The following is a 144,179-nucleotide window of genomic DNA, read 5'->3' on the forward strand; positions in this document are numbered from 1 at the left end:
CCATATTATCCTTGGTAATGACCAAGGATCATTTTAGAGCCCCAGAACGCTCTTCAGTCAACAGATCCCAGGTCTGAAAACAAGCTCAGATCTGGAAACTTGAAATAGTTCATGGCTCTTAGGAGGAGACTCCCTCAGCCTCCTGATTACCCATCATGCCTTTCCTCTGGTGCTGTAGGCTGAGAAGTTCCCTTGTTAGATGCCCATGTGTTTGCTGTAGGCTGAGAAGTTCCCTTGTTAGATGCCCATGTGTTTGCTGTAGGTTGAGAAGTTCCCTTGTTAGATGCCCATGTGTTTGCTGTAGGCTGAGAAGTTCCCTTGTTAGATGCCCATGTGTTTGCTGTAGGTTGAGAAGTTCCCTTGTTAGATGCCCATGTGTTTGCTGTAGGCTGAGAAGTTCCCTTGTTAGACGCCCATGTGTTTGCTGTAGGCTGAGAAGTTCCCTTGTTAGATGCCCATGTGTTTGCTCCTAAAGACATCTCCACGTCCCACATTGGATGCAACCTCTCCTGGAAAGGACATGACCTCAGGACACATGAGTCCCTTCCTCTAAGATGGGCATCAAATCCTTGTATGAAGCAGTATCAAGGGCTGTACTTCTACTTCCACGACGGCAGGTACCATGTTTTACTTGTTTATAAAATCAGTGTAAAGCACAGTTCCTGCTCATGAACAGTTTTTTTTTCTTTCTTTTCTTGCTTTTTATCTTATTTTTTGTTGTTAGAGAAGTTGTCGGTTTCCAGAAAAATCAGACAGAAAACACAGAATTCCATATATCCCCCCATTAACACTTTGCATGAGTGTTATACTTTTGTTACAACTGATGAAAGAATGTTATTATAATTGTGCTGTTAAGTATGGGCCATGATTTAATTTAGGCTCCTTGCTTGTGTTGTAAAGCTCTATGGGATTTTGTTTGTTTGTTTTTAATTTTTATTCTAACGATACATATATAACCTGACACTTCTCCTTTTCACTACATTCAAACATATAATTCAGCATCTTTAATTACTTCTTCAATATTGTGCTACCATCACCACAATTCATTACCCAAACGTTTTCATCTTGGACATTCAATTCTTAACTGAATGAATTAGTGTGAGAGCAAAGTTATAAAAACTATTCTGAAGTGTTATCTTCAAAATGATAGTGCTGTGGTAGCTATTGTTTTCCCTTGATTCCGTAAGATTTCACAGGCAGTTAAGCTAAATATTGTTATGTGGTTCAATTTGTTCCACTATCTACTCTCAGTATGATTCATTAAATATTGTTCATAGAGCAAAACCTCACGTACAACAGTAGGCTAAAAAGTTAATTCAGAGAACTGTCGATAATAAACCAGTGGTGCATTTTTAAGGCATTTTGTTTAGCAAATACACACCTCACAGAGGAATCAACCTTACCATTTATTTCCATTCTCAATTTAAATAAAAATAACATAATAAATTGCTGGTGGCTTTTGTTGTCACATGTCCTTGAGCATTTGTTGTTCATTTAGTTGACCCAGCTGCTTGAACATTTCCTCTGAAATCTTCTTTAATGGTGCGAACATGCAAACAAGGGAAATTCGAAGAATTTATGTCCTTTGATTTATTTTCTTTCCAAGAAAGATCAATAAAGCATGAATCTTCGCTTTGTAACTTAAGGACATTGTGGTGTTTGATCATTTCTTATAGCTCCGAGTTGAACAGAGTGTCCTGCGATAAACACATTTTCTCTGTCTTCCATACCAGTTTTGGGGGACTCAGGAAAAAGCAAACACTGTAAAGGTGCTTTGTAAATTTTGGCAGCTACCAAATGGAAAGCACTGACCTTGGAAAAATGGTGGAATTCTGGTTATCACTCATTCCCAAACCCCTGAATCACAACCCCAAACTTTTCAGTTCACAGCCCTTTTAGGAGCCAAATCTTAAAATGTCTCCCATAATTTGGTCCGAGCTTATGAATACTGGGGTTTCACTCACTGTCTCTGGTTTTCTGCAGTCATTACCAGGAACCTCGAAATGAACCATCTACAAGAAACCTACATGGCAGGAAATAAATCACACCTCAAGAACCTGTCCCCATCCCTTCCTGAGAGCATGCTGCAGTCCCAGGTACTTGGAGTTACTTGATTTCCAAATTCATTATTTTATATATGCGTGTGTGTGTATAAATACAAATATCTGTGTGTGTGCATATATACTGAATACACACACACATACATATACATACACACACATATAATCACTGAATTTGGAAAGGGATATAAAGAAACAAAATGCAAAAGAAGGCAGGTACCTGGCTAAGAAGATACATCATTTCTTAACACTTTTCATCAGTGTGATCCAGCATATTAAAACAACTCTTTTGAGATGTTCCACTCAGCTTCTAGGATAGGTTGTGGGTAATTTTTTCCTCATTTCAAGCTGTATTGTTAAATACCATTTAACTCCGTGCAATTCATGTGAGAGTCCAGTCAAGGGTCTTATTATATTAAAGCTGTAGAAAAATTACCAGAATTACTGCTGGAATACATGAATAAGCCCTTTTGCATTGCATCTGCTAATCCAGCAGGAATTTCTGATGTGTTATATGCTCATGAAACAATCCCTAGACTTCAACCCTTAGAATTTCTCTTCTTGTCAATCTGAGAAAGTTCTTCATATTTAGCATCCGATACAATTGGATACAAAGCATCCAATGCTAATGTATTTCTCTCCTCGCTCCCTCTCTCCCCCCCACACCCTCTCTCTGGAAGCTCATTTATGTATCTTGTGTTATGGAGTGAATTGTGCCCCCCAAAAGATATGTCAAGTCCTAACCCCTGGTCCTGTGCATGTGACCCCATTTGTCATGAAAACTTGAACATGAGATGAGTTAGGATGAGGCTAAACTGTATTAGGGTGTTCCCTTTATCCAATATGGCTGGTGTCCTTAGAAACAGAAGAAAGTTGGACACAGCCAGTAAGAAAGATACAGAGAGAGGGAAGTGGCTTGGTGCAGGAGGCAGAGATTGGGTGATATATTGGTGGCGAGTTGCTGCCAAAACCCAACAGGCTGCAGCGATAGTATAATCCTGATATTAAGTCTCTGGCTTCCAGAACTGTGAAATAATAAGGTTCTGTTGCTTAAACCTTCGAGTCATGTGATGGATTCAATGCAATCAAATGCAGATACAAGACAGAAAAAAGTGAGAATAGTAAACAAAACGAATGTGCTATGAACTTTCTCTGAATGAATCTTGGAGGAGAGCAACCATCCTCAGATCTTTGTCAGATGACTGTGTGTAAACATCAGAGAAGAATAGAAAGTCTGAGAAGGAGGTTGGTAGTTGTGACAATCAATGGCTATGCAAAGAGATGGAGGGAATACACTCATCCTAGGAATGATGCAAGCAAAGAGGTCTGGAGGCAAACAAAGTATACTTGGATTTCCTTCCACCACTGAGCCTGCCCAGAAAACAGCCCCTGGTATAGGTACCTGCTTCAATCATCAAATATTGCAAATATGACTTTGGAAAGAATCCCAATGAAACAGTCTTGTTGCATTATTTTTAAAATTACAGAGAAGGAAGCACACCTTGGAACTATGAAAGTCTTCCTATGGCCAAATCTGGGACAATGTAAGTAACAAAATAAATAACGTTCATGGATTATGCTATAGAAAAATTAATATCCATGAGCCCATACTGATGTAAACAAACAACTGAGTTAATAAATAAATGGGAGACCAAGGAAAGCTCATTTTTACAGTGAAAATCCAATTCTTATGTGTTGGAGGAATGACAAAAATAGACAATCACAATAATCATTGTTGGCAAGAATTATTGACAGATGATAAAATGTGTAGTCAAAAGAGAAACAGGATGCTTACCTTGTCTCAAAGCATCTACCTACAAGATACATATTCAGTGCAAATGAACACATGGTAACTTGACAATGGAATAACACAAAACACGCCTTAACCAAGTAATCAAAGTTAGCTCAAGAGTAACGAACTATATCAACATCATGCATGCTTGGCATCGATTGCTGAGAAGGACACATGACTGCTTCTTAGGAATTCAGGTTAAAAATTCTCAACCTGATCATGAGAAAATATCAGATAAATACAAACTGAGGTCGCCCCACAAAATAACTGACTCTGCCCTTCCACAAGGTCAAGCTCACAAAAGACAAAGAAAGACCAATCTGTCACTAGACGGGAGTAGGCTGAGGAGGGATGGCAATTAAACGCAAGGTGGGATTCCAGATTAGACACTGGAATGGAAAAATGACATTATTGGAACAATTGGAGAAAGAAAATAACAATTGGAGAATAAAAGAAAGTCTGTAGATTAATTTTCAGGCCAGTATCAATGCTAATTTCCTGCTTTCAATAGAGGAAAGTTATCGAAAGCAAGAAATTAGTATTGATACAGACCTTAAAGTTATTTGAGATGTTAGCATGAGGGGAAGCTGTGTGAAGGAAATACAAAAACGGTCTGTGCTATTTTTGTAGTTTTTTTAAGTCTAAGGTGGACCAAAAAAACACATTGGAATGCTAAACACCAAACTAACCCCATCAGATGAGCTTCCCAGTTTTACTTCCTTCATTAGCTATTCATTGTTTCCAGTTGGCCTGGGCTCATGAAAACAGAAAGTTAAAAAATATGAACAGGACACACATTTATATGACAATAATAATAATTAAAGCACAGAGAAGGAAATAATTCACTTTAGATATACCCATGGCATTTCGGACCCATGACAAAAAATCAATAAATGTGGCTGGTGTTGCTTTCAAGAAAAAAATCACTTGGAGTCTAAAAACATCCTGAAAATGTTACTATGAATTCACACCATTATCTAATTTAGCCACTCTTTCCTTGGCCTATTTCTTCTTTTGCCAGAAATGTGTTTACTTATTTATCAGTCAAAATCATACCTTCATACCAATTTTGAGAAATGAGGATGATATTCAAGGAACTGAAGTTTGGAACCCTTTGCTCTAGAGTAAACTTTCCTAGTTGCTTGATGAGTCTATTTTAGGCAGTGTTTTTCCCTCTGTGTTGGTTCTCCCAAGTCACAATAGTACTCTCCAGGAAACCAAACCAAGAGGTCAATCCTTAACCAAGTGGCAGATGAAAGGGCCATAATTCTTTCAAAGGGCTGGAGGGCCAAAAGAACACACTGGACTGATAACCACCAATCTCACTGCAACAGGTGTGCTTCCCAATTTTACTTCCTCAATTCACTGGTTCCACTTGGTCTGGACTCAAGGAAGTCACTGGGAATTGAAAAAGGTGGGGGAGCCCTGAGAAGAAAAATTTCCCCAGCTCCCAAGCTGGGAGGATGGAAGACAAAGCCATTGCATAGTTACATGGCAATCCTCTACTCTGGAGAGATTTGGGTGATGGAATTTCTTGGACAGCATACATCATATGAGGGGAGAGTAATGAGTACCAAAACTGTGAATAAGATCCCTGATCTGCAAATATTGATCATCTCTGTTCTCAACGGGGACAGGCTGCAAGTGAGCATCACAACTAATCCTCCAGATTCTTCCCTAATTTTCCAAAAATGTGGCTAAATATAATACACATGTACATACACAATGTGGAAGATGCAAATAAAACGATTTATGTTTCTACTACTATTTTTCCACATAGCTGTGTGAGCAGGTTCCTACTCCAGAAGTATGGGAAGCCAAGCTCTGCACTGCTGCATTTCTGTTTTAATTGCATGCATACCAAAAGAGAAGACATATACCACGGTCCATTCCTGCTCTGGCTCTAAAGTTGGCAGCCTAAGTTCCTGCTTGACATGCAGAATTAAAAATTCTAAGTAGTGCTGGATATTAAATCAGCTCTTTTATGCTCAATCCAATGCAGACACACTCTGATGTCTGAGCATGATCACACACTGTATTTCTATAACCCTAAACCCAAAGATCAATTCTACAGTGATTCTGGCAATGTGGGTGATGATGGAGAAAGGTAGATGCCCTAAATCTCTAGGTGAAACAATATTACCGACAATGTAGTAGAAGAGAGAATAAAGATGTCTTCTTGGCACTTAATAGCAGAGAACTTGATTCTATACAAACAGCTGGAAAGCATTTCCCCGTCTCACTGGCCAGAGGGACTCTGCTTTGAGGTAATTGGGAGCAAAAGTTACCCTCAGCTTCCTGAGTGTGCAAAACACTGGGAAAGCTCTGAGTAGAAAGGAGAATAGAAAACACCTGTGAAAATTCAATCATTGAGATACCAATCATAGAATTCTGCACACAATTTTCTTAGTTCTGGCTCCCCCAGAAGAAGACTTTGAGTTAAGAATTAGAGAATATATTGTTTTGTGGGAGGGATCTTGCCAGGAGGGGAGTGAGAGAGATGTAGAGAAGGGAGCAATCCCAGGGTAAGACACAAGCTCAAGAAAGATCTAATAATCCCACCAGGAATACCTGGAACTAGTATAGAGCATACACCTGACAAATCCCACTCAGGGCTGCTATAACCAAAAACCACAAACCCAGTAGCTTAAAACAACAGATACTTATTGTCTCACAGTTATGGAGACCAGAAGTCTGAAATCAAGATGGCAGCGGGGCTGGGCTCCCTCCAAAGACTCAAGAGGATGGTCTTTCCTTGAGTCTTCCAGCTTCCCCAGATCAGCCAACCCCAGCCTACCTACCAGGAGACCACAGAAGCATGTGTGATTGAGTCAAACAAACACAGTCGAACTTTAGACTCCTGAGCACTGGTAAATGGTTGTTATTGTAAGCCACTATGTTTTGCAATGTTTGTTACACAGACATAGCTGACGGAGATACTTGACAAATTCCCCGAGTTTCCTCCGTTCTAAAGTGAGGATAATAATACAGAACTTCTTTTTTGTTATTGTTTTCTTTTATTTATCCCCAGGGTGTTAATAGGATTAAATTAAAAATTGATGTGGAAGTTCCCTGTAAGTATTTGAAAGTTTTCTGGGAATTCTAAATTACTTTTGTACCTGTGACCCTGGGCTTCCATTTTGTAGTCCACTGGAGGAAAAGCAGAGCAGAATTTTTGGCTTTTTTCCTGCCTTTCCATATTATCCCCTGTGACACTTATTGCCCCTTGCCTCAAATTCAAACAACTCCCTCTACATAATTGATGTACAAATGAAATAGTACACGGATAAATAAATTAATTTTTAATGCACTGCTGGATGGACACAAAGCGTATGAACAGATGACATGAGAAGTGCTTTTTATTGCAACTGTGATAGTGATAATTGCAACTGACTCCACCTTACTGAATGGTTTAGTTTCTTGCAAATTAGTTTTATCTTCTCAGTTAAATTTTTGCTTCTTCTAATAATTGACATATTGTTTTACCTTTCACAGTTTCCCGAGAGTACTAGAACACAAAAATGCAGAGCAAATATTTCTTGCATTAAGCTGAACATATAGAGTTTAATAATATATGAAATAACAAGGATGGGAAGCAGCTTTCCCATGTTCCATTATGGATAATCTATTCAAATTAAAGGACAATGAGCATCTATATTTGTTTCACCTGTAAAATGACAATAATCAGGGATGGAAAGAGTTTGGCAAGGAAGTAATAAAATGGAATTAAAAGTACAGGAGGGCCGGGGGGTTGATTATAAAAGGGCAACACAAGGAATCATTTTGATGGAAATTTTGTGCCTCTAAATCCTAACGGTGAGGACGCAAACTTATACGTGCACTAAAATTGTAAGGAAATAAACACAGAAAATTGGGTAAAGCTAAAACTAGTGAAATCTGGATGAGATAAATGAACTGCACCCATGGAAATGTCCTACTTGTCTAGTTGTACAAAAATTATACAAGATGTGAGCCTTGGGAGATAACAAGCACATTGGCTCCCCCTATATAATTTCTTTCAAATGCATATGAGTCAACAATGATCTCCAAATAAAATGTTTCAGAAAGAAAACAATGCTTAATATTCAAAGTAAAGTGAAACCAAAAAATCTAATTCTGAATCAATTTGTTAATACACCCACACAAAGAGGAAATCATCAATATGACTCACACACCACAATTGGACTATATATTCCTAATAAGATACATCTAACCATCAGAAGAACTTAACAAATGAAGAAAAAGTAATGACTATACTATACCTATACATGTATATATATCTAAAATTCGTATGTGTCATTATAATATGTTGACGTCTGTAGCAAGTCATCGTGCATCCCCTCTGATGCATTTTAACTATATCCAAAATATAGAGTGTGAAATGCCCTAAACCTAATTGTGCCACCAAAAACTTGGAGCTCCATTCATGCCGAAATGCCCTGGGCAAACCTCCTTGCTAATGGGTATGTAATTTTTCTGTGGGTTGATGAAAATGTTCTGGAATTCAATGGTGGGTGTAGATGTACAACTCTTTAAATATGCTAAAAGTCACAGAATTTTATACTTTAAAAAGAGACCATCAGTGGGCCACGGTTGTTCAGCAGACAGAGTTCATGCCTACCATGTTGGAGACCCAGGTTCATTTCCCGGTACCTGACCAGGCCAAAAACAAAAAAAAGGTGGGGTTGGGCGACCATCATGGTATGTGAATTGTATCTCATAAAGGTGTTACTAAAAGAAAGAGTGAGTGAAAGGTAAGAAAGAAGGAGAAAGAAAGAAAGAGAGAGGGGGAGGGAGGGAGGGAGTGAAGGAAAGAAGGAAGGAAGGAAGAAAGAAAGGGGGCTAGTTAGACGAAATCCAGTAGTAAAGCCATTTTGTTGGAAACAATCAAGTTTCATGTCAAGTGATATTTTCCAAGCATGGGGAAAATGGTTTTCAATGCCCCTAAAACCATTCAAAGTTCATTGTTGACTCACTGTAACAGTTGTCCACAAGGGAGTACTAGATCAGGGATCTGAAGACCTGTCCCTGAACAAATCACCTTTCATAATCTTAGATGCTTTGTCTATAGAAAGGATCCGGTATCAACAGGCTTGTGGTGAGGGCAAAACAGGAAATGCATGTCAGCATGTGGTAAGAGACAAAGCAGTCTACAGATTTTTAGCTAGTATCATCAAGTCATGCCCACCTGCGTTAGACTTATATGTAAATATCTCCATTGCCCCCCAAATTATTATTAGGACGTGACTTAATTTCAAAAGTGTTTGATGTCATTTCCCTCCTGAGATGTGCGAGATGCCTCGTTGGGACTGTGTGATACCCATACTTCCAGAACAAGACAGTGTGTTCATCTTTGGAAGTCATTTCTCTGGTTTTAGAAAAGTAGAGTTGCAGCAAGGGAAAAAGATATTCTACCACTATAAAAAAAAACAAAAAGTCATCTTCCGGCGATTAGAAAACAAATGAAAGATATAAAGATACATCCATTTCAAGAACTTCTCCTTATAATCTCCCTGTGTATTTTTGATGTTGAAACACTACAGATGTATATCTTTATAACCAAAACAATTCAATGTGCAAAAATGTATGTCTTGAATTGACCTGGCTTTCAAAGAAGCAGTTAAATGAAACGCAGCCAATGCAGCCTTCCTCCAAGTGCATGTTGATGCAAAGCTCTGCATAAAAAGAAACAAAAAATGTGAATAATGCCTGTTCTGAAGGTGAAGTCAAGGCCAGTATCTACAGAAAGGATGGAAAAAAGTAAAACGCTATGCAAAACTGGATCTAGAGTTTCCAGTATGATTTAGACCAGTGGAGAATCCTTCTTTAATGGCATGTTAATCTTCAGAATTAATAAGAGAGAAAAATGCAGGCTGAAACAGAGATCTGCACAGCCACCTGGAATCTTTGAAAAGTTAGCTACATTGACGATCTTATTTGTGGGCTGCTAAGTCAACTATTTAGTGTGGAATATGACACAGAGGAAGAGTTTCTGATGGAATTGATCCCAGTTTTAAAATCATATGCCTAAGCCATCCATGCCAACCCTGGAACCGCAAAGCGCAAATCTCCTGCTGTGGGAGGAAATAGTGAGTGACAGCTCCAGCAGCGTCTCCTCTGGATGCATCTTTGAGTTTGCTCTGAGGTGATGCTTTCTGAGGCTGATCTCAGCAGTGCCTGACTGCCCACCATTGCTAAGCCCAGCAGGGACACTATTTCTGACCCACTTCTGTGGGATGTGAGATTCTTCTAATTGGCTTCTTTGGCTCTAGGATTTCCCCTGTTCTGGCCAAAATTGTCTGAGTCTCTTTAGATACATTCCTCCTTCCTTTCCCTTCTTTTTTTTTTTTAACATGTGTCAAATCAGCATTACCCTGTAAAAGTTCCCCCTATAGAGTCCTGACACTTTTTCTTTTTACCACTCAAGGATATTTCCACCAGTAAATCTTTGGTGCTTTCTAGGCCTGCTTTGATGTCTCCTTCTCAGAATACATGAACTAACACACCAACTACCCCAGATGTATGTCTCAAGTTGGAATGTGTTTATTGAGACACATCTGTTCAGACCAGAGGAAGATTTTTGAGACCATTTGGTCTACCTTCTACCTTCAAATCATCCACCCCTATTTTTATATGAAACACCTATGTTTCATGTCAGGTGATGTCATCTCCATTGTGGTCATAGAGAATGAGAAACTCTATCCTTAGAACCCTTCCATTCTGCAACAAGACTCCTTTCAATATATTGGGTAGAAAACAATACTTGTTCTTCTTGTCCATTGCTGCATACAAGCCTCTCTAAGACTTGGTGACTGAAGACAATAATTCATTGCTATCATCAATAGTTGTTGGGGTGTTAGGACTCAGCTGAGTGGTTCCTAAATTTGGTTCCCAAATAATGTTCTTCAAAAGACAACAACAAGGTTTGGTGTTATCTCAGTATCTGATGGGCTGGATACCCAAGATGGTATTTTCACTTGCATCATCCTTCTACTGGACTGGAATTTTGGAACAACTCGGGGTTGGTTGGGTATCTTTCTTATTCACTCTCTCCAGGTGGACTAGCTTTGGCCTCCTCCTAGCATGGTGGTCTCAGAACCACATCTTTTCATCTGCATTCTATGCTTATACGAGGTCAGCCTTCTCTAGGCTAATAGGGATGGGACTATTCAAGAAGGGGCACCTTTGGAGACCTCAAACAAGCTCCCTAATTTGCCAATTTGTAATATAAATCGCCTTGTTTTAATGGTTCACATCACTGTAAGTTTTTTTTTCTGTAAATATTTCAGTGTCTATCTCTAAAAGGTAAAGGCTATTTAGAAAAAATAACCACAAGATAATTGTCTTATCTAAACAAACTTGCAATAATCCCTTAATATCATCTGATATTCAGTCAATGCTCATAATTCCCTGAATATCTCAGTTTTTAGTTTGTTTATTTGGATCAGTGTCCAAAGAAAGTCCATAAGTCACAGTGGATTCGCATCTATTTTACTCTATAGTTCTCCCTTCAACTGTTTTGTTTCTTCTTGAAGTCTATTTATTGAAGAGACTATGTTGTTTGTCCTATAGAATTCCCATATTCTGAGTCTGCCAATTGCATTCCCATTGGGTCCTCTGTCCCCTACATTTCCTGTAAATTGGGAGTAAGATTTCAAAGCTTGATGAGAATCAGGCTTGGTTCTTTGGAAAGAATATTTCGGTCTCCTATTCTTCTATCAGAAGTCACATCATGTCTGGCTGTCTCTCTATGATATTAGATGCACTGATTATTATTGCTTAGATCTAGCATTCCAATAGGGTTTGTAAAATGTTAATATTCTAATTTGGCATTTCCTTTGTATATATTAGTTGAAATACTTCTAGAAGAAGAAACTTGCCCTCATTCATTATTTCGTTACCCTGAGGTATCGTTTTATAGGAAAGGCTGTTAATGCTTAATTATTTCTCTTAATCAGTTTTGAAAACAATCCCTACATTTTTCAAAGTTTACCAATGAGCTTTTTTTTATGTGAAATATCATCATAAGCTCATAGATTTGAATGTACTTGATCCATTTCAATCAATAGATATCGGTTGAATGAATGAAAAACAAGTGAAAGTTTCGAATTTTCTATAGTCTTCCTGCTTTTTTAATTTCCAGGCTTTAAGGTCCCAGATTGTGTACTCAGTTCTTTCGAGTTCTGACCCATCCGCCTGACCACTGCATAATTTTGTACTAGAGTTAATTCGTTTACTTGACTATTTCCTTAGTTCTTGGGTGTTTTGCTGAATAAATACAACCTGGGCCATCCCTGCTTTTAGAAATGCTCTATCCATATTACACTGGACAAAACAGTTTCAATTAACTCCTCAAGCACTTAAGCTATCAAAATCCACTGAAGTGTGTCCTACATTGGAAGGCACTGGTCACTGGGCCAGAGGTATTGACCTGGGCATTGTCTCAGGTCCTAGGATGTAACTTTGGGCCAATAACATCCCCTCTTTGGGCCTCAGGTTCCCTGTTGAACATGAAAGGATGGCAGCAGAGTTTCCCATCACTTTAAATTTGAAAGAAAATACCATTATGAAAACATCAGTTATTATTTAATGTGTTGGACTGTTAAAAGGAAAGAAGGAGCTCTCCCATGACTGACTTTAGAGAAGAAGGAAGCATATTATTCTTGGAGAGGGAAGCACTCCTGAAACTGGAAGACTCCAAGACAACCTGATAAAATAGATAGACATGTCTAAAGAGAGGTGGACAGCCATGGAAGCACATGAGAAGGAAAGCCTGAGAAGCCATTGCAGACAACCTTCTAGGCACTCTCAAGGAAGGTGGATATTTGCTCCATAACTTTAAGCATTCCTGCATGATTTCCAAAGTTATCCCCATTGAGGAATGGAATCACCATATTTTGGAAATAGTGAGTCTTCAAGCATTCAGTGCACCCAACTAATTCCTTTCTTCTATACCCAGCACAACAGAACACACTGCTGCTTCCAATGGGATATAGAGCCAGAATCCTGAGCCAGTGGGGCTTAAAGTTCCACCCTGTTCAAGACAAAGTCAACATAGTAATAAATACCCTCCTCGGATACAGCTCCCCAGGACTGGACCCCGGTGCAGGACAGACATGAGCATTTTAATTCCTACCATTGGCATTTCTCTCATGAGATTAAAGACTATAGCATTTTCTTGTTGGCCCTTCCAAATGCATCACTGTAACCCAGGGATGCTTGCAGAATGAATTGCTGAACTGCAGCACATGCTTGTTGAAGTACAGTGTCCAAATCTTTCTAGCACAGGTTTTCAAAAAGCAGGTCATCACCCATTAACAAGCCATGAAATGGATTTAGTGGGTCACAACCAGCCCTTTTAAAAAATGAAATAAAATACAAAATCATATCATTATGTGTATGTATTTGGATATATACATTTGAACACATGACATAAAATATATTCTTATTATGGATCACAATCAAAATCATTTGAAGAAGGGTGAAATAAATTGGGTAGATGGAAATACTAATGGTCAATGAGAGGGAGGAGTAAGGGATATGGGATGTATGAGTTTTTTCTTTTTATTTCTCTTGCTGGAGTGATGCAAATAAATTCTGAAAAAATGATCATGGGGATGAATATACAACTATGTGATGATATTGTGAGCCATTGATTGTACACCATGGATGAAAGGTATGTGTGTGAAGATTTGTCTGTAAAAAATTTTAAAGAAAATTTGAAAGCCACAGCTCAAAATGACACTCTTAGATTCATATGGAATCAAGCATCTCTGCCATTACAAAGTATCCTCCAGATTCCTTCTGGCCTTTGGTTTCCTGAAGAAAAATTGGTAAATGAATGGATTTGTTAACATCCCCTTGCTATCTTCCCATCCTACTCTCCAAAGTCACTGTCTACACAGAAACAGTCAATAGAACCTACTTTTTCTCTCCATGAATGTATTTGTTCTAAGTTTGTGACTATTCCATCACTATCAAGAGAAAATTATGGTAGACATGGGTTGTGACACAAGTTAGATTCTCTTTATCTTCCATGAGGACAGAAGTAGAGAAACACATCTTTGAGTGTTGGTGGAAAGCAAATCACATAGGATCCCCTACGCCTCCATCTACATGATACTAAAACTCAGGGGAAATCAAATTGGTTGATTGGTACCCTGCAAGACCCAATCGGCAGCTGCTTGATTGAATTGCTCGTATTCACATTTCATCTGCTCACCAGTGGTATTATGGAAATACAGCCATGGTTCCTCATCAAAGCGCTTTGCAAATGACTATTCATGTAAACAGAAAATAAATTTTAGGCAAAAATGCTTGGGTAGATTGAATGTCCTAGGCTATTTCAAAGTATGTGAATGCAGGATTATGTTCTATCTTGTGCTCACCTCATCACCTTGCATTGTTTACAGCTTCTTTCATCATGCTTACCAGGATTGGGGCACGTGACACTCAAAATGAGCAATGAGGGTTTTGAGCTGCGGTGGGAAGCAATGAGTGAGTAGATTCCTTCTGGATCATTCACATGCATTTGTTCAACACATACGTGCTTGACACTATAATGTGAGCAAATGGACAAAGTCCCCTGAAGCTTATACCCCATCAGGGAAGAAGCAAACAGTGGCATTAATTATCATTTTCACAAATATATTTCCATATCCCAAACAGACTATTATGCAAATAATTATTTAGTTCCTATCATGGGAAGTGCTAAAGTAATAGGAATATGCACGATGTCAGTGGAAAGCAAACGAAGGTTCATTTAAACTGATTTTAGGGTTTAGGGAGGAGATGGACCGGACAGGGAGGGCTATGGGGAAAGCAGGACTTTTCAGACAGAAGAGACAAAATGTACAGAAACACTGAGATGAGAAGGAACTTCTCATATCATCAGAGAGGCTTCAGGGTTGCTGAAGAGGTGCTGGGAGAAATGCTGGGCAGGAAGACAGCTTTTTTTTTGTCTGATGGTTTCTACTTTCATATTCAAGGGAATGATCAAGGCATCCATGGAGAAAGCGAAGCTGTTCGAAACTCCCTGGCTGCCAACTCCTGACCGATTATTCGACCCAATTTAATTTGACTTAGAAATAGTGGGTATAAAACTCACTTTGCTAATGGATTAACTCCATAATCAAAATACCAGGGATCGATACATCAGTTAAAATGTCTGCTGATAGAAATTCGCTCAATGCTTCTGTACGCTTTGGCCATTGGGGGAGGAGATGATAAGATTCTAAGGAGATAATCATGACAACACAGCATTCCTAAAGCACCAGACTTAGGACCTCTCTCTCAAGCTTCATTCATTTACATTTTCATATCCATCATTCTCCTTTCAACCTGGGCTTTCCATGCTGAATTTCTACTTTTTGGTAATACTTGCCCACCCTTCTCTGCATTCAAGAAGAAAAAGGTGGGCAAGCTTTTGAAAACAAAGGAAAACTTTCCCCCAGGTACCCCAGGCTGGAAATGATCTCCCCACCCACCACCCTCTTCTTTTCCACTTTCTAAGATAACTGGATAGTACAAATAACCCTCCCCTCATGCCTGGAAACACCCCACCACACAGCAGACAGAACCTCTCCGTGGCTCCTCCAACCCCTCATTCTTTTCGCATATCTAGAAAAAGCAAATGCTGAAGTAAACAGTATTTATTTCTCATGAAATACCAAAGTTTCTTTTGCATCTGAAATCATGTCCCAGAGTCTCTTTAGCAAAGAGATGCTGAATCAGGGAATGCTGAATTGTTTATCTTTCTGTATACGATGATGGCTCTATAGGTATGTAATGCTTAGCTGATTCTGTCTTTCTGTACAATTTTGATATTTTGTTTGCCATGGTCTTTTTGCATTCATTTAAAGTTTTTCAATGTCGCACTAAGATATTACGTATCTTCATTTCTGAGTGCTTTGGTGCACTCTTCCATTTTGTGCCCAAAGCCACTGCCTCCCTCTTCTCACACTAATCCTGGAAGCTCCCTGCCCACCCCCTTGACACATCCACTGTCAGCCTGAGGGACTTCTGCCTCAACACCTCCATCCTTATCCCTATTGCATGTGCATGAGACCTGCCACAGATATCTAGAATGTCCCCAAGGAAACTCTCCAACAGTCAGAGCTGGGAGAGGCTGAGGAGTCTTTCCCCTGTTGAGAGGCAGATCTCAGATACATCTCACTGGCTCCTCAAAGGGTCTTCCATAGGAGAGAGCACCACCTGCCCACAGCCATCAACTGTGGTCACCCTTGACACCTGCTCTTCTTTCCTCATCTCACTTCCCCTTTCAGTGCCTTACTTCCTGGAGTCATCTCCCAAAGAAGAAGCTTTCACTCCAATCTTACCAGTATGTGTTTTGGAGGTACCATCCAAAGGCAATTACTCTTGTCCTTACAAAGGATATGGGTCCCTGCCTTACAAAGGATATGGGTCCCTGCCTTACAAAGGATATGGGTCCCTGCCTTACAAAGGATATGGGTCCCTGCCATTTGCAAAAGCAAATGGAACGTCACAAATGTGAACATGTTCCCCAAGATTAGAGAGCAGTTGGCAATGGATAAATTTACCTCTCAGAAGCTTCCACTCCCTCCAGAACACGTCTTCTCTTAAGATCCCACGCAGCCCTCTACAATACTGTGTGTGGAGCCATTCACATAAAATATCCCTGTTACACCTTACAGTAACCCATGAGGTTTGCTTTATGATTTCTGTTTTCAAGGTTAAGTAATGAAGGAGCCAACATTTTATGGAATGTGATGAGATGCAAAACCAGATTGTCTGAGTATGCATTCTAATGTCTTTTATTGCATGAAGTTATATGCAGTATCTTTTCTCTGCCAAACTTTAACTCATCTATAACTAATCCACAGCTTATTTTTTGATCCCTTCAAAGAAGTTGTGAAAACTACCTCTTACTGGCTGGCATGTACTTATGCCCTTTTTTTCTCTAGTAGCTATTTTCTCATGGGATAAAAAAAAATCCCAATTACAAATTAAAATTAATATATTTGATAGAGAAACATTTCATGTGGAACAAATCATAAATTGCAGTGTTAATAAAGATAAAATCAAAGTAACTTTTAATTAACCCCTCAGTACTATCTACAGACACGTTCCTCTCCATTAGTACAAAGAACAGTTGTCTGTATTTGCATATCTATTTTAAATGTTGAAAATTTACCCACAAAGCCTATAATTTGAAATGATAATAATAAAGCCTATGAACTTATTAAATATTCTGGACTATTAGTAATTTGGTTATTGCTATTAATTGATTTTGAATTACCTGCATCACTCATTTTCTCTGTCTAAATAGCCATCCTGCTGAGTCTCTTTATCAAGTTATTTATTCAGAAAAGTATTCAGCATAGATGCAATTACAACAAAAAAGAGTTGGCTTACTTACTGTATTGGTGAAAGAATTGCATATAATTTTCATAAGTCCAATAATGAAGAAATGGTAGTTGCACAGTCTATGCTGAAGAATCTTGGAGAATACCAAATTAACCCTATTTGTGATCAAAATACTATCTCAGTGTCTCTAGCACTGTGTGAGTGAAAGCTTACCTTTATATGGGTTGTCTATCAAAGATGAATTCTCCAATGATCCTGACAAATATCAGAGATCACGATGTATTTAGAGGGAGAAAAATAATCAACCTACACCTGTAAAGAAAAATGCTCCATCATAGCCATGTACATTCTGTCTGACTCTGCCTTGAGATGAGTTCAATGACCAAGGATCCAGCTACAGGGAGAGGGGGTGAAGGCAGCATTTCCAACCCCCATTCCTAGCATCACCTTTGAAACTTACTCTTTTCACAGATAATTATCACCATCCATTATTAAAGAAGTCTCCTCTCCCAGAGGCATGAGTTTCCCCGGCAAGATGGGTCAGAACTCCTGGGATGAGCCGGGACCCAGCATCACGGGATTGAGAAAGCCTTCTTGACCAAAAGGGGGAAGAGAGAAATGAGACAAAATAAAGAGTCAGTGGCTGAGAGATTTCAAGAGGTTATCCTGGAGGTTATTCTTACACATTCTATAGATATCCCCTTTTTAGTTGATGGTGGAGTGGAATAGCTGGAGGGAAGTCTCTGAAACTGTTGAGTTGCATTCCAAGTAGCCTTGATTCTTAAGATGATTGTATAATGATACAACTTTTACATTGTGACTGTGTGATTGTGAAAACCTTGTGGCTGAAGCGCCTTTTATCCAGAGTATGGACAGATGAGTTAAAAAAAAAAAGGATAAAAATCAAATAAATAATAGAGAAATAAGGAGCATAGGGTGTTTGGTGTGTTCTTTTTTCATTTTTATTCTTATTTGCATTCTTTCGGATTAATGGAAATGTTGAAAACTTGATTGTGATGATGTGTGCACAGCGCAATGATAATGCTATGAACTATTGGATGATTATATGGTGTGTAATTATATCTCAATAAAATTGCATTTAAAATAAAGAATAAAGAATTAAACTACATAAATTCTGGAATATGAGTCATGTCTTTATTTAAAATCTTGACATTTTGCAAATCTGGAACGTTTTTCATTACTGTTTTTTTTTTTTTCAAATATCCCAATAAAGTTCATTTCGATTGCTGAGTTTTTCGGGGTCTCTCCTAAATTCTTCATCAGAGTTTAGGGTCTTACTTGCCCCATTCCAGTATTAGCTCTGCGTAAGACCTCCAGCTTGTCCTAAAGTACCTCTTGTGCCTTTGGGCTGTAACACGTCTCTCCTTCCTAGCAGACTTTTACCTCCACAGCCAGGAATTGAAGCTATGTCATTTGCCATTTTATGCTCAGAAATTAGGACAGTGGTTGCTTCAGAGTAGATGCTCAACCAACAATTGTTGAATCTACAGACACATGGATGGAAAAAGGAATAAACTGGTGAAACTTTGACTTTCCCAACCACATCCGTATGAATTGGAGGAATCATTTTGGAGCTTTTCCTTTAGTTTGTTTCCATAACTAGGCACAGCTGCATAGAAAAAAAAAATTCTTATTCTAATAGCCCATAAAACTCAAATTTGCGGATTTTCCAGCAATCTAGGGAATTAAATCCAAAAACTGCTAGTGATGGTGAGGGGGATTTTCAGTTCTGATTGGAATATGGGCAAAACCCTCTGTGTTCAATTTCCCTGCACTTCTTCCATCTTCAATTCTAAACCCTGTAAAATACCTGATATGTGTTTTATGCATAAAGTTCTCACGCATGTAAGGGAGAAACCCCTTATGCACCTTTTAATTGAGCGCCATGAGAACATTCTCAGTTGCCGATTTAATTCTGAATGGTGTTTTCCTTAGCTCTTGCAAAACAAGGTCTGAGCAATTATCGGAATATTTTAATATCTTGCTATTGGTGTTAATTTATAAAACTAGTGTAAAATGGAAAATGCGCATGTTTTACTAGAAAGAGACTAGAAAAGCAATTAACACGCAGATAGAAATCATTAAGCAGGCCACTTGACCCAATCAGATATTCATTGAATGTAAGCCTTGCATTCTGTTTTCAGCTATGATCAGAAAAAGGAGAATAAGCTGGAAGATCATAGTTGAAACGCTGGAACTATTGAATGCTTCAAAAATGTCTAAAAGCAGAGGTGTTGTCAAGAAGTGTGTGTGCATACACATAAATATAAAAAGCACAAGCATAAACATATATTCATTTATAGGATGTTTTAGTAAATATTATAAAAGCATATGAATATGTCAATATATTCATATAAATAAATAACTATGCCAAATAAGTACATGATGCAAGCTATATGATTTTTACATAATTCATACGTATTTGAATGACATAAACATGTTTCATGCGAATATAAAATATTTACATATGTTACGCAGGAGGAGGCATGTCTGGAAGCAATAAAGCTCTCTTAAAATGCATGGGTGCTCTTTTCTTCACACATTCAACTTTGTCCCACAGTCAAGAGCTCCTGCCCTAGGGAAAATAGGGGCTGCCCACGCTGAAGAGCTTTGCTGAAGTGGGGTCTCTGGTAACATGGGCCAGGCAAGAGAAAGGTCTCCGAGTCGTTATGTTCTCATGAGATTCTACCTACTGGAAAGGAACAGTAGATAGAACGAGTCCAGGAAGGATTAAGGTGACTTTTCTCAGACACAGAAAAACAACCACATGAAAGACTCAAATATCCACCCATTATAATTCTTAACAATTTTTGCACTCTTCCTCTTTTTTTCCTTTAAAAGCCCTTGTTTGAAGCCCTCAAGACGGGATGCAGTTTGGATTGCTCCCTGAATCTATGCCTCCCAAATTGCCATTCTAATACCCCCAAAATAAATGCTTTCATTACCTTGCAGCTCAGTCTGTAATTTCTCCATTGATAATTTGAAAACTAATTTTTTTTTAATTGGGGAAAGTGCCGCTCAAAAGTCTCTCATTAGGAAACATTCAAAATCTAATTGCCCTTGCCAATGACCACTTCCAGATAAAATAAATAACTTTAGATGTAAAGATAAAGATGCGATTGTATCTATCAATTGCAGTTTATAGACAATTTTACTTTGTAAATTGTTTTAATCATTGAACGTCATGAACTTTTGGCCACTTCATTTAAAATCATGAGTCATTTTTCAATATACTCTGTTATGGATTGAATTGTGCCCCCTCCCAAAATATATACATATATATGCTCACTTCCTTACCCTTGATCTCAGAAATACAAGCCTGTTTGGAATCAGCATCTTCAAGGATATCATTAGACAAAATGAGGCCAATTGGATTTCAGACTTCTGGTCTACCAAACTGTGAAACAATAAGTCTCTATCATTTCTAAACCACCAAGACTTTTGTACTTTATTACAGCACCTTTAGGAAACTGAGACATTCCAATTTCATATAGCACAAATGTTATCTTGTTTAATTTGCTTTTCTGTGACAACTAGCGAGTTGGAACATTTTCTGTAAGGACAGTAATTATTTCATTTTGTGAAGTCTGAGAAAACCTGCGTGGAGAGTGTGAACCCAACAGAATCAGCTTGTGGTAATGCATTTTATTAAAGTGGTGGCTGACACAGATACTTAAAAATTGCAGATAATCCTCAACACATTTTCTGTCTGAATTTCTGGGGGAGAAAATTTATGTCCTTCTCTGGGAACTGATTAGGTCAACTCTAAAAATGGTGTAATGAAAACGGTTTCAAGCAAATACTTCTGACAGCAGTTGGTGGCACCCCCAAGCACATGATACAGAGAAGGTGGGAACCTGCCCACAATTCCAAATCTAAAGGAAAAAAGTCATTATGTCCATAATGAACTTTTTTTTTTTTTTTTTTTTTTTTGGCGAGGGGTGTGGTGCATGGGCCAGGAATCGAACCCAGGTCTCCTCCATGTAAGGCAAGCATTCTACCACTGAACCAGCCGTGTACCCTCATAATGGGCTTTTCGCAGCCATTCATCGATTAAAGAATCATAAAATAGCAGAAAGTGAGATTGGGGAGAGACTTCCAATCATTTTTCTGACCTTCTCAATTCTCACATGAGAAGTTGGTTGGTTTTTCAAGTGCAGATCAAAATATCTCCCTGGACAGTACCATGACAATTTTAAAATAAATATCATGCCATTGAGGGGACTCAAAGATACATCCCACATGCCCTCCTCCAGCACATAAACTCCACCTTGACCTTGACCAGCTGAAATCCCTTGACACAGAATTTAAGGAGGGAGAAGAAAGCTCAGAGAAAAGAAGAGTGTAGTTGTAGTAAGTCCACCATAAAACTGGATAAGGAGATTACCCACTTAAGATTGTAAAAATCTGTCAAGTACATTTTTAGACATTTTCATTGATGTTCCTTCACACATGATCCTTCAGTATAAGAAGAGGGTGTGACAGGTTGAATTGTGTCCATTAAAGAAGCATGTTCAAGTCCTAACCCCAGTCCTGTGAACGAAACTTTGTTTGGAAATATGGTCTCTGAAGATGGGATTAGTTAAAATGAGGCCAGATGGGGTTAGGGTGTTCCTTAATCCAATATGACCGGAGTCCATATAAGAAGGGGAAACAGATAAGCAGATGGAGAGGAGAAGTCCATGTCAAAACTGAGGCAGACATTGGAGTGATGCATCTACAAGTCAAGGAACTCCAAGGTTGGCCAGCAAATGTGAGAAGCTGGAAGACATAAAGGAAGGAGCCTCCCCTAGAGCCTCTGAAAGGAACACAGCCCTTCCCACACCTGGTTGTCAGTCTTCTGCTCTTCAGAACTCCGAGACGATAAATTTCCACTGTTTTACACCATTAAGTTTGTGGTACTCTGTTATGGCTACCCTAGAAGATTAAGACAAGGGAATATCATGCTTTCTTCAGAATATATCATTTCTCTTTCTCTCTCACAGATACACACACACCAAGAATTTCCCATTAAACCAATCTCCATCCATAAAGATACCACATGCAAGAACTTCATCATGTCTTCTTAAACCTCTGGGCACATAAGCTGGGCACAGATCATTCCATTTCACTCCTTTGACCACCTACCATCCACCAACCCTAGGTTGGTGCCTCTCTTGGAATTTCTTTTTCATTCTCCTGTCTTCATAACTCCACCAGACCCTGCTGGCTCCCTGCTTATCTCTGCCAAATATGTCTCATAGCCATATCCACAACCACAGCTCACACTTTTCTTTGTTCTATCACAAAATCATGGGCCCCCAGGAACAAATGAGTCTCACATCTGTGGGATGATTTTACTCCCCAAGGCACTGATTGGAGAACTTGGTACTCAGTCATCTCGGTTGCCAAGTGTGACCATAGCTAGCTTTGCAGACAACATCGTGGGAACTGTCAAATGGATTGGGTCCAGTTCAGGGCCTGAGGAGAAGGCCATGGGGTCTGGGTCATTTGCCAATCATGGCTTTAGGAAAACGAAAGGTTCCTGATTCATTGCTTGGGGCTTCCTCAGGTAGGCGGTAGTCCAAGTCCCATAAGACTCTCTTCTAATACGACCATACATCATGGCCACATTCATACATAAGGTACATGAGATTGCTCGTGGCACATCATCACAAATCAAAACAAGCCAAGCAACGTTTTGGTCCCCGTTTAAATACTTCGGAAATGACAGTGTCTTCAAGGTTTCCCTTTGAAGCCCCAAGCAGAACTGCAGGTCCTAAAATCATGTATGGGTTGCAGTATTCAATTGTCGAAAAGCTCACAGGCTCGACAATCGCCAAAGTGAAAAGAAACTTCTGCCCTCTGGGTGAGGGCCCCACTTGGCTCGACCTTCTCCCTGGAAGCCTGGCTAGCCATTGGGCCTCTGCCTGATAGAGGCACCCCCTGTGCAATCTTAACCTACAGGTTGCATAATAGCTTGTCCAGGTGTTGGGTGTCCCATAAGGGAGGCTCCAGTCCACAGCTGACGGGTTTTCTCTTTGTTCCCCTGCAGTCACCTTTGGAAATGCCCTTCTAGTGAGCGAGAGGCCAACATTTGTTCCACTGTTAAAACCCAAACCCAGTGGCTGATTTTGTCACCCACACTTACAGCATCTCACCTGGAAGGAAACTGCCCCCAGGAGGCATCTGCAAGGGAAAGCTATGGGGCTTCAAATCATTTTGCTTGAAAATGGGTTGGGTGTATTTGTGTTAAGGCTATTTAAATTAGCTTAAAAGTATTTTAATTGCATGATGGTAGTATTAATACATTACCCCACGTATAAAGGAGAGAAATGTTAAAAGAGGGCTAAAATAGATCCAGAAGGCATTTGATATACTTTTGATGGAATTAAGGAACCCTTCAATGACTTCTAAGACAGTAGGAATACTATTTGGCTAGGCTCATGAAAAAGGTCATCAAATTTTCAAGTGTGGGAACAATTTTAAAAGAAAAAATGTTTCCGGCCCTGAAGAATTTAGATATTCACCCACTGATGGGAAAAAATATTAGATGGTCTATTTAGGTTTCTTTCATATTTTTTGAGGGGGATGGATAGCAAGAAATATTTGGGCTACTAAAAAGAATATATAGGCTCTACAGTAGTTTCAATTGGTTTCACTAAGCATGTTTCCATGACAGAGCTAACTACCCTACCAGATATTTTCCCCATTTTTGACTTTGCCTTCTAAAAGTGCTGATAGCAAAGCAGATAGAAAGCATGGCTTAGGAATGCCAAATTACAACACCAATCCTACACACCTATGTCCGTGAGCAAGGAAGTTCCAATGAAGTTGATGCAGACCTGTTTTCAAAAATGGAACTATGTCGAAAATATAAAATAATCGCCTGTCCAATTAAAATCACGTTCCCATGCTGACCACAAGATTAAAGCAACTTTTTTCAATGACATCTCTCTCCTTAAACCATGAAGTACGCTGGCTTCTGGTCGTTCGCTGAAATCACTGCGGCATTTGACCCAGGATAGATGGGCTCTTGTAGAAACTTCTGGAATGATGCAATCTCACCATGACCCAAATGATGAGCCCAAAAGAACAAAATCATAGGTGGAAGATTTCAGATGGTCCAAGGCCATTTTCACCTTTGGACACATCTCTGCTGATGCTTCTGTTTCTTCGTTTCAACGCATTTTCATTTTGTGTTAGGCAAAGGAACAGAATGTGATGAGTTTGTTTTGTTTTTTTTTTTTGGAAATTTCCTTCGATCTTGTTGTGCTTGGTTCCTTTGTGGTTTCTTCTCTTGTGACTCTAAATAGGACCACACACCTAACAATTGAAACCCTGGTTCTCTATCCTTGTATCTGGGGGAACTCACACAATTCCGTGGCTTTCCATTATCAAAGAATGAGATGCACTATTGAGCTCTCAATATTTCATCGAGTTTCCTTGATACTGAGAGATGCAATTTAACACCCCCTTGGCCACTGACTGCCCGCACAATTGAAAGTGATTTTTTTGCCTATCATAACAGGGCCATCCATGTATTCAGCTCGCTGCCAGGTATGTGAGGTCACGAAGCTATGATAAAGAAGATAAATATCTCCCAGGGGGAAACAAAATGAAACTTCTTGAGTTTTAAATCTACACAGCTGGGCTATCAAAGAGACCCATAAAGGACAAATAATCAACCAGCTCCTGCCGTCAACATGATAAAACACCGTGGGAATCTGAATTTCTAGCTACTCCAAAAGGAAAATGTAGGTATAAATTAAATGGTTCCCTTTTCATTTAAAAGAAATAAAATCCTTATTCTCAAATGTGGAGGCTTTATGCCCACATACGAAGGTTCAAAGCTACTAAACAGCATCTAGAGTTGTTGGAGAGCAGGGAATTTTTGGTTTTAGTTATTTTGCCTTCTACTGATGTTCCTCCTTGCATGTCAAAAGCAGTCCTGGATTAAGAGCTACTCAAGAGAAGTTCCCACCAAGGGGAAGGATGGGAATCTTGCATGAAAAGAAAAACTGTGCAAGCTTGTTTAACATTTCACCTGGGACTTCATTCCTTCCCAGGAAGCTTTGACTGCTTGGCGGAACACACAATTTATTCCAAGCGACTGATGCTTGCATCACCTTTCCCACATTTGGGGGCTGATGCTGGCTTCATTTTGATGCTCAGGGGCATCCGTTCTTTTATGCACAGGTCCATAAACAAGGACACACTGTGCAGAAAATGTGAACCACTCAACATATGGAACTGAAGGTAACGGGTGGGCTAGGGGAGAATGCTTTTCCACTGTCTAGTAATCGTTCCCAGGGATTCATCCAGCAACTTCCCTCTCTGGGAACTCTCCAGCACACACTTGGACCCATGCCTGCCCACTGCCTCTCCCCTCTCTGCTCTTTCTTCCTCGGCCAGCACAAAGCATCCAGCTCTGCGCTTGCAACTAGCAAATGACCTGCAAGTACCACAAGCCGCCAGTGAGATTAATCAGACTTCCAAGCTGAACAGCTCAGCCCTGGGGCGCCTGCTCCTTAGACATGTTTTTAACAGGCTCTGTCTTCAGCTAAGAGATACTGGTCCAACATGGCAGGGTGTGTTAATCAAGTCCCTGAGAATCCCAGTATCTCTTCTCTCCTAACAACCATGGCTTGATTTTTTTGTTTTTGTGTGGGTTTTGTCCAAATGCCGCTCATCTTCCATAAGCCAAGAGCTCCCTCTATTGCCCCAGATTGACTCCTCTTGTTGAAGGCAAACAGCTTTCAACAACTGCAGAAATATTTAGTTGCTTTCGTTGGGAACGCATGCATGTCAGATCAGTCTAGACTGGCTGAAAAGAGATGTGGTGACTCCCAAAACTCAAGTCTTTATGGGATTTCCCTCTATATCATACATATAGATAATTTGGAAAAATACATATATATCTTTAATCTATTTTTCCTCTTAGATTATTTCGATTATGAAGTTTCTGATGTTTGAAGTGCAGCCGCGCTTTTTCCTCTCATGGATATGAATACTATGTTTATGTTCTAAGACTGTAGCATTTAAACTTATTTTAAACTTATTTTAATTACTTGATAGTTTAGCAGTCATGGTGATTTTCACCTATGCACTTATTCTATCTTCAGAAAAATTGTTTGTTCTTATGTGCCCTCAATTTCTGGAGAATCTTGATGTCAGGCATCCAGTAGATCAGTAAGTATTTATGACTCCTATACAACTGTTTTAATTGTTATGCTCTACCGAAGAAAACACAAGGTATACATCCCTACCCGTAACACCAGAGACAGAAACAGACATACATGGGCTAATTTATTGTGATAAAAGTACACAGATCTCCAAAAAGAATTTGGCCATCACTGTAATTGGGAATAACAAGTAAAACCTTCAGAATGAGGGAAATTCTTCCACGACCAGTTGGAGGGAGATTTCTGCTTCGGAAGGGCATGAAATATTGGGAGACGAAGGCTGGGCTGAAGCAGGCAGGATTCTAAGATGAGGACCGCAATGCTTAATGCCTAACAAACAGCTCTCTCAACCCGGTGGAGTGGCCACTCACCCAACAAAGTGACATTAAACAGCAAAGGTGAACAACAGTGTAATGAAACCATGTAACTCCAAATTAATTTTAGCACTGTCATCTCTTGCCTAAAACAATTGGCACCACCAAACATCCCAATTCCTGTTATTAAGTACTTTATTGGAAAACTCATTATTTTATTGTTTCAAGTATTTATTAAATAGTCAATAGTATTAAGTATTTATTAAGTGTTCACTGTTATTATCAGGTATTAATTATGTTTTTGTTTTAACTATTTATTAAGTATTCAATACCAAATATTAAGTATTTATTAAGTAGTCAGCATTTACAATATAAATAAACAGGAAAATTAAAAGTCATACATCCAGAAGCAAATGTTCAAAAAGATAATCACGGTGACGAAATCACAACTACGTGATGGTATTGTGAGCCACTGATTGTAACCATGCATGGAATGTTTGTATGTCAAGAATGTCTGTATGCTTGTTTGTTGAATTTTTACAATAAAAATATCTTCTTTTAAAGTCACACATCCATTCGACCGTGGATATATGTGTCCTGCTTTAATGCATTTTTTTACATTTACATATTGAGAAGACTGGTATGCTGAACAGATCTTCAAGAAATGAGCGGTCAGGAAGAATGGTTTTAGTTCTGTTAAGTCTTTTCTATATTTTACTCTCAAACTCACATTCCACCCTGAAATGGTCAAACGGGAGATTGGCCTAGGCTGTTGATAAAAGCCTTTATTTTCTAAGTCACTGTTTTCTACAATACTGATACAACCCCAGAGAGAAATATAATATTCTTTGAATGAGAAGCTCTATGTCCAACACATATGTAATTAAGGTTCCATAATCAACTGACTATATGAGATAATAAAAGAGAGATTGCCTGGGTGGGTCTGACCTAATCAGTTGAATTCTTTGTAGAAAGGGTCAAGACCTTCCCTGAGGTAGAGACTTTGCGTAAAAGATCATCCTGCTGGCCTTGAAAAATCATGCAGTCCTGCTGTGAACTTCCTATGGAGAGGATTATGGTCCAAGGACCTGAGGCAGCCTCTAGGATCTGACCGTGACCCCTGGCTGAGAGTCGGCAAAAAACAAAATAAAACAGGCTCATTTCCAAATGAGCCTCTCCTTAGCCAATCATCCTTCAGCCAGCTGACACCTTAGTACAGCATTTTGGGACCCTGAACAGAGGATCCAGATAAAAATTACCAGACTTCTGACCCAAGAAGTGATGAGATGATAAATGGGTTGTTTTTTTTTTATCCGCTAATTGTCTGGCAATTAATTCACTAAAAACAATGGAAAGGTAATAGAGCGTGAGACATCACGGAAGAGCAAAGAATTATTCCTAAGATGATAGAAGGTGGAAATGATACATGAACGATGTTAAGAAAAGAGAAATGACGTGTTTTGAAAATCCAGAGTAAGACTTTTGTTGGAAGACTCTCTTTTCTAATTAAATACACTGGCCCAAAGCCTGAGTAGTGCTTGGTCTTTTCATTTCCTCAAGAGCAGTGGCAATTTTGAACCGCATTTCCCACCAGCTCTGTTTTGACCAATATAACAACAGAATGGCCAGAGCCTTAGTTTGCAAAGTTGTCCTATCAAGTCCCAAAGACTCAGTGATTGGCTGAAACAACAGGAATGCATCGACTCATGGTTTTGGGGGCTAGAAATCCGAAGTTCCCTCTGAAGTCTGTACGTTCTGAGGGTGCCTCTCTGGCATCCGTAACTCAATCTCTGCTTCCACCATTTGCCTATCTCTTCCCCTCTGTCTCCTCCTTGCTGGGTTCAAATGTCCTCTGTTTATAGATTCAACTCATGTTGGATGAAGATTCACCTGTTTGCTTGGTCCCCCTTCACATTAGGGTCTGAACACAGCCTTGGGGAAGTTGTGACTTAATTCACAGCCGTCTGAATTCCAAACTTTGGTGAATGGGCATTGTCGTGTAATGAAAGCAAGCGCGCATATTTGTTTCTACTGCATTTAAAAAGTTTCATTCCAAATAAAATGCTTCTAGCTCGGCTAGAGGCATCCGTTTACAAAAACACGTCATTTCCTATTTTGTAGTTTGGTAAATCTCACAGGACTTCTGAGCCAAACGTGAGCACCATGACTGCATTTGAATTGAACATTTTTTGTTTCGTCTTGCCGTGGCAGATCCGAAATGTTCACCCATTGCTGGGTTCATTGACTGCTGCATTTTCTTTACGAGTTCTGAATTAATTTGCCTCTCAAGGTTTCTATTTGCTAACTTGGGTTTGACTTAGAAAATGAAGTCGTCTTCCCATGGCACCTGCATTCCTTAACACAGGATTTTTCTCTCTACCCCAGATAATCATTTGCCCTTGAAATGTGAAGTGTGACCCTATTTATTTGGTTGGCATCATCTTCTGAAGCACTGGGTCTTTCATGATTGGGCAGATTCCAACATCGGCAATTTCAAGATAAATCCTTGGATCCTAAATGGTTTCAGTGCTGACCTTAGTCAGAAAAGGTCTTGCATTTTTTTCAGCTCTTTTTCCTGGAATTCTGTTCAGCCACCATTTGAATAAGTGTATACCCCCAGAGAAAGATGAGGAAGATGAGTTGAGTTCCTTCGGGCATTGTCAACACAAGACCTAGCCTCAGCTTCATGAAGGAGACTATAGAAGCTCAGAAGAATCACCCAGCTGAGCCCCGTCCAAATTTCAAAACCAGAGACTCATGCACTAAAAAAAATAATAACTGTTGTTCATAGACACTAATTTTAGGCGTGGTACGTCACAGAGAAAGAGCTATCTCATTTCTTATCAGAGCACATTTATAGACAGAAATACACCAAGGAATATTTTATCTTAATTTAACTCCAGGGATATTTTCTTTCTTTGTTTCTGTTGTTCATTTCTTGTGCTAGACAGTGAACCTGATTTCTGTGCTGGGAATGGAGAGTCTCATCCAAAGATCATTCTTTTCCTCTGTTGGATACATTTTATCAGCGAAATAAATTAACAATGACTTTGAAAGTAAAGACCATAAACCAATTATCTTAGCAAGAGCTACTGTATCTATCTCCATTTCGGAGTTGAATGTGGATTTGAAAAGAAAATACAGAAATGAGTTCGACGAAACTGAAAGATTCTCCCTGATAACTCATTACCCTAAGATCTATTCAGAATATCAGTATTTTTTTAACATGTAAATATAAAATAATGAATTAAAACAGGGTACACTTATATCCATGCCTAAGTAATATGTGACTTCTAACTCTTCTGTTTAATTTTTTAATGTTGAATACTTAATAAATACTTAGCATTTAATAATATTGCATATTTAAATGCTTAATAAACACTTAAAACTTAATAAAGTAATGTATACCCTTAAAAATACTGAATATCAAGTAATCATGCCTCAAATCTATTACAATCAGAATGGTATCACAACTTATTTGCTTGCATTCCTCCAAGATGTTCAAAAAAGCTTACTTTTTCTCAGTAACTTTTAAACAGTTTTATTACTATTTCAAATAACATTCTCCTCTCCATCCACTTGAGCCAATTCAGATTTGAGATTCTTTTTTCTTCCAGCAGTATCTCTGTTCATTAACAAAATATTTATGTGGGTCATGGCAATGAAGAACATTTTCAGGGTTGGAAGAGATTTTAGCAGCCGTCAACTCTAAAAGGTCATCAAGGAATTGAATCCCATCCTTCAACCTTAAGGATAACATGATGGGCCCAACACATCCCGTGATGATGGGTAAGCAAACCTACTCCACTTGGAGAGAACTTTTATTATTTTAGTGTCTCTCTATATTACACCAAAGTTAATGCTTAGAAACCATGCCAGTTTGAAGCTATTATGTACCCCAGAAAAGCCATGTCCTTTAATCTTCATTCAATATTGCTGGGTAGGATCTTTTGACCATTCCACGGAGATGTGACTCATCCAATTGTGGGTGGAAACCTTTGACCAGATGATTTCCAAGGAGGTGTATCTCCACCCATTCAAGGTGGATTTGCTTACTGGATGGAGCCCTTTAAGAGAGGCCCATTCTGGAAAAAGATCGGTGCTGAAAGAGCCACCACAGCTAGAGATCTTTGAAAATGCAGGAGGATTTCCCTAGGAAATCCTTACAAAATAAGAAGCCAGGGGAGAAAGTTATCAGACATTGCCATGTGCCTTTCCAGCTCACAGAAGTGTTCTGGACCCTCTAAATCAATCTTTCTTAAATGAGGGTACCTTTCCCTGAATGCCTCAGTTTGGACATTTTCATGGCCTTCGAAATGCAAACTTGCAACTTCATAAATTCCCATTTTTAAAAGCCATCCCATTTCTGGTATAATGCATCCTGGCAGCTTTTATAAACTAAAAAGAAGCAGTGCCTGTAATCATGAAACCTACAACCGCAGATACTGAAGCCGAGAGAGAAAGAGAGAGAGACAAGAGAGAGAGAGAGAGAGAGAGAGAGAGAAAGAGCACCATTAACTTTACCTGTTCTTCATGGACAGTTTACATGGCCCCCCTCTGCAGCCCACCCCTACAGAGGGAGACCCTAATCCCACATGCATTCCATCCAACCTTCCATAACAGAGTCTCTAGACTCTTCGGGATCAGTCTAATAGCTTGGAAATATAAGTAATGGGAAGATGAAATGACATTCATGGAATTTAATAGGATGGGAAGTAAAGCTTCCATTCTGACTCCTGGTCCACTGTGCTTCCTGATAGAAGATTGGGGCTCAAGCATTCATGTGCATAAGGATTATTTCAAAGGTTCCACTCCCAGAGATTCTGATTCGGTCATTGAGAGGCAGCCCCGAGAATTCTGCTGGACTCCCCAAACCTGCTGGTGATGGTGGCACTTTGAGGAGCCCCTCGCAGCAGAAATGTGACACCCACATGTCTGACATAGGTATTCTCCATATGCATTAAGGACACACAATTGCTTGAGCTACTGTAAGTGGTTTTTAAACAAAGACACTCAAGCAAAGGGAAAAAGTTCTAAAATAACGAGAGCCCTGTTAAGCAATGCTTCCTTTCCCAACTCCAGTGTAGGGAGGCACCAAGGAGCACTCAGGAAACACTGGAAAATAATTATTCCTACACATAAAGCTTTCATCCTTCAGTGGAAACAGACACAGCCAGTTGAGATAATGCAAAATTCTAAACCCTGCAAATTATTTGTAAAGAAATTTCCACTATAAGAATTCTTTGTGTGTGTGTGTGCACATGTGTGGCTGCTTGTGTGACATCCATTTAACAGGTGAGGAAATGGCTCCCAGTGATAATTCTCTGTCCACACAGCTGGCACATGCATCCTTGCACCATCTCTCTGCAGGGGTGGAAGCTCCAGGCTCAGCCCCGTCTGGTTTCTCTTCTGCACAAAAGCAACACAGATAGGTTTGCACAATTAGTCAACAGAGAACAGAGCAAAAATGCATGGAGAAAATAAAAGCTCTTCCCCAGGAGATGTTACATTTTCTCCTTTCCACTGCTTTATCCAAATGCCTCCTACCTCTTTATGCTCTTGTTTTCCCCCAAATGACTCCAAACTCTTAACCATTTCTTATCTTTGACCTCTACATTTTCATTTATGTCAGACTTCTGCTGCCTTTCTGGACAATCAATAGGTAATGTTGCGAGATTCTAGCCTACCTATCCACCTGCCCACATTTAACCCTAACATGTATTTAGAGGTAGAGACAGGGGAAGCTTCTAATATTGTCCACACATCCTTCACTCCATACCCGTTTTGACGAGTGTTCTAGTTTGCAAGCTGCTGGAATGCAATGTACTAGAACTAGAAAAGCTTTTAAAACGGGGAACTTAATCAGTTACAAGTTTACAGTTCTAAGCCTATAAAAATGTCCAAACTAAGGCATCCAGGAAGAGATATCTTATTTCAAGGAAGGCTGTTGGGTCAGGAACCCCTCTGCCAGCTGGGTAATCATGTGGGCTGGCATCTGCTAGTCCCTGGCTCCTGAGCTCCATTGCTTTCAACTTCGGTTCCTATGAGGTTCCTCACTTTGCTTTTCCAGGGCTGACTTCATCTCTTGGCTTCCCTTGGCTCTCTCCAGGTTCTGGCTTGCTTCACATCTCATGCCAATGTCTGCTGGGCTCCAAGCACCTCCAAACATCAGTGCCTCTGTTCTCCAAGTGTCAGCATCTGTGTCAGCCCTCTCTCTGTTGGCTCTGTCATTTCTGACTCTCTCCAAAATATTTCTTCTTTTAAAGGACTCCAGTAAACTAGTTAAGACCCAGCTGGAATGGGTGGAGTCATATCTCCATCTAATCAAAGGTCACACCCACAATTGGGCATGTCCAATCTCCATGGAGATACTTTAATAAAAATTTCCAACCTATATATTGAATCAGGATTAAAAGAAATGGCTTCCTCCCTAAGATTGGATCAGGATTAAAACATGGCTTTTCTGGGGTACACAGTACTTTCAAACCAGCACAACCAGTGACCATGGCTCTTTACTTTCTCCTGACCAGGCTGCCAGCCTTGCTGCTTGCCCATATCCTGACAACCTTTGAACCAAATCTGGGGATTGCAGGACTGCTGATGTTGTAACAACCCAAAAGCAAATCAAAATGGAGAGGCAACACAACTTCAGTTTAAACACTTGCTTCACTGCAGCTTTATTTGCTCAGCCCACTGCAGCCTCCAATACATCGAATGTACAAAAACCAGGTCAGGGACACAGAGTGCATTTAAAGGTGGGGTTGCCACAGTCTAAAATCCATTGAGATTTGCTGGATCACAGGCAAACACCTTTCAATGAGGACGGCTGGTCGGACGTGGCATCACTGGAAGATCTAAAGCCACATCAAACCAACAGCGGTTGGAGGCACTAGGCTGAGTTTAGGATGTCAGAGAGAATGGCAGCAAGTTCCTCCATATGCCAGCACAGGAACAGAGACCTGAAGTCTACCTGTCTCGCCTGAGGCTCATGAGGACAGGGCGTTCATTGGATTTTTATAAGACGTGCCAGTGTGGCACTCAACCAGTTTCTATCATTTCTTCACACAAATATCTGGTGACCACTCATTAGAAAGACATGTACTTACATTCTATTGGGGGTAAACACACTTATGATATTTTAGTGTTTTCCCCAATTTGTTACTTGGAATCACAAAACGTGCAACCACACCTACCAAAACCAACACAGAGAGAGAGAGAGCCAGCACAATCTCCTTATCTTCTTCTTCAAGGACAACCTATATGACCCCGTTCGGTAGTGATGTTTTTGTGGTCAACACGTTTACAAGTTTTTAGGATTCACAATCATTAAGATCATTTTAATGCCCAACAAGGGCTGGAGAGAAAAGAAACTCAGGCAGCAGGAGAAAAGTGGAATGGGGAAAAGGACAACTTCAGATCTTGATAAACTTGACTACTGCAAATATCAATACTGCCACCCTCTTCCCTCTCCCCTCTCTCTTTCCCCCATCTAAGCAGGTGCCTGTTTTTTCCTGCAAACAACTTGTCTCAGATAAAATGTGCATTGTATCACTCATCCAACTCATTTCAAGAGCCTGGTCAAGTGGGATATGAAACTCATGCCCTCATTCCAACTTGGAACTTGGGCTATAAAGTTTTGGTATCATCCAATTTCATTCATTTAACTTCTCAAGCACTTGTCCTGCCTCAGCACTTCTTGTAACCACTTACACATGCAATTATAGCAGCCACATTAAAATTACAACTCTATATTTCCTTCATGAATTAGGGTGGCTTTACTTGCAACGGTTTTTCAGGAACCGTCATCTGAATGCTCTGTAAATAAATATAATTATCATTTAAGTGATGAAATTCCCATTTTAGGAAAAGGGCACGTCTGCATTTTTTTTCCCTTGGACTGATACTTTCTCATGTGGAATTTTTATTTTAACCAGAATAGGGGACCCCTGGCCATTCTATCCGTGGAACAATCTCTGATGGTAGAAGTTTCTGCTAAGCCAGCATTCAGCATGCTTGAGGTTTGCTGTAACTTCCAAGTACAGAGTCATCCATTGCTTAGAATCAACTCTGCATCACTACTGCCCTTCTCCCATCTCCAGAACCTTGGGGGCAGGGACGTTCTCTAGAGTGAGGAAAATGTGTTCATTTTGCTTAGAAACTTGGACGCATTTCAGAAAATCTCATACACACTGCTGTTCCATACCCCTAATAACTAACAACAAAAAAAGTAACTCAAAGTTTTAGGTATATTTGGAGTAAAAGTTTGCAGTAGAAAATGATTTATAGCATTGGATTTTCTCCCTTAAAAACAAATCATCTGTTATGGAATCTGAAGATTCCAAAAGCCATTCTGTAATTCTTAAATAATGGTTTCTGGCTCACTCTGATACCAAAAATGGATGTCCAGTGAATGAACAAACTTGCCTCTCACAGCAAACAGTTGGAAAGATTCTAATTCTGGACAGATAATGTTATATGCTTGGTAAGAATATTTTGAAGAAATAAGAGAAGAATCTGGCAAAAGACAATGCTTTGTTGAATTTTCTGACTTATCGTCCTATAATGCAGAAAAACAGAACTTTTTTACAGTAAGGACAATTTTTAAGGTAAATATCCTGCAATTATTTCATGAGTCATTATGAAAGACATGAGAAAATGAGCAGATCTTAAGGTCCCACATTTATGCATTCCATCTAAATTTCTTTGCATGTTCTTTCAATTCAAACAGAAAAATTCTTGACCTGTGATGATAAACTATGAAAGCGTTCTGGTAAAATATGCAAACCATTGTTTGAAACAATAATACGTTGCCTGATTTTTCCTCTCACCCGGCTATTTAGATATCACATAAATACAGCTGTCCAAATCAGTGGAATGGAAAGGAAATTCAAATATCCAGGTAGAAAATGAAAACTGACTCACTGATCAAACAATTGTAATTCAGCTTTTTTCACTTACTGACTTGCTTAGTATCATATAACTATGCACTTATTTTTCATTGCATCGACTTCCTACAGTATTTTCCCTGTGGGCAGATTAAATAAGCTTTAGATCTGGGATATTACTCACTTATAAAACTATCAGTGTGTTTTTGATAAGATCACAAATTCCACCCAAAAGAGTCCATATTCTTGAAACTCAAGCCTTTTGCAATGCTGAAAAAATTGAAATGCTTCTTTGGGTTTATGAATTTCTAGAAAGCCAGAAAAGATTGTACTGTCTAGCTCAGACTTAAGCTCAATGTATTTGTGCATGGGCAGAGAGAAAGGCAAATCATTAATTCAGAACAATGAAAGCATTTTTAGGATGTACTCATGGGTGAGGAACATCAAAAAGTAGAGAAGAGAAAAAAAATAAAAGAAAGTCTGATTTTCCGGCATATTTTCATTGAAGCATTGAGTAATGAAAATGATGTCATAGTTACATTTTTCTTTCATAGTATTAGGTGAATAAGAAAAAAACAGAAAGGTATTATTGTAAATGCTCACCTTAAGTCCTGCTGTGCCACGCAAGGGACAACAAAAACTGAGAATCTGGGGGAATACCAGGCATCTCATTTTAAAGAATTTTTAAATGCACACGTTTTGTTTAAATTCACGAAAACACATATAAAATATGTGGAATCCTTTCAAGTCATCTCTTTGGCAGCTTTATACATGCTCAGAGGTGCTTCTTCTGATCAAACATACTTGGAACTTCCTTCTGGAAACATTCTCAGAGCCCAGAGCTCATTCTGTGAAGTGCATACCTCGCCAGCTTTCCCTGTGACCCTTGTTTTGTTAAACACACGATTAGGACCATTTCCACAGAGATAAATCTCTTTCCCTTCCAGAAGGATTTGAATTTTGTAAATCCTCAAGGGGCATTGTGCTGGTTTGAAAGGAGGTATGCCCCCAAGAAAAGCCATGTTTTAATCAAAATCCCATTTCATAAAGGTAGAATAATCCCTATCCAATACTGTATGTTTGAAACTGTCATCAGATCATCTCCCTGGATGATGTGATGTAGTCAAGAATGGTTCTTAAACTGGATTACAGGATGACATGTCTCCACCTATTTGGGTGAGTCTTGATTGGTTTACTGGAGTCCTATAAAAGAGGAAACATTTTGGAGAGAGAGATTCAGAGAGAGCAGAGAATGCTGCAGCACCATGAAGCAGAGAGTCCACCAGCCAGCGACCTTTGGAGATGAAGAAGGAAAACGCTTCCCGGGGAGCTTCATGAAACAGGAAGCCAGGAGAGAAAGTTAGCAGATGACATCGTGTTCGCCATGTGCCCTTCCAGCTGAGAGAGAAGCCCTGACTGTGTTTGCCATGTGCCTTCTCACTTGAGAGCGAAACCCTGAACTTCACTGGCCTTCTTGAACCAAGTTATCTTTCCCTGGATATCTTTGATTGGACATTTCTATAGACTTGTTTTAATTGGGACATTTTCTCAGCCTTCGAACTGTAAACTAGTAACTTATGAAATTCCCCTTTTTAAAAGTCATTGCATTTCTGGTATATTGCATTCCAGCAGCTAGCAAACTACAATAGGCATCTGAACAAGTGGCAGGAAGTAAGCTTTACAGCGTCATCGGGAATTCAAAAATGAATTCCAAAATGTAATACTTTACCAGCAGTTGTGTGTGTATACCAGAAAGAATAACACACTGACCACTGAATGTCCTTTTACACCTCCAATTTTCACACCAGTAGGAGCCGAAAGTCTTAATAGAATGTTTTCAAGCGACATTTGCATGCTAATACTCAAAGGAAAACACAGCAGAGTCACCACAGCTAAGAGATTTAAAATAAAATAATCCAATCAGTTGAGGACTTTTGAAGAAGATACTACTTCTCTGTTTAAGCAAGCTCTGGCCTGACTTGCTGCAAGGCTGTTTTGTGGCTGGTTGATTAAAAACATCCCTCCGTTGACTGCCTCTATGGCTGATTACATCTGAGAACAACTAAAGTGTGTCTCCAACGATGAGAGAGTCCAACCAGTTGAAGGCTTTTAAGGAAGAAGAGAGAATTTCACTGCTTCTTCAGCCGGCGAGCCTCCCTATGGAGTTTGTCCAGATGGGAGCCACCAGCTGCCCAGCCTGCCCTGAGAATTTTGGATTCTTCCATTCCCAAGGTTACATGAGACACCTTTATAAATCTCCTATTTACAGATCTCTCTTGTTGATTCTATTTCTGTAGAGAACCCTAACACAAACTGCAAACTTAGTAAATTCCCTTTCAAAAAACAAACCTGGAAATTCCAAGGCAGGACACTATTTGGTCCACTCCCCAAATCTGTGCACCCCAAGTTGCAATTCTGATACCCCAAATAAATGCTTTTATTGCAGTTTGGTTTCTTATTTTTCAGCTAACATGGTTGAGATTCGTAAACATATAAAATAAGCATACTTACCCATTTTCCCAGTTTATCTATTTAACACTTTTATTTCCAAAATTTTTTTTACCTGGGAACACCATTGCAAAAATACAGATGGATTGAAATGGTGAAAACAATTTTCATTTTAGCCACTAACTCCTCAGAGGCTGATTCTCACCTTTCTCTGTCTTTTCATGTTTGTTTGTCTGTTTTTTCTGTTTCTTTCTTTTAGTGCTTCTCGTGATTCTCTCTAACGTTCAAAATAATATCCCTCCCATTCTTGATTAATTAACTTGAAACAATTGACTTTTGACTGTGTTCCTTTTTCCCACCTTCTAGCTTTACCTATCTGTGTTTTATTTCTCATACTTGGATTGAATACTTTTGTTGACCATAAGAGACCAACTTAAAGGTTTATTTCTTGCTCCATGACATAAGGATAGATTATGTTGATATCCACAGCAGGTAGGGTTAGAAAAGGCAACCAGGAGGGAAGAAGGAAAACACAAAGGGATGGGGGGGTGCCGGGGGGTTGGGGGAATATAAGGGAGGAAAGAAAAAAAGAAAGACATCTGAGAATAGTGTTGTCCCACCTTTGAATCCATGGCTCTTGTTTGATAAATACGAAAACCTCCAGCTCTCTTTTAAATGTTCTTAAAATTAAATTAAATTGAATTTCATCTTTAGAAATAATGGCTTCTCTTTCCAATAAAATGGCAGGCTGGTTTTCCCAGTCATGCACAATGCAATATCCTAAAACAATTTAACATATGGGGTAATTTTTTAAAACTCTGGTGCAGAATAATAAGGAATTATCAGGTGAAATAATATTATGCAGCTCTGGTTTTAATGACATCAATCTTACTTTGCTATGAAAAATTATCCTTCAACCTACCATGAGATGCAAATAGCTGGTATTGTCTTCTATTTTTTCATCTGTTTCAGGGGTCATGAAAATAGGGTCCATGAAGCCAAATCTGGCCTGATGCCTGCTTCTGTAAATAGTATTTTATGATTTATGGCAGAGCTACACCCATTCATTGATATGTTTCCTCATTCCTTTAACATTGCAGTAGCAGAGTATGCAAGCAGATACAGAACCCGTTTGGCTCACAGGCAAAACATTTACTCTCTCAGTCTTCATTGAAAAAGTTTGTGGACCCCAGATGGGTCTACGATATTCTAGGGGGTGATGCTGCAGATTTCCTTTGGCAGTTCCCTTTGATTTGCTCTCTCTCTCATTAGACGTTGGAGACTTAATTACACTATTCAAGGAAAGGAGAGAGTTCTGAAATGAAGGATGGTCCTTCTCCAGTGCCTGTAAATTACGCTTTAAAATCCACAGATCTCTGCATGAATTATCCTCTCGAAGATCTATAATAGAGAACATTTGAGAAAGCAGTAAGAGTTAATAGCAAAAAAAAAAAAAGAGTGATCCTTCATGACCCATTTCCTTAAGAGATTTAATAATTACAAGGATTTAATTTAAGATTTTAATAGAAACTGTAAATAATTTAGGTTATTGCCTAAATGATGTATGTCATACCTGATAGATCCATCAAGTGACAAAACCCATACTGATCTTTCAGCTCATTTCTGTTGCAACACTCCATTTCTCTGGGGGTCTTCCATAATCCCTATATATTACTAAGTTGTTCAGCACCAACTCCCGACCTTCATTATACTAGTGTTTCCAACAGTTTCACCTTCATTCACCTGCTGCTTGTACCTCATGGAAGAGCCTCCACCAAACAACCGAGAGGGAGCAGGCATGGACAACTCTTCTCCTCTTTTCAATTCATCTGCAGGAAGTATGAGGCAAATGGCAAATACTGGACAGGTGAGCTCCTCCAGCCAGGGAGAGTCTTTCCATTTCAAGTTCTACTCATTCCTGCAGTCTCAATCTGGGCACTAAGCCTCCTGCAGAGGGTGAGCTTGTGTCCAAAAGATTTGGGTCAGCGTCAAGTAGAAATGTCATAGTATCTGGTGCCATCTAGTGGAACCGACTTGTTTTCTGAGCCACATTGAAAGGTGTTCCTTTACACCAGACAGCTGAGAGGGGCTCAGAATGAAACAGACAATCATTTTGCAAAAATAATCGCCACTGGCACCTGTATAACTTCTACATAAAACGAGCCTTACTAGATCCCATGATTTCCCATAGAATTTGTTTTAGACCTTAGCTATGTTGCACAATGACAGACCTTTTCTTCATCACACCTCACCTTTATCCTCTCTCACCTGGCATTCTAAAACAGCACCCCCAAAACCAGCCTCTCCATCTCCAATCTTGCCTCCAAATCTTGACGGGATTCCTTTAAAAATAATATAATAAGATGTGTGCCTATCCTTCTGAATTCTCCTGCTTTTCATCAAGCCCCCAAATGTGAATCCCTAAGCACCTGGGTGAACATTTAGCAGAGTCGACCAGCTGGGGGTAGCAGCTACAAGACCCCATTCATTGGGGTGGGGAGAGGGATGGACAGCTTGAAGTTTGGCTGCATGGGGGCAGAAGCTCACCCGTCTGTTTTGTCCCCTGTTGTATCCTTAGAGCCTTCAGCTTTGCTGGTACCAAGCAGATCCCAGAAATGCACTTGTCCACCATCTACAGGATGAGAAATCACGGCAGCCTTACCTGGAAGACGTACCTGACAACAGGTATCCTTCCCGCAGCTAATGTGCTAACTCATTTCATGTCCCAGCCCACTCTAGGAGGGAGGGAGCTGCTGTTGGGTCACCCACTTTTCACAGTTGAGTAATTGAGGCTCAGAGAAGTTTAGGAAGTGGTCCATGGATTCAAGTCCACAGGTAAGGAGAAACCCAGCTCCAGAGTCCTTCCTCTTCAACAGCATAAAAGCTCAGCCATCCCCCGGTACAATCGCAGTCAACGTTTTTACAGGAAAATATATCATTTGATCTGAATCCTTTGCCCAGTATTCCTGCCTCGGCGAATTACCTATAAACCTTCTGTGCCATTTGAAAGTATTCTGTACCCCAGAAAAGCCATGTTTTGATCCTGATCCAATCTTGTCAGGGCAGCTGTTTCTTTTAATCCTGATTCAATACTGTAGGTTGGAAACTTCCGATTGTGGGTGTGACTTCTTGATTAAATGGAGATGTGACTCCCCCCATTGCAGGTGGGTCTTGATGCATTTCCTAGAGTCTTTAAAAGAGGAACCATTTCAGAGAGCTCAGAAATGACAAAGCCAATAGAAAGTTGAGAGCAGAGCTGACACAGATGTGGACACACGGAAAAGAGAGACACAGATGTTTGGAGATGCTTGGAGCCCAGCCAACATCACCATGAGATGTTAAGCAGCCAGAACGTAGAGAGATCCAAGGGAAGACAAGAGAGGAAAACCAGCTTTGGAGAAGCAAAGTGAGGAACCCACAGGAACAGAGGCTGAAAGCAACAGAGCCCAGGAGCAGGGGACCAGCAGATGCCAGCCACGTGACTTCCCAGCTGACAGAGGCATTCCTGACCCATCAGCCTTCCATGAAATAAGGCACCTTTCCCTGGATGCCTTAGCTTGGACATTTTTATACATCTAGAACTATAAATTGTACCCTATTAAATTCCCCTTTTTAAAATTCCAGTTCTGGCATATTATATTCTGGCAGCTTGCAAACCAATGAGGATTGTGTACCTTTTCAGAAATGCCTGCCTGAAACTGATGTTTTCTTTCATTGGTTCCAGAGTTGCTCCTACTTTTGTCTCCAAAACTTGAGAAATCTTGACTTCTGGAAAATCATCACTGAGTCAAGCTCATTAAAATGGCATTACCTTGCTTCTACGTGATTTAATGGTGATAATCCCCAGACTTTTATTTGCACAACTAATTAGGTTATGTATTAAATACTTTCAATGTAAGGTCTAATGTTGAGTGCTTTGGGAATGAAAAAGGCAATATGTAAACACATTTTTTTTAATGTTGGCTCACATTGAAATTTATTGCTTTTTTGAATATATGTTATTTTTCACAAAAAAGAAAAAAAAGTCAATTGTGATAAAAAAAATAATTTATTCCTTCTAGCCTCCTCTATTCTGGAGCAGCTAGAAGGAAAAATCTGAGAGGAGTATATGGTAGCCTGTGACAAACTCTGGGATCTGCTGTAATTACTTGTTGAAAAGTGCTTTGAAAACTTACTTTTCTCTTTCTTTGGTTTGTATATATGTTATATTATACAATAAAAAGTTAAATAATAATGGATCATTATTTGGTTTTTTCTCATGTGAGAGCTAGATGACTGCCTTTAGAGCAAAAATAAATTCCAAGTAGTGTGTAGTCACCCAATGAGTAGCTGGAAATAGGTGGGGAGCCTTGGAGGAATTGGGGTGGATATTTTAGTTGCATTCTTATTGCTTTGGGAAGAGACAATTCCATCCACACCATTCAAATGCCAACTAGAGTAGCAAAAAGAAGGTGGAAGGATGAAGTAGAAAGAAGTAGGACCAGTTCACCCTCTCTCCCTTCTCCATCCCCAAGCTGTGATCTGAGAACAGAACTTTCCTTTCCAGAGTACACCTCTCTGCTGAGATAATTTGTGTATCGACCACCACCTGCTGAATGGAGTTTTGCTGAGTACCTAAAGGTCCTGGAGACCCCAGACCATCTGCTGTCCTTCTGGTTGACAAACCAAAAGGCAGGAGAAGCTCTTAAGAATGCTGTGCTGGTTTGAAAGGATTGATGTACCCTAGAAAACCATGTTTTAATCCTAATCCCATTTTGTAAAGACAGCTGTTTCTTCTAATCCCTGTCTCCATGGAGATGTGACTCAATCAAATGTGGGTATTAAACTTGGTTAGGTGAAGACACATCTCCTTCCATTCCAGGTGGGTCTTGGTTAATTTACTAGAATTCTTTAAAATGGAAGTATTTTGGAGAAAGCTTCAGAACCGCATAGCCACGAGAAGCAGAGAGTCCACCAGCCAGTGATGTTCGGAGATGAAGAAGGAAAACGCCTCCTGAGGAGCTTCATGAAACAAGAAGCCAGGAGAGAAAGCTGGCTATCTTTGCCACATGCCCTTCCAGCTGAGAGTGAAACCCTGAACTTCATCGGCCTCCTTGAACCAAGATGCTTTACATTGGACATTTCTATAGACTTGCTTTAACTGGTCTTAGAACTATAAACTACTGATTTATTAAATTCTTCTTTTTAAAAGTCATTCCATTTCTGGTATATTGCAATATCCAGCAGCAAGCCAACTAGAAAACAAATGCTATCTCCCAATGAACCATCTCAGAAGAGCCACCCCGATTCCAAGGCATCGAGCTTGTGCTACGTCTCAGCTGTGTCACTTCTGTGCAATTAAGAGAGCCTGAAATTTCATTTCAGCAAGAAACCCTGATGACTTGTATTACTTCAACTAAAAAGGAGGAGGCCTGAGCACAAAAATGACAACCGCCACCAACAGAAATCACTATTACATGCAACCGTCCAAAATGTAACAAAACTGTGGATATTAATAACTTATTAAAAAGCCCACATCAACTCTCACTTTCTTGTTATATTTCCCATTACTTACACAGATGATTTGCTTAATATCCTGCATGCACAACACTCTCTTTTGCCAGAAGGGTGATTCTAGATAATGTTTTCACTTTTGCCGTTCTTTGCTTTTTTCATAGCATTTATTTCCTTTGCTTCAGTGTTATGGAGTGGGAAATTCCATGCTTTCTTTTCTCCTTTCTGTATTTCCAGGCAAAAGGTGCATTTCATCAAACACACATATGCACGCTTTCCATAATTTCAGACAACGATGACATTATTAAACCCCAACTAATACAAATTAGATTCCAAAAGCATGCAGAAAACCTCATCCTGCTCCAAGGAACCCTGTAAGATGGAGAATCACTTACCTTTGTTTGAACTTAGCCTCTTCCTAGGCAGGATTAGGCAATCAAACTGGAAAACCATCACGTTCTTATAATCTTGCAATGCATTGGTTCTATGGACATAGGGGGCTTGAGCTCTGAGCTTAAGGCTGCTGGACCTTAAACGATGATTCCGCTTTGTTGCTCCCTTCATACATCAGAGTGGCCATATGACACTGGACCCTTAGAACATGCCAAATGCAAATTTTTTCTTGCAGGAGGCATATTTTACAAAGAAATTATGGGCCCTGGGACACCCCCTCCTGGTGGTGACTTCTGTGTTGTTCACAGCCAACACCAGGGACCATGAAAACCAAGTAAACCCTGCTTGGTGACAGTAGATGGTTCCTTCAGAAGTTACTTTTATGTCCCTGTTGTGTTCAAAGGATGAGAGGGTAATAGTGCCTTTTGCCAGTAGCAGCCTACCACTTAACCATTCCAGCCAACTGATTCCATTGGCTTCGGTTCCTTAATGGCTCTTTCTCTGTTACTGCCTCTGGCAACTACTATTAGAGGGAATCCAAAGTAGCTCCCCTAATAGGCATGCTGTTTATGAACTCAAGCCAGACCCAAATAACTAATCTCTCCCACACTTTCACCATCCACTCTTCTCTTTCCTCTCCCCTCCCAGTGCAAGTCTCACCCAGATCCTCCCCAGTTAGCACTTTTGTCCATGACTGATAGGAATTCCTTATGGAAATTCAAGCCCATGATGGATTAATTTCCTAGAGCACCATAACAAATCGCCACAAACTTAGCCACTTGGAAAACAGGAACTTATTCTCTTTGGATCTAGAAGACCTAAGTTCAAAATCAAGGTGTCATTTGAGGGTTGTTGGGGAGGCTCCTTCCTTGAGTCCTCCAGTTTCTGGTAGCTCCAGGTGTTCCTTGGCTTGGGAAGGATTTAGGAAAACTAGGATGATGCCTTCTAGAGATTTTTAACTTAATTACACCTGAAAATACCTTTTTCCCCCAAATGAGGTCACTTTCACAGCTTTTGGAGGTCAGCACCTGGACACATCTTTTGTGGAATTACCATTCAATCTACTACACATTAATAAGAAATTCATGTTTCTAGTGGCTTTAGAAGGCCTATGCTAAACAGCATCCATTTACAAACTAAATAGCTCCTCATCCTTTCTAGAAAAGATCACATCTTTTTCTCCTTCTGTATGTCTCCCCATAGCTCTGGCTATCTCTTGTAACATAACGTCACAATCTGCCTTTTATGACTTGGTGACAATCTGCCTCCTCAACCCACTTGATTCTTGAAAATAAACCCAGGCTTTATTTACTAGAGAATCCATACAATGCCTTGCCCATAATAGGCACATAATACTTGGCAAAGTCGCATCAATTTTATATGAAGTATTAGCCTCTAATTGTTTTAAAGAAAAACAAATAGCTGTTTTTCTACATCATTGCTGAGTTATTCTCTTGTTACATGTGCCCTTTACCACAAAGCCATGGGGATTTTTTCATTTCATACATCATTTGCTGAAATGCCCTTTGAAATGCCATGGAACATGGAGCTTTAGGAAACAAAACGCTGTGGAAAATAAATTATTTTCTCTCTCCATACTGGGACCCGAGAGTCTCATCTTATTAATGGTCTCAGAGACTCTGACGAACAGCCCTGGCAGTTCAAGGCAGCTGAACTTGAGCTTAACAGGAACCCTCATTAATCAGAAAAAAACATCAAGGCTGTGGCCACGCCAGCTGGGAGTAGCAACCCTGCAGCAAAATCTCCCAGGACCCAAGGAAAGGGCTTTTGGATGGAGGATGCATTGCTAAAGCATACGGCACATCACCTTTTCATCCTGGTCCACCTGAATAAAGTAGCCTATGCATGTAAAACATGCCTTGTTCTTTAGGATAAGGCTAAGCTACTTGAGCTGATAAAGCCCAAGTCTCCGTGGCTTCACCCATACCGAGTTACATCCAAAATGGATGATTCTGGTTGACCGCTTATGCTCCTTCAGGTATTGATTCAGAAACCCAGCATCCTTCCACTTTGGGTCTCTCACCTGCAACCCTTCCCTCAGGTACAGTCTGGATACTGATATTCAATCCATGGGGAAAGGATTGAGAAGACACACCCTTTCTTACCACCTGCACCAGAAGTGATGAAACCTATGACTTCTGCTCACACTCCCTTGGCCAGATGTGGTTCCATGGCCCCATCTGGGTGCCAAGGGGTGATGGGATATAGGAGGCTGGCTAACAAAGGCACAAGTGCAAAATCCATTTCCACCAGTAACAAGGACCCCGTGCAAGTGGGGCACAAAGCTTCGGTGGCCACGTCTGCCTCAACTGTACTTTGGAAGAAAATTTCTGCTCTAGACCAAAACAGTTTTCATGTCTACTTGAGATTCCATCCTTTACAGAATCACCTCTATAATTCATTCTTTTCCTCAGTGGATCATGCTTTTTTTCTCATGGAAACTGGCCCTGAATACATATTATGCTTTTGATGCTTGTTTTCTCTAGTTATACTCATGCCTTTAAGTTGCCTCCAAACCCAAATGCTGATTTGATTTGATATTTATTTTACTGACTTCAATTAGCTGAATGTGGGAGAAAAATCCCAAGATTATGAAACAGGATGGACTGCATCCCAAAACACCTCCTCCTGATGGTTGGGACCCAGAAAGTGAGTATTCTGAAGGAACATAAGCTGAATGAGGACCACTGACAACATGGAATACGAGAGTGGGCTCCATGCTTCCCTCCATTCAACTACGACTTATTTCGCATGTGCCGCGTTGAAGACAAGAGCCAGGGACTGGGAATAGAAACACGTATAAGATGCAGGACATGCCTAGGCTTTGAGGTTCTCACAATCTGTAAAGAAAAATCATTATGGAAAATTGTGGTACATACCGTAGCACACATATGTGATAAATAGACCAAATGGGCAAAGAGAGATTCTTCTGCTGTGTAATACTTTACAAGCAGAGAGGCTGAGAGATATTTATCCCATCATAAAGGACCTGGGTGGTTTAACAAACTAAGACAAATGGCATTCCCTTTCTGTAGATAACTCTGATAGGAGGATGATGGATGATAATAGGGAAGCTAAGGCAGCATCGAGTCCAGTGCACAGCTAGCATTCTCAGATCCTATTGTTCCTTTAGCCGGGAGAGCAATTTGATCTCTTACAATCACATGGAGAGGAACAAAGGAAAGTTACTGAATAGACTAGAAGAACGGGATTTTCCTGGCTTGTTTTTGCAGACAGCCAACCTATTCTTCACACCAGCCTCTTCTACCCTGAAATTCAACTCTATTAAGCTCTGGGAAGAGTGATGAATACCTCCGAGTATTGTGTGTGTCTTCTTGATGTCACAGTGAATTAACATAACATGCTGCAATTAGGCAGTGAGGGCTTCTCTCTCACTCATCTTCCTGACCTAGCAGTGAGTGGAAATGTTCACAAAACCAGGGCTCTGTCTGGTCCACCTCCCCCATGAGGGACACCCTACTTCTTATCCATCTGGGGAGAATAGGCACGCCTACACTCTGATTCCTTATTTCGGCATCCATAAAATGGCGCACACTACTTTGGAACCATGCATACAAATTGTGAGGCATCCTCTTTGGAACTTAGTCATCCTCTTTGGAACTTAGTCATATGCTAATGCCATCCATTCATTTGCTGTGTCCCTGGATCCAAGGATTGGCTTGTACCCAATGACTAAACTGCCTTCCAAGCCTTGTTGGACTAATGACACCTCAAGGGAATTAATTATTCAGATTAGAAGGTCATATTGAATACCAGTCATGATTGTGTGATTGAATACCCCAAATGTTGTTCACTTTCCTTTTACATTGACAAGGCTGACTTAGTCTGTGATGCTGAAGGCACTGGTGTTGGGTGAACATCATTTCAGACAGTGGAGATCACTGAAAAAAAATCCCTTGGATACACAGCAACCTCCAAACATGAGATTTCATGCCAAAGTTCCTCCACCTCACAGAAGCTGTCAGAGAAGCAGGCTGTGCAGTCCACAAAACAATAACCACTCTCCAGATTTGTGTTTTAAATATAATTCCCCCAGCAGAAAGAATTGTTAGCATTATAGACTGAACAATGAAATTTTGCATGATGCGTTGAGTATTTTTTTTACACAATTAGCATGAAAATAAACCCTATGGTGACATTCTGAGTGCAATTCTCTTGGTGTCAGGGCATTTTCTTGAATAGAAAGAAACTATTAAAGAAACTCTGGTCATTTATCTTTAAAGTGTATTTGCATGCTAAGTGATGCCTCTTAAGCAAACACTTAAGAATGTGTAACCCTGAATCCCATTCATTCTATCCATCTAGGTGTGACTTCATTAATCTAATTCCATGTAGACTGGCAAGTACTTGAAATAAGAAATTACAGGACTGCTATTTCTAACCCTCCTCATGAAAACTATCAACCATGCTGGATGAAACACAGAAATACTCAGATTCAAAAATCTGAATGAAGGTAGTCAGAAACATTTGCTGTACATTGAACGCAGAGAAACCGAACTTCCATTTTTACAAACTTAGTCTAATGTGAGATGCACCTATAAACACCTGCGATACCCCTAAAGTACAGATGAACTGAGGCCATTCCCAAATAGAATTCCCAGATGACCCACACAATTGTGAGAAATAATAAATGTTTATTGTTCTAACTTATTAAATGCTGGGGTGATTTGTTATGCAGCATAAATGAATTGCTAGCATGGTGAAGCCAAGGCAATTATATCGAGGTAATAATTTGTGAAGACTTTCATGCTACTTATTAAATAGATCTGGTTGTCCTTCCAGTCACATGGCGTGACTGCATCCCTCTCCCCCTAGGAGTTCAGTGTGGGTGTGTGATCACTTTGTCCAATGATAAATGAGCACAAGATACAGGTGTCAACTCTGGGTGAAAGTGTTAAGAGCCAAGCTTATTTGCCACATTCATTCTTCTCATATCGACAGAAAACAACCACTCTCCGCAAGGTGATGGATCCATCATCCCTGCTCTCAAAGTAAAGACAACCCAAGCCATGAGTGAGATATCTGATGCCATGCTAAACCTACTGAGCTCTGTGGTTATTTGTTATGAAGACACAACCTAGCTCATAACTGAGACATAACCAAATAAAAGCAGAAAAATATCTGCCTCCTGGATTTGTAACCTTAAGCAATCCTTCACCTACATTTGCAGCTGAACATTGCATTCCTTCGGTAGTCGAAAAACCCTCAAGCCTACAATTCAATTGAAAGAAGTTTTGAGCCAGTGCTGTCTCTGGTTGCCTGGCATCAATGAAATTACATCAACTGTCAGGATGAGCCTACCTAATTCCCAGGCCCCCAGAGATTTATGACAGATAAAATTCCCCAAACAGGAGGGTCCTGGGGATTGACTAGAATCCAATTAAAATCCTTGCCACCTTGGAACGTTAGAATGGGTCCTTGTTTGGAAACAGGGTCTTTGCAGATGTCAATAATTAAGGATCTTGAGATGGAATCATTCTTGAGTATGGGGGACCCTTAATCCAATATGACCAGTGACACACAGAAAAAAAGGCTGTGTAAAAATAGCAGAGACTGGAGGAAAATACCCATAAACCATGCAACACTGGGACAGCAAGGAGTCCCCAGAAGTTAGGAGGGGCAAGGAGGCATTCTTCCCTAGAGCTTTATGAGGGAAGCAAGCCTGCAGACAGATTTCAGACTTCCGGTCTCCTGAACAGTGAGAGAATACATTTTGGTTGCTCTAAGCCATCCAGTTAGTGGTAATTTGTTACAGCCATTGCAGGAATCTAATATAATGAGCTTGCAGAAAAAGCAGTCAATAATAACAACAAAATTTTAGACATAGAATATTGTTTTCATTTGCTAAAGCTGCCAAAACGCAATACGCCAGAAAGGGTAGGCTTTTTCAAAGGAGAGTCATTAGGTTCCAAATTTATAGTGCTGAGGTCATAAAAATGTCCAAGCGAAGACATGAACAAGGAAGGCCAATGGCTTCTGAAGTTACTCTGTCACATGATGACAACTTCTGGCCCTTTTCTCCTGGGTTGGTTTCAAAATGGCTCTCTCAGTGCCCGTGGTTCTTCGGGCTTCTCCTGGATGTTTTCTTTCTCTCTTAACTTCTCTCAGCTCTGAGCTGTCTCCAAAATAGCTCTCTTATAAAGGACTCTAGCAAGTGGATTAAGAACTACCTCGAATGGGCCAGAAAACATCTCCTAATCAAAAGGGCTCACTCACAATAGATCTGCCCCCACAAGATTGGATCAAATGAACATGGCTTTTCTGGGGTACATAATAGTTTCAAACCAGCACAAATATGTATGTTTTATATAGTTAAAGGAATAAAAAAAGTGTAAACGTAGGATAACACGATACTATAAGAGATAACCAAAGGAATTAAAGAACCACGTAGAACTTCTAAAAAATGAAAGACATCATAATTGGGCTTTATAACTTTCTGTACAGGTTTGACAGTTTCATTGGATAAAGGAGAAAATTGAACAGGAGAAAAACTTCATTCATCTGCATAAATGACCCAGAATGCAACACCAGGAGAGTGAAACGGGGAGAACATGTAAAAATTGTCAGCAGACATGGAAGATGGAGTAAGGTCTAACATATATCTCACCAAGTTGCCTAAAGAAAGAAAGAAGATCATCTTTAAAGAGATAAATCCTGAGAATTTTCTAGAGCTAACCCCAAACTACAGATTCAGGAAGCTCAGTGAATCAATTCATTATCTAAAAATAAACGCATAGCAGAGGACATTCAGGTGAACTGCAGGACTCTTACACAAGCCGAAGCTAGGAAAGCAGTCCGACAGGATGCACAGACTTCCTTCAATGTCATTATATTTTAGCTTTCATCTAGATAACAACAAGCCAGGAGAAGAGAAGACAGCTGAATCCTATATCCAACAATTGAGTTGCTTTTTTTTTTTTTCTGTTTTTTAATAATAAAAGTCATCTTAGCATTTTATACCCAGGGAAAATATTCTTCATGAGGATGAAAAGAAAATATTTTGAGGTGAAAAAAATGAATTTCTTTTGCACTGGAAGATGTCCATTGTTGTGTAGAACACTATAATCCCTCAAAGGATGTCAACTAGAGGCTACTGGTTATTTTGGACATGAAATTTCAAACCATGGCTACGTACTTGGCTGACATTCCTTCTGGTGTCTGCTACGGAAGGGTTGAAAATTTTCTCCAATAATCGCATCATCCCTCAAAGTGATGCTGGTCTGTGAGCAAACCCTTCCCCAAATCATCTATTTTGTCCCATAAAGGAAAGGCAGAGAGATGAATTTCAGACAGGAGAGTGACCTCATGTGATGAATAAAGAAAGTGCTAAGTATGCAGGGAATTGAAATTGGATGGGTGAGACAGTGACAGTAATGCCTGATGGTGTTTCAAAAGCAAAATTAGTACAAAAATTAGGAAGCTACGCTTGCAGTTTCTTTATTCCAAGGTCATCATGCTCTTCTCAGAAGGTAAATATATGAATTTTAGATTTGATAAGTTAATGCAGTCTGCATGTTTATATTTCTTTTAAAAATTGGAGTATAATATATAACCAGAAAATTATTGAGTTAAAAGAAAACACTCAGAATATATAATTAAACTGAAAACAAAAGACCAAAACAGAGAGAAGGTGAGAAACAGGCAAAGGGCAAGACAAATACAAATAAACTAATTAACTGTAGAAATAAATCCAGGTAATGATATTATGTGGGACATAGCCTCGCAGCCATCGTTGTTGGAATATCTTGCAGCCTTTGTCAAACCATTGATCAAAAATCTATAAAAATTGGATACCATTCCTTCTGGCATTTTCATTTTCAAATATTTGCTTCCACATACTCATGGAGGACAAACCATGTTCACTGCAGTTTTGACTATAGTGGGAAAATAAACAAAACTCAGGAAACAATCTAAACATCCATAAGTTAGGATCTGTTTTTTTTTTAAACATTATGTGTATTAAATACTTACAGATTCTCATTAGAAATAAGGTAAAAGTTGATCGGTATGTACTGATATTAAGAGATGATGTATACATGCATAAATGTCATTCAATACATGTTAATTCAATGAGTGAAATAACAAATGAAAGGAATGAGGGAGAGGGATCAGCCTTCTTCTCTGTACGGATTACACTGATAATGACAAATGTATAAAAGACAGATAAATGATAGAGAAAGAGACAAATAATAGATATAGATTAGATAGATCATGAGAGACAGTTATTAGTTGATAAAGAGAGAGATAGGCAGAGAAAGATGATATATAACAGATAGGTATAGGTTAGAGAGAGAGAGAGAACGATAGACTCATATAAAGAAGGAAAGCCTGAAGTGTAACGAGATGCAAAGCACGACCCCATTTGCTCAAAAAGGGTTTATACATGATATTCTTGGGGAGTCACAAATGTACTTTTCCCCAAAGGAAAGCCTCCTGCCCTGAACGCTTACGTACATGACTTAGGAAAACTTACTCCCTCCTGCTCTGCTAAGCCTCATGGGCAGAGGCCAGAAGTAGGGATGCTGGAAATTCAGCCCCCATTGCCTCATCATTCCAGAAGCAATCTGCTGCTGCTGGTGAAACGTGGTTCCCAGACACAGAACACACAGGAAGCAGAAGACATTCTGGTTCTTTCTTTGGTGAGAGCCATGCATCCAGCTGGGCTCTGCTTGCCCTACCCATCCCCTCTTCGGTGATAAGTGAAAGTCCAGCCACTTCCTGGCCATTCCCTGACCTCTAGGAGAAGGAAATGTTGGCTTCCTAATCCACATAGTTCATGTCCAGGGCAGTGGACCTGAAAGTGAGTGGCCACCTCTCCTTACATTCATATCTGACAGGATTTTTTGCAAGCACCTAGCTCTTTAGAGTCTTTATATGTGAAATACAGAATTTAGAGACCTGTCTTCTGATGGAATTTAATTGATATAGTTGGTTATGCCCAGTGAATGGAGCTGAGTATTACAGGGATGGAAAGGGGAGCAGAGAAAGAGAGTAGAATTTTATGTTTTGATTTATGCTCTGTTCCTATACTTACTAATCTTATGTATTAGTTTACCATTTAGACTTCTTTCAAATCTTTTAGATATTTTTTTCATAGACCTCTGACATCACGCCCCCATTCTTTCCCTTCCTGAAATACACACACATAGAAACACATAAAGGCACACCCAAAAATACATCCTTCCCGGGAGTTTTCTAAAGATTAAACAGTAAATAAGTACTTGCTAGTCAATTCTGAGACTTCCAGCTCTGCCATGGATCCTGCCTTCACGTAGGTATGTCTGCATGAAAGAGTCCCGTTCTCCCTTATTCCTGGTCTCCCATCCAGCCAGAATTTCTCTGGATATGTGTCAGGGAAACCTTCCACCCACATCCAATTCTACTCCACCACAAGCTTTTGAAAATATCTTACCAGAGACATGAGTATTTGAAACGACAATTTGCCATCTATGATTCCACAACTCTCTATCTCAATTTAAATGATGATCAGATATACCAGCCTCATCTCAGATCTAGTCAAAACTGAATGCTTCCCCCAACCGAAATCCCTCTGCAAGGTTCCCCCGCCTCAGTAAACCACAGCTGGCTCCAGTGCTCATCCAGAACTCTGTGGCCAACTCCAACTCTCCTTTCCTCTGTCTCTTACTTTCATCGCTCGCCAACTCTTCTTGGTCCTTCTTCCTAATTCATACATGTGTTGGTCAACTTCTCTTCATCATCCTTTTATCCAAGACCCATCACCTCTTGGCTGGCTCAGTGCATTTCCCTACATCCAGGCTTGCCCCATTCTAACCATTCTCCCCTCAACATCCAGAACGCTCTTAAAATGTCAACCTTGCCAGGCCATTGCTTCCCTCAAACAATTTGCATGACAGAGGCATCATCCAGAATCTGGTTTCTCCAAGGCTTACTTCATTTTTTACCCACTTTAGCTCACTCAAACGCAGCCACTTTGGACTTTTTCTAACTCCTCAATTTCCCAAGCTCTTTCTATGTCCATTGTCCTGATATTTGGGTTCACCCTCTGGAACGCTCTTCCAAGGATGTTTCCTGCTCATCTATCAGAAATCTCCTTAAATAGGGTGCAACACAACCATACTCCCTCAGTGAAGTCTGCTTCACCCCATTATAGGTTCTGATGCCACCCTGAAGTTTTCGTTTCCATCACTTATTGCAATTGTAATCATTTGTCTGATTTTCGTTTAGTTTCTGTCTCCCTCGTCAATAAGCGGTAGGAGATGAACGATCACGTCCTCTGACTTGACTCTTCTATCCCAGAGTATTGTACAGTATTGACAACAAAAAGTACATGCCCAATTGTGCTGGTTTGAAAGGATGTATGCCCCCTATAAAAGCCATGTTTTAAACAAATCCTATTTCATAAAGGTAGAATAATCCCTATTCCATACTGTATGTTTGAAACTTTAATCAGATCATCTCCCTGAATGATGTGATTTAGTCAAGAGCTGTTGTTAAACTGAATTAGGTGATGGCATGTTTCCACCCATTTGGGTGGGTCTTGATTAGTTTCTGGAGTCCTATAAAAGAGGAAATGTTTTGGAGAATGGGAGATTCAGAGAGAGCAGAGCAGAATGACATAGCCACGAGAAGCAGAGTTCACCAGCCAGTGACCTTTGGAGATGAAGAAAGAAAATGCCTCCCGTGGAGCTTCACGAAACAGGAAGCCAGGAGAAGAAGCTAGCAGATGATGCCATGTTTGCCATGTACCCTTCCAGAGGAGAGAGGAACCCTGACCATGTTCACTATGTGCCTTTCCAGATGGAAAAAAAAACTCTGACTGTATTTGCCATGTGCCCTTCCACTTGAGAGAGAAACCCTGAACTTCATCAGCCTTCCTGAACCAAGATATCTTTCTCTGGATGCCTTAGATCGAACATTTCTATAGACTTGCTTTAATTGGGACGTTTTCTCAGCCTTAGAACTGTAAACAAGCAATTTATTAAATTCCCCCTTTTAAAAGCCATTCTGTTTCTGGTATATTGCATTCTGGCAACTAGCAAACTAGAACACCAATAAATATCTGATGACCCATTGATAAATTAACGAATGAAATGGACAAATGAATTTGAGGGAGCATGACCAGCTTTCTCTGTACCGATTACATATCAATGCTGCACTTCATCAAGCATCTTCTTTGGTGTGGTGTGTTTTTCTTTTTACTTCTTCTAGGAGTGAGTGTGATCTCCCAGCCTTGGCTTCCCGTGATCAACTCCAAATCCACTGGTGCCAATAGCCTCTCTAGCTGTTGCTATGGTTTCCTTTTTTGCTCATAATTAAGCTGCAGCTTAATGCATCAGCAAGTCTTTCTATGGCACGGACTGTACTCCTATTTGTAATTGCCTCTCTTCAGTCTTCTGAGAGAGAGCTCCCAGGGCACTGTGTTGCTAAAATCCTATACTCTCATCATCTAGAGAAATTCGGAGGGAATGCTTATTTCAGAAATATATTTCTAAGTCTCCGTCCTTTGCCAGTATTGAAACATCTTCCCCCATTAAGAAAATCATAGAGTTACATTGTTCAATAATGAGCAAGCCCCACACAGTGGGTGTCTTGGTTTATAGTTAGACAGAGCTCACTTTCTTTATAAGAACGTCTGAAAAGAAATTACAGCTTCTGAAAGATATATTATGTACACAACAGTGGCTGCTTTAATAGAAAGTTCTCTGTAAATGCTAATGAGTTTACTGTGAATTGAAAAGCAACACCGAATTATATATCTGACTATAGTGCAAAGGGTAAAGTTTAGGTTTATATGTGGCACCAGAAAAAGAATTTTTAAACAGACCTGCACAATGCAAATGGTAAGCTCTAATATAAACCATGGATTATAGTGAATAGTACAGTTATAATAATATTCTGTCATCAATTGTAGCAAAGGTACCACACTAATGCAAAGTGTCAATAATGAGAGGTAGATGGGATGGGAACTCTGTATTGTCTGCATGATTTTTCTGTAAACCTACAATTTCCCATTAAAAACAAAATTAAGTAGTGTTCGCCAATTCTGATTGTCTCCAACTTTAAAATGGTGATTTTTCTTCTGATAAAAACATGGCAAAGAATACTGGTATATGCATTTACCAGAAAATAAGGTGGAATTAAAACTTCAAGGATTTTTCAGTATACAAAAGAATATTCAGGTCTGTATACATTATATCTAAAATGCACATTTCACATTGCAAATAAAGTTATTTTCATTTCTCCAGGTTGGAAGAGAACGCGGCTAGGTTTAGTTGGCAGGTTTTCACATGTGGCTTACCTACTATTTTGGACTTCAGATTCACCTTTTTTGCTATAAGGGCAGGAAAATCAATCCACTCCCTTGTAGCTCAGAATTGTGTAGTCTGGGAAAGCTTTCTTTTTCTTGGTTGCTAACTGAATCGTCGCAGCCAACTCCTGGCTTCGTCCCTCCTGCTTTCCTGGTTCCTAAAGCTAAATAGCCAAGTTGCCAAGCCAAGCAAAAGGTCAGGAGAAAGGCAAATCATTTCTCTATTTTTTAATTATAAGAGATGTTGTGGATTGGCAAAATAAGTATGCATAAAATATGGGATTCTCACACACCACCTTACTATCAACTCTTTGCATTGATGTGGAACATTTGTTGCAACTGGCGAAAGCACATTTTTATAATTGTGCTATTAATGGCAGTTCATGGCAGTTAATGTAACGTTAATTGTGTAGTGTGCTTCTTCGGATTTTTAAACATTTTTTTTTCCGTTACTTTGAATACAATCTAGCATTTTCCATTCTAACCACATTCAGATATATATTTCAGTGCTGTTAATTGAGTCTGCAATATTGCCCCACCATCTTCCGCCTTCCATCACCAAAACACTTCCATCATTCCAAATAGGACCCCTAAAAATTTCAAGCCCCGATTCCCCATTTCCCATCCCCTGGAAACTTTATTCTAGATTCTGATTCTATGAGTTTGCTTATTCTATTTATTTCGACTCAGTGAGATCATACAATATTTGTTCTTTTCATGTCTTGATATCATTAGGTCACTGACTCCAATGAGCAACCTCCACATTTCCCGACATGAAGAAAATATATGAAAAAAAAAAACACTAAAGTCCCATTTTTTAAGTCATTGCAAATCAGGTTTTTCTGTTTCTTGCCCACAAAAACGTTTTAGTAAATATGTATGAACGTATTTGCATGTTTTACGAGTGTGTATGGCCTGTGTGTGTGTATTTTATTGCAAAGTAGGAGACAGCATTTTAGGTGTGATTGCAAGTAAACATTTATTAAGTAAATTTTCAAAGCAAAATCTTTTCGCTTTGCAATAGGGGTTGTGGCTTTTCCCAAATTTATGAGGAAAATCTGCATTTAATTTTTACTATAAAATTTTTGATTCCTTAAAAAGGCTTTAAAATACATGTAAATATAAATTTTATAGTAATAAAAAGCAGAAATTGCTGTAACTTCTAATGTAAAATGATGAGGCAAGCTTACAGTATTTTGTAAAATATGTATTTCTCTGGGTTCCATGAAAACATCACCTTATCCTAGTATTTCATTTTTAAAAATTAATGAAAGCTTTTAGCGACTTAATGATGTAGATTTGCATTCACTGAAGTTCTCAAAGCATTTGTCTTACATTTAGCAGTTAATATAACTAAAATGATTTAAAGAAAACCTCAGAACTTTTCTACAGGGAGAACTTATCCTATAGATAAGTAAAGCATACATAAAAGAGCCAGCCAACATTGGTGATTCAATTACGTTAATACCTGATACCTTCCTGCATATCAGGAAAGCTGCAATGCATTTCCACCCAGTAGGGTTGGTAGTTTTTGCCCATCAAGCTTCATCAAACCTACTTCTCAGAAAAACTATTAAGGGAATATCCTGAGAATTCTCCCAGGCATGAGTTTGGGTCCACTTAGGGTTATGGGGATTTGCTGAGACTTTGCTATTGATTTCATCCCTGCTGTGTGACATCTTTTATAGACAGCTGCAAAGATTTCCTAGCCCCATATATTATAGAGTGAAAGGACTCAGCAAGCACTGTAGAACCCACTCATTAGACCTTTCATTTAAAGGCAAGCGATACTGTGCACAAAGAAAAGGTAGAGTAAGCAGAGAAAGAGAGAGAAAGCGACATAGAGGGCAGGCAAGGATTTGGGGTTCCAGAGGGAAAAAAAAATGGTTCCTATTTGCACATGAATTGAACCACCAACATCTGTGTGTGTAAGGAATTTGGGCTTTTTCAGAAGGCAGTCCCCAGGTGGTGGGCACATAATCAGATCAGGCTGAGTTCCCATCCCATTCAACAGGTTGCAAACCATCCCCTAAAAGGAATGGACCCTGAAGGCTACTGGGGAGCTTCAAATCCCCCTGCCCATTCAAATCCCTCCACATTTCCTGGCATGGGAAGAAAACATATGAAAAGCAAAAATGAAAGTCCTGTTTTTTAAGCCATTGCAAGTCACATTTTTCTGTTTTTTGCCCACAAGAACTTGTCCAAAAGTCAAAAGTAGACCTCCAACAGTGGCCAAATGGCACGTGTTCTCAATTTCCCATTGCATTAAAAATGTCCACATGTTTAAGTCCTTCTTATGGTGGTTGCACAATGAACCGAAGCAATGTACACTACCCTCCAAGATTCATAAATGATGGGGTGACTGGCACCCCCTCATCAAACACCAATCTATTAAGAAGAGAGGTGAGCAGTCTTTGGTACTCAGAAACACTCAATTAAACCCATCCCCCAAGGGCTCCGTAACCAAATATAGAATAAACTGCATAGATAGTCTCTTCCAGAACTTCAAGCTGAATTCTTACCTTGCTGCCACAAATGGCATCCTCTTTTTCCTCCTGGGAACTGGATTTTTTTAAATGGCAAGTGAAGTTCCACCACCAGACCACAATCTCTTAAAATAGGAAGATGTCAGCTTCGGATTGAGGAATCCATAGAGCTACCAGAAAAAATACAAGATATCCAGTTAACTTTTAATTTCAGACAAACAATGAGCAATTTTAGCATGCATACAACCCAAATATTGCATGGGACATACTTAATCTAAAAAAGTATTATCTAAACTCAAATTAGACTTTTGATTTGTCTATCTGGCAACCCTGAGCGTGTGGGTCATTCTTTTCATCATACGGTTCTTGAAATTTGCATCTCTGGATCTGTCTACAATCTGCTTCCCCTTCATGAAAGAAAATGTAAGCCACTCTCCACGATGTATAGTAGAGTCTATAGTGTCCCCCCAGAATCTCAGAAGGCAACATTATTTGGAAACTGTATCTTTTCAATTGTAATTAATTGGAGATCTTAAGATGAGATCCTCCTGGATTGACAGTGGGTCCTAAATCCAATGGCTGGTGTCCTTACAAAAGGAGGGGAGGACGCAGGGACATAGACACACACGAGGGAAAACAACCCTGCAAAGATGGTGGAGAGATGGTGGCAAATCCAATGACGGTGTCCTTGCAAAAGGAGGAGAGGCTAGGGTAACTCTCCAGAAGCTTACCACCTCCAGATGGGTCCCTGGACCAGATAAGTCCAGAAATGCAGAGAGGCCAGCCTTTCCAGCACATCAGCTAGTTCCATCTCCCCACTCCATATTATCGACAACCCCTTCCAACATGAAAACATTAGAATTGGGCATAGTCCAAATACTCCTGAAGAGAGAAAGAAAGATCAAAGGTGATGGTGCAGTTATACAGAGAAGTTTGAGTTTAATAAACGAGTATGCTTGCTGGATCAGTATATTGATATTTCTTTTAGCCTCCAGTTTCTCAGAGCACCTAGAATTAAAAACCTAAACTTGTGAACCTGAAACCCATACCGAACTCTGAAATCTGTTCTACAAATAATCATTGTACTGTGCTTGGAATTTATTGCTGTTTTGTATGTATGTTATTTTTCACACAAAAAAAAAGAATAAAAAAAGAAGAAAAAGTGTAATAGAGAAGATAGGATTTAACAAATGAATATGACTGTTGGATCAATATATTGATATTTCTTTATTCTTCAGTGTCTTGGAGCAGCTAGAAGAAAAATGAAAAATCATGGAACTGTCACCCATACCTAACTTTAAAATCTGTTGTATAACTAATTGTTAAAATGCACTTTGAAATGTATTGCTTTTTTGTATATATGTTATTTTTACAATTAAAAATAGTTTAAAAAAAAAAAAGGAGGAGAGGACACAGGGACATAGACACACACGAGGGAAAACAGCCCTGCAAAGATGGTGGAGTGATGGTGGCAAATCCAATGACGGTGTCCTTGCAAAAGGAGAAGAGGACCATGGACACATACAGAGAGCCCTGTGGAGATGGTGGTAGACATTGAAGTGATGCATCTTCATGCTGAGGATTTCCAGCCACCACCAGAAGTTAGAAGAGAGGCCTGTAGAAAGAATCAATCTATTGCACCCTTTAATTTCCAACTTCCAACCTCCATAACTGTGAAGAAGTATCTGTTGTTTAAAGCCACACAGTCTGGGGTAATTTCTTATGGCAGCCCTAGGAAAATAAAACAATGAGTCTACAAAGACGTGAATTTACACGGCTTTAGTTTCTTCCAGATGCTACCACCTAACAACCTTTATCATCATGATCTAGGAAAAGACACGGAGAGAAATTTCCAAAGAGCTTAGATTTCTTGAGGACCAGCTTTGTGTCATGAAAATTATGGACATGATCACGTGGGCTATGGCATTCAGTTTTCACAATAGACCTTCAAGAGTGAGAAGCAAAAGTTGCCTTGCTTATTTGCCCAATGCCATTAGAAGATGCCTGAATCTACCCCTTCTGCCGAGTGCTGCCATATCTTCCCCAAACAACAGTAGATCCAAAGCCAGGAGGGTGTGTCTGCCTGGAGAAGGAGACCTGTGTCTCTTCCTCCTCCAAATGTCCTTAAAATTCAAACACATTTTTAAAAAATGAAATAGTACAGAAAATCTTATAATTAAAAAAAAATTCCCTTGCCCCAAAGCTTCCCACTGCTAGTCTCTAATCATTTCCAACCTTTTTAAATGTTCATTTTGATATTTAAACCCACATTCTTAAATAGTATTCTTATACTACAATTTCAAGTTACCAATTTTACAACTGCTGGCTATTGAGGATTTGGTCTCTTGCCTCTCCAGTAATACAGAAACATGCTTTCCCTCCTACCAGATTCTATATTTTTGTCACATTTTTTTCTGTAAATAATAGCATTTCCACTATGTTAACCATATTAAACAATATTGTGGAATGAACCAGTTATTACAATAATTATGTCATCTTATACCCACCTTTCTTTTGTTTTTCCAGGAGTTAATAATTGCCTTCTATTTATAAATATGATTTATAGCTATGAGCACAAATTCTGTTAACACAATGGTCTAACATGTGCCTTTCAATGAATCTATTTTTTTAACTTCCAAGCACTCAGTTCATTCATTCCCCACACCCCCTCCGACTTCTCCAGTATACCTCCCTCTAGCATCTCTTTATCCCTAGCTCCTATATAACCTGGTCAACTATCCAGGCTGGCATGCACTAAAATTCACACCGATCTCTTTGCTTCTCTCATGTCTTGGAGCTCCGAATTTCCTGCATCCATGACGTTCCCCTTTCTTGGTTTATTCCATCATTCTCCTGAAACCCAACTTGCAATATCTTTTTGAGAAAGGGTGCATGCATTATACCACTCTTTCTGGCATAGTTCCAGGCTCTCTGCCTGAAGCACACAACAATCTATGAAACTGGGGGTTCAAAGGGAGAAAAAGTTTATTGCTATAGGAAGCAAGAAGAACAGATTGCCTGTTGGCCTACTATCTATCTGCCTTTCCAACCTGAGTAACTCTGATAGTTTTACAGTATCAAAAGAGGGGCAGGCTTTAGGATAATGAGTTGAATGCATAGAGATGACAAAGTTAGAGACAATTTAATTATTGAGCATGCACAGATTGATTAATGCCTAGTTACAGGACATATGTAAGAAAATGAAGACCAAAAAATGGGTGTAATTTTTGGTATTATAATGAGGTATAGGTCACTTGTAGGTTAAAGTTTAAGCTACCGTCCATGTCAAGCAGGCCAATTTTTATTAGACCTACCTTCATCTACTAAGACAGTTTAGGAATTGGGATGCATTAGTCCTGGGCTGACTTATGTCCCTTCATTAATAAATACCAGGGGATTCTCTTTGTGATCATAAGAGTCTAAAGTTGTAAAACAGGATAAGGAGGTATGAGTGGGTCCAATCCTGAGGTTTTTACAATCACAAGATAAAGGCTATATATATATTATATATTCATTATCAGAGATCAAGGCAGTTGAATTATAGTCACTGGGTTTCCATAACTCCAGGTATTTATTTTTGGCTATTCTACAGTATATTAGAATGTAAGAAAAAAACAACTATCAAGTGATTCTGTCATCCTGTTTGTTCGTTCTTTATTTCTCAGAGTACGAATTATAAAGTTATAATACCTCCATAATTTTATAGATAGAAACACCATAAATATAAGAGCTGAGATGGTTGGCGCAAGTTCAAGCAGGAGCTAAGGGATGGACCTGAGACTGGAACCCCAAAATACAGACTGTTGATTCTATACTCTTCCCTGCTCTAAAGTCCCATCCAATTGCTGTTTAGAAAGCAGAGTTCATGAGGACAGCAGACAGCTAGGAAGTGGGTATCCTTTGGTATTAACACAGCTCCCACTTTTTAACCCATTCTCCTGTTAATGCATGCCTCTCTTCCTATGCCTGCTTTCTCCCACATTCAGACTCACCTGCCTTATCCTATATTCAGATCCCTCTCATGGTGTATGTTTCTAAAAAAAGAAATTTTTTTGTTTGCATTTTTCAACAGCTCTCCCTGCAGCACTGGGTTAACCTAAAATAGTAACTCTAAAGAGTTCTGGACTTTCTTGGAGGCAGGTGGGGAGAGAAAGTATTTATTGATAAGAGCAGCCCTCATTACCAACCTTCTCATTGTATAAATGGATAACTCTCTTCAATCAATACTTTCCTGGTGAGTGGTGCCAGACCATGGAGCATATTTGAAGTGGATTTCCTCTCAGATGGTACTTCAACAAATTGATGGCGGGATGGACGGGCTGATGATGCCATTGTGTCACTCCTGAACAGCCCTCGAGGCTGTGAGAAATTCACAAATTAAACAGTGTTGATAACACCGCACTCCAAGTCTCCATTAACTAATGATTAATTCTGTCTGGCAGCAAACCCCCTGCTGAGTTGGATGGGGAGTCTCCCGAATAGCAGGAGACTCTGTAATCAACCGTTTCTATGCACAGAATACCAAATCAGTGATAAAAATTACAGGGCACTCAGAATTAAGGGGGACAGTCTGCAAGCATCTCGTCCTAAGAAATGTATTTATAATTCATTCTGACTGTAGGTTAGGAAGGAGGCTATTTTAGTAGCTGCCTGACTTTTATAATAAAGTCTTCTAAATAGGCATCTGTCTGGCATCTCCCCATGCATGCTTAAGGCCGAATTTTCGTGCCATTCATAGCACTCAAATAACCCTTTTAGTGTAATTTAAATAATAGAGTTTAGACTTCTTTCCTATTGTGAAAATTGCTTGAGATTGTCATTATCATGTGACAGTCTAACTCATCCTATGTTATCTCGAAAAAATAGTGAGTCGAGGAAGGGAGAGAGCTTTTTAGAAGGATGCAAGTCTTTGTACACCTCTAAGAAATATATGAGTTAAGGTTAGAAGACGTAACCTCATTAATACAGTATATTCACTTAATCAGACAATGCATTTCCAGGGACCATTTTAACAGGGGCTGTAACTCTCCACCAGGGGTTTTAATGAACTTACATATCAACTCCTACCTACTAATTCCAATACCTTTGCGTGATTCTCAGTGCCCGTTCTAAATATTTATTCCTCTTCAAATATTATTATTACTCATTGCCTTTGAGTCTAACAATCTTTCCCTGTCTTTCCATTTTTGAGGCATCATGCTCTGGATGGAACTCAACACTTTTTTTTAGTAATCTTCGAGTATTCATGAGAAATTAAGTTTTGGTAATGGATAGTGGGCCCATCTAAAGCTATTATGCACCCAAGAAAAACCCTGTCCTTTAATCCCCACTCAATATTGCTGGGTGGGAGCATTTTGATTGTTTCCATGGAGATATGGCCCACCAATTGTGGGTGGTAACTTTTGATTAGATGATTTCTATGGAGATGCATCTCCACCCATCCAAAGTGGGGTTGCTTACTGGAGCCGTTTAAGAGGGAAGTGTTTTGAAAAAAGCTTTAGAGCCACCAGAACCAACAGAGTCAACAGAATGGACAGAACCCCAGGGAAGCCATTGAAGAAGTCTGGAGAGAAAGCTAGCAGATGTTGCCATATGTCTCTCCAGCTGAGAGAGAAACTCCAAACATCAGCAGCCTTCTTAACCGGATATCTTTCCCTGGATGCCTTAGAGGGGACATTTTTATAGCTTTGCTTGAATTTGGACATTTTCATAGCCTTGAAACTGTAAACTAGCAATTTAATAAATTCTCTTTTTAAAAGCCATTTCTTTTCTGGTATATCACTTCCAGCAGCTGGCAAACGAAAGCAGATGGTGATGACAGTACCACAAAATTGTGAATATAATAAATAGCATTGACTTATATATTGTGATGTGCTAAAAAAGGAAATTTTAGGTTTTTTATATGTTACTAAAATAAAAATGTTTGATATATGTATTTTATAATTTTATATATATTTTATAATTTTTAATATATATATATATATATATATATAATATATATATATAACTGTACAACACAAACCACCAACTTTACTGGCCCATGGAACAAACCATGGATCTTAATTACTGGTGCAATTATAATAATATTCTTTCATCGGTTGTAACAAATGCATAACACTAATGCAAGGTGTTAATAATAAGGGATATATGGGACCTCTATATTTTCTGCATGATTTCTCTGTAAACCTACAACTCTTCTAATGAAAACATTTTTTAAAAAAACAGGAAAATTGTAAAAAGAGAGACATGTTTCTGCTGATTTTGAAGGACAAGTTTGAAACTCCATGCTCTATGTTGTAGCTACCAAATGTGAAAATAACGTTAAATGCAGCCCCACTCAGCAATAAGAAGGAAGAAACCATTGATTCAGGCACAAAATTGGGTGAATGTCAAGGCAATTACGCTGAGTGAAAAACACCAATTCCGAAAGGTTACATCCCTTTATACAACATTTTTGAAATGACAAATTATAGACATGGAGAACAAATTTATCCTCGTGGTGAATGGAACTGTTCTGTATTGTGACTATGGGGTGGGTAGAGGAAACTACGTGTGAGAAAATGGCAGAGGATTAAATTCACAGGCATGCACCTGCACAAATAACACAAGTAAAACTGGGGGAAATCTGAATAAGATGAGTAGTTTGCATTAATGTCGATTTTCTGGTTGTGGTCTTGACACAACTTTGCAACATGTTATGATTGAGGTATGCCAGGCAAAGGATAGACAGAATCTCTCTCCGCTCTATCTGACAACTGCATGTGCATCTATAATTTTCTCAAAATAAAAAAGACCAAAGGAAAAAGATACCCTAAAAGACTAAAGTACAAAGAGGTCCAACTCCCATACATGAATTTTGGATGTGCAAATCAGGAAAACCACTTTAGAAAACTCACTGGAAGTGTTTTAAATTGCTTTCCCTGGAATTAGACTCTAAGAGGGACTGTTTTTGTACAGCAAGTTTATTCAGACATATTTTCTTACAGTTCTGGAGATCTAAAGCCCAAAATGAGTATTATGGGGCTAAAATCAACCTGTTGGCCGTACTGGTTCCTTCTGAAGGTTCTAAGGAAGATTATTTCTTTGCGTTAGTTTCTAGGAGCCAACTACATCCCTTGGCTTCTGACCCCATGTAATATCAGCTTTTCTCCTTTTTCCATTGTCACAATGTCTTCTTTTTTTCCTTTGACTTTGCCTCCCTCTTGGAAAGACCCTTGTGATTACCTTTTCAGACCACTTGGCTAAACCAAGATAATCTCTTCATCTCAAAAGCCTTAACTTAATCACATCTGCAAAGCCCCATTTGCCATATAAAACCACATTCACACATCTGGACATTAGGGTATGAACTTTGGGAGGTCCATCATCCAGCCTACCCCAATAACCTTGGCTGGACATGAGGGTAAGGGAAATTTTGAAGGTTTTCATTCATTCTCCTCCATTATAATAGTTCTTATACCATAGACCAGTGGTCTTATACCATAGACCATTGGTTCCTCAAGGAACCAATGAGGATTTCTGTCAATTACCAAGAATATCCATTCCAGTTACATTTCCAAAGAATGACCACTTGGCGGGTCTATGGGCCCACTGGATCAAAGCTAGCCAACCTCAGCCAGCAGTCAAACTGCTATTGTCCATATATTCTAACTCCAATAAGATTTGTGGGACACTTAAGTTCCTGGATCTCTAGGCCCATTTATACCCTGTATCCATCAATCCAGAAAGGAAGAGTTATTCTCCTTTTTCTAGTGGACAGTCGCCTCAGCAAAAGCTGTAGATCTCTTTGGAGAAGGACTAGGGAAATTATCACTCACTGCATTTGCTGATGTTCTGAAGGGTCCTTTCCCAATTTCAACTTGGCCTTTTCAACCAAAGGGTTATGGGTATGTCCAGAAATGAGACAAAGGATCATGGCATGTTATTGGGCAGCCACCTCCAACTTCTTGATGGTCTTTCCCTGAATTTTTTCTTTTTTCTTCTTGTTTCTTCTACTTAGTTTTTTTCAACATTTTTTATTGTGAAATATAACATATATAGAAAAAAGAAATAAATTTCCAAGAACATTTTAACAAGTAGTTATAGAACAGATTTAAAAGTTTAGTATGGGTTACAGTTCCATGATTTTTCTTTCCTTTTTTCTAGCTTCTCCAAGACACTGGAGACCAAAAGAAATATCAATATAATGATTTAGCAGTCACACTCTTTTGTTAAGTCCTATCTTCTCTGTTATACTCCCTCTTCTTTTTTTTTCTTTTTTTGCGAAAGTAACATATATGCAAAAAGCAGTAGTTTTCAAATTGTATAGCAACAACTAGTTGTAGAACAGATTTCAGAGTTTGGTATGGGTTACAATTTCACGATTTGTACTGGAGACTAAAACAAATATCAATATAATGATTCAACACTCATACTCATTTGTTAAACTATGCCTTTTCTGTATAACTCCACCATCACCTTTGATCTTCCCTAAATTCTTTTGATTGTATAAATTAAGCAGCCTCTCTGTTGGGAAAGTAATGTCATACATGGGCTGGTTGACCAGCATAAATTTGAAGTTATTCTTAAGCACAGCAATCGAGTTTTATTTACTTTATGCTCCTCAGCTATGTCCTAAGTACCTAGCTCTCAGTAGGGTTTTAAGAGGATCTTAAATCTTACAAAGCTTGGTAAAGAACTGAAAGTTTTAACCTTGTGATTTGAATATAATTTCTAAATTAATCTCATATTGATGAGCATACCCAATAACTATGTTATCTTTTTAAATTAAGGTGTTTCATAGGTTCACAAAGGTGCTTGTCTCTACAATGAGAAATAAAATGAAACAAAATGAAACTACAGATAATGACTAAGTTTTCCATTTTGGAAAAATACCATGAAATGGGTTCGCTTAAACAACGAGAATTTATCAGTTCAGTTTTGTGGCTAGAAGTACAAAATCAAGGTTTCAACATGGCGATACTTTCTCCCTAAACTCTGTGGCATTCTATGACAGAGTGCTGGTTGTCCTTGGGTCCTTGGCTTTTGTGTCAGATAGCAATACACACGGTGGCATCTTCTCCTTTCTCTTCCAGGTTCTCTTGACTTCTAGCTTCTGTCTCATCTCCATGCCTTCTCTCTAAAGCATTCTCTATACGATCTCTAGTAAAAGGACTAAGACCCATTCTGATTCAATCGGTCATACCTCAACTAAAGACAACACCATCGCAAGGTACTATTTACAATGGACTCACACCCACAGCAATAGATTACCATCAAGCATATGCTTTCAGGGTTCTGCTTGATCCCTACAACAAGATCCCTAGGGGGATAGTACAGGACAAATCGTGGCAAAATTAAAGGAAAGAGCATCCTAACATTTAGAACCATCCACAGGCAGATCAAGAAGCTCTACTAGAAGTTTTCTAACCAAGGCAGAATCTTTACATAGAAGGAATATTATAGAATACTGAATCAAGTAGTACAGTAGTTCTAGAATCTAAGAATCTGTGATTGGAAGGTGTAGTATTTTACTACTTTCTCATCTTAGATTCCATGCTTGCCATGCAATGACCCCACCCACCTCCCCAACTCCTCGTCTACTGGGCCATGACCTGTGCTGGCCCCTATGCTTAATTCTTCTATCTGACCATGACCGTCTGGGCACAACTTCTTGCAGCCATCTCAACACTTAACTCTCAATCTCACCTTTCACCATCTTGGCGAGGCAACTCACAGCTTCCCTCCCAAATGAATAGCATTTGCGTGTCTTTAAATATAAATGACTTCATTGCATTTTTAGATTTGCAATGAAAGGAATAAAACTTCGGCTTCAAATTCATAAATTTTGAATATTTTTCCATTTTGATTCTTGTTGCTCAAGCTGGAATCCGTCAAACCCTTCCTTCTACCTACACACATCCAAACGTATCTTAGCGAAGTTTCAACTCCACCGTGAACTCACTTATCAGATAACTCACTTTAAATCCTTTAATTGAATATAACTTGTCGAAGGCCAATGGGTCTAAAATTAGTGGGATGAGGGTGAGTGTTGTCTTAACCTGAGCAAACAGAATTTATGTATTCTTCATAAGTTCGGATAAGTTTACCATCTTCATCATCCTCATCTTTGTCTCCTTCTCCTCCTTCTGTGACATTTTCATCTTCTTCCTCTAGCCTTATTTAACTTCCCATTTATATTTAGCTGATTATTTCAGCTCTCTATTATTTGCAATAGCAAAAATTCAAAGCAACCTAAGTGCATTACTTTAAGGAATTAATAAAGCTTCATATATCATGGTTCCTTAAAGACATACTATTAAATAATGAAAACATTATACCAGCTTAAATTGGCGATTGAGAATTTTTCATTTAAAAATCATGGATCATTTTTAAATCATCATGAAAATATTGCCAAATAAATTAGGCAGGAACAAATGAAAACCATCAAGAGGATGATGAAAATCTTTGAATATGTTTAAAAGCATAAGAGAATAAAAAGTTTCTACTCCTTCCCATTCAAAGCCCTCCAAGATGAAAATAAGCCACCAGAACATCCGATTCTACTAAATCACTGTTTTAAACAAAATTACCATCCTAACTGAATTTTCACAAAATTTCTTTCTTGTAAATTCATTTGTAACAAATGATTCTAGTTTATGGAGATATTTCCTTTCTTTGGTCACTTATGTCTTTGCTATATATTTGATATTTAAAGGCTCATTGTCTTGAATCTTCATTTAATTTTTCATGTTTGGCAAAGTGCTTACAAACTTGAATTTAGGAGCCAGGACTCTAAGAAGTGAGCCTGCCCTTAAGAGAACTGAGTCAGGTGTAATACTTACTCTGCGTCTAATTTCTCTTCTATAAAGTGCCCAACATGGTGGTGATATTATTGTTATAAGGATTAAATATGTTTGAAAGGCTACTTCCATCCCATATGTACCTCATCAACTCCAATATCTTTCAACTTCCTAAATCACCTCCACCTAGAGTAATTTGATTAGCCCCATAAACATTGTCATAAATTAATCACCCTCGTCATCATTAAAGTAGCAGAAGTTTTTAAAATAATTTATCGGGGTGAAATTGACGTCACATGAAATTAACCATTGCAGCCATCACCACTACTTAGGAAACAGCCTCATCATTCCAAAGTGAAACCCTTCTCCCATGTACTGGTTGAAGCTATTAGGCACCCCATAAAAGGCCATTAATCCATCCATGTGGGTGTGGGCCTATTGTTGCATGGGACCTATTGATGAGGTCGTTTCCATGGAGATGTGACCCAACCCAATCAAGGTGAGTCTTAACTGTCACGCTGGAGTTCTTTGTGAGAGGATGAAAGAGAGATGAAAGTCAAAGAGCTCAGAGAAGCTAAGAAATGAGATCCAGAGAAAATCCTCTGGAGGAGAGGATTTGGGCTATAATTTGCTTGATTAATTCCTGACTGCTTCCTTGCCTCATTCATGCGTTCATTCATCAGTCTCACTGTGGCTTCGTTCATTCACCTAGCAACAACCTGGCACTATCCATAGAACGTTGAATAGATGTGAGATCAGCTCATGACTCTAATCAGAGAACCAGAATTGAGAACTCATAGGGTAGCATGAGAAGTTCAGCCACATATTTAGGGACCCATTGGAGAGAAGCTCCAAAAGCCCCCTGCCATCCCATGTCTACTGCATTTCCAGGATAGACAGGAGTGCTACTTTGGAAACCCAGATACATGCTAAGGACTGATCCAAAATATATAAGGTCAGAATTTCTCCTTGCTGCAGGTGGAACAAAGGTTGCTGGTCAAGGGTTCCAAGCCAGTGCTGGAATAGGTGAATTGACTTTTCTAATGACCAAATGAGATAAAGCTCCACATGCGTAAGTGATTTTCTTGACCAATGATTATATCAACAGGTTGCTTGGGTGTCATGTCATCCTAACTCAACCATGTGACAAGGGGAAGCTCTCTAGTTCACTTAAGCTCAAAATACCTAAAACCTATGTAAGTTGACTAATATAATGAACATCTTTTATTTTATATATTCCATGGATCATAGTTCGGAACCTTCTCTAAGGGACGTGGCAAACAGTTAATAAAAATGTTATGCTGCACAATACTACCCAATTGTAATGCAATTATGTTAAAACACTGAATGAAGCTGCATGTGAGGTATAGGTTTTTTGTTTTTGTTTTTTTTGTTTTTTTTCTTTCTATTATTGTTTTAATTCTTATTCTGTTGTCTTTTTATTTCTTTTTCTAAATCGATGCAAATGTACTAAGAAATGATGAATATGCAACTATGTGATGTTATTAAGAATTACTGATTGTACATGTAGATTGGAATGATTTCTAATTGTTTTGTTAATTCTTTTTTTAATTAATAAAAAAATAAAATAAAATAAAATAAAATAAAAAATGTTATGCTGCAGTGATAAGTTAATTCTGCAAAATCAGCCCTATTTTGGATAAAATTCCTACAGGGGATAGGTCTTCTTTCACACAAACAAACATAGTCCCAACTTCCAAGCCAGGACTTTTATGTTGGCACGTTTTAGCATTCTTGCTTCAAAACCAGGAATTTTACGTTAAAACATTTCTGCCAGCCAAGGTGGCCTTGGGTGGGGAAATTGGGCATGTTTGTAGCAAGAAACCCTAGGCGGCCGCGAAAGCAGCTGATGAAGAGTTTCATAATTTTTCTTGAGGTTGTGTGACATTTCTTAATGAAAACGCTTGCAGTTTCTGCAGAGAAAAAAGAGAACGAAGCTGATGTTTGAGATGGGATCGTGAAGGATATAATGAGTATTGAGAAAGAAAATCAGAAGAAAACAAAAGCAGAAAACCAGGCGGTGTTTTTCTCCCACTCAGCAGCCAGATGGAGCTTTAGGCAAATGCAAAGCACCTCTGTTCCACGGGCTCCAGATCTCAGAAGGGCATGCCTTGAATCTGCTGGCTGAGTAGAAACTCACCTTCTATTTTTATTATTATTACTATGACAACATCATCATTGTCATAAATTCATCACCCTCGTCATCATTAAAGTAGCAGAAGTTTTTAAAATAATTTATCAAGGTGAAATTGACGTCACATGAAATTAACCATTGCAGCCATTACCACTACTTAGGAAACAGCCTCATCATTCCAAAGTGCAACCCTTCTCCCATGTACTGGTTTGAAGCTATTAGGCACCCCATAAAAGGCCATTAATCCATCCATGCGGGTGTGGGCCTATTGTTCCATGGGACCTATTGATGAGGTCGTTTCCATGGAGATGTGACCCAGCCCAATCAAGGTGAGTCTTAACTGTCACGCTGGAATTCTTTGTGAGAGGATGAAAGAGAGATGAAAGTCAAAGAGCTCAGAGAAGCTAAGAAATGAGATCCAGAGAAAATCCTCTGGAAGAGAGGGAGCACCATTAAACCAGAATCCAGGAGAGAAAGCCCAACAGACATCACCAGGTGGCTTCCCATGGGAGAGAAGAACCCCAGATTTCAGTAGCCTTTCCTCCGAGAAGGTCTCTTTCTCTTGATGCCTTGGTCTGGACATTTTCACGGCCTTAGGTCTGTAAATTTGTGATCTAATAAATCTCCATTGAAAAAGCCAACCCATTTCTGGCATATTGCATTCCAGTAGCTTTAGCAAACCGAAACGCTCATCAAGCCGTTCTCCATTTCCCACTTTCTCTGCCTTCCCCATTCCCTGGCAACTCCCAATTTGCTTTAGGTCTCTGTGGATTTATCTATTTAAATATTTTCTACATATGGAATCCTACAATATGTGACCCTTTCCTCCTTGCTTCTTTCACACAACAGTTCATTGTTGCTGCAGTATGTGTCCGAACTTCATTTCTCCTTATCGCTGAATAATACTCCATTTTCTGAATGGATCACAGTTTGTTAATCCATTTGTAGCTGATGGACATTTGGCCTGTTTCCACCTTTTGGCTATTGTGAATCATACTGCTATGGACATACATTTCTTGGAGTACCAGGCTTCAATTTCCTGGGTGCATAAACATAAGAGTAAAATTTCTGAGTTATATGATAACTGCCCACAGATTTTAGCATGTTATATTACCATGTAAAGGGTCTAAAACAAGTCAGCTGAGGATTAAAAAAATAATTTAAAAAATCTCCGAGCAGCAATAGTTTGAAGAAAATGTCCCTTTCCTTGAAATGAGAGTCCTTTTACTTATTCCAGTAAATGTCCCCTTCTTCTCTTTTTTATGGGGCCTGAGTTTCATCCTTTCTTGTGTAAGGGATGCACCTGGCAAAGGGGCTTTTCTGTTTCCAGATGTGCAGAGCTTCAGTAAACTGCATTTCTCCACTAGCTTACTCACAAGAGTCTACAGGTTTGCCTTGTTCCAGTGAATGGTATTGGAGGAACCTACCTTCCCTCCCAAACCACATTCCTGGGGCATGAGTTAAGAATTCTGGAATGATGCTAAATAAAGCAGACTCAGTAAGTGATGGGCTTCTATAGGATATGGCCTGTCCCCATTGAGAAGGCCCTATACATTTACTTTCAATGGTTCTACAGCAGCTCCCTCTTCACTCACCTTACTCTGTAGAATAATCTCAAAGATAAATCACCCAGGAAGTGGTGACTCACATAGTTACAAATTAGATCTGAGGCTAACTAACTCAAACAAAGTGACCTGATATTTATCCCTGCTTGGGGTTGCTATTCTAAAATTTTAACAGAGGGTACAGCTGGTCATAGTGAAAGAGTCACATCCTGGAGGCCTCTGGAAGGCTGGTCATTGCCCCCTCTGGACCATGAAAGAGTTGGAGGGGGGGTCTCAGGGCAAAGTGGACATCCAGGAGGGAGGTTTGAGGCCAAGGCTCTTTACCTCCTTATGCAGAGACATTTCAATATTTTAAACTGGGAGAAGGGCCGTAGTAATAGGCACGCATTGGCAGATCAACCTTGCTTCTACTAGAAACTACCCAACCCAAAAAAGCAATGGAAATGTTGAATGATTTGTAAACACAAACAACGAGATCTCAACCTCTGAGGAAAGAAATGGCTGTATGTCTACTCTTACACCAAGCACTCTTCCAAGGTGGAGAACACAGGAGAATGAAAAGTGTTAACGTCCTGACAACTAAATCCTTATTCATTGTATAGAATGTTCCAGTTTCTCCCCCAGGATGGAAAATTACCTGCTAAATCAACCCAAGGAAAGTCACATGTCTTCCTGAAGCTTCTCCATTCCACTCAGCCCAGGAGATGCAAGTTTTGCAGTGAGAAAAAAAAAATCTATGAATTCCCCCATGACATAAACTTACATATCAGTATATGCAAACCCTGAAGCAATTAGAGCTCAGAACAGGCATGGAAATAAAGGTTCCCCTTTCCAGGAAAGGGAGAACGTCAAGGCCTGAGAAGTGTTCCCAAAACTCACTCTCATGGTTGTAGAGTTTTTCTAGCTCATCCACAGTGATCTAACGTCAGGCATGTTCTGAAATCAAATTCAAGGATCTGTAAGTTGCTTCTGGTTCCCAGTGACCCAGTTTAAAATTCAAACTCATTTGAGCCCTGGGGAAGCATCCCAGAAAACCAGGGATACACGCATATGCCACCAGTAGAGGAGACCCCAACAACGCCATCTTAGTTGACCATCAAGCAGGGATGCAGAACACAGAAATACAACCAATACAAGACCCATGAACTGCATAGAAGAAAGGGAGATGGGATCTTGGAAATTAGCTCTGGTCCTAATTTCCAGTCACCAGTGGAAAAATAGCAACCTTCCTTTGTCACCCCCCTACCTCTGCCCCTACTCCCAGGCTCAGGCTGCACAACGGAAGTCTCCCACAGCAACGACTTATACCATTTATCTTTCCCTCTACAACTGTTAAATCTAGTAATTTGTCTTAAGTGCCCCCTTCGTGAACTTGACAATTTCCCAGTACCTAAAGAATTCTCTGATGAGCTGGGTGGCAATATTAACAAATCTGAGTTTTTTTATATCATTATAATGATGTATGTCAGCAATTGGAACCATGGCTAGAGAGAGAACAGAGAAATGCATTTTGGTTTGTAAATGGAAAAAAGATGAATTAATCTGTAAAGGAGTTGAAGGCCCTCTGATGGAAATGACAACCCTGAGCTAACACCCACGGATACTTGGTCAACCCAACTGCAAGGCCCCAGAGCTCCCAAAGCTGAGAGTGTCCTTGCCTCTGATAATTAGCTCTCTTGTGGCAGGCATTTCACTGGGGTACAGAGACACGCCTTGGTGCTTGGAGGAAGAAACAGGTGTGATTTTCCTTCCAAATCCCCTCAGAGCCCACAGGCATGTCTAACAATTAGTCTACATGCAAAATAAACACGGTGCTTCCCTGCCAGGAACTCAGCTCTGTTTGGGAAGTTTGAACATGGGAAATGCTGTCTTAGATTCTTGGGGCTACCAGGTCAAAGTACTGGGGGGCTTAAAACAAGACAAGTATTCTTTCACTGTTGGAGAGCAGAAGTCTGAAATCAAGGTATCAGCAGAGCCATGCATCTTTTGAAGTTTCTATGAGAAGATCCTTCCTTGCCTCTTTTAGCTGTTGGTGGTGACCAGCCATCTTGGTTTCCGTAGTTTGTGGCTACATCTCTCCAATGCCTGCTTCCATCTTCACATAGCCCTCTTCCCCATGTCTGTGTGTCCCTGTCTCTTTTCTTCTTGTAAAGACATCAGTCATATTAGATTTATGGCCGACCCTACTCCTGTATGACCTCTTCTGAACTTGCCTAATTCCATCTATAATGACCCTGGTTTCAATTAAGTCCATTCACTGGTACCACCATATCCTTTTTGGTAGACAAAAAGTCAACCTAAGGGCAATGCAACAGTGGCTCAGTGGTAGAATTCTTGTCTGCCATGCCGGAGACCGGGGTTCAATTCCTAGAGCCTGCCCATGGCAAAAAAAAGGGGGAAAAAAAAGTCAACCTATACACACACCAATCTTTCAAGAGTAAATGATAGAAGGCTTGAGAATATAACCCAGTTGGCATAAGAAAATATTCTCTTTTTTTCCTACTTTATGCAGAGAGGGGCTTTCAGAATCATTTTGGAAACAAACTAAGGGAAACTGGCCCAAGCTCAGCCCAGGGGAGGTTATTTTCTTTCCCAAACAGAAAGGTATCTTTCGGAAGGACATTATCTTAGCTGTACCACATTAAAGCGAGGCAATCATAAAAATATGCACTCAACCCACAGCCCACCTTCACTGAGCCCAAGGTGGGCTGCTCCAGATAATATCAAATGTTGGGGCCATATTGGTTTGGGTTTGCTTTCCCATTCCTAAAGGAGAAAGAAGGAAAAGGTACCAAACAGCCTTTGCATCTTACTGAAGCTCTGAATCTCATGTCACCCCATAACGAGTGGCCTCAACCACAGCTAAATGGGGCCCAAACACGAATCATCAGCATCACCCAAAAGCAGCTTAGTAAGAAGACATTCAGGCTCCACCCCCAAGCTTCCTACACCAAAATCTGAATTAAAACACTATTTCCTGGGTGACCCCTGTGCATTTCAACACTTGAGAAGCACTGTCCTATGGCACAGCATTTCCCAAATACACAAGGTCCTAGACCAGTGGTTCCCATTTAGGGGGATGCTGTCCCCCCAGGGACACTTGGTTACAGCTGAGTACATCTTTTGGTTGTGACATTGTATGGGGGGTGGGAGGTGCTCCTGGTGGACAGTGGTAGTGTTCAGAGATGCTGCTAATCACTGTATGATACACCACGGATAAAAATGTTCTGGAATTGATTGTGTTGATGGGTCCACAGATCTGTGAATACACTAAAACCGTTGAATCATACCCTTTAAGTATATGCAAACAATATCTCCATAAAGCTGTTAAAATATATCTTCTTTAGAACCCACTGACAAGTCTCACACCAACCCTGGCTCTTGTGACTGAAATAGCCAACCATTTTTTTTTTAAATCTAGGCTTTCACAGCTGAAAGAGACCACACAGATGGCATGATTCAGTTGTACTAAGTCATGGATTCCACAGAATCTCAAAAGTATTAAGTTGCATCACGTTGGATATCCCAAAAGTTAAGGGCCGAGTGAATTCTGGTCCCCCTCATGCTTTCCAGTGCCCAGCATCCAAGTACATTCCAATCTGTCTTTACCTTTGTGCATAGCTTGGGCTCAAGATGTTTATCTGTTCAATCATTGGGGTGACTTTGCAAAGAAACGTCTCTGCTAAGCTGTTGAAAAGTTGAAAGATGCGTGAATCGTATAATCTTCATAATCTCCCTTGGGTTCCATACAGGATAGTGCAGAAACCATAAAAGGTAGGGGAGAAATGTAGAATTAGCTGAAAAATTACAGAATAATATTCATACTTTATACATAGAAGAGGATCACATGGGTAAAACCCTGAGAAAGATGCTGGCAAGAGGCAGTCCAATTATGCATGTGCAAGAGCAGACAATCAAAGGTGTGAAGAGATAATATCACCTATTATATCATCAGAGAGAGTTGGAAGCACTTCAAGGGCATGGAGCTTCCAACACTAGGTGACAGAGTTCTTGTACCTGTCCCAACATGTCCCTGAAGTTTTAATTTATTTATTTTGAAAACATGCTGCAAGTCACTCGGGAAGTCCCAAGTTCTGCAGACAATGGAAAGGGTGATGCTAAAGCTCAAACTTCCTGGTTTGCCACCCCCATGAGTCAATTGGAAAAGATCGTGTTGCCAAGGACTGCACAATGGTCCAGGGTGAGGGTTTGGTCCCCAAAGAGTAACTACTACATTTGGGGTTTTCTGTCTGTATGAGACAGGGTTCTCCAGGGAAACAGAACAAATAGGATACATGGGTATATGGGTGGATAGATGTATAGATGCATGATAGAGAGAGACAGATGGATGGAGGGATGGATGGATGGATGGATGGTGGATAGATGGATGGGTGGATGGATGGATGGGTGGATGGATGGATGGATGGATGGATGGATGGATATGTAGATAGATAGATAGATAGATAGATAGATAGATAGATAGATAGACAGACAGATAGATAGATAGATGGATGATGGATGGATGGATGGATGGATGGATGGATGGATGGATGGATGGGTGGATGGAAGGATGGATGGATGGTTGGATGGATGGTTGGATGGATGGATGGATGGATGGATGGATGGATGGATGGATGGGTGGATGGATGGATGGATGGATGGATTCATGCATGACAGAGAGAGAGAGAGAGATGGATGGATATATGATACTGAGAGAGAGAAAGGGAGAGATGAATGGGTGGTTAGATGAATGATAGATATATAATAGATATAGATAGATGATAATAGGTAGGGTAGATGATTGATGTATAAATGATAAATAGGAAGATAGAAGATGGATATAGTTTGATAGATATATAAATTATATGATAGATTAGATTACATAGATGATACAGTGATATTCGATAGAAAGAGAGATGAAAAGATTTGCTTTAAGGAATTGGCTTACATGATTGCGGGGGCTGGCAGGTGTGAAATTTGCAAGGCATGTGGGCAGGCTGGAAACCCAGGCTGGGTTTTATGCTGCAGTCTTGAGTCAAAATTGCTTCTTCTTTGGGAAACCTCATCGCTTTGTTCTTAAGGCCTTATTGATTGGGCAAGGTTCACCTGCAAGGTCGGTCTCCTTTCCTTCAGGTCAACCGATTGCAGCTGTTAATGGCTTCCACAAAGCACTTGCACAACACCACCCAGATGACTTTGTGATGGAATAATTTGGGACTATGGCTCCAGCCAAAGTGATACAAAAGACGACCCAGCCCAACAGCCTCAATAGGGTAACAGTAATATCAAGCCTTTAGCGCCTCGTTTTATAACGACAGCAAAAATGATGAGTCGGTAGACACTGCACGCATCATCCATTGAACATTACCCTGATTATAAACAAGTAGCTTCCGTATAATCCTCCATAAACTACCTGAAAATAATTCACAGGTATGTATCAGAATTGGCTGTGTGGCTCCTTACCTCTTCCAGCTGTGACTTTAAAATGGGTGCCTGTTTCCTGATACCCATCAAATATTCTAGTCTTCCTTATCTAAGATTCTTCTTTGCTGGCTCACACCCTGCCTCACCCGACCCTGGGGTGTGCACAGCCTTATTTCAGGTCATGCATGCTCATTTCAATGAATTTGCTATTCCCTATCCCACACAGAACACAGCTTTACCTCTACAATTCTACAAGCTATGCTGCTTGCGATAAGCGAGCTGCACAGAATACTGATGCTGGAGGAACATCGTTCCTTCACTTTTGCAACTCACTCTGGAAAAAAAGAGAAATAAAGCATCTGCTCTCTGATCCTGTCCCTCATAGGCAAAATCTCAGAGCGGGTGCTGTGGGAGGGTCTAGCCTCAGATAAGGAAGTGATGCTTGAGAAAGCATGCAGGAATGAAATCCATCATTAGGAACCCAGGGCCAGGTGATGGAAGCTGGAGAAAGCATACCAGGGTGCCGAGCAGACACCAGAAAAATTACCCTTAGCTAAGGGAATCTTGGCTCAGACCCTTTGCACGGAGCACAGGGTTCTTGGCCAGGAGGGAGAGAGGCTGAAAAAGATCCAGAAGCATCATCAGAGGTCAGAGGTCTCCTGCCCCTCTGGCACCTTGAGTGCACTCAGGTGGAATGCCCTCACTCTCCATAAGTGCAATAATTCACCAAAGGCATTGCACATGATGCTCAGTGGATGGAGGTGGCTGAAGGATACACTGACTGAGAAGTGGAATGTTGAACTGTGGTATATGCATGTGCTTCAGCATTGTGCTGCTACAGAAAGAAACGCAATCGTGAGGTGTGCAGTGAGGTGAATGAACCTGTGGGGCATTATGTGATGCAAAATAAGCCAGAAACAACAGAGCAAATACCGCATGGTCTCATTTAGAAAATACTTATAAGAAACCAGGGGGCTAGATTATAAGCTCTTATAGCAGTCACATTTAGTTCAGAGCTGTAATTCTTATTTCTGATTTTGAGAGGCTGTGTCATATATGTATAACCTGATATCTCCCTGGAATTTTGGGTACCTGTACGACCCCTAAGACTCAGAGTAGGAATCCTGCAGTTCTGAAAGTAAGCATTGCCACATGCAACAGTAGTTGAAGAAATGGAAAAAGAGATCAGGCTTCAGTTAGAGATATGAACAAAATCAATCGGGTAGGGACTAAGGCTCATAATGTCAGAATACACAGAAAGGGAAGACGTTGTCTATATTTTAGAACTTCACCTACATAATGAGACCAAAGGAGGAGAGGATTGTGTTGTCCAACACAATCAATTTTCTGTAGCACCTAATCTAACTCGGTTTGCCTGGATAGATCATTTAAACAACCCAAACACATGGAGCCCAGAATGGAAATGAGGGTTTGTAATTCTTTGTAGCTTAATGTAATACCCCATACATCCTAGAGTATGTTGAGCAGGTAATTAAAAAGCATTGGCAAAGACTCTTGAGGGGTGGGAGAAAAAATTTGGAACTATTAAACTTTACCACTAGGGAAACCCGTAATACAGTGGGGTTTCAAACATTAGGGACACCCAAATCAATAGGGCAAGACCTTGTTCTTGAGACTTTCTATCGTGAAACTTATGTAAGGTAGCAGAGAAGCTTAGCCTACCTCTAGATATGCCTAAGAGTTACTTCCGGAGGGCCTCTTTTGTTGCTCAGATGTGGCCTCTCTCTCTAAGCCCAACTCTGCAAGTGAAATCATTGCCCTCCCCCCTACATGGGATGTGACATCCAGGGGTGAAAGTCTCCCTGACAATGTGGGACAGGACTCCCAGGGATGAGCTCGGCCCTGACACTGTGGGATCAACAATGCCTTCTTGACAAAAGGGGGGAAAGAATTGTAACAAAATAAGGTATCAGCCCTTTCCAACATGAAAAACTTAGAATGGGCATAGGCCAAAATACCCCTAAAGATTGGGAGAAAGATCAAAGGAGAAGGAGGAGTTAAAACAGAGAAGATAGGATTTAACAAATGAGTATGACTACTGAATCATTATAGTGATATTTCTTTTAGTTGCCAATAGTTTAGAGTAGTTAGAAGTAAAAACCTAAACCTGTGAAACTGTAACCCACACCAAACTCCAAAATCAGTTCTGTAACTAATTGTTGCAGTGTGCCTTGACATTTATTGCTTTTTTTTGTATATATGTTGTATTTCACATAGAAAGATTTCTCACCATGGCAGAAGTGATGGGGAAGTCAGAAGTGACTTCTGTGCAATACTATCAGACTTCTCTGCCACCCACACCACTTTACTCATCTAACTCCTTCATGAGCTGACAGTAACCCACACCAATCTGGAAAACTCAGACAAGCCAAGCATCCCTCATCTTCATTTTGTTGAATTATCAGGCTCCTGGCTTTATCTTCTAGTTGCACAGAAATATACATGGACAGTTGTCCTGACCCGCAGGACAGTCAACGGGGTCCGCCACCTGCTGAGGGAAGAATGGCTATGGGACAGAGAGACGCAAGAAGGACAGCAAGACAGGATTCTGATCAAGCTGCAAATTTTATTAACCAAGCCAGGTGTATATATACCTGCTTGGGGAGGGAGTAGGGTATGTGGGGCACTATGATAGGAGGGAGCTCGCGACGGCGGGGAGGACTGGTTAGATAATTGGTGGGGAATTCGCGCTGGCGGGAAGGTCCCGGCGGGAACCTATTTCCGTGAAGAACCTTGTTGTACTATATAGATGCCATTGCACTAGCCGGGGTGGCCATGTTGGCTCAATCGCTATCTTAGGTTAGCCTCTGGTCCCCAACAGACAGTGTGAAAGAGTCCACAGCAGATTAATTTCCTTCCTCCCCCTTCCTTCCTTTTGTTCATTATCTCTTCCTTCCTTTATTTTTTCTTTCTTCCTTATTTCTTTTCTTTCTTTTCCTCCTTCCATCCTTCCTTCCCCTCCTTCCTTCTTCTCTTCCTTTTCTTTTTGATCATTCTTCTTACTTTTTCTTCTTTCTTCCTTCCTTCTTTCCTTTCTTTCTTTCTTTCCCTCCTCCCTTCCTTCACTCATCCATTCCTTCCTTCTTCCCTTACTCTCCTTTCCCTCCTTCCTTGCTGCCTTTCTGCCTCTCTGTCTTCCTTCCTCCTTTCACCATGACAGCATGCATACAGCATGGCAACTGATAAGCAACATGTACAAAACTAATAACAGTGAGCAAAAAAAGAGGGGTCGTGCGAGTTGAGAAATGATTCTGGAGACACCCAGCCTTTCTGTTCCAAAATTGAGTAGAGGTTGAAAGATACCACACTGTCAATTTAGAAAACAATCTCAATTATAGGACTACGAGGTGTGCCCCAACGGATTGAAAACAGACACTTGAGCAGATACTTGCGCGCCGATATTCATAGCACATTATCCACAACAGCCAAAAAGTGGAAACAATTGCAGTGTCCATCAAAAGATAAATGGATTAAGAAATTGTGGTGTATACATGTAATGAAACAGTACATCACCATAAAAAAGATGAAGTTTTGATACCTGCTATAACAAGCCTACGTTCCACCTGCCAAAGTCAATACCATACAATTGGCTTCAACAATGAAAATTTGTTGGCTCGTTGTTTTGAGGCTAAGAGAAGTCCAATATGGAGGCATCAGCAAGTCAAAGCTTTCTTCCAGAAGACTGAGGCATTCTGAGACTGATTACTGTGCTCTTTGGTTCTTGCTTTTCCTTTTGGGAATGCATATGGCGGCATCTTCTCCTTTCTCTTCCAGTTTTGTGGGCTTCTGCCTTCTCCCCCTGGTTTGCTCTTATGTCTAAATTCCCTTCTGCTTATAAAAGACCTCAATAACCTGGATTAAAGCCCAACCTGACTCAGGTGGGCCAGACCTTAACTTCTTGAAGAGAATGGGTCTATATCCAACAAAGTGTGGACAATGACTCCTCTGGGCGTACCGTTCAGTCCACCACAACGTAGAAAGCATTACACTGAGTGCAAAGAGCCAGGGACAAAAGCACAAACATTATGCAATTCCATTTCTGTGAAATGTCCAGAATGTGTAAATCCATAGAGAGCAGTAATAGATTGGTAGTTGCCAGGGGTTGCTTGGAGAGGGGTTGGGAAGGGACTGCTTAGGGATAGGGGTTTCCTTTGGGGATGGTGAAGGCTTTAAAACTACACAGTGGTGATGGTTGTCCAGCATTGTAAATGTTCTAAGTGCCACTGGATTGTAGACTTAAAAAAGTAAAAATGATGAATTTTACCATAGTTAAAATTTAAAGCATCCTGTGTCAAAACTCCTGAAGCTGTGAAGCAGGGAAAAGTGAATAGCCAAGGTGCCATTTTTCCTCTGGTCTCAGGTTCTGTGTGTCCTTAGCACGGTATGCCCTTTTAAGGAGAATTTTGTGGAATTTAGGTCAAGAGCTGAGAGCCAAAAGGAAACAGCACCCTGTGCTGCACCTCTGGGCAGAACCTTCTCACCGTTCCCAGCAACCCCATTTTTCATCTGCCTGTGCACTCCTCTGCGCCCCTCTTAGCCCGAAGACTCTCGCAGCCCTCCATGCAGCCCCCACCTGTCTGTTCCAGGGCTTAGGGCAACGGCACACATCTCCAAAGAAACTCCCTGCAACACCTGGGCGCTGGGAGCCACCTGCCCACATCTGCGTCACAGGGAACGCTCCTCCCCAGGGCCCCACTTGCCCTCCTGGGTGTGGAAACCCTGTGAGCAGTGTCCCAAGTTTATCGTTTCAATGCCAGCCTATCTGCTAAGACTGCCATCCTCTCCACTGGAATCCAGCCTTCCCTAGAGTTGCTTTCACTGGGTCCTCATCACAAATAAAAACACCAGCCTTCTCATCATGTGCCCGGGACCCCATCATATGTACTGGAGTACAGGGGGAGGTGCTTTCCACCAAAAAGGCTGTTGCTTTCTCCACCCTGAGAGAACTCTGAAAAGGGAATCCTTGCAGGCAGGGAAGGTATGAGAGCAGATTCAAGCCCTGCAATGACCTGCCCCATCTCCTAACACCTCTTGTGTCTCTGGACCCACCTGGCCGTAAGAACAAGCTCGAGTACTGTGCTCTGTCTGCACCAATGCCTTTGCAGACAGATCTGGGGCAGGTCTTCAAAAAAGGATGCCTTCAAAAGGAAAATACAGGGTCTCTCCTTTTTCAAAGCACCCCCACCCCCCGCCGGTCCGGGCCACCTTTGAAAAGGAGTGGCGGGATTGGGTTCCATCCCTATTGCACCTGCTTTGTTTGGAGAAGTCCTAGGGGAATCTCCATGGAGCCAGCTCCCTCGATCAGCAACCCGCCCTCTCCTTTCTCCTCCCTTACCTCTTCTAAAGACGTGTCCACACCAGATGCCACAGGAGCCTTAATTCAAGGCCGCAATGTAGCCGACAAGATCATTTCTTTTAAAACCTGTCTGCCAGGTTGCATTGCAAGAGAGCGACCTGTGGATTAAAAAACATGTAGGGTAAAATAAGAAAAGGTTTTCATGTTTACTTTGGTGGGGCACCAGGAAAAAGCTTGAAGGTAAATTAGAAACCCTGAAGCCAGCCAAATATGAAGCTTTGCTCCCCGGTCCTTCAAAATATGCCCTCTAAATGGAGCTTGATTCTCAAAAATGCCTTTCCAATGGCTGTTTATTTTCTAAGTTTGAAAGAGTGCCAAGATGTGTGGTGAAAATCCCCTGGTGAAACACCTAAGCTTGCCAGGAGTAATTTTATGTGCTGCTCATTAATTTAGAAGTCTATCTTTGCAAATTAAGCCATTTTCCAAGGGCACAATAAGACAATTAAGAGGGAAAGATCAGTTCTGGACCCGGTTATGTTTTCTTTGTCCACCTTTTAGTTTTATATGTCATTTCAAAATCAAGTTCATCATTGATAACAGTTTCAAGAAAGTGCTTTCTTGGCCAGTTTTAAATTGTCTTACTCATATATTTTAAATTATCTTGGAAGATACATTTACTTAAAAGGTTTTGTCTGAAATGTTATTGATTGGATGGTTTTCTCTTTAAATATGTGAACAAGAAAATCACTATTGTGAATCACCCTAAATTTAAAAGGCCAAGACAGAGAAGCATTTCTCTCCCATACCTTCCTCACTTCCAGGCAACAGGGTTATTCTGTGCCAAGTTATTATGAAATAAATTATAATATTGGAACCCTCTGCTCCTGAGGGAGTTGACATCTCTCTTTGGATGGAGAGGTCCAGAAATGTCCTCCCCATGCTGAAAATCCTAACCAAAACCCTGGCACCCTGGGGGACCCCTTATCTCTGAAAAGTCACCCCTGAAATCTTGGCATTGAAACTTCACTGGTCATGACTTGCTTCCATTCCAGGATTCATAAGAAAAGTTGAAAGATCATCTTGGCAGCATAGCTAGAGTTCCAGTGAGCTTCCAAACACCCTCTCCATCCAAGCATTGTCTCTGTATACAGGGAGATGTCACAAAGCAACTTGAAAATCCAACAGGTCTTTATTCACAACTGCTCTGTGACCAGGGGTGAGGCTGGGTGGTGGAGCGCAGTAGCGTCCAAAACAGAAGCAGTTTCTACTCTCATGGAAGCCACATTCATATGCCTTCAAGGACCTTGCATGGAAGGAAGCTCAGAGAGAAGCTGTGAGATGCTCAATCCTCTTACAGTGTTGGGTCAGGGAGCTCCAAGGATGATACCCACGACCAGCCCCATTCATGTCTTCTGATGAAACTCAAGCATAGATTCCCGCCAGTTTAATGTGATTACATGAGTTACCCCGTTCCCTAATAAAATCCATTTTGATACATTAACTTAAGAAGACATGTCAAGCATAGATTGCTAACACCTAGGACAATACATACGATTCAACAAAGGTTCCACGCACTAGGGTAACGTTCCAGAAATCTACAACCTCCAGATGGGTCCCTGGACCAGAGAAGTCCTGAAATGCAGAGGGCCCAGCCTCTCCAGAACATCAGCTAGTTCCATCCCCCATCCCATATTATTGACAGCCCTTTCCAATATGAAAAAGTTAGAATGGGCATAGCCCAAATACCACTAAAAGGTGGGAGAAAGATCAAAGGTGATGGTGGGGTTCTACAAAGAAGGTAGGGCTTAACAAATGAGTATGATTGCTGAGTCATTGTACTCATATTTCTTTTAGTCTCCAGCATCCTAGTATACCTAGAAGTAAAAATCTAAAATTGTGGAATTGTAACCCAAACCAAACTCTGAAATCTGTTCGACAACTAATTGTTGCGATGTACTTTAAAATTTTTTGCTTTTCTGAATAAATACTATGGTTCCCAAAAAGAAAAAAAAAATGATGCTAAAAAGGATACATTCCTACTAGCCTCCAATGGGGTCAGCTAGAAAGAAAAATCTGAGATAATGGTATGATCGCCCATGACAAACTCTGGGATCTGTTCTGCATCTACTTGTCGAAGAGTGCTTTGAAAACTATTGCTTTTTTTCTTTCTTTGCTTTTTATATATGTTATATTATACAATTAAAATATTGAAAAGTAAAAAAAATAAAAAATAAGCCAGGCCAGAAGGACAAAAAAACTCAAAAAAAACATAGATTGCTAGGTAATATTACTCAATTATCAGAAAGGAACAGACAGTTAAAACATGCTACCATTTGGTTGACGTCAAGGACATCATGCTGAACTAAAAAAGTCAATTTCAAAAGGTTGCAGTCTAGGGGACTCCACTTACATGGTTTCTTAAATGACACAATTATAGCGACAAGGAGCAAAGCAATGGTTGCCAGAGTTTAGGGAAGAGAAGGAGGGGTCTGCTATAAAGAGGTTGCATGAAGCAATTTCCTTGTGGAATGGAACATTTCTATCTCCTGATTATGGAGACACAAATGCTACACATGATAAACTTCATAGCATTATACAGATCCTCCCCCCCAAAAAAAAGAGTAAAAACTGATGTAAACAACTAAATAATGTAATTTAGTTTGAAGTATCGTACTCATGTGAGTTTCCTAGTTTTCAACAGTGGTTGCATAAGATGTTATACTTGTGGGAAGAAACTGACCAAAAGGACCACGAGAACCATCTTTTATTTTTGGAACAACATTCAGTCTTGAATCATTTCAAAACAAAAAGCTTAAAAGAACGAAATGAAATGGTTTTGTTAGCAAATTCCCACACTCTGGAATCAGATGAAAAGGGAAATACCAACATGGACTCTTCTGAGGCTTGTTAAACTAAGCAGGGCTTCTCAGAGCATGGCAGCCTTGAGATAGTCAGTCTTCTTACACAAAGGCTTTGGCTTCACCCAGGTTTCACAGAAGCTCTCAGCCCTTCTCAGACCTGGAATGAACTAGTGCAGGGGTCCTTCTGTTAAATCATCTTACAGGGGTATCCCTGTTCCAAGGAATTGGGCTAACAAGAACCTGAATGCCATGAGTGAAGATTCTTTGTGTCCACCAAAAGAAATGTCACCACAAACCTACCAGAAGCTTGGGTTTAGACCCAGATCTGAGCCAAGCACTGGGAGACTGGATTACCTGGAAAATGCACAGCATCTATAGAACTCATTTCCTTTGATCATGACACATGATAAGCCAGGAAGTCCAATACATTCTCCACCCTTTAGTTTAATCAAGTCCTAGAACAGAGCAAATGGGTACTGTATTAGTTAATGTTCTCTAGAGAAACAGAATCAACAGGAAATATCCATAAATACAAGATTTATAAAAATGTCTCATGTAACTGTGGGAATATAGAGTTCAAAATCCATAGGGTAGGCTGTGAAGCTGATGACTCTGATGGAGGGTCTGGACGAACTCCACAGGAGAGACTTGCCAGCCAAAGCAGGATGAGAGCCTGTCTCTTCTGAATCCTCCTTAAAATGCTTTCAGTGATTAGATCAAGCACCCACTCATTAAAGAAGATGCTCCCCTTGGCTGATTACAAATGGAATCAGCTGTGGATGCAGCCAACATGATCGTGATTTGAGTCCATGAAATGGCCTCATCACAACAGACAGGCCAGCACTTGCCCAAACAGACAAACAGGTACCACCACCTGGCCAAGTTGACACATGAAACTGACCATGATGAGTACTTGACACTTCATGACTCTAAAAAGTGTGGAAAATCAACAATTCATAAAAGTGAACATACACTGAAATGGCATTTATGGTTCCCCTCTTCTGCTCCATCACCCAAATGAGGGTGAACTTGTCAAGGCAGCTGAACCTGGTAGCCATTCTCAACACTAATTCTAGGAGAATGTTCCTCTGAAGTTGGAATTATGATCTTTACCTCTCTGCTGAAGCCATCCATCTCTGTTTCCCAATATGTGCTTCTCACCATCTCATCTGACCTCTGCCTACCTTCTCTGCATTTCTGTTTCCAGCATTTCTACAGCTGGCCACTGCTTTTCTCACATCACACCCTATTCACCCATGCTCCTTGGGTCACCCTCCAATTGCAGAAGAAGAGTGCAACTGTCCATCTCTATCCCAGGTCTCTCCTTTTGTTTCCAAGCTCCAGCAGCTATTCAGCTTCCCTTGAATTGTCTGCAAATATCCCAAACCCATGATGTTCAAGACTGAACCCACCACCCCATACCAGCACATTCCAAGATGAACTTACCACCCTCAAATCAGCATGGTAAAGGCTAAACCCACCATGCTCAAGGTTGGACCCACCACCTCCAAACCAGCATGCTCAAGGCAGCCTCAATTCCTCAGCCTTTTCCTTCTGCCAACCCTCCTTGTCCATCCATTGCACCACCATCCACTCACCCCATTACCCAAATCAAGATCCTTGCAATGGCCCCTACCTTCTTCATCTCAGTTATCCCTCTATCTAGGCAAACACGAGCACTCAGCTGCTGGCTACTACTTATGCTTTGATCCTTACTTCCCTCTTCCTTTCACTACCCAAGGTTCAGGGAAGACCCTCTTGCTTTCACAGAATGGTAGCAGTAGCCCATCCTTGGTTCCCCTACTCTGATCATAGTAGCTTCTATCCCATTTTTAGTGGGTTGAATTGTGTGCCTCCCCCTACCCTAGAAAAAAGACATGTCTACCCAGAACCTGGGAGTGTAAATTTACTTGAAAAAAGGGACTTTATAAATATGATTAATAAGTGAAGGATCCTGAGAAAGGAGCCTCCTTAAATCCAACGACGTATATCCTTAAAACAGAGCTGTTTTAGTTTCCTAGGCTGCTCCAAGCAAATACAATGAAACGGTTTGGCTAAAAGAGTAGGAAATTGTTTTCTTAATGTTAGAGTCCAGGAAAATGTCCAAATCAAAGCAATACTTTCTTCTCAAAGGCAAGATGTTGGTAATCCTTAGCTTCTCTTTCACATGGGAAGGCATATGGTGTTGTCTGCTATTCTCTTACTTCTCTTCTGGGTTTCATTGCTTTCAGCTTCTTGCTTCCATGGCTTTCTCTTTCTGAGTACTCATTCTATTCATAAAGGATTCCAAAATTAGGATTCATACCTGACCTGGCTGAAGTGTGTGCCAGTTTGAATCTGTTATACTCCAGAAACGCCAAGTCCTTTAATCATCATTCAATATTGCTGGATGGGAGCTTTTTTTTATTATTTCCATGGAGATTTGACCCACCCAATTGCGGGTGATAACTTTTGATTAGATGATTTCCATGGAGATGTGTCTCCGCCCATTTAAATGGGGTTCCCTACTGAAGCCCTTTAAGTGGGAACCATTTTGTAAAAATCTTTAGAGCCATAAGAGCCACCAGAAGCAACAGAGCCCATGCAGCCAGAAACTTTTGGAGATGAAGAAGGAAAATGGCCACAGGGAACTTCATGAAAAAGGAAACCTGGAGAGAAAGCTAGCAGATGTCACCATGTTCGCCATGTGCCTTTCCAGTTGAGAGAAACCCTGAATGTCATCAGCCTTCTTGAACCAAGGAATCTTTCCCTGGATGTCTTCAATTGGACATTTCTATACACTTGCTTTAATTTGGACATGTTCATGGCCTGAAAACATGTAAACTTGCAACTTAATAGATTTCCCTTTTTAAAAGCCATTCTGTTTCTGATATATCACATTCATGGAACAAGGTGGGTCATTGCTTAATTGAAGTAACCTCATCAAAAGCTCCTACTTACAATGGGTTCACACTCACAGGAATGGATTAGATTTAAGAACAGCATTTTCTGGGGTCCACACAGCTTCAAACCATCACAAGAGAGAAGAGGAGAGAAACAGAGACATACAAAGAAGAAATCCATGAGAAAACAGAGGCAAAAATTGGAGTGATGTAATCTCAGGCCAAGGAGCACCTGGCATCATTAGGAGCTGGAAGAGACCCGCCCCTGGAGCCCCCAGAGGGAGCACAGCACTACCCACACTTTGATTTCGGACTTCTGCTCTCCAGAACTGCAGAAATAAATTTCTATTGTTTTAAGCTACACCGTTTGCAGCATTTTGTTAGAGCAATCTCAGAAAACTCATTCACCATTCAAATCTGACCTTGTCTCTTCCCAGATGAAGGCTTTCTCAATATCACAACAACTGTAGATAAAGACTCAACTTCCTAACTAGTGGGAAACCCTTCCCTTCCTCACCCAGTACCAGCCCCATCAGTTTCCCTCTCTGATTGCCAACTCCAGTCTTGCCTTCTGTTATGGACTGAACTGTGTCCTACACGAAGGTATGCTCCAGGGTTTGTGGATGTGAACCCATTTGAAAATAGGATCATCAAAGATCCTACTAAGATGAAGCCAAATGGTATCATAGTTGGGCCTTCATCCAGTATGACTTGGACCCCTGATAAACCAAGGATATTTGGGCATAGGAGGAGAATTGAGTAGAAAGCCAAAGGAAAGAGATGGCCAAACCACAGAGGCAGAGACTGAGCTATAGACTGCAGACTTCAGAGAAACCTGATTCTGTTGATGCCTTAGTTTTGGACTTCTAGCCTCCTAAACTGTGAGACAATAAATGTCCGTCGCTTAAGCCAACCAGTCTGTGGAATTTGTCATATCAGCTCTGCAAACTGAAATGCTTTCTCTTTACTCTTACAACCAGCCTAGCCCTCCCCATTCTGCCTTGACAAATATTGTCCCTTCTGGCTACACTGTCCCCACCTCCATGCCCCTTTTATACCTGGATAACTTCTACTCTCCCCTTAGACCTAAGGCCCCTCATCTTAGTTGGCCAGGCCGCTCTGACACATACCATAGAAGTTCATTGGTTTAAAAACAGGAAATTTTTGGCTCATGGTTCTGATGCTGGAAGTCCAAAATCAAGATACCAGCAAGTCTTGTTTTCTTCCCAAATCTATTCCGTTCTGATACCAACAATCATTGCGGTTCCTTGGTTTGTATCTTTGCCTCTTATCACATGTTATTCTCTCTTCCTTTCTCCTTGTGCCTGCCCTTCTGGTTTCTGATGAATTCTGACTTCTTCCTGTGGCTTTCTGTACCTTCAGGCTTCCAAATTCTTATTTTTATAAGGTGTCCAAGAATACAAAATGAGGTCCACCCTCACTCAGCTGGACCACACCTGAACTAAAATTAGCATTTGCAAAGGGTCCTATTTACAACGGGTTGCCACTTACTGGAATCTGAATTAAGATTAAGAACACATTGGGGTACATGACTCAATCCACCACACCTAACACAAAGTGTCTTCACTATATATATATATATATATATATATATAGTGAAAAGAGTTAACTTCCTCTGGAGTTTTAATCTATATTATTTATATAGTTCTTAGAATTATAGAAATGTGTAACTTCAAGACACATGGGGTTACAGTTAATCAATTACATCTTCATTTAATCACAAAATCAACTTTGGTTAGAGCTAGACAGGACAACGTTGTTTAGGATGGAATGAGAATTCTGCTTTCATTTCTTGGCCTTTCCAGAGATTCACACTGCCTTTCTGGATCATGGAATTCTATTTCCAAGTCCGGTTTATCCTCATTAGTCACAGACTCAGGATTTGTGAATTTACTACTCACTGACATTTATTTATTTATATAGATATATTATCATCATATAACCCCAGAATCAATCCTTGTGGTCTTTCATGGAAATTCACATATATGCTCAAAGCAGAAGAAAACTCTGAGACCCCTGATGCACCGGTACCCAGTCAAGATCGAACAAGATGGCCTTCTGCCTTCTTTTATCAGCTTGCATATGATAAACAAGTGTCCTTTTCGCAATCTATGTAGTGCCAAGTTTTTCCCTTTTCATGGTGCTTTTCCTCTTAAAATGGCCCCCAAGTGTGGTCCTGAAGGCTGTCAAAGCCATGATGTACCTTATAGAGAAAATACTTTTCTTACCTAAGCTCCACTCCCAGTGTGAGTTATAGACCACGAATTCCGTGCTCATGAATCAACAGTACATACAAAATAAGATGTCTTTAAGCAGAAGCACACATAAAACAAAGTCATGTACCAATTGGATGATGAGAATATCATGAGCAAAGGCTCACAGAAATTCACCCTGGAACAATTGTTCATGATTCAATAATTCAGCATTCAGGACAACTCAACAGAGTATTTCTGTGAATAACAAGAGTTGACGTATCTGTCCCTACTTCCTTTATGTAATCACATCAGGACCCAGGAAAGAGAGCAAATTTGACTGAGGCCACACTTTGTGCTTGTTGATGCTTTCTCCTTACAAGGCAAGTGTCGCTCACTGTAATTTTTTTTTTTTTTTTTTTTTTTGCATGGGCTGGTACCAGGAATTGAACCCGGGTCTCTGGCATGGCAGGCAAGAACTCTACCTGCTGAGTCACGGTGCCCCCCACTTTGCTCACTGTATTTTAAGCACAAGGAAGCTGAGCTTCTGAGAAGATGGGCTACCAAGAAGCATGGCATGGTTGGCACTCAGAGCCCTCCGTCTGCACAGCTCGGTTCTCACTTCCACATCACAGTGCTGCCTAAGTAATGAACAACTGGGAAACAAAGACCATGGCTTCTTCCTCTCAGATCCCCAAGGCACCAAGCTGAGGGTCTTGCATGTAGCAGCCCTTCAATAAATAACTGCCAAATTGTATTAAATTCTGTCTTCATTAACCAAGCTGCTATGACAAATACCACCCAATGGGTTGGCTTACACAGTGGGAACTTATTGGTTCATGATTTTGAACCCAGAAGAAGTTCAAAATGGCGCACCAGGGAGGTGATGCTATCTTCCCAAAGCCTATAACATTCTAGCATTGGCTGCTGGTGACCCTTGAGTGCCCTTGGCTTGTGTCCCTGCCTTGCACGAGATGATGTCCTCTCCTTTTTCTCCTATTTCCAGCTGACATCCCGCTTCTCCCCATGGCTCTCTCTCACTATGTCTGCATTTCTAATGTTTATAAAGAACTCCAGCAGTTCAAATTAAAACCCATATCACTTCAGTCGGGTCACACCTAAACTAAAATTAACATTGTCAAGAGGTCCTATTGACAACAGGTTCACACCCACAGGAATGCTGATTAAGATTAAGAGCATGTCTGTTATCCAATCCACCACAAAAGCCCTGGGTTCTGTTGTTTTGCATTTGTGCAGCTGAAATGTTGAGTACAAACGAGGATACATCAAAGTGGATGATTGCATTTCACTTGCTGGAAGCTCCCCCTGCATTATTGAGGGTTCTCAGCACTCCTTCCAAGTCCCCCTTCCTTATCCTCTAGAAATCCTGGTGAAGAAAGAGCATCTCACTTGATTTTGGGAAGTGCCCACTCAGGATTCTTTTGCCCCCTCCTGGGCACTGAGCCCCCTCTCAGTGTTGCCCACACTCCCAGGCACAAGATGTCTCTGATTCCCCAGACACAGTTGCTTCTCTCCTCTGGGGCCCTCCCTGAGTCTTAGAAGCAGAGGCTGCAGCAGGAAAGGGTGTATCAAGACCCAGCTCTTTGTCACACCTGCATGCTCAATACCCCACAGTCTGTGGTTGCCCGCAGTTCACAGAGTTTCCCGGGAAAACCACGTCCCCAGCCTCCTCCCCCAGGGCTCAAAGCCTGTTCTCATGACTGATAAAGACAGAAACCATCCCTCCTTCAACAGAACCTAACTTCCCGTCTCTGTCTTCTTCCCACAAAAACAACCCTTTTTGTTCTCTCTAATCCCATAAAGCTCCCCAAGAACCTGCCATTTAACAAGAAGCCTTAACGATTCTTCATGTACACAAATAGTGACAAGTTACACCTCCTCAACCGAGCATATGTGAAAATTGAGCACACAAGTGAAAACACAAAACCAACAATTGGCCAAATTCACGTGAATCTGGGGAATGTACTGTTGATCTACAAATTGAGAAAACAGAAGGAGCTCTTGCAGATATCTCATGATTTGGAGTCTGGTGTTTGAAAGACTCACAAGCCATGATTCCATGCATCTCTGGGCATCTGTTACTTAGACAAAGCTCTTCACCATCCGTTCTCTCTCTTCCTGACGCAGAACTTGCTCCTGGGAAATGGTTGCCCTGACATTCGAGAATACTTACCAACTCCCCATTGCATCAAGTATGACTGCTAGCATTCTCAGGGCAAGGCAAGTTCTTCCTTTATGTGAAGAAGTAAAACAGGATGGACATAAACCCCTGAAATTCCTTGAACTTTAGCCATTGAACAAAGACAGTGACCCCATGAGAGTATATTTTTTTTCTTAAAAAAAAAAAAAAAAGCGAGGGTTGCCATTTTCTACTTCATTTTTGAAATATGTACATTTTGTATCTTGGTAGGACTTGTGTTGATAATAGGTAGGTTCCAGTTTTTATATTTCAACATTGTTACCCAAGTTCACTCATTCATTCTTTTTCTTTTTTTTTTTTTAGGGTATGCAAGTTTTTAGTTATCTTTTATTACAAAAGTTGTATTTTCATGCAGAAAATACAAGTTCTTATATCACTCTTCCCCATGATTAATGCTTTACATGAGTGTAGCACATTTGTTACAATTGATGACAGAATATTATTGTAATTGTTCTATTAGTTATAGTCCATGGTTTTCCTTGATGCTCTCCATTTGTGTTCTACAGTACTAAGATTTTAAAATGTTTATTCTATTACATAGAATAAGACACACATTAAGTCTAAAATCAAGACACCACTCTACACATAAAGAAGAGAAGCATTTTCTCAGTGTCACCATGGTGTACATGGGGGAACCTCTCAGCTGATATCTTCAGCATGAGCTCATCTATTTCCTCCACCCTTTCCCTTACACTTTTTGTTTCATCCCTTCTGACTTCCAGGAAACCCATTGACCCAATTGAGCTGTATATTAGCTCAAACTTGCCTCGCAAAAGCACAGAGGGAGTCTGGAAATTTCTCACTGCAAAGATGTCATTAGATTCTCCATGGACGATCACCTAACCCTCCGCCCATCTGGGATTTTTCTATTCTCCCAATTATGATATGTGTGACAGAACTGAGCTTCCATCCATAGATACCACAGCTCGGATGCTAAAGTCTCAGAACTTTTTATACTTGGCATTGTGTAAAACATGCTAGAAAATAAACAAAACCCCAATGCTATTAAAGGCTGCCCTTTGGTAAACCCATCTAACATAACAGAACATGGTTTTGTTTTTAACAACCAAATAAACCCACTCATTAGCTCTTCTCATCATCATGCCACAGTGGTTTTTAAAAAAATCTCAAGAGTATCTAGGCCAGTGTTGGCAAAGGGGTTCCTGGTCAAGCAGCATCAGCATCCTCTGGGAATTTACTTAAAAATGCAAAAATCCTTGTCCTCCTCTGCCCAAATCTGCTGAATCAGCATCTCTGTGTTTTTTACAAGATCTCTGGGTGATGCTGATCCAAGATGAGGTTGGAAAACCACTGTTTTAAGTGAGTAGGGTAATAGCACATACCCCAAGTGATTTCTTAATAATAATCATAATAATAGCCAAACATAGCAAAAGCCACAATAAATCAAAGCCATTCTCAAGGTAATGACTCAGACGTCCTCGTGTCTGATGAGATAAGCTAAACAACTCCTAAGGGAAAGATTAATGGCCTCTCCTAGAAAAATGAGAAGTTCATTGCTTTTCCAGTATACGGCATCATCTCGAACACGATGTATTTAGCTTGAACTTGTTTGTGAGGAATATTCTGTTGGAGAGTCATCTGGAATGGCCATCGTTTGGACCCTTCACCCCTGTACTTCCCAGGATAAACAAAAGTTCCTACCAGCAGGCTCACTCTCAAATCTCATGCGGAAAGGTTATCATAACTTCACACTTCATTCTAGGATGAATAAGGTGGTATTGTTTGACTTTGAAATTGAAAGGAGACATCAGTTTGGAAATTTATTTTTCCCCAAGAGGTAGTTACAATCTAAGAAGGTTTTCATCCCTACCCTTCAGTGAAGACTTACCACTTTCACCCCTTTTGCAGAAACGGGCTCTTTGCTAGCTATTCCATGAGCCTCAATATGGCAACGTTCTCAGTTTGTGAAGAACTGTTAATTTTCCACAAAATGGTACTTTCAAAAAGTTAACGTCTTCCTCCATCTCTGCTTATAACTTCCCTAAAGTGGAAGCCTTTGACATGTACATGTTTAGAGAGTTTGGTTCACAACTTTCAGCTATACATTGTGTGACATATGCCTACGTATTTTATGACTAAAGCATCAGCAATAGAAGAGACACTTAGTATTTTTCAAATGTCCCATGTATGTTTTCCCTGGTCAAAATGTCAATATATGATTTAATGGGAAGCAATTATAGGAATTCTACAATTCTGTTCTATAAAAATTAGCTTAAGATGTAGAATTGCTGAACATTTACAAACCCAGGCAGAGTTCAGTTCTATGTTTACTCATTATGCAACAAATGAGGAAACTGGGAGGAAAGTAGATTGGGTACTAAACTAGGAAAGTAGCATTTACCAAGTGACACCTAAGCTCCACCATGTTACTTTTCTTATTTCATTCAATTCGTATCACAACTTTATGGCCAACCGAGGCAGAGTCAAAGGGACTGGATTTATCAGTCCTGGCCTAAACAACTTTAAAAAAAAACAGACAAACATATGAAGCTAAGATTTCAGATATTGGACAGTGATTACTGAAAGAGGTGAAACAAAAGAGGTAGGCCTCAGGAGACAGAAATAGGATAGAGATTGGGCAATTGGTGCTAAAGGAATAAAGATTACATAACAGGACAGATTGTAAAAATTCAGAAATGGATAGCACAAGGCTACCTGACTGTAGCACAATAATATAAATATACTGAATGAAGCTGAAGAAAAATAAAAAGGAATGAGCCTCTTCTGGGCTCCAGCTTAGTGCCTGGATAGAGTTTCCAGACTGCAGTGAAAGAAGGGGTGGCCTAAGCAGTTGCCTGGTGAAATCCCTGAATTAAAGAGATGACTTGGGATAAAAAGGAAGCCGCATGAGCTAGAGTCTGTGGGGCAGAGAAGCAGGGAGGGTAGGACTGCACAAAGAGACATCCTATGATGGGGAGGTTCATGTGCCAACTTGACCAGGCGGTGGTGACCGGTTGTCCAGTCAGGCATTGCTATGAGGACATTTCACAGACTTTAATCATAACTGTGTTGGCCGCATCCACAGCTGATTGCACTGCAATCAGCAAAGGGGAGTGTCTTCTGCAATGAATGACACTTGATCGAATCACTGGAAGTCTTTTAAGGAGGATTCAGAAGAGACAATCATTCTTCCTGCTTCAGCCAGCCAACCTCTCCAGAGAGTTCATTGAGGACCTTCATTGGAGCTGCCAGCTCATGGCCTGCCCTCCATCCCCACGATTATGTGAGACACTTTTATAAATTTTATATTACAGATATCTCCTATTGATTCTGTTTCTCTAGAGAACCCCACTTAATGCACATCCCCTTCCAAGTCTTAAATGAGCACTCATGATCAGTGTTTGTGTGCAAAGAAGCCCCCTGAGCCTAAGGAAAGAACCACTTAGATGGTCCAGAAAGAGCAATCCCTGGCACTCCTGATAGTTGGCTGTATTTCCTGTCCTCACCAGTAAGGTTAGGCAAACCTCATCATAGTTCGGTCTTTCAGTAGAATAATGAAAGCAATATCATTTCAGTAATATTGCGGGGGGTGGGGTGGAATCAGTCATAAACTGAAGATGGTTTTGGTCCTGCTCAACAAACCTTGAAAGTAAGCTTCAAAAAACAATCGAACCATTTCTGAAAATGTTGACTACCTGAGAACATGCACGATGTCCAACAATCAATAGAAAATTACCTGGCATGGAAAGAAGCAGGAAAGGCTGAAGCATAAAAACCCGATCAATTGAAACTGATCCAGAAATAAAATGGGTAATAGAATTGTTAGACAAAGATGATAAAAGCTATTATAACTATATTCCATATGATCAAAAGATAGAGGAAAACATAAGCATGTTAAAGGCAGATGGGGAAGGTATTTCAAAAGACTAAATTCAAACTTCTAAAGAGGAAAACACACTGTATGATAGCAGCTCATTAGGTGCCACAGAAAACAAGATTGCTAAACTTGAATACATAGTGATAGAAACTATTCCGAATAACGCGCATACACACAAAAAGACGGAAAACAATCTCATGTAATAAGTATTATTTCTCTTTTGCACTTGAATAAAATGACTCAAAATATGTTCATTTTAGCCAGTAAATGACCAAGTCTGGATTTTGATCAACATGTTAACTGCTCCAAATTAACTCATAACTTGCCATACTCAAGAAGCTTAAAAATTTGTAAAAAGTAAAAAGTAACTATTGATATTGAAATAAATAACTTTTTTCCAAATTTATTTATTATGAACTATATGTGTATCCAGATATTGTCATTCAATATCTGAAGTTACTGCCACAAGGTATTGTTCACTTCCTTGCATACTCTGGAATGTTGAACATCTCAGGAAGGGAATATAATATGTTGTCTCCCAAACTATGTCAGCACAGAAAACTTTGGCGTGGGATGTGTGAACATTGCCTCAGACTATTCACTGTCAAATGCTGGGTGCTTCCATCTTTAAAATGCCTTCTCTTTCAAATCAAGTACTAAAAATTGATTCTTCAGACCTTTAACATGACTCAAGGCAATCATTTGTTGCTGTAACTATTGACATGAGAACATTCCACCAAAAAACTTTATCACTAAGTTATCTAGTTGTTAAAAAGAAATTGGTGGTCCTTCATTGATCTGTGATTTATTTCAGACCTCATCATCAAGAGAGTCCATGTCTTAAGAGGTTACACTATAGAATAGAATGTTACATTATATCAAAGGAAAGGGAACTTGATTGTACAAAAGCAACTGATATCCCTCCAAATCTGTAACACTGACAAAATGAGCTAAATTATGAATGGTCTCACATTAAATACCTTTGCATGATCATTTGGCTCTCTCAGTAAAAAAGTTTCCACTCAATAGACGGATTCAAAGAAATATTGAAAGTCATTCCATAGGTAGTAGCAGTGATGAGAGGTAACATGTATCTCGCCATGATTAAAAAGATATCTATTAAAATCACTCGATAATTGTGGTGAACCAGATTCACACGCTTTGTAACCGTCAAGGCTCAACCCTTTCCATAATCGTACTTAAAACCCTGACTTTGGAAAGCTAGCTTATGACTGAACGCCAAGCAGAAGCAAACAAACAAACAAACAAACAACAAATGTCCATGAGAAAAGTGGTCTAACCATTTGTGCTCGCTCTCCTGACGTTTGCTTGCTCTCCTGATTCACTCTCCCCTCTTCACCCTTTTCCAACCTGCTCCAGAATCCTGAAGGGAACCTAAATGACTTCCTCCCTGCATTTTAGTAGGATCAGAAGCATGGGAAACACCAGGGGACAGAAGGTACCAAGAAGTAGGTGCCGTGCTCATTGCCAAGGACCCTTTCCATATAGCCCTCTCTTCAACACCCAACATCCGAAGTCTCTTCGTCCCTCTGCCCGTTCCAGGTCCAGTCTTCCTCTTTCCCCTCTGTGCCTTCCTTACACTCTAACCACACCTTGAATAACAGTTCTTTTTAAACATTATCCTCACATCACACAAATTGAGCGTGTCGTCTGTTTTCTGCCAAAGGACCACTTTGGGAAGAACTGTTACTGCTTTACTTAGACTTTCAAGCACCGACGAAGCCGACTGATTTTAATTCTGCAATCTGAGATAGGTCTGCTGCCAACACATTCATTCTCTGCTGTGGTTGTGGGCAAGTCTACCGACCATTGTTTCTCTTTGGTTCGGGAAACAACAACTGCGATGTTGTGAGATTGTCTGAGATGATTTCCAAAGAATGTTTTGGTTGCAAATGACTCGTGGGAAACTCTTGATGAAAACATACTTCCTGTTGATTGACTTGCAAAGCCTTGCCCATTATTTATATACAGAAGAATATATTTAATTGTGCAAATAAGGAACAGTTTCTGAAGTCATGCTCTTATATTTACTTCTCTTCTTAAGACACATGGGTCAGAAGTAGAGATATGAATCTTTTGGACCCACGGAAGGAAACCTAGAAAAAATCTTTAGTGTGGATTCCGTTGACAAACATACAACTCTTGAGAAATTTAAACAAAAACACAGGCACTTTGACCCTCCAATATTTTAAGAAGAAAAACTCTCGTCCAAAGAGATTCCAAGAGAGAATGGGGCCGGTGTAGGAGAAGATTCTCCAGTTTATATTTGCATTAATTTAAAATGTTTAAGGAGTATGAGACAATCAGATAAAATCAGAAATTTGTTCTTTAATGGTCTAATTTTGCTGTAGCAATAAAATGACCAAGTGCAATAACTTGATTTAAGAAAATCATGGCTTAAAAAGTTGCTGCTCTGAATACTTTTAGCCGTAATTTTTCACCCTTGTTTTAGCCTGTCTTACCTTCAGACACGATCATGTAATATTGTTGTAAATATTCTAACATTCAAAAAAAGTGTGGAGAATCTCAAAAGAGTATTTTTCACTGATTTGTTTACAGGTGCTATAGAAATGCATGCTTCTCCCTCAAAAAGAAAAAAATGATAATAAAGAATAGTGTTGCCAAAACAAAAAAAGAAGAAAAACTTCTACTTAAAGAAAAAGCTATTTTCTTTTTCCAATCTTTGCCTCCCAATAGTTCATGGAGCTTTTGTGTAGATACCCCAAGACCCCCGTATACTCCCATAAGTGAATGACGAGAGATCCAAGTCCCCTTTTCATTAGATGATAAAACTTTACTTATCCAGCAGGAGATGGGGTGGATTTGTGCCATGATTTCCTGACCCCTGAAACCATGCTATGGATTTGAATGATGTCCCCTGAAAAGACATATTTAAGACTCAAACCCCAGGCCTGTGGACATGAACCCATTCAGGCACCGAATCTTTGAAAATGTTATTAGTGGAGTCAATGCCAAATGGGATTAGGGTGTCTCCTAACCCAATATGACTGGTATTCTTATAAGAGCAGGAAATCTGGACACAGTTAGGAAGAGAGAGAGGGAAGATCACCAAATGATGGAGATTGAGTTATACCACAAGCCAAAAAATGCCATGGACTCTGGGTCACCTGTCAGATGCCAGTATAACCAAGAAATCAGGATTCAAAGGATGATTATGATTACTGAGTCATTATATAGAGATTCCTTTTTGCATCTGGTATATTGGAGTAGGCAAAGGGAAATTCCTGAAATCTCTAAATTGTAATCTAACTGCCTTGATCTCTGATCATGATTGGACAGCCATTATCTTCCACCCCGGGGATTGTAAAAACCTTGTAACTAACCTTCATTTGCACCCAGTTATCCAGTTTTTCAACGTTAGTCTTGTGATCACTAAAGACAGTCCCTAATGTTTATTAATGAAGGGTCTTAGGTCAGCCGTGAACTAACCCACCCCAAGTCCAAAGTGATCTTGAGAACCAGGGCTGGATCTAACCAAAATGGTCCCATCTGACATGCACAGTAGCTCAGATTTTAACCTACAAGTCACTTAGACCTCATCTCGCCATTTTCTTTACATACATCCTGTGACTAAGCATATTCAATAATCAGATCACGTCTAATTACGTCATCTTGGGCCATTGCACTCATTATCCTAAACCATGCCCATCTTTTCTCTAATAAAACTATCAGAATGACTGCAGTTCCGGGAGACAGATTTGGTTCTTCTAGGCCACCTGCTCTCTCCTACGACAGCAGGAATTGGTTATGGAGTGCATCAGGCCAAAGAATCCACAGCCTTTGTCTGGTAACACCAAGTGAGAATGAATTCTCCTTTTTCAGAGAAGACACAACCCTCTCAGCATCTTCATTTCAGATTTCTAACCTCCAGAACCATCAAACAAAATTTTTTTTTGTTGTTTTAAGCCCACTAGCCTGAGGTTTTTTGTTTCAGCAGCCCTGGGAAAGTAAAAGAAGTTGTTTCTCAGATATTATGGAGAGCTTGTATCTATAGTTGTAGCAGTTGGATAATTCACTTAAAATTTCTGGTTGATCTTCAAGCACATACCTGTGCTTCCATGCTTCAGCTTTAATATTAATCTATTTAAATTCTTAATAAGGCACATATTAGAGATGGTTTGGAAAGGGTATTTATGTTCCTTTTTGGTTCTGTATTGATGTGCACAATCTTTCCATAAGCCTTACAAGACAGCGCCCTGCTCATTATCAGAGATTGAAATTCCAGCTCTAAGTGCCTCCCAGTGAGCAATTAAAGACCGTCCTTTCAAAGCCAGTGCATGCACTGGAGCTCTGTTCCCTAAAATCCGTCTGTAATCTGAGACAAATGCCAGCAGCAGACACACCCAGGCTCTTTCGGCACTTCCCAGAAATGTTAACTCTCCAGTTCTTCCCGTCTGAGGTGGCCTCAGTGTTTGTTTGTTTTTTCGTCTATAATAAAGAAAACATTGGAGGATGCCATTAAAAAAATAAAAGGTTGCTCTTGGATTCTAGCCCACACTTAGATATTGTGGTATTAATAACGATATGCTCATGCACAAATGTTCAACCCTAAGAATCCATTAAAAAATCCGCCGTGACAAACAGCCCCCTCACTTGTGCTAAAAGCAATTCCATCAGCCTAGCCCATCTTCGGTCTTTCCCAACTGATCAACATTCTCAGGACCAAGTGACACATTGAAGGAAGTCCCACCTTCTCTCCTTCTACCTTATCAGTCCATAAGTGGGGGTGGCTGTTCTTTGAACCATTTCATGGGTCCTTTTATACCTTCTCAATCAGAAGCTCCATTCTAGACCTTCTGTCTTAAACATTCAAGCAGCCACTTGGCTGGTCACCTTTCTGTGATTATTGACCCTTACAGACCTCTTTCATCCTTTAACACCCTCACATTTACACCTGAGGCAGGGCAGACCAGAGAAGGCAAAATATCGAGTCCAGTGACAGAAACTTTGTAGAACTCTATAGACCTACCTCTTCCTGCAAGTGCCCTTTAAAAAAATAATAGCTACCTCCCATCTATTAACTGTCTCATGCAAAGAATATTTATTATGTTGCTGCTTTTTGCCCACATTGCTGTATCACAAGGAATATATCAGAAGACACAACCAATTCCTTGCTTTTATTGGAATTCAAGATGGGCCATAGAGAGCCCACAGTCCAATAAGCACATAAATAAACAAGAAACCCAAATTTTAGGTTGTCTATATGTTACTAGAAAACTTTTAAGAAAAAATCCGTAGGACTTTGCAGCACAGTGAACCCTAAATTATTGACTATTAGGAATAGCAATATTAAAATAATATTCTTTTATCACTTGTGACAAGCATACCCTACTAATGCAATGTGTTAATAATGGGAGGGGTATAGAAACCCTGCATTTTCTGCATGATTTTTCTGTAAACTTACAGTTTTTCTAATAAAAATCATAATAATCAATCAGATAGTGCAAGGAATATAAGCAAGGTAATGTGACAGAGAGGGTTTCCCTTCTCTGGGAAAATAACGTTGAAGTGATTTTCCACCCAAAGATGTGGGGAAACCACTTCTTCAAAGCAACTTCTTCAAACAAAGCTAGTTAATATAGGATTCCATATGACATTGAACATAAAATAGATGTGAGCTCATGTTGAAATGGGTCACGTCTCAGGTCACAGATTGGTGAACCCATCTATTGAGATCAACTTCCCCAAAATCCTTCAACAGAATAGGGGAAGACTTGTTTTGGGATTTTGTTTTGTTGTGTTCTCTATGTGTGCTTGTTCAATCAAATATCTGACACCAGGTCCCGTGCTATTGACTGCTACCTAATACCACCTCTTAGGCTCATTCAGAGTGAGTCTATTTCCAGTGAGTTCTCATTACCTGATGTTTTCGAAATGATTGGGCCATCTGAAGCCATCTAAAATGCTGGAACCAATTTTCAGATAAAGGACTAACTTGTGAAATTTCTTTCAGTTTTCCTATTATGCTTATCATCCTGTGACAAATGAGAAATTTCAGAACTTTTTTCATACGGATTCCAAGGAGCAAACACATAATCACAGACACAAAATCACACATGAGGTATATATGTGTGTGTATATTAACACATATACTTATGTGTATAATGATATATATTCACGCACACATTTATCAGCTTACTTATCTTTATGCTTACTTTCATTTCTGAATTTCTAGTATTCAAAGAGCTTCCTGATCAGATTTCAATGTAACCACGAGGCACTTTTATGGAACACAGTCCCCAGTCAGCCTGTTTATTTGTGACATTTGTGCAGTTACTGCCACTTCCGTTTTAAATGTTCTTGGGTTTTATCAGATTTTAACAGAATCAACTCATTTCATGTAGACTCTGGGGAAAAAGCCCCCTACGGAAATGGACCACTCCATTCTGAATGAGTATGTGGGGCCAACTCTTAGGAGGCAATTAGAAGTAGCAATGCTGGTGTCAGACCATGGCTTCTGCCCCAGCTCTCACAATCTGTATGATTCTGGGTGAGATAACCAATCTCTCTAAGCAACCTTGTGGGTCAAATTATGGCACCCGCTTTGTAGGACTGTGAAGTTTAAATGCAAGTAAAATCCTTAGGGTAGGTGGGCCACTATCACAACAAAATCATGACCATTGTCATCATCACCACCAACATATCACCACCACCTTCACCGCCACCTTCACCATCATCACATCACCATCGCTGCTACCATTATCATCATCACCTTCACCACCATCATAACCATCATTATCACCATCATCATCATCACTATCACTGTCATCATCACCTTCACCACCATCATCTCCACCAACATCATCATCATCACTATCACTGTCATCATCACCTTCACCACCATCATCTCCACCAACATCATCATCATCACTATCACTGTCATCATCACCTTCACCACCATCATCTCCACCAACATCATCACCATCACCATCACCATCATCAACTTCATCACCATCATCATCATCATCACTATCACTGTCACCATCACTGTCATCATCACCATCACCTTCACCACCATCATCACCACCATCATCATCACCATCACCACCACCAACTTCATCACCATCATCATCACCATCATCATCATCATCATCACCATCACCATTACCATCACCTTCACCATCATCATCATCACCATCACCGTCATCATCACCTTCACCACCATCATCTCCACCAACATCATCACCATCACCATCACCAACTTCATCACCATCATCATCATCACCATCACCGTCACCATCACCGTCATCATCACCATCACCTTCATCACCATCATCACCAGCATCGTCATCACCATCACCACCACCAACTTCATCACCATCACCATTACCATCACCTTCACCGTCATCATCATCACCATCACCGTCATCATCACCTTCGCCACCATCATCTCCGTCACCATCATCACCACCAACTTCATCACCATCATCATCATCATCACCATCATCATCACCATCATCATCTCCATCACCATTGTCCTCACCACCATCATCACCATCATCATCATCACCACCACCATCATCATCATCTTCACCACCATCATCTCCATCACCATCATCATCACCATCACCACCATCACCTTCACCACCATCATCACCATAACCACCATCATCACCATCATCACCACCATCACCACCAACTTCATTACCATCATCATCACCATCATCTCCATCATCATCACCTTCACCACCATCATCATCTCCATCACCATTGTCCTCACCACCATCATCACCATCATCAAAACCATCATCATCATCTTCACCACCATCATCTCCATCACCATCATCATCACCATCACCACCATCACCTTCACCACCATCATCTCCATCATCATCACCTTCACCACCATCATCATCTCCATCACCATTGTTCTCACCACCATCATCACCATCATCATCATCACCACCATCATCATCACCATCATCACCATCATCACCATCATCACCATCATCTTCACCACCATCATCTCCATCACCATCATCATCACCATCACCATCATCACCTTCACCACCATCATCACCATCATCACCACCATCACCACCAACTTCATTACCATCATCATCACCATCATCTTCATCATCATCACCTTCACCACCATCATCTCCATCATCATCACCTTCACCACCATCATCATCTCCATCACCATTGTTCTCACCACCATCATCACCATCACCACCATCATCACCATTACCATCATCATCACCATCACCATCATCATCACCATCATCACCATCATCACCTTCACCACCATCATCTCCATCATCATCACCATCATCATCACCACCATCACCATCATCATCACCATCACCACTATCATCACCTTCACCACCATCATCACCACCATCACCATCATCACCATTAGCCCACAAACTAGGAAGAATACAGGTTGGATGCAGTAGATGCTATTCTAAAATGGCTCCCCAAGCTCCTGCCTTTTGGTATACATTCCTAAGTTGGGGAGGAGCCTTTGAATACGATGGACTCTCACTCCTGTGGTTTGGTTACCAATCACTGGACTTTGTGTTAATCACACCTGAGATTATTCTGGGTGGGCCTGACCTAATCAGGTCTTTAACGGGAGTGGGCTCTTCCCAGGGGAAGAGATTCATAGCATAGAAGTCTGAAAAAGTTCATGGGGATGGTCACATGGCAGGAATCCAAAAGCAGCATAAGGTACAGACACCCAGCAAGAAAACAGACACCTCAGGCCTATACCTGCAAGGAACTGAATCCTGCCAATAACCTGAATGAGCTTGTAAGAGACTTTGAGTAGAAAGACATCATATGGACTCCCTGATTTTGGCTTTTGTGAGATCCTGAGCAGAGAACCCAGTGAAGCCAAGGGTAAACTCCTTACCCGAGGAATCTGTGAGATAATAGAATAACAAACATTTGCTGTTTTAAGATGCTAAGTTTGTGGTGATTTGTTATGCAGCATAGCTAGCTAAAAAAGTGGACTTCAAGACTGCTTAACACAGTGATGATGATGGTGATGGTGATGATGATGGTAATGGTGATGATGGTGGTGATGGTGATGATGATGATGGTGATGATGGTGGTGAGAACAATGGTGATGGAGATGATGATGGTGGTGAAGGTGATGATGATGGAGATGATGGTGGTGAAGGTGATGATGATGAAGATGATGGTGATGATGATGGTGCTCAGAACTAATGTTGTCTTCCTTCCATCACTCTGCTCTGCCATCTGCAATGGTGCTTTATCCTCAGCCTAGTTGTAGCATGCCTGTAATACTTCTGGGAGTCATGTCCAGGAGCTCCCAACAATTACACTCACATCTGATTGATCAGTATTGGGGGCCATGCTTATTTCTGAAGAAATTACTGTTATATTGCATGACTAGAGTCTAATCAACCTCCACCCAAAGAAGTGAGCTTCAGCTCTCTCCGAATTATATAAGTGACTAAAGGGAGGGCAAATGACTGCCTCCAATCAGGGCTGTGTTGGAAGGACTTAGAGGAGAGAAGTGTCAGATACACAGCTAACAGTGTATCCAGAGCCCTAACTAAGCCCCCCAGTACCAACCATAACTCACTGCCTGGTTGGTGCAGCTGAACCATCCACTCTCCTTCCTTTACAGATCACCTCTGGCTGCCATATTGGTGCAGCAGCAGCATATATGGGGTCTTATATGCCTACAGAGCCTAAAATATTTACAGTGGGAACTTTACAGTAAATCTGTCCAAATCTGAGCTTCTTAACCTTGGCAGGAACCCTTGGGGGAGATCTCACAAAATATCAATGCCTGTGTCCCACCCCCAGAGATAGGCTTGGAGTGGGGTCTGGGTGTGGAGATTTTTAAAGCTCCTCCAATGATTCCAATATGCCTCAAGGTCCGCCACCCTACTTCTCTGCACCTGGAGAAACAGCATTCTCCTTTCTTCCCCTGGACTATTGTGAAATGGCAGGGTGAGGACTTCGTGATGGAGCCACAATTCTTGAACGCACTAAGAAACTGTACTTTCTCTGTAAGAAGAAAATTGACTCACGATGGGAAGCAGTCCATTCAATGGGGCTTAGTCAGGGTTGATTTCCTCCCATCCCCACCCCCCAGGAGTTGTTGGCCATGTCTGGAGACATTTTTGGTTGTCACACCTGGTAGGGGGTGCTTCTGACATTGACTGGGTAGGGTCCAGAAATGCTACTCAAGACCCTACAATGCCCAGGATCAACCCCCACATCAAAACCTCATCTATATTGTGAACCACTGATTGTAACACGTTGGATGATTGCATGGTATGTGAACATATAATACACATATTAAATAAAAATAAATCATTTAAAAAGCAATAACAACAACAGCAAAAAAAAAAACAAAACCATCATTTGGTCCACTGACTCCCGGGATGAGCTGGGACCTGGCATCGTGGGCTTGAGAAAGACTTCTTGACCAAAGAAGGAAAAGGAGAAATGAGACGTGATAAAGTGTCAGTGGCTGAGAGATTTCAAACAGAATGGAGAGGTCATCCTGGAGGCTATTCTTATGCATCACACGGATATCCCTTTTTAGTTTATGGTGTATTGGAGTGGCTGGTGGGAAGTACTTGAAACTGTGGAGCTGTGTTCCAGTAAACTTGACTCTTGAAGATGATTGTCTGAAGATATAACTTCAACAATGTGGCTGTGTGATTGTGAAAACCTTGTGTTTTATGCTCCTTCTGTCCAAGGCATGGACAGATGAGTAGGAAAAAAAGGATAATAAACAAATAAATTATAAGGGGAGATAAAGGGTAAAAATTGGGTAGATTGAAATGCCAGTGATCAATGAGAGAAAAGGGTAAAGCCTATGGTTCCTTTTTGTTTCTTTTTATTTTAATTTTCTGGAGTGATGCAAATGTTCAAAAAATGATCATGGCGAAGCGTACACAACCATGTAATGATATTGTGATGCCACTGATTGTATAACATATTTGGACCGTATGTGTGTAGATAATTCTTAATATAAATATAATTTCGTTTTAAAGTCATCTGCTCTGAAATGCCATGATTCCCGAGGTTGACAAACTCTGTCCAGAGCATCACATAACAAAGGCAGACAAAGCCTTTCCTGTGTCAGGAATTATGTGAGTTTGGCTTATCACAGTACACCATGTTCTTCTCTAAGGATCCATAATTCGTGTGAATGGTGGGATTACATAAATGAGCATAATCTGGAAGGGAAATCAGACAAGACTGGGTAAACCCTCAAGAAATTGAGTGAAAAGACATTTCTAGATTTCTTGGACATTTGCATGGATCTGCATTATCTAGGATAGAGTTCTCTACAGTGGCAGCAATGACACTTGGGGCAGATACCTCCTTTTAGTGGAGGGTTGTGTTGGGCATGGTAGAGCATTTAGCAGCATCCCTGGTATGCCAGTTTGAAAGGATTATGAACCCTGGAATAGCCATGTTTTAATTCTGATCCATCTTGGGGAGGCAGCCTTTTCTTTGGATCCTTATTCAGTCCTGTAGGTGGGAAGCTTAATTAGATTATCTCCATGGAGTAGTGGCACGTCCAATGGTGGGTATTAACCTTTAATTAGAGGGAGATGTGACTCCACCCATTGCAGGTGGGTCTTGATTAGTTTACTGGAATCCTTTAAAAGCGGAAATATTTTGGAAAAAGTGTGAGAGCTACAGAACCACGAGAACCACAAGAGCCCATGCAGGCAGAGACCATTGGAGATGAAGAAGGAAAACACCCCTGGGGATGCTCCATGAAGCAAGAAGTCTGTAGAGAAAGCTAGCAGATACCACCATGTTTGCCATGTGCCTTTCCAGGAGAGAGAAACCCTGAATGCCATCGACCTTCTCAAACCAAAGTCTTTCCCTGGATGCCTTAGATTGGGCATTTCTATAGCCTTGCTTTAATTTGGACATTTTCATGGCCTTAAAACTTACAACGTAATAAATTCCCCCTTTGAAAAGCTGTTCTGTTTCTGGTGTATCGCATTCCGGCAGCTAGCAAACTAGAACACCTGGTTTCTACCCACCAGACGCCAAGAGCAACCCCCCATCTGACTCCCAGTCCTGATACCCCAGAAGGTCTTCAGACATCACTAAGTGTCCCCTGGGGACAAAATCACCTCTGTCTTGGAACAAAAGTATCCGTGAGACCAGCTATGCTATGCCCCTTTCTTTTCTCCAAAGCCCACTGTTCCCAAGAAAATCTGGCATGGGTGTCTTATGGCAGGAAAGCTCTTGTGTGAGTCCTGAGGTTCTTAGTGTAGCATCTCTCTGGGTCTCCTATCCCTGTGACCTGGTGCTGCCATCCAGCTTTGTACAGATCATGAAGCTGAGGCTGGAAGCAGTTACGGCTCTGTCCTGGGCTCCACGAACAAACCCAGATGATGGTCCAACTCTTTTGGCTGCACAGTTTTGCTTTCCCTGCTCTTTTGTTTTGTTCTACATGGAGAAAAGTCCTTTAATAGCTACAGGGTGGGTCTGCCTCAAAACAAGAAGAAGGAAATCCGCCCAAAGAGGGAACCTTGAAAGCATCACTCCACTCCCCCTCAGCTCCCAGAGAGATGCATTGGTGTGGGAGTTTATTCAGTTCCCTTCTGCCTTGTGCTATCAGAATGACTTGGCTAAGCATGGGGTGGGCCCAGGAGCCCGTGTCCCAGCCTCTCTCGGATTCCTTGTGGCACAGAGGCCCCTCTGGAAGGAGCTTGAGGCACTGTGCATGCAGCAGCAACGTCACCCATGGAACAGGCTGTGTTAGGACAGAATGGAGGATGCTATAGGGTGCTATGTCCATCGATCAGAGCCAGGACCACCATCTGCTTGTGGGCAGACCTTGCAGCTCAGCAGCTGCCAGCATCAGCCAGAAGTGCTAGGAGCCCCCGAGAAGTCCTGAAACCTAGAGAGACAGACCAGAGATGAGAGTGGGCAGCACATGGCAAGCTGGACCAATTCACTGCATTCCTGGAAGGCACGCATCCCCCTCAGAGTCCAGATGTCACGCAGAGAGGAGAGGAAAAGGGAAAAATCCTAAAGATTCAGCATTTTCCCAAAGGGACTGGGTCAATCTTTCATTGGACTGAAAGTATTGAACTGGGCTAATTCTAGCTCTCTTGGGCACCCAGAATTACCAATGAAGCCAATGGACACACTCAAAGACCTCGAAAATATACACAAGTAGATGCACTCATGCACACACAGACACACATAAACTCACACAGACACATGCACACAGGCATGCACACACTACCTCCTCTGGCCTTCTCCAGCATCTAGAAGCCACCTGCATTTTTTCACTCAAGACCCCTTTGTCCGCCTTTAAAGTGCATCCCACTGGCCTCTGCTTCCATGGTCCAGGAAGATCTCCCAATCTTAAAATGCTTAGTTCAATCACATCTGCAAAGACCTTTTTGCCAGGTAAGGGAACATATCGCAGGTTCCTGGGATCAGGACATGGCCATTTTTTGCAGCAGTGCAGGAAATCAGCCTATCACAATTCCCAACCTCCCATGGCTTTTTAAAGATGAACTGTGAATCAGACAATAGGCAAATCATACAAACGGTGTAGAACAATGCCTCATAGACAGAAAACACTCGACGTGCAATTCTCAGCACTGATCCTGGCATCTCGTCTTTTCGGTGGCTAATTCCTGAGTGAGATTTGCATGTGTTGGTCCCCGTCAAAGACTAGACTCAGCAGCTGGACCTTCGACAGCTCGCCACCTTCCATCTGCCTGGCCACACACAAAGCTTTTTCAAAGGCAGACCCCAAGGAGCTGTCATACGGACCAAGGGAGCGTCCAACCTCCCCAGAACCACCCCTCCCTTTCCAGTATGGGAAACAGACAGTGAGTGGGGTTCCCTCAGTGTGAGGCTCATTTATAGTGGGTGATGGTTGCAGGAAGACAGGGTTGCTACCCAAATTTTGAGTCATAACCCTTGGAAACTGGGACTCTCCATAACTGATTCCCAATGTTTCTATGCAAGAAAGAGACACATCCCACCCCTGCCCCCACCACCCCCAAAAGTAATCTCCCAACCTCAGGCACCTCTGGAAATGGGACAATCCAAACACAGTGCTGTCTTATTCCCTTGGGCCCCAAAGGCAATCACGACGTTGAAATCTAGGTTGTCTAAAAGTTCTTACACTTGGTTCCGCTCACTATTTCCCCCACTGCCCACAGAAATCTTCCATCGTGAATATTTCAGTTCTTGATGGCCCCAGTTTGCCTACCTGAGGAAGGAATGCAAAGAGACACAGTTTCTCTCTCCATCCCTTCTCTGACTTTAGGCAATGATGTGAATCTAAACCACATGGTCTGAGAACCACATGTCACATTTCAGTTGACTGGCTCATTACGAATGTGAGTTCCTTTGGTCTATTTCCACCTCGGTCAATCCCTTGTCTTTGGGTGATCCCCAGGTAATTGCATTTTCAGCAAGATTCCCAAGTAATTGATTCTTACGTGCAATGAAAGTATTTAAGCACTGATCTAAGCCATAATATATTGATGAGTCAATTAATCTTAGGAACAACTTGTTTCACCCTCTCTGAACTTGAATGACCTTCCTGGGTCCTCAGAGGCTGCCTAATATACAAGTATTGGAAAGATAAACTAATCCATTTCCAGAGCCTACAAATACTCCTCTAACTGGCTATGTTCCCCCCAAGAAAGTAGTGAAAACAGGATGGCTATCTAAAACGTCAACTGGAAAAAAAAATGGATATAAGAATAATAATTGGAAGTCACCTCTCGGCGCAACAAAAAAAAGAGAAATGTTTAAGTAAATTGTTATATTGATCGATAATAGAACACGATGCCGAGAGGAATAATAAACAGTAAAACTGTGTGAGGACATAGAGAAAGCATCCCATTTTAGCGAAAGCAAACAGAATACAGCATTGTAACAACAGGTAGTCATAGGTAATGAGGCGAGAGAAGGACTTAATCCAGAAAATCTGTGAGCATAATAAATGTTTACTTCTGGTGATTAAGATCAGTTATCGGGATTGTGGTTGCGCTCAGTGGGCAGAGGCATTATTTCAAATGAAATGCGAACATGAATATAGTTCTTGGTTGAAGACAGTGGGCTGATGGTTGATTTCATTTTTTTTCGGATGAAATTGTGTTTTAAAGATTTTCCAGATCAAGAGCCAACATAACGCAGGCCTTCAACATACATATATGCCATAAAAGTGCCATAAAGAATCAAAACAGAGAAATCTGCAGAAGGTTCTGTATTTGAAGGTCATAATCCTAAAGATTCTAAGAGGGAATGGATGGATTCTTTCATGAAGTCTGGTTTGAAAACCATATGCCTTGTTTTTGTACTAAAACACAAAGTAGAGTAAAATGGAAGTTTCCAGTTAATAGGAATTCCTCTCTGTTGGGTCGAATTGTGTGTCCCAAATAGACCTTATTTAGAAATACGGTCTTTGTGGGTGTACTTAAATTAAGATGGTATCTTACTAGAGTGGGGGCTAGGACCTAACTCAATATGTCTGGTGTCTTAGAAGAAGAGGAGAGAGGTTATTTGGAGACGGAGACAAGAACTGGGCCCTATCAGGATCCAGGGTAGCTGTGGGGAACAGCAGCTTTCTTCATTTCTCTCTCAGAAACCACTGGCTCCTCTTCTCTCTCATCTGTGCTCCATTTTCCTTTCTCTTTCTCTCCCTAAGGACACAATGGAGTCACATGAACTGCGTCCACCATGTGACTGTATTTGGGTTCCCCAGATATTTTTGCCCGTGGGTTTTGTGCAGCCTCTGAATCTTGGCTTGTCAATCACTTCTTTGACTTGACATCGCATCCCATGGCATTTCTTCATCTTTGGATGCCTCTGTTGAATGAAGCATTCTTCCGATCTTTACTCAAATTTCTAAGAGGACACCTCTGATTGACCTGGCTTACCATTCCTCATAGGGCTGCACAGATCACAAGTCCCTATTCAACCAAGGAATGTTTGCACTCTGGTCGCAGTCCAGCTGTTACTGTGGGCAAGGATGAGGACAGGATAACGTGATGGCAATATGTAGGGGAGGCAGTTTTTTCTGTTAGATCAGGAATCACATGGGAGAGTCTGGATCACACACTTTCAACCCAGTTCCCATTTTGGAAGAACTTCTTTGGTCCCAATTGAAGGAGAATAATCCAATGAAGTATTCCAATCACTCATACTTCTCCTTCACCCCAATTTCCATCCCTGCTTCCTTGACAGATATTCTATGGTGATTTGAATATGTATTTGTACAGATTTAGTTATTTTTGAACCTCTGTCCCTATAGGCTACTTGCTAATACAATTACCTACTATTATATTGGATCTTGCCATCTACACACTGAGTACTGCATAGAGATGTGGGAATCATCCGCTAAGGAGGGAATCATCTATAGGTCAATCCTTAGAGACAGAAAGCAGATTGCTGTTGTCAGGGGCTGGAAGAGGGGAGCGAGGACATGGTGGCTAATGGGTTTCCTTTTAGGGTAATGAAAATGTCTTACCCAAAATTATGGAAGCACTAAATGCCACTGGAAATCATTAAATGGCATATTTTGTGTTACGTGAGTTCCACCTCAATGTAAAAAACAAAAGAAAGAAAGGAATTGCATTCTAAACCCCTGTCTTGTCCAGAACTATAATCAAGATGGGCAAGTATAAACATAAAATGCAAAATATGCTCCAGCTTATTTATCCTGACTGGACTCATGAGTGGCTGGAAAATTCAATATGGCAAGGGACAAGTAGCAGCCCCAACAACAGACCCGACCTAAACAGTAAGCTTATCGAATAGCTAAGTTTTCCAACAATGAGCAAAGAGCCCAAGCCCTGTCTTAAGAGAAGGTGCTACATCCCAAAAAACACAGTGAAATGAAGGGAAATGAACCGTGAGTCATACACTACCTTTTATGGCCTCCACCTTCAAATAAAGCATTATGTATTTGTTTCACTGGAAATAATTATGCCACCAATTTACCACGATGGGACCAGATAGTCAATTCATCGTTCCAGTAAGACATTCCAACTTCGCGGGCCCTTTTGTATAGATTCAAAAAATAAAACTGTTGTTCTGCAAATTTAAGTTATGTTTGCTGTGCCTACACCACTCTAATTACAAGCATGGGGAAAGTATTTTAGATGATTAAAAAGTCCAGGGGGCATTGTATTCTTTAGGAGGTCAAAAAAACTAAAGGCATATTTGCAGATACTTTATTTGGGGACTCTGATTATTGAAGCTGCAAGAAACCAGGTGCCCTTGGAAAGGCCAGACATTGTCTTAGTCAGGGGGTAATTACACGGAACACTGAACATACTTGAGACATGTACATCTGCTTGAAATTTTCTGTATTTTGCCTACAAATCATTATTTTTGTGCTGATGGCTGTGACAGGGATATTAACATATCAGATGCTCAGAAGTTTCAGGCCAATGCCAAAATAATCTGACATCCTAAAAGGTGATATATCTTTGCAAGCATATTAATTAGGGTTCTGTTACTGCTGGTGTTTCTAAATATCTAAATACCTTATCTGTTTTGTTTTGTTTTGTTTTTTTACATCAAAGTCTCTATGAACTTTGAAAGAAAATGTGCTTAGGGAAAAAATTATCTTAAATTTCTTTAGTGCATGTTGAATGTCCTTTTCTTACATTTTTCAGAAAAGATGTATTGACATTTTTTCCTAAGTATGGCAAAATCTTAAAAATGGAGAAACCACAAAGAGTATTCATCTAAAACAGTCAAATACCCCTTAACCAGTCTGCTTTACTTCTAGGTTTTAACTACAAAGCAAATGAACAATTTTCAGGCAAAATCCCCACTTTCCAAACCCAAAGCAGGAATATTACTAAACACAAGTTGGAGCATTTGGCAGAAATTATTCTATTTTGTCAGCAGCACAAATTCTTTCCTATCCAAATTCCGACATACTCAGTCACTGTTTGGTTGCATGGAAATTTCTAACTCCTGAAACTGTATTATAGAATTTTTAAGCCACCAGTTTTTTATTGGAGAATTACATTCAATTTTATATAGTTGATATCCCCTCTGGAAGTGCTAAGTCACTTTTATGATTCTCTGCGATAGTATGAAAAATGAAACTTGCTGAAATTCATATCATTCACAGTCATTTAGGAAATCCTATCTAGGAGATTACCAGTACATGCAAGACCGATATTTTGGAACACAGGCAAAAATTACAAAACACTACTTGTAATTTCTTTTGAGAGTTATTTCTCTGCCATAATGATTTTCAATTTGAGGCAGGTGCAAGCAAGCTCAATCAAGCCAATCCATTTGCTACAAAATGCTCTTCCATCCTCTCATATGATCCATCATCATTAAAAAAAAAAAAAAAAAGCATTCTCAGTTAAAAGTTGAATCCTACTTCATCAAAATTAAAAACTTTTGCTTCGGAAGACACCATCAAGAAAATGAAAAGGCAACCCACACAAAGGGAGAAACATCTGCAGGTCATAAATCTGAGAAGCCTGTCTAGCAGAAAGAGCTCTCACAACTCAACAATTAAAAAAACAATCTGACTTTTAAAAGGACAAAGGACTTGAATAAACGTTGTTCCGAAGAAGATGGTCAATAAGCACATGAAAAGATGCTCTGTATCATTAGTGATCAGGGGATGGCAAATCAAAACCACAATGAGATACCACTTCACTCGCCTTGTGGAGTGAAAACAAAACAGAAAACATCTCACAAAGAGAAAACATCTCTTGCAATTTGTGGAGAAATTGGAATCCTTGTGCATTGCATGTGAAATGGTAGAGCTGCTTGGGAAAACAATGTGACAGTTCCTCAAAAAAGATAACCATCATATATACAGTAACAGAATAAAAAGTTAAAAATATATATATATCCATGGAACTTTTGTATCACTCCAGAAGAAGAAATAAGGAGAAAAAAGAAAAAAAAATTCCAGGAAACTAGCTTATACAGTGAATCCCAAGTTAAAACATGGGCTACCGCTAATGGTATGATTAGAAACTGTGTTTTCCTCAATTGCAACAAATGTTTCCACCCCAATACCAGGTACTAAAAATAGGGTGGCATTCCAGGAATCTTGTATCTAATGCCTGGCTTCCACAACATCTCTAATTAAAATTTAAAAAAGTTGAACATAGAGAAGTTCTTTGGTTTCTTCAAACTTTTCATCATGTAAAGAGGTCCTAAAACTAAAAGTTTTGAGAACTGCTGCTTTATGAATATGCTTTCCAATGATGAACTTGTACAGATTGAATTCTCTGATATGCAACTGTTGGATTCAACTGAAGGGGAAACATTCTCTCTCTACAGAGAGCTTGATGTTCTCTCTTTAACGTTCTGCATTTGGTAAATATGCAAGACACAGGACCGGGGCGATGCAGAAGTAGGGGACAGGTGAAATGGGTGATTAAATCACTCCCTACATGAGATAACAGATGTGCACACACTTAAATCTCCTAAAAGTGACTGAGTTATAAGAGACAGTGTGAAATGCCAGCTTCGATAAACTGCTTTGCTAGCGTGAAATAATCCTTATGGTTAGGAAATCTAAGTACTTTCATTGAAAGCATTTTCTATTATCAATTGAATTCTGAGATTTAAACTTGCTCTAATCAGATTCAATGCTATATGCTATGGCTCACAGGCCAGTTATGCGGTTCTTGTAAATAAAATTTTGTTGGCACACAGTCATGTGCATTCATTACATATTGCCTTATGGCTACTTACTTGCTTGTTGAGTCATTGCAGCAGAGTCTCTGTGACACACGAGATGGAAAATATTTACTATCTGGCCCTCTACAGACAAAGTAAGCCCAGTTAAATCACGAGTAAATTTTGTAGAAGTCACAGGGATGAGTTGGCAGAAGGGGGAAAGAAAATGGAAATGGATGGGTCTGGGAGCAGGGCAACTTGTGCAATTTTGGGTTGAGGTTGCTGGTCAAAGGGACTTGGTGGTCAAGCCAGGACTGGTTTGTTATCTCAGGATCCCTCCATTGGTTGGGACAAAGCAGCAGGAGCTGAAGTTTGATGATGATATTACAATTAGGCATACAACTGAGCTTTAGATGGAGAGGTTGAAAGGCAATAGAAGATCTTAATATGAGGGTAGGATCAAGCTGACCAAGATGGAATTCCAAGGGCCAAGCCGGTGTCCCCATGACCAGCACATAAACTGGTCCACCTGAAGACCATTTGGGAATGAAAACTGCAGCTAACACAGCTGTAAGGCTATCTAGATGATCAGCTACTGACAGCTACAGAGTCCAGTCCTTATTTTTCCTGTAGGAAGAGATGTGGTTATCATTGATTTGGACCCAATCAAAACTGACTATGAAGCTGCAGGCTCTGTGCCACTTATGGCTGGGAGAAGTTGAGGCCACAGGTAAAGGTACACAAAAAGAACAAAAACAGGGGAAAAGACCAGAATTGACAAACCACATAGAAACTAGAGGAAGGCGCTTAGAATCTAGGAATGCTGACAAAAGAGCAGAAGGAGCTGAGAAATTGGGAAAACAGACTACAGCTTAATAATGAACAGGAACATAATATTTGCAAAACTCCCTAGCCAAAGCTACAACTTCTTACAAAAACCAGGTGAGAAGCTGGATATTAGTAACAGATATTCAATCAGTTTTAGGATGATCCCCCTTTATATCAACATATGCCCACAGCCCAGAGACAGGCTTTTTAGCAACCAAAGGGTGTGTTGACCCCTGGCTCCTGAGTGAGGATGTGATTGATTTGTTTGAATAATTCTGTGGGCTGGCAGGGGAATGAAATCCATTAGGATGAGACTGGATGGAAAGCTGATAGGGGAACTAGGCAGGTGGGTTGAATTTCCCACTGGTTGCAGGGCATATCTGGTGAAAGCAGGGAAGCTCAGGGGCTCACAGCCTCTGGGGCTTTGTGAAGCTCTGAGATGTCGATGCAGCACCTGAAATTTCAGGCCTTGCAATTAGGACGATTGAGACAATTTTATTTCCACCTCAGTTGACACTGACACATGCGTGCCCATGTGTGTAAAGGCACATGTGTACCCACACCTGATTTTCTATACCATTTGATCCAAAATCTTCATTGACGCACAGAGAGATTTGTTCAAATGAATTATGCAATGACATGATGTCCACACCAGGATTAGAACCAGAGCTGTTGCATGTGGGCTCTTTTGAAACCAGTTTTCAGCTTAGTGCTTCCTAAGACAATCCTTGACTGTCCGAGCAGAGATCAGACTCTTCTCAGTCAAGCTGAACCAGGTTGAAGCCTGGACACTGGACAGGCCCATAAGAGAGGGAATAGGCAGGCAGGAGATGCCAAGCTTTAGACAAAGACTCATTTCAGATATCTGACCTCTGGAACAGTTAGATAATAAATTTGTGTTGTTTCAAGCCACCAAGCTTGTGATCATTTTTTGCAGCAGCTATAGGAAACTAATACAGATGGATGGATGGATGGATGGATGGATGGATGGATGGATGGATGGATGGATGGATGGATGGATGGATGGATGGATGGTTGGATGGATGGATGGATGGATGGATGGATGGATGGTTGGATGGTGGATGGATGGATGGATGGTGGGAGGTGGATGCATGGGTGATAGATGGATGGATGGTGGATGGATGGATGGATGAAGAAATAAAGAAAAAGGTGGATGGTGGAAGGATGAATGGATGGAGAGATAGATGGATAGATAGATGGATGGATGGTGGATGGATGGATGGATGCATGTGTGAATGGATGGAGGGATGAATGGATGGTGGGTGGGTGGGTGGATGGTTGGACGAATGGATAGACAGATTGATGGATGGATAGATAGATGGAAGGATAGATGGATGCATAAATGGATGGTTGGGTGCTCAATGGGTGAGTGAATAGGTAGTTGTATAGATGGATGGGTAGACAGGTCGGTAGAAATTTATAGTTGAGTGTGTGTGTTGAGTGTGTGTATGCGTGTAAAATAATGAACACATATAAGATTAAAATTTATAGGAAATAAAAGCCTTGCTATAACCACTATTTCCACCCCTTCTGATCCTAAGCATTTGCTAGAGCTATGACAAAACCAAGCGCATTTGGTTTAACTTCTTTTTATTGAGTCTTATTTCTAAGTGATGAACAGGAAACAGGCCAAAATGCAGAACGTCTGAGAGGGAAGGTCACAAAAATAGAGTGGATTCATCAGTATCATCAAAGACTGGCCTTGTAGCCTCTGGAGATGAGCTGCACAGGCATGTTCCAAGTTTCCCAGCTGACTTTGCATCCCACTGCAGAGACTCTAACCTACATGCTGAGATGGTCAGACTTGATTTGCGTCATAGCTACTCAAGTCCAGACGCGTTCAGCTAGTCTATTAGTTGGCGTTCTCCAGGGAAACAGAACCAATAAGGTATATATATATATATACAATATATTACATATTTATATCAACAATATATGTATATTAAATATTATGAGATTTACTAATGGAAGAAGATGGCATTCATCTCCCAAACAGGCACAGGTCATGTCTTTAGGGAAAAAAGCACAGAGGGAAAGGAAGGGAGGGTCCCCAAGGGCTGGCACACACACACGTGCAATCTGAGGTGTCCTGCTATGTCCAGGAAGGCCTGGTGGCTTTGTGGGAACTAATGTATTTACAGGACCACAATTCCTTAGCCTGGAAAATGCCTTGGGTCCATGCCATTGGACATCACTCCATCACCCACGCAAAGAAACAGAGATGCAGCAGCTTGTATCTCTCACACCAGCCCAGAGAATCATAACTATACCTCAGGGATGTTCTATCTTTGTACTTATGACCTGGGAGTATTGCATTTTCCCTCTGGGGTATATCAAAATTACATCTGTGGGTCTCCAGCCCTCTTTACCTAGTATCTCTCAAAAACTACTAAGCAAAGCTACCGTAGATTTAGCTCATACCACAGGGCATAGAATAAAACTATGCAGTTCCTCTTTATGCTCTTAGCATATTTGTCTCTGAGAAAAAAGAAGCGAAGTATTTTGGAATTATGGAATGCAGAAAGCATGGCTATCATGAATCAGCACAAAATCTGTGCTGACAGGCTAAAGCATCATGTTGGGCAATAACATGGAAAGAAAAATGTATCTTTACTCATAATTTTCCTCCCAATAAATCTCTTTATTAGCATTATTGAGAAGCCTATTAGGTAAATCTTCATTTTTCTTTAGAAAGGAAGAAAGGGAGGGAGGGAAGAAAGGAGGGAGAGAGGGAAATGAGGGGAAGGAGGAAAGCAGGGAAGGAAGAAAAGAGGGAAGGAAGGAAGGAGGGAGGGAGGGAGGGAGGGAGGGAGGGAGGGAGGGAGGAAGGAAGGAAGGAAGGAAGGAAGGAAGGAAGGAAGGAAGGAAGGAAGGAAGGGAAATGCCATATAATGAAGGCTCTCTCCATCAGGTCCTAAGAAACATTTCCCCAAACGCAATCTGCTTGAGTTTTTAGTGCAAATAACTGCAAACTTTGTGGCCAAAAGCCCTACGAATTTAATGTCTAACAATTCTGTAGGGTAGAAATCCACCAAGGGTCTCACTGGGATAAAATCTCCTTCTGCAGAGTCTTAACGAGAATACATTTCCCTGCCTTTTCCAGCTTCGAGAGGCTTCCTGCATTTGTTAGCTCATGCAGGAAGGCATTGTTAGCCCCTTCTTCCACCTTCAAAATGCACCTCTCTGGCCTCTGCTTCCATCCATCCATTCCTTTCTCTCACTCTCACACTCCTGACTCCCTCTTATAAGAACCCTTGTGTTACACTGGGCTCATCTGGACAACCAAGGTAGTTTTGGCACCCCAGGATCCTTAATTTAATCACCCCAGCAAAGTCCCTTTTCTCATGTATTGAATGTATTCAGAAGGAATTTGCTGTATTATAATACAACTGTGATAAGCATATAAAGAGGCAAGGAACAAAAAAAAAAAGAGTCAGTTAGTCAGTGTAGGAAAAGTAAGAAGCTACACAAGGAAAGAAAGATGAAGACGCTCTGCGATTTATAGAGCTCTAATAAATGTATGCCTTGAATATTAATTTAATAAACTTTGAGGTTAAGTCATATTAGGAAGACCAATAAATAGAAAAGAAGTGTGTGTGTCTGTGTGTGTGTGCACGTGTGCATATGCCTGCACACGCTTGGGAGAAAAGCAATTGGGCAAGAAACCAAAAATCATCACCTTCCAAGTGGAAAGCTAATAGCTGCCATCTACATCTAAGAAAACAAGAAGCTTTGACGAAAATAAAAATTAAATGAGCCAGGCCTGAAAAGACATATTGTCTGATGCCACTGATATGAGATTATTAGAATAAGGAAACTCACACAGTTAGAATCGGGAGCAGATGAAAGATACCAGTGACCTCCTGAAAGCTCAGAGGCCAGTGTCCTTGTGGTAACAGGCTCAGCCGCCTGGAGAGAAATTTAAGCCATACATCCTGGTGAGAACAACCAACGGGAAACAGGGTGCCAAATGGTGCAGCTGCTGTGGAAAACAGACCAGCAATTTCTCAAAGAGTTAAACATAGAGTTACCATATGAACCAGCAATCCCTCTACTAAGGATAGACTCGAAGGAATTGAAATCAGGAACTAAAAGAGATACTTGTGCAGTTTGTTCATAATAGCCAAACTATGCACAATAGCCAAAAGGTGGAAGCAACCCAAGTTTTCATTCAGAGATGAATGCGTGGGCAAAACGTGGGATAGCCTCACGATGGGAGGACACACAAAGGATATATCCTCAGGAGGTGAGTAAGCGCTCATAATGGATGGTGCTGACACTGAAACCTTGTGAATACGTTTATACTGCTGAATTGTACACTTAAAATGGTTAAAATGGCAAATTTTTGCTATGTGCAATTTTTTTTAATTGAACACTTTAAAAAACTGCAAACTTTTAAGGGGAAAAAAAATAAACACAATTTTTAAAACTAAAAGAGGCTCCTAAACCCTTCAGAACATCAGATCTGTGGGTGTGCCGGTCTGAATCTGTGGTGGACCCCAGAAAAGCCATGCCCTTTGATCCTCATTCAATATTGCTGGGTGGGAGCATTTTGATGGTTTCCATGAAGATGTGACCCACCCGATGGTGGGTGGTAACTTTTGATTCGATGATTTCCATGGAGGGGTGTCTCCACCCACGGAAGGTGGAGCTGCTTGCTGGAATCCTTTAAAAGGGGAAACATTTTGGAGAGAGTCCCTTTTTGGTAGAGCCACGTGAAAGCCAGCAGACGCCGCCATGTTCGCCTTGTGCCCCTCTAGCTGAGGGAGAAATGTTGAATGCCCTTGACCTTCTTGAACCAAGGTATCGTTCCCCAAATGCCTTAGATTGGACATTTCTATGGACTTATTTTAATTGGGACATTTTCTCGGCCTTGGAACTGTAAACTAGCAACTTATTAAATTCCCTTTTTAAAAACCATTCTGTTTCTGGTATATTGCATTCCAGCAGCTAGCAAACTAGAACAGTGGGCTCCAGTTACCTCTGAAGGTGAGGCCGGACAGGGCTGAAACAGGAGGCTTGCTTTACAGAATCTGCAAGATGATTTCTTCTCTCTATACCTTGGAGCTAGGTGATCAGTTGTTCCCCAATTCCAACAAATGACTGGGAATATTTCCTTTGGAACCATCCATCAATGAGAAAGGTCCTAGATGCATGGATGCCAGGAAGAGCTGAGGGCAAAGGGGAGATACAGCAGCCACATCACCAGCATCAAGAGAAAGCCCCTAAATTGCATGTCGAAATTCCCAGCCCCTTCCTCCTGTTGGGTGTCCAGAAAACGTTTCCATATGGACTCCTCTCTCCAGGGAACTGCCTGGCCCAAGAGGAAATTTCCAGAGGTAGTAGAATAGAAAGTTCCCCCTAAATAAGTGACCAGGCGCTCACCCTAATAGTGGAATCTACAGGTGACAAAGCTAAAGCAGATACACAGGCTCTGAAACAGAAAGGGACAGCCGAAGATCACCAGACATTTGAGAACAGGCTCCACCATGAAAAACAGAACCCAAAAGAAATATTCAGAGCAAACGGAGACACTGCAGGAGGAACCAAAAACAAACCAGGAGCAGAAGAAACTTCAAACAAAACAGGAAATTTTCAGAGAACCAAGGGAAGCTTTTAGCCAGCAAATGTTCATTGGGTGTGGTTTGTTTGTTTGTTTAAAGACATGTTCAGAGGACAAGGAGAAGCTATTGGCATGTATGAAGATAAAGGTAAGCCCATCACCAGGAAAGGAAGAAGACAAAGAGACGGAAAAGAGAAGAGAAAAGTTTAATTCCAGTAAAACGATTGATCTAGGAGATCCAACATCTTTATAATAAGAGTTTCAGGAAATGAGACAGAGAAAGTAGAAGGATGGTAGTCAAAGGCATAGCCGAAAAACGCATATCAGAAAAGAGAAGAATCTGAGTCTCCCACACTCAGGGTGGGGAGGGTGTGGTGAGGTGAAAGCTACCTGTAGCACAGGTAGAGAAATGAAGCAAAAGAGGCTCACTCACCTTCTACTCAGGTAGAATGCAAGCTGCTGAAAGCCTTAGCCCTATTAGGATAGAAATCCAATTAAGATGCTTAAAGATTGTGCAGTCACGGGGTTTATTTGATTTTTCTTCTCGAAATGTTACGAGATGCAAATAAATCAAGTGGAAAGGAAGGAACTCAATATGGCACTTTGGGCTGCATCTTTATTTTACCTAACTTAAGGCATTTTTAAAAAGTGACCTCTTTTCTTTGTTTCTTTTGCTAGAGGACTCAATATTTCCAAAAAGAGTCTCACCATTTTAGTTTTCAGTCTTTTATTGGGCACGTATGCCTCGTCTTCCAACTCTTCCAGAAACACTTGGAGGAAGGTCTGAAGCGAGCGTTTGTTTTCCTTGGATGCTACCTGCGCTTGGGAAGACAATGACCTTGAGAGAGATTATGACCTTCGGCCAAGGACAACTATCAAGAGGGAAAATGAAAGTGGGAGATGTCAGCCATCGACGCTCCTGGTGTCGGGGAGCAAGAGATGCCTCTGGAGGGGACCAAGCCGGGGTACTGTCTGCAGCCTTTGCTTCCCAATGAATGTGCCATGGACGTGTTTTCCCTGATGGGATTGGAACTCTCAGGAGTAATTGTATGGGGACCCCAGCAATATCTACAGAAAATAATGGCAGCTGTGGTCTGGATGAGTTACTGTTGCACTGTGAGCAGACTGATGTGAAAGATAGAGAAAGCTTCAAATGTGAAGGGTTTAGAAAAAGCAAAGCAACAGGATGTGGTGACTGCCTGTAAGTACTGAACAGGAAGTCAGAGATAACTTCTAAGTTCAGACCCGAAAGGAGAGAGAGGAAATGTGCCTTTCTGTTAAATATTGAGCATGAGAGCTAGACGGAGGGTGAGGTTAGAAATGAGTCCACATTTTAGTACTTTTTGGTATTTTTACTACATAAAATTAATCTTGCATCAGTAATATTTTGTAAGAAATCGTGGGAATTAAGAAAGCCCTTTACTTAACACTAAAATTGTTCTAACATCAGCTTATTTGGGGAGTGCATTTCCTTGTTTTCATATTCAAGTGTCTTTATTTTTCACCAGGAGATGGTGTGTCTTATATTTGGTTACGGAATGAATTTGAAGTCACTTTATTAATACGTAAAATTAATGAAAAATACTCATAAAAATGAGCAATGCATTGCTCTCATTTCAAAAGGGACAAAATATTTAAAATTGGCTTTGCATGACATGAAGTCTAATTGACCTTTGACCTAGGAGCATCAAAGAAAGTCAGCACATTTGACAGCTGCCCAAATGTAGATGGGCATATTACTTAAAAAGACAGAAAGAGCAAAGAAATATAAGCTGCTTCTCAAGCTATCTGCCTCTAATAATTTTGAAATTTTCTCCATGAACATTTCACTAGCCCTGATGTCTTCAATTCTGAAATTCTGATAGGCTTCTGCTAAATTCACAGGATACTAAAATCACTGAAAACTTTCTACCAGAGGTTAAATAAAATATGGTATAAATAAAAGATGGAATATTTTCCCTTTCATGCATGAAAAAGTGTATATGATATATTGTATATTTAAAATAATGAAATGAATACCAACATAAGGCAAAAAAAAAATGCATCCTGTACCTTAAAAGCGTCTTGTATATCTTTCTAATCCCTCAGAGCTGACATTATGCTGATTTTATGTTAATAGCTGATTTGCTTCTATGTATACTTTTGAATGTATCTTATCTCTAAACAGTATGTTGTCTGCATGTTTTTATTTTTGTTTAACTGAAACTATACTGTATGTTTCTTTTGCAACTTGTTTATTTCTTTCAACCCTATTTCTGAGACTTATGCTGCTGAAACACTTAGCTGAAGGGCATTCCTTTTTCTTTGCTATATAGTACTCCATTGCTTAAATATTCTACAGTGTATTTACCACCTTTTTTTTTCACTTGATAAACATTGAGGTTGTCTCCCATTTTTCTTTTTTTGCTGCTATGAAAAACAATGCCATCAATATTTTCTTATAGTTTTCCTGATTCACACCTGGAAGGGTTTCTTCAGGTGAAATGACTGAGTCATACGCATATTCTCATTTATCTTAAATAACGTCGCATGGTTTTTCAAAGTAGCTGTCATGATTCGCATTTCAGATGGCAGAATACAAGGGTCTCGCGGCTCCGTGTGTTTGCTCAGCCTTGATGCCCACTGCAGTTTCAATTTTATTTCCCTGACTATTACTCAGATTTAATGTTTCATTTATTTGTCACTTCGATAACCTCATCTTTGAAGCTTTTGTCTTTCACCCGATTTTTTTTTACAATTGTATTTGTCTTTTCAAGTTACCATGTAAGAGTTCTTTATAGATTCTGGACATTAATATTTTATTGATCATTTTTAGTAAATAAGTTTTCTCAGGTGATAGCTTGTCTTTTCACTCTCATTCAAGTCTTGAGAAAAGAGTTTATTAATTTTAACGTGGTAAAATGTATTCATCTTTTCCTTTAAGATTTCTGCTCATTGTCTCTTGATTAACAAAGCCTGTCTGGCCACAGATATATTTGCTTATTATCCCTACTAAAAAGCTTTAAGGTTTTTGCCTTTCATTTGCAACTGTTTAATCTAGACAGATTTGATAGGTCTGATCTATTTTTAATAATCTTTACTTTTCAGTTGACTATAAAATGAATAATAAACATTTGAATATTATTATTAAATATTCTTCTACCATACTATTGTAAGTGGCATCCTAATATTCTAGTCTGTAGATGTATCATAATTTATTTAACCAATTCCTTACTGATGGGCATTTAGATTTAGATTGTCTTTTCTTTTTTTGCTAGTATACCTGCATTGCATTAAAAATCCTTGAGGTATGGTCTTATGCATCATTTTTCTATCAATCTGTCAAATACCAGCATATGTTGCCGTGGCTTTTTTCAATCCCATCACCAATCCCACATTGCATTTCCACTTTATCTCCTGTAAAAGAAACTTCATCACATTTATTTTAGCAATATTGGTTTCGTGCATATGAACTTTAAAATCAGGTTGACAAGATCCATAAGAAATACTGCTGAGATCATCACTAAAATGAGAGAGAGAGAGAGAATATCCCTATCTTTATACATTTTTATACTACTAAATATACGTATCTTTTATGACATTCTTCTATGTCTGCAAAAGAACATTAAAGTTTTGCAATTTTTTTTCAGTTCTTTGTTGTTCTTGCATTTCTTTCGTTAGAATAATCTCAGGTACCTCATTACTTTTTATTGTTATTGTAAATTGTTTCTTTTTTATTATATTATTACATACTCTGGTATATAGTAATGAAATAGACTTTTGCTTGATGATTTTAGAAATGCCAACTTGCTAAACTCTCTCATTAATTTTATGTTTTGTCAATGATTTTTTTTGGTGTTTATTATATATATGTATAATATACAAATATGCATATATAGCATATATATATGTGTAGGGCAAGAGGATAATATTTGTGACTGAAATTGTTTTCCTTCTTTCCAATCCTTATTACTTTTCTTTTTCTTTTTCTGATTTTATTGTACAGGCTATACCCTCTATTACAATATTAAACAGAAATTTTGATAACAAACTTGAGTTACTCCTGATTTCAAGAACACTGCTTCTACTATTTCACCAGGTAGTGTGATGCACAAGAAGTTATTTGTAGAAAACGTTTATCAGATTAAGGAAGTTTCCATTTATTCCTATTTTGTTAAATCGTGAATGGATGTTCAACTTTATCACAATTATTTTCAGTATCAAATGACGTGTTTTGTTTCGTTTTGCTTTGTTTTGTTCTCTTCCTTAATCTGCTAATATTTAAAATACAGTCAGACTTTGTCATGTTGAACTGTGCGTACCCAGAATAAACCACACTTTTGTTCATACATTCCTTAATTTGGGTTATCCTGGAGGTTATTCTTATGCATCAAGTAGATATCACCTTGTTATTCAAGATGTAGCGGAGAGGCTGGAGGGAACTGCCTGAAAATGTAGAGCTGTGTTCCAGTAGTAATGTTTCTTAAGGGTGATTGAATAATGACATAGCTTTCACAACGTGACTGTGTGATTGTGAAAACCTTGTGTCTGATGCTCCTTTTATCTACCTTATCAACAGATGAGTAGAACATATGGAATAAAAATAAATAATAGGGGGAGCAAATGTTAAAATAAATTTAGTTTGAAATGCTAGTGGTAAACGAAAGCAAGGGGTAAGGGGTATGGTATGTATAATCTTTTTTTTTCTCTGTTATCGTTTTATTTCTTTTTCTGTTGTCTTCTTTTTCTGAATTGATGCAAATGTTCTAAGAAATGATGAATATGCAACTATGTGATGATATTGAGAATTACTGACTATATCTGTAGAACAGAATGATATGTTAATGTTTTTGTTCTTAATTTTTTTTAATAAATAAATTTTAAAAATTCCTTAATTTGGCTTGCTAATACTTTGTTTTGGAATTTGTACCTCTGTTCAACAGTAAGAAGCGTCTATCATTTTCTTTGCCATTCTCTTTTCACTGGGTTCTGGTGTCAACATATTATTGATATCGACATATTTTACCTCATAAAACAGTTTGAGGATCTTGCTTTTTTTCTGTTGTCTGGAGGAGTTTAGCAAATTTTGGAATCTTTTTGCTATCTGATAAAACCACCTACTCTTGGAATCATTTTGGGGGGAAGACTTTTGACTACAAACTCAGCTTATTAAATGCCTATAATACTATTTAGGTTGTCTAAAACTTCAAGAGGCAGTTTTAGAAAGATATGTTCTTCCTCAAATTTGTCTATTTTGTCCAAATTTTAAACGTTTCAGGGCAAAGTTATCTCTTTTTTTCTTTATAAACTCTGTAATATCTGGAGATAACCATGCACTCTAGTTATTAGTATTATTCTTTGAAACATTCCATTTTCCTTTTATTTCAACCTTACCAGAATTTTGTTAATTTTATTATTTTCATTTTACTGATTTTATTTTTATACTCACTAAAATTAAACTGAAATTTAATTAAAAACAAACTTTATTAGCATTTAAAATGACTTTTTGCTACATGGATTCTATTTCATTTTGTTGTCTAATTCAACAAATTCTGCCACCTTTCCTCTCTTTTTTTCTATTTTCTTTGTGCTTATTCTGTTCTTCTTTCTCTAATTTCTTAAGTTAGATGCTTGGCTTATTTAAATGCCATCTCTTCTTTTCCAGTGTAGAACAGCATGGCTTTAAATCCACTGCCGCTAGTCCAAGCTGCATTCCACTCACTGTAGTAGTAAGCAGAATATTCATGTTCATTCACACATAGATAATTGCCAGTTTTGTCATTATGATTCCTTGCTGACCCATGAGTTACTTTAAAAAGCTTTCAGAGCTGCCCCAAGCTTTGTGTTCAGACCATTTGGGGACATTTTATCAGAGAGAGGTCAAATACCCCCAGATTCCAATCTTTTTATGTGCCTCAGTTCATGGACATGTGCAGTCACCTTCTGTGCTGTGCTGTGTAACAAAGAGACACAAACATCACAGCTTCAGACAATACCCAGGTCTTAGCTCATTGTTTCTGAAGGTCAGAAATCTGGTGATGGGCTCAGCTGGGACCCTGATTCAGATCTGATCAGGTGGAAATCAGGGTGTCAGCTGAACTGGAATCTCCTCTGGAGCTTGAACTTCTCTTCCAAGCTCACAAGTTGTTCGATTTACGCCCCTGCTTTCCAGCTGGCTTGGTAAACTCAGGGACTGTCTCAGCTCCTAGAGGTTGTCCCTTAGCACAGTCATAACATGGCTGTTTGTTTGCTCCTTCAAACCCAGTGGGAAACGCTTTCCTCACTTTACACCTCTCTCTTTGGTGAAGGCTCGGACCCTTTTTAAAGGCTTACCTGATGAGGTCAGGCCCACCCAGGATAGCCTGCCTTTGATGGATTTGAAGTCAATTGATTAGGAACCTTACTTACATCTGCACAATCCCTTCACCTATTCCATATAGCATCACTCAGTCCTCACTTTACACCTCTCTCTTTGGTGAAGGCTCAGACCCTTTTTAAAGGCTCACCTGATGAGGTCAGGCCCACCCAGGATAGCCTGCCTTTGATGGACTTGAAGTCAATTGATTAGGAACCTTACTTACATCTGCACAATCCCTTCACCTATTCCATATAGCATCACTCAGTCCTCACTTTACACCTCCCTCTTTGGTGAAGGCTCGGACCCTTTTTAAAGGTTCACCTGATGAGGTCATGCCCACCCAGGACAACATGCATTTGATGGACTTGAAGTCAATTGATTAGGAACCTTACTTACATCTGCACAATCCCTTCACCTATTCCATATAGCATCACTCAGTCCTCACTTTATACCTCCCTCTTTGGTGAAGGCTCGGACCCTTTTTAAAGGCTCAACTGATGAGGTCAGGCCCACCCAGGACAACTTGCCTTTGATGGACTTGAAGTCAATTGATTAGTCCTCTCTTTCTTTCTATTTTCTCTGTGCTTATTCTGTTTTTCAAGAATACATATGACTATATATGTAGAACGGAATGATATGTTAATGTTTTTGTTCTTAATTTTTTAAATAAATTTTAAAGATACCTTACTTACATCTGCACAATCCCTTCACCTATTCCGTATAGCATCATTCAGTCACACAGTGACACCATTGTAATTACAGTTTCTTCCTCAAAAGGAGGATATTATGCATGACAGATATAGCAAGGTTTGGGAATCCTGCAAACAATCTCTGAACCCTCTTCCAACACTGCGCACACTATGGGTTCATACAGAGCCCAGCACTTGAAGAGCTCCATGCTTGCTTGAAGCTCTGCTGTTGCCATCTTGAAATTCATCATCATTTTTTTAACAAAGGGATTCTCTTCTCCCTTGCACTGGACCCCACAAATTATAGAATCTGCTCTCCTGGGGAGCTACAGAAATATTGGGTTCCTTTGCACAAAGAGCACAGTCCCTGGGCAGACTGGGTCTCCTCTCTTTTTCCTGCAGACCTGGCTCACCCCCTGAGGGTCTCTCTGGTTTTAGGGTTTGATTTGGGGCTACGCAACATCTCTTGTATTTCCAAGCTTTTCAAAAAAAAAAGCACTTCTCTAAATGAGACATTACAACATCTACAATGGAATAATTCTAATGTTATCATTTCTCAATTAAATCCATGAATAAAATGACTTCCCCAACTGATCCTACAGAAGCACAGGATATGAGATTTCAGTGCCTGAAGTTTTCAGCTTCTGGCGCCTCAACTATTAAGACAGCAAAACTGCCCCTGCCTCACTGTTCAAAATCCCCAAACGGTTTTTCCAAGCAAAACTTTCAGAATCTAATCTGCACGCTTTAATTATTTTTCTTTTAAAGTACCGAAAGTTAATATTTTTGCCCCACTTTGTAGATACATTGGCAATAGCAAAACCTATGTGCACAGGCTGCTGTTAATGTGAATGCACACGGCGGCGGGGGGGCGGGGGGACGAATTAATGCACGTAGCGGCTACTAAACTGCTGATCGGAGAACCAAGTCCTCGTAAAAGGAATCGAAAGTGTTTCCTTGAGAAACCGAGAGGGTATGTAGAACAACCCATCAGGTATAGAAGATACACATTTGCCCTACGGAAAAGCCACTGCGTTCTCTGCATTTATTCACAAAGAACTGACATGTGAACACTTTGGGGAAAGCATCCACGTGGCGAAACTGGAAGCAGGAGAAGATGCTTTAAGACTTTTAACAGAGGCTCTGTCCCTTCACGAAAAGACAAGGGGCCAGCGGAGTTATATCCCTGTAGCAATGCTTTGCCGAATGTCTCTGCAATCTTTAAGTGACCAAAAACGGCACAAACAAAATCCCGGTGTATTTTTGCCTGCGGCTCAGACTACTCATATAAATGTTCTCCATGGGTTGCAGGTACCCCTGGCTGGTAGAGAAGAGCTCAGACTCTGCACCAGGTTTGGGGGTGGGGCGGGACCTGGGCTCAGGGAGGTGGGCAGGTGATACACAGACCTGCTTTCTCTGAAGGATGAAAGGGAGCTAAGAACCTCTTTCCCATCTTACCACCTAAACTTCCAGGAACGGGGTCCTCAGCCTCAGAAGACACCTGGTCTGCCTTCCAGGCAGGAAACTGGGGGGAAATTGATGCTCATCTTGTCTTTATTTTAAAACTTGGCTTGTACCGCAATGAGGTACTACTTCACACACACCCTCTAGGATGGCTATTCAAAAAGAGAAAGTGAGAAGTAAGCATAAGCATGTGGAGAAACTGGAATCCTTACGCATTTCTGGTGGAAATGCAAAATGGTCCAGCCAGCACGGAAGCACTTTGGCAGTTCCTCACAAACGTAAACACAGAATTTCCATGTGCTCTGGCAATTAACTTCCTAGGTGCATGTCCAGAGAAAGGAAAGCAGGAGCTCAGATACTGCATGCCGATTCTCTTAACAGCCTTATTCACAATAGCCAAAAGGTGAAGCCGCCTGAGTCCATCAACTGACAAACGGATAAACAAAGCATGGTCTTTTCTATATAATGGAATATTACTGATCTTTAAAAAAAGAATGAGGCTCTGATACACATTTGAAGAATTATGCTGGGTGAAATAACCCAGACACAAAAGACTAGACGCTATATGATTTCACTTATATAAAATATCCAGAACAGGCAAATCCATGGAGATAGAAAACACACTGGACATTACCACATGTGAGGAGGGAGGAACGGGGGGGTATTATTGCTTAATGGGTGCAGAGTTTCTGCTTGGGGTGACAAAAAACTGTTGGAAATAGAAACTGGTGATGATTGTACAACCTGCTGAATTGTATACTTAAAAAATGGTTAAAATACCAAATTTTAAGCTATACATGTTTAACCACAATGAAACTTTCAAATACTTTGACCTGTTGCTCATTAGATTCTTTTGCACTCACTTTGATTTTTAGAAAGAATTGCATGAAATGTTGCTGACTGTGATGCCTGCTTCTCCAATTCTGTAAACTGTGTTCTCAAGGCAAGTGCCTCACTCACCTCTCCCTGCCTGCAATGGTACAGAACGGTCAGGAGAAACCAAAAAGGTGGACAAGCCCCCCTTTAAATCCTGCTGTCTATGTCCCTCCTCGATCCACTCACAGTGCCTCTATTCACTCCAACTCCCGCTTCCACCCCCCTTGCCGCCATTCCCTCTGGCATCTCCTGGGTCTGCTTGCAGGTACATCTACAGGTGTGGGTGTGTCCTTTGGGAAACTGACCCCTTTGCCAGGTGAGGAAGAGCCCTCTTGATAATCCATCCACACGCCTCAAATTCTAATGCCTACACGCATCGTGTGAGCCCATGGACAACTCGTTAAGATGCAGCTTCTGGGTCATGGGTCTGGGGTGGAGCCCAAGACGGTGGTTTCCAAGGAACTTCAGGTCACGTCTCATGGCTCACCCAGGGAACATGCCTGAGCAGCAGAGACCAAGGTTGCATCCCAACACAGGCATCAACAGGGAAGAACTGGTGTGGGTCCTGGAAAACCCACCTCCATCTTTCTGGAAACCTGTGAATCGACTCTGCAAAAGGTAGACTTAAGGGTTGGATTCTATCCTCCAGAAAAATGATACATTAAATCCTGACCCCACCTCCCGTACCTCAGAAAAGGACCTTATTTGGAAATAGTTACATTAAAATAAGATCATCCCTAAAGCGAAAAATGTTTATTTGGTAGAAAATTGATATTTTGACTAGTGCATTTCCTATTGTAACTTATGTGGACAGCTTCACTGAACACCATAAGTACAGGGAACCTTGAGCAGGGCATGGGATTTTGTAGGTTTGTCCAGAGGGATGCCCCGATAAATCACAGAGTGATTTGAACAGTGAATAAAAAACTGTTTGCAAGAGTCCCCTTGGGGAAATGGTGAAAACGGGGGGAAACTCAACTTCCCCAGGTGGAGAATTCTTGGTGTTCTCACAGGCAGTGGGGACCACCAGGGCAATAGGCAGAGACCCCAATATTGGGGTTTGTTCATATGAAACTTAACCCCACAAAGGACAGGTCAAGCCTACTTAAAATTAGGTCTAAGAGTCACCCCTAAGAGAACCTCTTCTGTTGCTCAGATGTGGCCTCTCTCTCCAACCAACACAACAAGCAAAATCACTGCCCTCCCCCTGTCTACGTGGGACATGACTCCCAGGGGTGTAAACCTTCCTGGCAACGTGGGACAGAAATCCTAGAATGAGCTGGGACTCAGCATCAAAGGATTGAGAAAAACTTCTCGACCAAAAGGGGGAAGAGAGAAATGAGACAAAATGAAATGTCAATGGCTGACAGATTCCAAACAGAGTCAAGAGGTTATCCTGGAGGTTATTCTTACACATTAAGTAGTTATCACCTTGTTGTTCAAGATGTAATGGAGAGGCTGGAGGGAACTGCCTGAAAATGTAGAGCTGTATTCCAGTAGCCATGTTTCTTGAGGATGATTGTATAATGATACAGCTTTCACAATGTGACTGTGTGATTGTGAAAACCTTGTGTCTGATGCTCCTTTTATCCATGGTATGGACAGACGAGTAAAACGTATGGATTAAAAATAAATACATAATAGTGGGAAAAAATGTTAAAATAAATTTAGTAGATTGAAACGCTAGTGATGAAGGAAAGAGAGGGGTGAGGGATAAGGTATGTATGCGTTTTTTTCTGTTTTCTTTTTATTTCTTCTTCTGAATTGATGCAAATTTCTAAAAAACGATCGTGATGATGAATAAGCAACTCTGTGATGATATTGTGAATTACTGATTATATACATAGAATGGAATGATCATATGGTAAGAGTGTCTGTGTTTGAAAGTCCGTATGTTTAATAAATAAAACAAAACAAGGTCATCCTGGAGTGGGGTTAGCCTTAGTCCAATATGGCTGACATCCCTATAAGAAGAGGGAAATTTGTTTACAGGAACGAGAAGGGCCACCTGATGAAAGAGACAAGAGGTTGGAGAGATGCACCTACAACCAAGAAATGCCAAGAAGGGCTGGAGAACTCCAGAAGCTAGAAGATGCAACTGCAGTTTTCAGAGGAAGCACTGTCCTTCCACACCTTGATTATGCATGTGTGCCCCCACAACGGTGAGAAGATAAGTTCCCGTGATTGTAAGCTCCCCAGCTTGCGGCATTTTATTGCAGCAACCTCAGGGACCTAAGACTGAGGCAGCAAAATCTTGTGCCCACCTGTTCGTACATCCCTTCATTCCATCTCCATTCACCTGTCCCTCTTCCTTGTCCACCTCTCAGACCAGCTAATTACAGGAATAAATGCTCCTGAGTGAAGGTGAGTCAATTCAGGGAAATGGTTTGTGAATATTCGCCTCCACCACACCATTGGCCAAATCAAAGGCAGAAAAAGCTTAACCTGATCCATTTCAATGATCCTTTAGTCACCTTCCCAAGGGCTAATTGTTTTCCAGCTACAAACGGTGCCAACATTCCCATCAGTTCTTTTCCCACATCCCCAAACAGCAGGCCTGAGTGACCACGGCGGTGAAATGCCTGCCAAGATTTCAGTCCTCATTGTTCTCCTTTCCCAGCATGCCGAGCTTTGCAGCCAGGTGGGAGAATCAGAACCCCAATTCCCAGCTGCGTGAGACCCCATGCTACCGAGCGTAACAGAAGCAAAAGGGCTGTAGGCAGCTCCCAGAAGCTCTAAGAAGAGCAGATTCCAGCTGTCCTCTCTGCGCCTTCTCCATCTTCCTTCTGGAAGGTAGATGGCCCTGGAGACTTCAGGCAAAGGTCGGCAGAGCTTCCCCCCACTCCCCCAGCAGCCATAAGCTGCATTTTGATTCTCACCCATGGAAGACAGAAACATACCTTTCTGGTGTGCAGCTCATGTCATGTGGATTTCCATTTCTCATAGAAGTTACTCTTAGCTGATGGGATGCCCAAATCCTTTTTGCAAATGCCTGCATCCCTAGTAACCTCTTACCTGCGGCATAATCCCTGGTTTACGGGGTAGTAAACGAGGTAAAGGATGGTGAAGGGCAGGTGAATGTTAGACACCGTGAAGCAACTATTGGCCCTGGTTAAACCTTCCCAAGGCCACCGCTTCTCCTGGTGTCTTGGAGATACCTAAACTCTCCCAATGTGGCCACTGCCCTCCACCCACAGCTCGGGTTCTCCTCCAACTGCCTGGTAGAGATTTTGGGTTAACTCATCTTAGAATGCAGATAGGATGGAGAACCACCTGGAAAGCATCATGCTGCCATCATTTCCATCCCTTCCCACCTCAACTCTTGAGGCTACAGGTTCTGGGTCAAAGGCCAAGAACCCCCTGAAACCTGGGAAGTCTATTTTAAATAGTGCCCATAAGCATTTGCTTTACACCACATGCAGATATGAGAAATGAGAATATATATGCACACAAAAACATGTGCAAGAATGTTTATGGTGACTTGGTTCTTAATACCGAAAAAGTAGCAACTTAATGGCCAACAGTCAATGAATGGATAAACAAAATGGCGTCCATCCATGCAATGGGATATTATCCGACCATAAAAAAGGAATGAAATTCTGAAACCTACTGCTATGTGGATGAACTTTGAAGACTTTAGGCAGAGTGAGAGAAGTCTGACACAAAGGGGCAGATAGTGTAGGATTCCATTTGAATGAAATATCCAGAATAGTTCAATCCATAGAGACAGAAAGCAGATGGGTGGTTGTCAGTGGCTGAGGGAGGAGGAAGAGATGAGGTCTTTATTGGGTGGCTTGCATGTTAAGTCTCAGATTTCTATGAAAAATGTTTTATTCCTAATTTTTCAGATGAGGAAACAGTTCAAATGGTGGAGCTTGCCTCTTCTTTCTTTGGAGATAGATGATGTAAAGGTGACATCAAAACTAATGCAATTCAAGGATGTTATTAGAGATTTAAATAAATGCACCTGCACACACACACATGCAAAGAAAATTTGATTTAATAAAGGACACCTCCAGTTAAAAAACAAAACAAAACAAAACTCTTTACAAATCACTATAATCACACTATAATTACTTTGCTAATGTGGGGGGAAATGTGCTTCCTTTATGTAAAAACCTTCTGATTTATAGTAATTAAAGTTGTAGTGGTGGCACTTTTATTATGCATCAGATTAGCAGGTGAGTGTAATTACAGCCAACATTTAATTTGCATTAAAATCATGCAATTGCTCGGTGGCACTGGAGGAAACCATAGATAGCTGATGCCCTTGAAACACAAATGGGAAATAAACCCTCCATCCATCAACTAGAAATTCATTTCAAATATAGCTGTTTCAAAATAAAGAAACTGTAAAAGCAGCAAAAAAAAAAAAATCACTCAGAACAGCTTTTCCCAGACAAACGCAGAATAAGAAAAGAACAAATTGACGGCTGTAAAAGAGCTTTGCATGAGTGGTCTCAGCATTTGGTTTGTTGAAAAGAAGCAACAGGTCCCAGTTTCAGAGGTATGATTCGATCACAAACGTCATTTGTACACATAAATTCGCAAGTCCCTGGAATGAATTCACTGCAGTCTCATTAGAGTCCTGATTGCTCAATTAAAACAAACAAACAAAAAAAAAACAAACAAGGAAACAAATATTGAGGTGTTTTGGATGCTCTGAGGGAAATCAGCACAAAAATTGGATTTCTTAAAATGAAGCATAGAATTTTAGCATCGTAGACTTAACTATTTTAAAGAGTAATCATTAGGTTACTTTGAGTTGTTTATTTACACAAAGTAGTTTCACCATTGAGGCAAGATTTATTTGGAGGGGATTTATTTAGAAGCAAAGAAGACTTTTGAGGTCTAGAAGCTGCTATTACTGGAGAAGAGCCATCTTTGGTGAAACTTTTCCAAGGAGGTATTCTTAGTTGGTGGGTTAACCTAAGGACATTTTGAAGAATCACTGAAAAGTGCATGAGAGACTTAGAGCTGTGACATCTAGTGTTTCTCAGATTGGACTTGAGAACATCTTGCAAACGCAAGTAATTTGTACATGTGTCATGTTGTTAAAATGTTCCCTGAATGCGTGCAAATACAGAAATACATACAAACTCCTTCTGCTTTTAGAGCTTTACAACTGGAAGTAATACAAAGACAAACACAACATTGTATTTTTGTCATAAAAAAAGGCACTGGTTTCCTTCCTGTACTATTTTCTATACAAATATAATCTCAGCTTCCCTGAATAAGGTCACGTAGAAGTGTGAAAAGAGATTGTGACAAAGCACGTGGCTGAGAGGTTTCCAACACACAATTAATGACAGATTGTTTAATTGTGCATTGCCATAGAACAGATTGCTGGATACTTGCTATCTGTATAGGATTATTTTATTTTTTTAAAATTTATTTAAATGGAGACAAATCCATGTTAGTCATGTTATCTACAAACGGATATGGCAGTCAAATGCAGAAATCAAATTGGTGCTTCTCTAGCTGTAAAATGTATGTCTAATATAGAATTTATACATATTTACTTATGGACATGGGAAATGATGTTAGTGCCTGCTGTTGAGTATAAACTACATGTCAGGCAGTGGGTCTCAGTCGAAGACAATTCTGCCCCCCTCCCCCAGAAGATATTTGGCAATGTCTGCAAGACATTTTTGGTTGTCTTGATTGGCAGAGTGGGGGAGGGGCTTGTACCCCTGACATCAAGTGGGTGGAGTCAGAGATGCTTCCTAATACCTTACAATGCCCATGACAGTGGTCTCAACAGAGAACTATTTTGTCCCCAAATGTCTGAAGTGCTGAAGATGAGAAAACCTTGGATAAAGGTTAAGGAGAGAAATATTCAGCAGGATGCATTAAAGACCCTACCTCAAGGAAGGGACCACAGTGAAATGGGGAGAAGGAAAACCTAAATTCTGTGGAGGAGTCTGTGTATGTCCCCCTTAGCTGGGCTATCCATGGACAGCCACCCCATGTTTTGGTCCTTCCTATCCAGTGGAAGGCCATGTTTGCAGAGTTGAGCATCACACCATCAACTGCTATGCCAGACAACAAGCAAAATAAGAAAACCCACAGCACTTTAACCTATAAAGAAGCTTCTAATAAATTATGGTGCTCCTAGAATGTTTTCTTAAGGAATAAAATGAAAAGACTCTTCCTAACACCCTTAAACTCAAAGCAGGCATCATTAACCCATCAAGATTTTACAAAGCATTAAGTTGGCTGTGAACTGCAAATTCGAAGCAGGAAGCTTCAGAGATAGGGTGGGATGTTGTCTGAAATGGGGTCGTGAGAAGTTGGTAAAGTGATATTGAGAAATGCATAGCAAGAGAAGATTCTTCTCGTTCCATGAGTATGTGAGAATTGACACAGAGCATTCTAGAATAGTCAGAATACTGCAGATAAATTATATCTCTCCATTCCTCTCTCCCTGAGAAACCAGCATCTTAAATTGGTGCAGCCAGTAGTATATCCTCCGAAAGATGAACAAAGAAACATCTCGCACCTCACAGGCTCTTATCTTGGCATTCTTTTATTAAGAAGTAGAGACTAAAGCAGCCATGCTGTGCAGATGTCCAAGTATCTCGTTGGTCACCCACAGTTGGAGCTCTTGTTCACGGCCAAAGTGAGCCATCTTCCAACCACCCCAGTTTGATTGCTGGAAATGGGCATGAAGAAGCCTCAAGATGAATTGAGACCCAAGTCACATGAGTCAATTCTTGCTAGCTGTGTCCCCAACCTCCTGGAAGAGACATTAGCCATGACCTCTGTACCGTGATGGAATTGCCAACTCACCAGATCCATCAATGGTGCATAATAAAACGTTGGTTGTTTCATGCCACTAAGTTTTGGGGCGATTATCTCCCCAGCAATAGATCAGCTGGGACATATGGTAGACACAAAGTGATGTGCCTTCAGTAGAGATGGAATCTTTGAAGAATCTCAGGACCCTTTACAAAAAGAAGAGCTGGCAGTCTGCTTTGGCCCTTCATGGAGAAAAGCAAGCTTCCAGGATATGGTTAAGCACATGTCTTCCCAAATCCCAGGGTTGACCAAAGAGGCTGCCTTTGCCACACTTCATGGTCCCAGACTCTGTCCCTCCCAAAGTAATAAACACAGGTCCCCCTAAAAAACTGTCAACATTGAAGAGGCGTTGTAAACGCCCCAATTGTGTTGGTTTATCCTCTCCTTTGAAATGACTGCAAAGTTGAGTCCCAGGGGACTGAGCAAGTATGATGGACAGTCAGACACATTTGTCAACAATGAACAGACAGAGGGCAGAAGGGATGAGACTTGGCATGAGAACCAGAGCTGGCCCCACCAGGGGACGAGGACAATTTGAAGGCCAGCACAGGCTGCTGGGTCACAGCATTCAATTGCCCAAGCAGTGACCATATCCCATACATGGAAGTCGCCTTGACTAATGCTTGTCTTCTGCCTTCTTCTGGTAAGGGTGTCTCCCAGGCTAAGTTCCTCTCTCACACATGCCCTTTTAGGACTGGAGGGGCCAGTGCCTCTTCCTTGGGAACTGAAATTACCCTGAGAGCCCTTAGACATATTTCTGCTGTCAGCTGATTGACTTCCCTGCAAGGGTGGAAGCTTCCTTGGCTGCTCGAGCAAATACTGTGCAATGGGTTGGCTTAAGCAATGGAAATGAATTACCCCAAGGATTTGAGGCTGGAAAAGTTAAAATCAAGGCATAATCAAGGTAATGCTTTCTTCTTCATGACTGACATTGTGAGGCTGGCTGATGGTGATCCTTGGTCCTGAGCTGCTCTGTCACATGGGAATGCATATGGCGGACTCTCCTGGCCTCTCCCTTCTCTCCTGGGTTCTATTAGCCTTCAGTTTTTTCCTTCCCATAGCTTTTCCCTCTATTTGTCTCAATATCACTCTGTTTTCAATGGATTCCAGTAATAGGATTAAGACTCATCCTGATTGGGTCATAAAAAGTTCCTACTTACAATTGGTTCATACCCACAGGAAGGGAATATGTTTAAGGACATGGTTTTTTGGGGGTGCATAGCTCCAAGCCAGCACAGCAAGCATATGGAAAGTTCCCCTGCATTCTCAAATGGCAAACTCCACTGCGTGCAAGGCCAGCCTACACCCTGGTACCATGTTGGAACTATTAAATTTCATGAATAAGTCTTCCTTTTCCATATATTGCCACAAATTCCTGCTACTCCATCTTCCAAATAGGATTGCCTCAAGAATCAGATGTGGGTCAGTTTCTGAAGCATTATGCAGGGCAGATGGCAAGTAGAGAAGTTAGAGCAAAAACAGCATTCATTCCCTAGAGTTGTGTAACAAAGTACCACAAACTTAACAGCTTGAAACAACACATATTTATTACCTCATGCGCCCTATGGATCAGAGACTGGTCATGATTTAACTGGGTTCTTTCCTTGGGATCTCAGCAGGCTGCAATCAAAGTATCAAAGAGGAACGCATTCTCATCAGAGGCTTGACTGGGTCTGGGAAGGAATCACTTCCAATCTTTCTCAGGTTATTGGAAGAATCCATTTTCTTGTGGCTGCAGACTTCTTTTCTTGCTGGACACCTCCCTCAGCAACTAAAGCATCATCTCCCACCTCACATGCTCCTATCTTGGCATTCCTGCACTAAGAAGCAGAGTCTAAAAACAGCCACGCTGTGCAGTTCCTTGCTATGGTGGGCTTCTCCAGTGTGGACATTTAATCTCATGAGAACTTCCTTCTTCAAGTCCAGTGTCTCTCTCCAACTGGGAGATTTGTCCTTGTGGGGATGGGGGCTGAACAGTGGACTCCGGTCTGAACATGTGCTTTTGTCTTGGCTCACATTCCAATGAGGGTAGACCCATTGTAAATGCAATCTCTTCAAGATGCTGCTTCAGTTGCGGTGTGGCCCCAAGGAATCAGATTGGGCTGTAATCCAGTTTATTTGAGTAATAAGTAGAGTGAAAGTCAATGGCGAAAGAAGCCATGGAAGCAGCCAGAAGTTAGAAGTTAGTGGAACTGGGAAAAGAATGGAGATGCCACCGCCATGTGCATTGCCTTGTGTCAGAAAAGCCAAGGGAAATCAAGAATTCCTGGCCAGCCAGAAGATACCAACCCCTGGAGGAAGCAAACCTTCTAGCCTCTAAAATGTGAACCCATAAATTGCAGTTAAGTTGCCCTCTTGTACGGTGTTTGTTTTAGAAGCCAGGAAACTAAAATAGACTCCCTGAAAGGTACATTAAAGTCTCAACCTCCAGTACCTGTGGATGTGAGCTTATTTATAAATAAGGTCTTTGCAGCAGCATTTGTACTGTTTAAATCATGTTAATTATGTTGAGAAAGTCCATTTTATTCCCTAAACAATTTTGTTCATCTGTATCTTTGATTTTACTTTCAACAACTTTATTTTGATTTTCAGAAGCTGTTGTTCCGATAGCGATGATCAGCATGCAAGGGGAGGGGAGAACTGGCAAATGGGGCCATCACTGCTGACCCTACAAAGTCACACGGGACAGACTCTGCCCTTCAGCATTCCAGCCCACACGAGAGGAGCTCAGAAGAACAAAAAAATCCACCATGTCACCACAAACCTATGCAGTCACATAACGACACTCCCCTTGGAAGAGTACCCTCCTCTCTTTAATGAGAATTTCTGTAACTGGTAAGCAGGAGGGGAAACTTTTGCGTGGTCAATCTTTGGGTTAACCTACTGGTGGCAGACACAATTCTGCAAAGCATTCTCGTTTTATTAGAGAATCTGCAACTTTATAGAAACATCATACATAAAATACAAAGCTCCCATATATCTGTCTATAAACACCTTCTGAGAAGAATTTTGAGAGCCAGAAAATGGGTAGAAAAAGCTTCCAGTGGGGTCCAAGACTTGAAGCCAACATTCTATGGCAAGCCTATGCCTTGCCTTGTGTGGGGTGGATTCTAGAACATTCCTTGAGCAGTCTAGCTCATGACATTGCATAAATGTCATGATTTCTTGATTTGGCCAAGTTGAAAGTGAGCCATGGGGCCCTGCCAACACCTGACTTTTCAGACTTCAGCCTCCAGAACCTTGAGATAATAAATTTGTGTTGTTTTCAGCCACCACATGCTTTTGTTACTGCAGCCCCAGCAAACTAAGACCCTCTCTCAATCAGTGCGGACATCTGGTCACCTCGATGGGGATGTCATCATGCTGCAGGCTGAGAAAATGAAAATACCAGATACCCAGTTAGATTTGCATTTCAGACAGTGAAGCATCTTTTTTAGTAGAGGTATGTCCCAAATATTCCATTGGACATGCTTATAGTAAAGCATTCTTCATTGTCTAGCTGAGATTCAAATTTAACTGGGCATCTAGTATTTTAACAGGCTGTCCTCTATCTGAGAAAACTCTCTTCCCTTGAAGTCTCATGACAACCGGGGCTTCGTGGGCATGAGATCTGAGTGACCACATGTGCTGGGCTGAGCCTGTCCTGTCACCATCTTGGAAGTCTTCATTTTTGGACAAGGGGCCAACACTGTGTGAACCACGTTCCTGACCCTGCCTAACAATCTCCCCTCTTTTTATCTGAAATAAATGTAAGTTTAGTAGTAAGAGTAGGTGTCTTGATTAAGGACACACATTTTGTGGCCAAGTCAAGACGGGAACGAGCTGTCATATCTTGCACAGAAAACCCCAGGTCTGACGTCTCTTGCCTCAGGGCCCTCTTCCCAGCATGAATGAAATAATCTCAGAGCAGCTTGGCAGGCATAGCTTGAGTTAGTAGATGTGGCCATAGGACATCAGGC

At 40.5% G+C, this 144,179-nt stretch overlaps 1 long non-coding RNA gene across 1 annotated transcript; it reads right to left on the reverse strand.

The window, feature by feature from the left end:
• Positions 1 to 31,206: 31,206 nt before the first annotated feature.
• LOC143671568 (uncharacterized) lies at positions 31,207 to 117,773 on the reverse strand. Its single transcript, XR_013169602.1, has 8 exons — positions 117,717 to 117,773; positions 87,192 to 87,292; positions 84,016 to 84,134; positions 59,466 to 59,616; positions 58,771 to 58,904; positions 40,579 to 40,663; positions 38,954 to 39,432; positions 31,207 to 32,107 (listed from the first exon to the last, which is right to left on the reverse strand). It is a non-coding gene; the product is annotated as an uncharacterized LOC143671568 (long non-coding RNA).
• Between the last annotated feature and the right edge of the window lie 26,406 nt (positions 117,774 to 144,179).

This window comes from Tamandua tetradactyla, chromosome X (assembly GCF_023851605.1).
Source record: "Tamandua tetradactyla isolate mTamTet1 chromosome X, mTamTet1.pri, whole genome shotgun sequence".
NCBI lineage: Eukaryota > Metazoa > Chordata > Mammalia > Pilosa > Myrmecophagidae > Tamandua > Tamandua tetradactyla.